The 125,003-nt window shown below is 46.4% G+C and overlaps 2 protein-coding genes and 2 pseudogenes across 2 annotated transcripts; 2 read left to right on the top strand and 2 right to left on the bottom strand.

Annotated features, from left to right (window-relative positions):
- Window positions 1–25,619: 25,619 nt before the first annotated feature.
- Window positions 25,620–27,365, bottom strand: LOC129528173 (N-lysine methyltransferase KMT5A-like; annotated as a pseudogene).
- A 147-nt stretch (window positions 27,366–27,512) lies between these two features.
- LOC129528440 (immunoglobulin superfamily member 3-like) lies at window positions 27,513–53,824 on the top strand. Its single transcript, XM_055368837.2, has 9 exons — window positions 27,513–27,588; window positions 27,991–28,047; window positions 30,512–30,913; window positions 34,186–34,590; window positions 45,387–45,797; window positions 51,182–51,251; window positions 53,196–53,264; window positions 53,481–53,512; window positions 53,589–53,824. Exons 1-9 carry the CDS (start codon window positions 27,513–27,515, stop codon window positions 53,822–53,824), a joined length of 1,758 nt encoding a protein of 585 aa, XP_055224812.2.
- On the top strand, window positions 53,772–71,794 carry LOC129528172 (glutathione hydrolase 1 proenzyme-like; annotated as a pseudogene).
- Window positions 71,795–88,068: 16,274 nt separating this feature from the next.
- Window positions 88,069–90,303, bottom strand: LOC129528439 (uncharacterized protein DKFZp434B061-like). The gene is given in 4 exon segments (XM_055368836.1): window positions 88,069–88,561; window positions 88,610–88,885; window positions 89,123–90,034; window positions 90,122–90,303. Coding segments are annotated over 4 exon segments (1,863 nt in total).
- Between the last annotated feature and the right edge of the window lie 34,700 nt (window positions 90,304–125,003).

Below are 125,003 nucleotides of genomic sequence, written 5' to 3'. Positions count from 1 at the left end.
GAAAATACAAAACTGATAGATATATGTATGTAGGTTTCCTTCTTATACGTCTTTTATAAACAATGAAGTTGTATTTCTCCTTTAGTGTTTAATGTGTTTCATCAGATAATGCCCTAGAAGTTTTATCAAATTTTTCTGTCCATCATCTGAAGGTGTATGAGAGGGAAAAAATGCAGTCTGCCTGCTTCATTAACAAAAGTAGGACAAAGGCCATCACAACTGAAATATGTGAAACACTTGGTTTTATGAATTTCAAGCATTTTATATCTCTACATTTGGACTCGAGTAAAGACATTTCATAGAAAAACAGAAATATTTTTATTTGTTTATTTTTTAATCTTGATAACCTGCAATAATTTACAGCCAGAATGGCAGCTTTTATATATGTACACTCATTTAAATACAGTTTCATACCGTAAATAGCCATGGGGCAAAATTTCTGCCTCTAGGCACAAAAAAAAATCTTTGCCGCTAAATAAACACCTTTAAGTCATACTGCAAAGAATAGATGTGAGGTAATTTTTTACCTAAATGACTCTGGCCTGTATTAAGACATATTCACTGTAACAATTCAAGTTTTAAAATCCTTGTTTTGTAACTCAAAAATATATCTTTTTTACAAAACACATCTTTACATTTATTGCTATTGTACATTTATTTGGCGGGAAACAGGGATGTTTGATGTCTTGCAATGATAAAGCAATCGTATTCAATAGAAAATTGTCTCACATTCTGCATGACTTTTGAACATTCTATAAGACAATTACATAAGTGAAAAACAAATTTGTAGATATTTGAGTACAACCATTTAATATATGAATAAAAGCAGTTCAGAACATTTTAATGTACACTGCATTTTCTGATAGTAAGATTTTAAGTTAAAATAAGATTATACTTCAAAAAGCGTACCATTTTGAAAAAAAATCATATCACTGCTGCCAATGCCATTTTCATACTAGTCCAACATATTGCTTATCCATCTGTGTTTGTTTGATTTTACTGTTATTACATTCATGGTAATGCTAAAGTACATACATACACACACACACACACACACACACACACACACACACCCCTAAGGTGTGCAGGCTTTCATCCAAGCTTACTGGTATTAATTAAAAATCAACCAGAGGTAGGGAAAAATAAAACTTATTCAAAAATACTATTGCAATAGGGAGAATATTCCAAACTCAATCTACAGGTGTCTCAGGATCAAACAGGAAAAGGCTTTCCTTTTCTAGGGAAGGACAAGCAGGGCTGGCAGAAGCCTCCTTGGAGAGAAGGACAGGCAGTGGGGTGAGCAGGTGGCAAAACCAGGATGCTCCAATAAAAATAGTTTCTCTGGGAGTCCCGCTCATTTTTGGAGTGAGCTGTTAGCGGGCTGGTCTGTCCTTTAGTGCTTGTTCAGTCTTAGGTGGTGAGCGAAGGTCCAGGGGCCTGAGGAGAGGAGACAAGACTGTCTGAAGTTTGATAAAATCAAGTCAATGGGTAGTTATGAGTAATTGTGAGCAATCGGTCAGCTTTGGGCTCAGCACACACCCCACCTTATGTTGTTTACCACAAACAAAACTTGTCCCTAAAAATTTTTAGGAATGGCATCAGACATAGCGAAGGTTTGCAAACTGATTTTCAGGGTTGGGCTGGTCTTCATGTGTTTGTTAACCTTGAGGACTAGGTATATCATTTGTTAAGTGTGTTATTGGACTGACAGCTGCTCTCTATGAAAAGTAGATAATCATTGAATATAATAAAAAGAATAATTATTGAAGGTTGGATAAAGAGGTCCGCGATGGGCGAGTACGCGGGTGCCACACGCTCCTCGCCTTCTGCTGCCTGCAACTGGTGGCAGCGCTGGAGCAGCAGATCTTTGACTTCCAGGGCCGCCTACCAGTGAGCTCCCACCCTAGCCAATTTCCTGCGCCTCGTGGCGCTCACCCTGGGCATCGTGGGCACCGCAGTGTGGCTGACGCTCCGGGCTGGCCTGACTGCGTTTATCACCTGCTTCTACCCGAAGGCTGGACCCAATATCCCCAGACCGCGACTTCCCCACAGCGTCCAAATGCCCCTGTACCGATCCAGGGATGGAGAATCGCCGGGCGGCGGGCGACTCTGGTTCTGAACTTCCCCTGGCCATGGGGGGCTGCCGTGCAGTCTTGTCCCTGGCTGCCTGCTGCACTGTCCCTGCAAAGAAGCCCTCAGCAGCGCCCGCAGATCCTCCTGGCGCTGCTCCACTTCCTGTTCGCCAGCTGTGGGAACAAAGTCTTCCTGAAGGAGGAGGCAGCTTTGACTTCATCAGCGGCTTCCACTCCTAGGGATGCCAGGCGCCCCAGAAGACGTCCCGTTGACACCAGCAGCCTCTATGCGCTTCGGGTAGCCCTGCCCTGCCTGCCCTGGCCCTGTGCCCTTGGCGCTGGACAGACCTCGGCAGCCGCGATCTTGGTCAGGACCAGCGGGCACAGCCTTGGGGGCTCGGGACCCACTGCAGCCTGTGAAGGCCCCATGGCTCTGCACACAGAGAGGCGGAGCAGCAGACTTTGGGACTTGGCCCTTCACAACCAGGACTTCAGAGAGGAATGGGGCGGGTAAGGGAGGGGCCACGGAGTCCGCATTTTAAAAAATTTCAGACTTAGTGTGAGCTGGAGCTTTTCTCCCTTCTCCAGCCTCTTCCTTTCACCCTTCACCCAGCATCCCGCCCCTGTCCAGAGAGAAACAGCAGGAGGGCTTGCCCTTTCTATTCACCGCACTCACTCCCCAGCCTGAGGAAAGCCGGGGGAACTAGGGGCAGGAGTTCTGGTTTCTCATCGCAGGTCCATCAGACTCTGGGTGACAGCTAGCAGAGCCCTAGCCCTCTCGGTGCCTCAGTTTCCCCACCTTGCCATTAAAAGAGTCCCTTGGTAGGTGAGCTCTTCTAGCCTTCTCATATAACTCTGAATTCTGTGGGCTGGGGTAGGATTATAAATCCCATTTTGCAGATGTAGAAACTGAGGCCAAGAGAAGTGAAATGGTTTGCCTGAGGCCACACTGCTAGATTTTGGTGGAAGCAGGCCTTGAACGCAGCGGACTTTCTGTAGTTTCAGCCTCTAAAACCCAGTGTCCTCTCTGAGTTCCGTTTTCAGGCCCCTCACTACATTCACACATCACCGCTTGCCAAGACCTCTCCTCAACCACCATCTTATCAAAGGTGACAAGAGTCACCTTTGCTCCAGTTCCCAGCAAGTTCCTCATCTCCATCAGAGACTGCCTCAGCATGGATTTCATTGTCCATATCATTATCAGCATTTTGGTCAAAGCCATTCAACAAGTCTGTTGGAATTTCAAACTTTCCCACATTTTCCTGTCTTCTGAGACCTGCAAATTGTTCAACCTCTGCCAGTTACCCAGCTCCAAAGTAGCTGGGATTACAGGCACACACCACCACACCCGGCTGATTTTTGTATTTTTAGTTTCATCATGTTGGCCAGGCTGGTCTTGAACTCTCGACCTCAGGTGATCCTCCCCCCTTGGCCTCTCAAAGTGCTGGGATTACAGGTGTGAGCCACTGGGCCTGGCTGCTGCTCCTTTTTTTGTAATGGACCTGGGAGATCTTTAGGAATGAGGGAAATGATCATTTCTTTGAATAAGGCAGAATACTAAAGACTAGCCAGCCCTCAGGCTCATGGTGGTTGCTGCTATTCTGTTGAACGTGAACCATAGCCTTTAGAAAGGAGCAAGTCTTTGTGGAATACACAGGATTTGAAGTGCAACAAAGGGGTGGAAACGCAGCTGACCATGATACCTTCAAGTGAGTTTTTCCACTGAATTTGATTATTTTCTCATTTGGCACTTCTTTCTGGGTTTTTTAAGCAGCCCAAAAACTCTAGGTGATTTTACTTTTGTAATTGTATTCTCTTGGGAATGCTCATTCCTGATTCCTCGTTTCACCAAATAGGTGTGTAACCTTCTTGTTTCTGCCTATAATAATTCTGGAGTCTTTAAACAAAACGACTGTGACTTTTCATGATGAGTAGAAGATAGGTTTTACTCATGCTACAATCAATATTAATTCCTTGCAGTTCAAAAACACTGAGGCCCTGTCTAATAATATAGAAGTGGAACTTGGACTTGGGAGATGACTCCTGCCTGTCATCCTCTCTGTGGCTCTGCTTTCTATTATTTTACTCATAAGCTTGTTTTGTCTCCTTGCTGAGAATTGTCAAACATGAAATGTAATTTCAGGCTATAGTGAAGAAAGATGATGTAGGCAGAAGAAATTGGCAATCATTTGGCCTGTACATGTTGCTTTTTGTTTTTTTTTCTGGACTTAGGATATAGACCACACCTTGACATTTCTGGCCTTTGAGTCTTTCACAACTGTGATTATAATACATTAGCTCTTCTAGAAGTTAGAAGTGACTTTGGATTAAGTCTTTCATAAGGTGGCTAAATGAATTTATATGGCTCATCACAATTCACTAGATTGGTTAAGCAGGAAGTTTACAGAGATTTTTTTCTTTGCTGTAAATGTTTTTCTAAATTGAAAAACTTCTATTACTGTCTTCTGGAGTACTAGAAATAAGTGCAAGTGATTGTTTTTGGCAGGAGGCCACATAAACATTTCTGCTTCTCTGTGCCTTATGGGTAGCATTGATATAAATTGTTAAAAATAAAGATTGTAGATAGATAATGTATCAGAGTTTGGGCTCAGCCATGGTAGCTGCTGTTGACCCAGAGGGACCACTGGGATCCTCACATCTCAGGGCAGCACATCGTTTGCAGCAACGGTTGGTTCTACACAACCTTTTATGAAATTAGGTGAGGCCCTTGCTTAGAATTTTTTAAAAGCTTAATATGAGTTTATATCTCTTTAAATATCAGTTTCTAATATTTTTTTAAAGGCCTGTGTTTACAACAAATTTGGGAGATACCTATATGCACTACTAACTAGTGTTCTTTTGTGGTGCTTTAGAAATTCTGGCTTACTTGTAATTTTGCTGGCCTTCTAATGATTTCACTCATCAATCAGAAGATATTTGTGTCCACCTCCCTGCTTCCTCTCCGGTGATCTTGTCTATTCTTGGCCGTTTTAGAGTTGACTTAGCAGCCTTCACAAAACTGATTGGAATTTCCACTGGGATTAAATTGATAGGTCATTTTTGGGAGACCTTTGCAATACTGAACTTTCCCAATCCATGAACTTTACTTATCTGCCCATTTATTATGTTTGTTTTTGGTAGATTACAAAATTATATGATCACTCCAAAAATTACCTTGCCTTTTATAGTAAAACCTTCCATTGTAAACTTCTGGCAATCACTGATCTGTGTTCCTCTAGCATTGCTTTTTTTTTCAGAATTTTATACAAATGGAATCGTTCAGGATGTAGCCTTTTGAGTCTGGCTACTTTCATGTACTGTATCAACAGTTATTCCTTTTTATTGCCAAATAGTAATCCATTGTATAAATACTACATGGTTTGCTTATTGGTTTGTCATTGGAGGAATATGGACTATTTTCACTTTTTGGTAAATTATAAGTGGATTGGAATTCACAAAGTGCTTTTTTGTCTGAGCATAGGTTTTCATTTCACTTGTGCAAATGCCTAAGGGTAGGATTGCCGAGTCACATGGTCCATGTACGTTTGACTTTATCAGAACCTGCCAAATTGTCTTCCAAAGTGCTGTGCCACTTCTGTTTCTTTAATAAATACAGGGGTATTCAAGCTGTCTGTTTCTTCTTGAGTTTTGGTAGTCTGTCTTTCAAGGAATTGATCTATTTCACCTAATTTGTAGAATTTAGAATCATATAGTTGTTTGTTTTGTTTTTGTAGTATCCATTATAGCCTTCTAGTGTCTACAGGATTTGGAATAATATTCCTTTCATTTCTGGTATTGGCAATTTGTGTTTTCTCTTCTTCCTTTGTCAGTCTGCTAGAGGCTTCCTCATTTGATTGATTTCCACCTCCCACCACCCCTGCAAAGAACCAACTTTGGATTTCGTTGAATTTTTTTCCTTTACTGTCTTTGTTTAAATATTACTGATTTACTCTGTTTTTCTTATGCCTGATTTGAGTTTATTTGGTTCTTTTTTTACTTAAAGTAAATGCTTACATTATTGATTTGATGCTTCATTTCTCATAATTTAGTGCTATAAATTGCCCTGTAAGCACATATTTTGATAAGATGATGTCATATTTATTAAGTTCAAACTGTTTTCCAGTTTGTCTTAAGATATTCTCTTTGACCTATGGGCCATTTAGAAGTACGCCATTTAACTTCTCATATTTGGGGATGTTCTAGAAATGTTCTAGATTCCTAGTTTAATTCTGTCATCAGAGAAAATAATTCACTGAATTTTAATTGTTTAACTTTAGGGTTTGTTTTATGACTTTTATGACCCAGAATATGATCTCTCACCACCGCCATCCAGATAATTCTTCAGGTTTTGACGTTTCCCAACCTGTCTGCTGGTTACTTTTCAGAGTACTTGGGTCATTGCTATTTATATTTTGTCCAGAGTTTCAAATTGTGATCAGTGGAAATGACAGGCCGTAGCATGCATATGCCATCCTGGCCAGCATCACAGGAGGTCAGCATATCTTTCTGTTGTTGTTTTGAGACAGGGTCTCACTCTGTTGCCCAGGCTGGAGCACAGTGGCATGATCAGGGATCACTGCATTCTCAACCTGCTAGGCTCAAGTGATCCTCCCACCTCAGCCTCCCAAATAGATGGGTCTATAGGTGTGCTGCCATGCCCAGCTAATTTTTGTATTTTTTATAAAGATGGGATTTTGCCTTGTTGCCCAGGCTGGTCTCAAACTCCTGAGCTCTGGCCATCCTCTCACTCGGGCCTCCCAAAATACTAGGATTATAGGCATGACCACCACACCTGGCCAGTACATCTTAAAAATAATTGCTGATCCATGTTGAGTAATGATGGCCTGTAAATATTTTTTCTTCCACTTGCCTTGTTGGGTTTTGATATCAAGGTTATTTTTATTTTAACCTTGTAAAATGAACTGGGGAGTCTTCTTTTTTTATTTGTTTGTGTTGGTGGCAGTTTTTTTTTTTTTGTTTGGTTGGTTGGTTTGTTTCTCTTGTATGTTTCATGGAACTTTTTGGTGAAGGCACTTGGGCCTGGAAATTTCTTTATGGCAAGTTTTTTCATTACTGATTCAATATAGTTAATCTATGTAAGCTTTTTTTCTACTTTTTGAGTCAATTTTGATTTTTTTCCCTAGAAATTCATATCTCACCAAGTATGGTGGATTATGCTTGTAATCCCAGCACTTTGGGAGGCTCAGGTGGGAGGACCACTTGACTACAGTAGTTCAAGACCAGCCTGGGCAATATAGTGAGACTCCATCTCTACAAAAAAAAAAAATTAGCTTGGTGTTGTGGTGGGTGCCTGTAGTGTGAGCTATTTGGAATGCTGAGGTGGGAGGATCATTTGAGCCTGGAAGGTCGAGACTGCAGTGAGCTGTGATTGTGCCACTGCACTCCAGCCTGAGTGACAGAATGAGACCTTGTCTCAAAAAAAAAAAAAAAAAAGATTTTTCATCTATGCTTTAAAGTCTGTTGGCATAAAGGTATTCATAATTTTACATTATGAATTTGTTTATTTGAGACAGGGTCTCACTCTGTTGCCCAGGCTGGAGTACAGTGGTGCAATCATGGCTCACTGCAGCCTCCACCTCCCAGGCTCAAGCCACCATCTTGATTCAGCCTCCCAAGCAGCTGGGACCACAGGCACGTGCCACCATGCCCAGCTAATTTTTGTATTTTTGGTAGAGACGGGGTTTTGCCATATTGCCCAGGCTGGTCTCATACTCCTGAATTTGAGCATTCCTTCCACTTTGGTCTCCCAAAGTGCTGGGATTACAGGTGCGAGCCATCGTTCTTGGCCTGCAAGTTATGACTTCCTTTCAGAGTCTTTCTATCTGTAGTACAGTCCTCCTGTGCAAGATTGTTTTTTGAATGTTTTTTCTTGACAAATCTTGCTAAAGGTCTGTGAATTATATAATGTATTTTTAAAGAACCAGGTTTTAGTAGGGCATGGTGGCTCATACCTGTAATCCCAGCACTTTGAGAGGCAAAGGTGGGAGGATCGCTTGAGCCTGTAAGGGGGAGGCTGTACCAAGCTGTGATTGAGCCACTGCACTCCAGCCTGGGCAACAGAATGAGACCCTATCTGAAAACCAAAAAAACCACAAGTTTTAGCTTGGCTGATTCTATTGTGTGTTTCTTTTGTATTTCATTTGTTTGTTATGTTTTTCCTTTTTCTTTCTTTGAATTTAACTTGTTCTTTGTCTGATTTATTGACTGATGCTTAGTTTTTTTTTGTTTTTGTTTTTGTTTTTGTTTTTGTTTTGAGACGTAGTCTCACTCTTTCACCAGGCTGGAGTGCAGTGGCACAATCTCGGCTCACTGCAACCTCCAGCTCCCGGGTTCAAGCGATTCTCCTGCCTCAGCCTCCCGAGTAGCTGGGACTACAGGTGTGTGCCACCACACCAAGCTAATTTTTGTATTTTTAGTAGAGCTGGGGATTCATCATGTTGGCCAGCACAAAGTGCTGGGATTACAGGCATGAGCCACTGTGCCTGGCCAGTGCAAGTGTCTTTAGCCAGCTTCATTTACTCCCTAACTCCTTGCCTCAGGTTCTGCATCCGTAAAGTGAGGTCACTAGGAGTATTTACCTCAGAGGGCTGTTGCCACGGAATAAGAAAACTCTTAGTCACATTCTGTGTCATGAGAAGGTTACTTAACCTTGAAAACCATTTCGTTGTCTGGTAAATGCGGCTGTAATGAAATCGACCCCATTCACTGTTGTGAGGATTAAATGAGATGATGTATGCAGAGCAACTAGGACAGTGCCTGGGAAAGTGCTACTCATGATCATTTATCTTCAGTTTAGAACAATATATACTTGCTTATTTAAAAAAGGAGGTAATAGAGAAAAGGTATTGAGAAAAATAGGAGAGGAGAAAATCACTCACATTCTCACCATTCAGTGATTCAGCCCAGTATCATCAATGTTTTGTTTGGTTGTTTTTGTAGGTGTAGGATTTTTTTTTAAAGGTAATTTTCCTTCATATGGAGTTTTGCATTTTTAACCCAAACTTAATGTTCTTTTTAATGTTCTTGTAGTTACAAAGATTTATCCTGTTTTTAGATTGATATCTCACCTTGACAGAAATGAGATAAAATTTTAAAATATTCATTTGGTGGCTTTCACAGTATTATTTGATCTCTAGGGTCTCCTGTGAGTTTGCTACATGGTGCATTGTATTACTTTCATCTTATAGATGAAGAAAGATACTAGTGTGGCTGAGTCGCATGCAGAATTTGGAGGAGCATGGTGCTGAATGGGCTTTGATGATTGTAGGGGCCACAACTGGAAAAGTAGATGTAAAATGGTGAGGTTGATCCCTCTGACACTTTCACATGCTCAGTCACGCATCTTGAACATGTAAGTTGGATCCTGTGCCTAGAGAGGTAGGTTTCTGAGCCAAGGCATATTCCAAAAATTGCATGAGAAGCTGGCTTTCCCAGGCACAGTGAGCCCTCCCGGCTCACTAACTCCTGAATCATACCTCCTGCCCCTAGCCAGGTTTATCTAGGACTTGAGCACAAAGAAAAAGTGGGAGCATCTTTGAACAAGAAATATCTTGAAAAACTAGTTAAGTGGTATCATATATTTGTGGGATGGGTGATTTCAAAACCCAGTCTAAAAGGACAGGACCTTGCTCATTGACAATTTATTGTCTGATGCAATGTTTCTTAATCTTTTTGGGTCTTGGCCTTTGAGAATCTTTTGAAGTTTATGGACTCTTTCCCAGAAGAACACTCTCATGTGTATGTAACACAATTTTGCATCCAATCTTAGGGATATTAGTTATATATTGGTGTAAAAAAAAAGCCCCAAACTTAAGGCTTAAAGGAACAATAGATGTTTATTATCTCACAGTTTCTGTGGTTCAGAAAGTCAGTAACATCTTAACTGTATACTTCTGACTCAGAGTCTCCCAGGAGGTTGCAATCAAGATGTTGTTGGGGGGAAAGGGGCAGGTTCAGTGGCTCATGCCTGTAATCTCTACACTCTGGGAAGCAAAGCCAGGAAGATTACTTGAGCCCAGGAGTTTGAGACCAGCCTGGGCAACACAGTGAGACCCTATGTATTAGTCAGTTCTCACATTGCTATAAATACATGAGACTGGAGAATTTATAAAGAAAAGAGGTTTAATTGTCTCACAGTTCCACATGCTGTTCAGGGAGCATAATGCTGGCATCTGCTCGGCTTCTGGGGCAACCACAGGAAACTTTCAATCATGGTGGAAGGTGAAGGGGAAGCAGGCACGCCTTACATGGCCAAAGCAGGAGCAAGAGAGAGAGGGGGGAGGTGCCACACACTTTTAAACAATTAGATACTGTGAGAACTCTAAAGAGCACAGCACCAAAAGGGTGATGCTAAATCATTCATGAAAGATCCATTCCTGTGATCCAGTCACCTCCCACCAGGCCCCACCTCTAACATTGGGGATTATAATTGAACCTGAGATTTAGGTGGGTACACAGACCCCAACCATATCATCCCATCTCTATAAGAAATAAAAAAGTTAGCCAGGCATGGTGGTGTGTGCTGGTGGTCCCAGATACTCAGGAGGCTGATGTGGGAGGATCACTTGAGCCTCGGAGGTCAAGGCTGCAGTGAGCTATGATTGCAGCACTGCACTCCAGCCTGGGTGACAGAGTGAGACCCTGTCTCAACAACAACAAAAAGATGCCTGGGGTTGACATTATCTGAAGGCTTGACTGAGTTGACTGAGGCTGGAGAATCTACTTCCAGTCACATGCTAGCAAGTTAGTGCTAGCTGTTGGCAGGAGGCCTCATGCGGTCCTCCCCATATGGCTGCTTTGATGTCCTCATAACATCGTGCTTGTCTTTTTATGACCTAGCCCTGGAAGTCACATTCCACCATTTGTGCATTTCCTATTGGTCACATAGGTCAGTCCTATTTAGTGCATAGGGCAAGGTCTGAGAGGGGAGTAGTGCTGACTGCCCATGCCCTCTCCTGGTGCACGCCGCTTCCAGCACCCAGAAGCTCTCCTAACTCCGTTATTTAGGGTTTTCATATGGGATTTCATTACATGGGTATGACTGATCAAATCACTGACCAATGCTGATTGGATCAATCTGCGGTCCCCCTCTTGTCCTTGGAGGTCTAAGGGTGGGGCTGAAAACTCCACAACTCTAAGCGTGGCCAGCTCCTTCCTTGAAACTGCCTCCGTGCTCACCTTCAGTCACCTCATTAGCATAAACTCTGGGATGGCCAAAAGGGGTTTCTTATAAATAACAAAAGGTATTCCCATTGCTTAGGAAGTTCCAAGGGGTTTAGGAGCTCAGTGCCAGGAACTGGGGACAAAGACCAAATATGTATATATATATATATAAATACTACAGTAGTGAATTTTATATAGCAAACATGCATTATTTTTCTTTTTGGCTAAAATTTTTTTCTAGTTATAAAACTGGTACACACTCATTGCAGAGGACTGGGGGAAGGAGTAAAATATTAAGAAAAAATAAAAATCACTTGCCATCCTGTCACCTAGTATTTTCTTTCTAGTTCTTTTCATGCAGTTATATATAACATTTTGATCTTTCTTTTTATGTTACAGAAGTCATATTTGCTTATTGCAGAGTAATCCAAAGAGTACAGAATGTCTAAAGTTAAAAAAGTTATTTAAAAAAAATGATCCTTGCCTGGGAGGAACTTTCTATTGTAGGTTGAGAGGGGAGATAGAGGGGCTGTGGGTCAGAGGATGCCCTGGTCAGGGTTGGGTGCCTGTGTCTCTTTGGAGGCAGCAGAGGTCTGCACAGCAGTGTATTACCATTATAGGGAAATGGGGGGTGGGGTGGGATGTGTGGAAGGGGAGTTAAACTGCCAAGAAGAAAACAATTATTTTTATGTTGAGAAGCATTATTTTCAGGGGTCAGAAGCCCTTTGTGGGGCAGAGGGAAATTAAGGAGGTATTTAATAAACAGGTGCAGCTGAATGTGTGTGGTTAAAGTGCAATCCAGTAGTTATTTATTTGTCCGGATTGTTTATAACCTGCTTCCAGCCTAGACAAGTAGATTTGACCCTTCTGTCCTGGCTCATTCAGGCCACTTAACACTGTTTACCTTTGGGTGGGGAGGACATGCATGATCCGCTGGCCGAGTGCCTTTGTAAGGTCTGTAAATAGGATGCATTCTGGTTAAACTCATTATTGCATCACAAAAGCCAGTATCTGATGGGTCTCAGCTCTTTTCTTTTGCACTGGGGAAGACTGGAGGAGAATGAAACTTCCTTGAACCAGTGATTGGGTCTCTACCAAAGAGAGAAACTTAAAGCTAGTGAGAGCCTTAAGATATTTCATTTGAGCACTTGGCTGGCACCATGTAGGTAGAGACACTTTAAAGTAACAGTGCTTTGCTACACCTGATTTGAATCATCTGTGGAGCTTCAAAAAAAATCCTAATTAATCCTAAGACCAGTTATGTCAGGTGGGGTCCAGGCACTGTTATTTTTTTAAAGCTCCCCAGGTGATTCCAGTGTAGGTCCAGGACTGAGAAGCAGTCCTTGAAGATGCTGGTGTACCCTGACCTGCCTCCAGCCTTCTTTGCAGGAGATGGATGGGGGTTGGTTGTAGTTGCTCTGTCATAGAACACTGCAATTCAAAGGATACCTAATGTTATGAATGTAGGTAAATTGTTTGCAAAATGTTCTGTGTTTCAGGAATACTGCAATCACTTGATTCAAATGTCACCATATGTGTGTGTGTATACAGTCATGGGTCACTTAATGATGGGGACATGTTTTAAGAAATGTGTCGTTAGGCAATTTCATTCTTGTGTGAACATCATAGGGTGTATTTCAACAAACCTAGATGGGATATATATTTTCATTTATATATTTTATTATGGAAAATCAAATGTCCCAGCACTGTTACTAAATAGCAGTCATTTCCCCTACTTGATCTGCCACGCCAACATTAAGTGCCATATATTAGATCTCTATATATGCTCCATTATAATCTTACAGGATCACTGTTGCACATGTGTTTCCTCATTGACTGAAATGTTATTCAGTGCATGACTGTACATATAGTAAAAATGTTATGCAGCATATTTTAACATACTGATATTACTAATGAGTTGTCCTCATGGTGACTTTAAGTATCATAATTAATGCCATCAACCGGAATATATCGAATAAATTCAGATACCACTTGTTCTGTTTATTTCCTTCCCCTGCCAATTTTTTATTTTTCCTGATTCTGCTGAAGCCAAGATGGGGTTCTGTGTAAGATTTTGTTTGTGAGGAAAGGTTCTGCATGAATTAAAGTTTTGCAAGCCATGGGCATTTCATTGTATGGGCCGTTTTGAGGTCTGTCATCTTGCAGATTAGATTAGCTTACACTGAGGCACAGTCACCTGCTGGGCTGGGCAGAGAGCTGCACTCCACTAGTATTTGAGCTGTCCCGGCTGTTCACCAGCTGGATCCACTTCCGATAGGCATAGCCAGGGCAGCCGCCATTCCCATTTGTGGGGGAAAAGGGAAGCTATCACAAGAATGGGCTGCAGCAGTGGGATGAGGTAGGCAGCCCAGCGATGGTGTCATTGTCAAGGGGCCATTGAAATGTCCTTAAGCAGTCATTGGCCAAATCCTGTCCTCTATGGATCCAGAGCCACAGAATGTTCCAGCAGAAATATGTCTTAGCCAGCAGCTCTTTATTGAGGACTGATTGTGGGCTAGGCTCTGTGCTAGGGTCTTTACAGATGTTACTAAATCTTCTCAATAACCCTATGAGACAGGCATTATTATCCTCATCTTACTGATGAGAAAACTGAGGCTTAGAGAGGTTAAGCAGCTTATCCAAGACCACAGTTAATAAGTGACAAAGCCAGCATCGGAACCCATGCTAGTCCTCTCTAAAGCCTTCTTAGAAATCATGTGATAGATGAGAAGATCAAGGTCTGGAGAAGAAAAGCAAGTTGTCTGAGATGACACAACCAGCTCTAATTGGTGACAAAGCTGCGCCTATAACTCACCTGCGCTTTTCACAACCTGCAGTACGTGACCACTGCCGAAATGAAGAGGCAGCGGTGTGCCCCTCCCACCTTCTGAGTGGCTCAGGCACAATCAGTGTTGAGTTGGCATGAAATGAGAACTTAAACTCACCATGCCACTTTAAGAAGAACATGGAGAAGGCAGGCAGAAGTGACCTTGGAGAACAGTATCTGAGCCAGAAGGCAGGAGGTCAGCGGGGGAGTCTTGAGTGGGAAACTCAAGGGTAGCCTGACAGTCCTTGTCACACGTTTAGCTGGGCACTGTTAGTTCCCCCCTTTGTCAGTTTGTGGGAATCTGGGCATCAGGGATCTGTTTCAGCCCTTCACATTTGTATTTGGGTGTGCTCAGCTTAAAACGATAGCAGCCTGCAGGAGCTCAGCTCTGCCTCCATTTATGGAGGGAAGAGAAACTAAGGAATGCTCCTTGGGGTGGTGTTGGGGAGCAGCTACATGGGAAAATGAAGGGTGCAGCACCAGTAAAAAGGTGCTCCCAGGACTCCCTCCCAACAGCACTCGGACCAAGGAAGAAGCATTTAATTTCAGCCAGATTTCTAGATGGCTGCTTTTATTTGTTTTCATCTGAATTTGTGCCAGGGATTCAACTTTTCCTGCTTATTTTATTAAAAACTTTATACACAGCATTAATAAATAGATATAAACTGCCATATACATGACAAACAGAGGGGCTAAATGAAATTCCCAAGGGTCAGCTGTTGAGTAAGTAACAAAAGCACATCTTGGCATGATCAAATTCCCATATATGCAAATTAGGGACAGTGCTTTACCACAGAGTGTTTTAATTAATATTTATAAATCACAGAGTGCCTTTGAAAGGGCCAGTAAGCTGTTTATATTATTATCATGTCACACAAATAACAAACCCTTTGGAGATTGCTGCCTACTTTGCATTTTGGTCTGAGAAGTAAGTGAGCATGTTGCGTGTGTTTCTCTCCCTCGTAGGTGTGGTGTCAGCACAGCGGCAGGTCACCGTTCAGGAAGGACCCTTGTACCGCACGGAGGGCTCCCACATCACTATCTGGTGCAATGTGAGTGGCTACCAGGGACCTTCTGAGCAGAATTTCCAGTGGTCCATTTACCTGCCTTCGTCGCCAGAGCGAGAGGTGCAGATCGTCAGCACCATGGACTCTTCCTTCCCCTATGCCATCTACACCCAGCGCATCCGCGAAGGGAAGATCTTCATAGAAAGAGTCCAGGGGAACCCAACCCTATTGCACATCACAGATCTTCAGGCCCGGGATGCCGGAGAATATGAATGCCACACACCCAGCACCGATAAGCAATACTTTGGGATTTACAGTGCAAAGATGAACCTAGTGGGTAAGGAGAAGCTGTCTTCACGTTGCCAGCGTCTGGCCTGACTCAGTTCTTTAGTAGTGTAATTTTGCTTTATGCCATGCATTTGACTTTAAAAAAAATCCCAAAACTCCCAACATATTTTAGGGGTCAACAGATAGCACAAGGAAACTAAATTTCTGTGTTCACTTCTAAATAATAGGTGGTTGAGGGTGAAACTTTAAAAAGATCTAATGCAGATGTTAAGAATTTCATAAGTTAACTAACCCTGTAACTGGTGAAAAGGGATATGAAAATATAAGGCAAGGACGTTTGTGGTTGATGATCTGAATGACAAGGAAGGTGAGACTTATGACATCAGTTGGAAGAGAGGAGAAACCTCTCAGAAGGATAGGCCTTTGGGTAGCTCTGAGACCCACGGGGCACTGCTGAAGCAGGAAGCACATGCGGCTGCGGGTCCTTGCTCAGACCTTGTACATTGAAGGTCCTTTGGCTCCATGCGTAAGGAACTATGAACTGGCTGTCTCCCTTGTTGCTCCTTAATGCTGAAGGAAACATGAGGAAGAGGGATGCAGGAGCTTCCAGTGTGGGCAGCACTGGTCACAGTGTTTGCCAGTATCAAAGGGTTAACCGTATCAAGGCTGTTCTGTTTTTCTGCCTATCTTAATGTCCAGTTTTTATTATCACAGCTAAGCAGTGGGTGTTGCTAGTTCTTTTATTAATACACATACTATCATTTGTTTATTTTTCCTTTCTCTAACTAGTCTGTGTCCCAGCAGGGTACCTTTTATTTTTTTGTGTGTGTATGTGTTTGTGTGTGTGTGTGTGTGACAGAGTTTCGCTCTTGTTGCCCAGGCTGGAGTGCAATGGGGCTCACTGCAACCTCCACCTCCCTGGTTCAAGCAGTTCTCCTGCCTCAGCTTCCCGAATAGCTGGGATTAGAGGCATGCACTACCATGCCTGGCTAATTTTGTATTTTTAGTAGAGACGGGGTTTCTCCATGTTGGTCAGGCTGGTCTCGAACTCCCGACCTCAGGTGATCCGCCTCCCTCAGCCTCCCAAAGTATTAGGATTATAGGTGTGAGCCACTGCACTTGGCCGTTCCCAGCAGGAGACCTGTAAGACCCAATCCTTGGGTGAGAACAGGGAGAAAACACATACTAGTTGTGACTAGGGTACTCTCATCATACAGAGAGGTGGTGCTATTTAATCTCCAGAAAGATGCAAGCAAGGATCAGGGTATGATTCTGACCAAGGGATCACGGAGAAAATCTCTTCTCTTGCCTGAATCTCTCCAGACTGTGGCTTCCTTCCAGTGAGAACCCCTTTGATCGATGAATTACGTGAAAATTAAACCCACTGAAAATAGGGTATGATGATTATAGTTTCTACCAAAAATGGTTTTTTAAAAAAATCATCTTCCTAGGGCTGCATTGCTGAAGTAAGTTACAGGATGGGGATGTGGGAAGGAAAGAAAGGATGTTGTATGGAAATGTAAAACTAAAAGTTCCAGGAGGTATTTCCATTAGAGGATCAGTCAGAAGTGAAGTTAAAGTATCTCAAAGCAGTGCCAGAATCAACAACAAATGTTATTTGACCTATAAGACAATTGTTTAAAGACAGTATTTTCAGGGAGTTCATTTATTATGTAATATGAAATACACCCCATGTTTTATCCAAGTGTTATTAAAATTCGAGACAGGTAAGTGTAAGCACCAAATAATGCATTTCCAAATCTGAACAGAAAACTTTCTGTTTATGTGCATTTGGGGCTGTCTGTGGCCTTGAATCGATGGTTCAAGGATGACTGTTAGGGACGCAGTGCAGTGACACCTGCGTGGAATGGGAGCTTAGCCCGGGGAGTCTCAGATTCTGTGGCTTTGTGACTGCAGTCTCAGGACATTTCTGTGTTGCAGTGATCCCAGACTCCCTGCAGACCACTGCCATGCCCCAGACTCTGCACAGAGTGGAGCAGGACCCACTGGAGCTCACTTGTGAGGTGGCCTCGGAGACCGTTCAGCACAGCCACCTGTCTGTGGCCTGGCTCTGGCAGAAAGTTGGCGAGAAGCCCGTGGAGGTCATCTCCCTGAGCCGAGATTTCATGCTTCACTCCGGCAGCGAATATGCCCAGAGGCAGAGCCTGGGGGAGGTGCTGCTGGACAAGCTGGGGAGGACCACCTTCCGCCTCACCATCTTCCACCTGCAGCCTTCTGACCAGGGCGAGTTCTACTGCGAGGCCGCCGAGTGGATCCAGGATCCGGATGGGTCATGGTATGCTATGACCCGAAAGCGTTCCGAGGGAGCCGTGGTCAACATCCAGCCAACTGGTCAGTCCCTCTGAGCCTCTTGTCCTGTCCTTTACTTGGTGGTGAAAGCTGTCAGATACTGGGAGAATGTGGAGACTCCTTCTTTGGGCACCTCTACCAGGACAGCAGGTTTTCATGTGAAGTTAAAGCCGGTCTTGTGTGCGGCCGGAGGGAGCTGAGGGATGTGCGGGACATAGGTATCCTAAGACCTGAGTCACAGGCAGGTGCCACACAGACTGAATCCTGCTTAGAGACATGCTTTCTTCCACCTATGTGGTGTTTACACATTTTTGAATTAGAAACTCATTTTAAAAATTGGGAGATTTCTGAGAAACCATTTGTATCTTAAAACTCTGGGCTTTCATTCCCATTAGCCACAGTTGCTGCCCCGTTTAATGATGTTGCCTTCCTTGGGTACCCATCTGGTTTCATTTGCAGAAGCCATTTGAGATAATGAGACTTCCATCCAAGGTCTAACATCATGAACTAGAGAAATTTTGGGTTAAATTATTATTTTTTATCTAATAATAGTCTTTGGTGATATTTTGTAATTTCCAAAATGCTTTATCACATATTACTTCACCATCCCCCAGACGTTCTGTGAGGTGAGTAGGTGGTAGTACTCCTATTTTGCAGGTGAGGATGCTGAATGCAGATTACTTTATGTTGGGGCTCAAGAGGAGTCATAGGGCATGTTGATGAGGCCAGTCTGAGAGTACCAAGTTCCACTGTAGATGTTTTCTTAAGTGAAGGCCTGGAAGGGGTCCTGAGGAGGTTGCATGATGTCTTTAGACACCATCATTTGTCTTGAGGCAAAATGATGGTGGCACAGCCAGCTGAAACCCTCCCTGACTTCTCTTGGTATCTCCTGTGGCCCCAGACTCTACTCCCCAGTCGCATGAGCCCACCAGGCTCCAGGCCAGAGCTGACAGCTGTTGCTGGCTGCCTCTGCTGGGCTGAGGGCTGGTTCTCACATGGGCCTTCAGTTCCCCCAGCTTTGGTTGGAGCGTGGTTGTTGTGCCATCACTAAGTTGGTGATGAGTGGCCTGAAAGCCTTTCCTTGTGCGGATGCTCACTTCCAGTGAGGACTGTGGTGGTTCTGGTGAGTGAGTGTGGCTTTGTGGGAAATGAGCTGGTGAGTTGCAGTACAGGTGGGGTCCTTCTTCAGGACCTGTCTCTTGGGCTCCCTGTCCCATTTGCTGCAGTTAGTTGTCTGGGTCTTTGCATACTTTCTCTGCCATTCTAGAGTAATGCCTCAGACCCAGCTAACAGTACACATTTTGGGGCTTCTTCCCAGAAGTCTTCAATTGGAGGCTCCTGGGATGGGACCTGGGAAGCTGGATTTCTGGCATGCTTCCCAGGTGATTCTTCTGCTATCTACATTTTTTTCAAGCAAAGCTTCTAGGGCAGAAGCAATTCTCTGGACATCACTTTAATAAGTCATCTAATGGATGTGAAATCTTTTACCATAGGGGTTGGTAGGGATAGGGAGCACTTTATCTGCTCTGTAGGACATTTAGCAGCTTCTGGATTTTTCAGTATTAAAAAATCTATCCAAGGGGCTTTATTTTATATTTATCCTTTCCCTTCCTGGATAGTTTTAAGATCAACTTCAAAAATTTGGGCCAAATTTTGAGTCTTAATGCTTTTAAATTAGGTTGCATCAGTTAATCTTCTTTATTTTAATCTTACCAATTTGGAATTAGAACTTTTTGAATTTACCCTGAAAATGTATCTAGACTAAGCCATCAAAAGGAAAACTAAGTGAAAAAAAAGTTGATGACTTCACTCTGCATTCCTGTGCTGTTTAGGTTCAGCAGTTGCATCTCCAACTCTACCCTTCTCAGTTTATTTCAGTAAACATGTAGCCAGTCTCCACAGCATTGAAGGTGTGATGGTGATAGGCATTAAGGGCTTCAAAGATGACTGGCACTGGTCCCTGCACTTAGGCAGACCTGAGAACCAATGGACAAGTAAAATGTGCTAAGTGCATTGATAGCATTTGTATAGAGTGCTCTGGGAATACCGGAAATAGGAAGTGTTCTTGCAACGATAGTTTTCTCTGGATGGGATGGTTGATAAGACAAATCCAGGAACACCAATAAGTTTCTTGACTTGAACTGAGTCTGGAAGCTTGAGGAGTCAGCAGTAGAAGAAGCATAAAAGTGCAAAAGTGTTTGATATGTTTGGCAAGCAGAAAGGAGTCAAGTATGACTAGTTCCAGACGTTGAGTTCCAGATGTGTGTGATGAGAGGAAAGGGAGCCCAAAGCCCCAAATGCAGTGATATAGAACCGGGGCTTGACTCTGTGGGCCAAGAGTTTTCAAGCTGTTCTTGGAACCCTGGAAGCCCCTCAAAGGTGCCTAGGAGGTTAGACATGGGTGTGTGTTGGTGTTCATGTGCACGTGTACATACCCAGGAGTGCAGGGAGAAGGCATGCGAGGGCCTGGGTGGTCCCCCCTTGCTTCAACTATGTTTGGCAGCAGAAGATTTTATATGAATAAAAAGTCCCCTTCCTTTGTCCTCTTCTTCATAAAGTTTGAAGACCTCTGCTGCAGACAGCTGGAGAGGAGGTAGAGATTTTTAAGCAGGGAGTAAGACAATCAGATCAGGGTTTCAGAAAGAAAAACCTATGGAGGCCACCTGGAGGTTGATTAAATCCGTTGCATCTGAAGCCAAGAGACCAGGTAGAAAAGAGCTAATAAGAGCCAAGGCTAGGTCAGTGGGTGTCAGAGGTGAAAGAATAAAGAGCACAATGGAAGGAGGGGTCCAACTGTCTAGAAGCCCAGGGGCTGGGGCTGTGGCTCTGGGGGTTCCTTGAACTGTGGGAGGGAAGGAACAATAATGAGGACATGCTGGACCTTTGCATTTGTGGCAGCATTGGCTGCCTTTTCTTTTTGTAAATTCCAATGAAAGAGCCCATCCATCAGATAGACTCTGATAGAGATGCTCAGTATGCGAAACACCCAGTGGGTCCTCAGACATAGGGGTCTGGGGCTCAGAGACCGAGCCTGAGAGTGATCAGGGCCCTGGAAGAGCCCATGGGGTTAAAATGGGAAAGGCCCTGGGAGAACAGCAGCAGTAAGAGGTGACCAGACAAACAGGTGAGAGAGTGGAACAGAGTGGGCAGGCCAGCAAGAAGAAGAGCAGGAGAGAAGGGATCATAGAGCAGGCTCAGAGGCCTCAACCTGCTTGAGGAAAGCCTTTGGTTAGGATGGGGGTAGGGGTAGGGGTAGGGTGGATCATTCGTGACATTTGCTAAGTCAGTGAAGCCTAATTTCAGTGAAATGAAGTGGAAGGGGTATTGGAAAAAGCACAGGTCAGTTTCTAGAGAGGTAATTGACTGGGCATAACCAAGGGCAGAAACGGGGGTGATGCGGGTAAATCTTGTGTCTTCAACCTGGGAACATGAAGGTGTCAGCAAGGCATGGGGGGATTCCCCTGAGATAAGCAGAGTCTTTGGCCCCTGAAAGAAGAAAGCCAGAGTTACAGCCAGGCTAACCTGGAGCAATGGAAAGGTCTGAGGTCTAGGGTACCCCTTGCACAGCTCCAGTGGTGTTTATGTGGAAGGAGTGCTTTTCTGCCATTGATGTCGGGTTATAAATGACTAATTGGGTTGACCTGAGAGATAATATCCAGCAGATAACACGGGGACTGTCCCATATGGGTGTGTTCATCCAGGCAGATGGTGGCAGAGTGAAATGTGCTTCCTTCAATCCATGCCTCTTAAGACTGGTCTCTTGGGAGCTGGAAGCTGTGACGGCAGCTACTTCATTGGAGGGGAGGCCCTGGAGTTGATGACGTGGTTTTCCCTGTCAGGAAGTTTGGCTGCTAGAGGAAGTAGTTAGGTCACTGGAAAGGGGTGTTTGCAGCAGGACACTGGCCTATATCGGGGGGAGGGGCTGGAGAGCCTGAGGAGCGGGAGGGGTAAAGCTGAGCTGGGGCTCGAAAAGAGGAATGTGGATGCTGCTCATGCGTGACTCTTATGTTTTCTCGGGGAAACAGAAACCTCGTCTGCTTGAAGAGTGCCTAGGACGGGATGAATGGGCAAGATCTTGAAGATAGTGGGAAAGACTAGACATGCCAGTCTAGGGAAGGCAGACAAGGTCAGAGCTAATGAATCTACATGGGATTCAAACATCTCTGCCATGAGATTTTTTTCCACCTCAGTGTTCTTTTTAGAGGAACAGAGCTAGAACTGGGCAGTGGTCACAGCTCCAGTCTCTAACCCTTAACTCCGTTTTCTTCCCCGACTTCTGCCCTGGGTGCCTATGAGATACGATAGCTGTCTAATGGGATTAATAGCCACTGTACACTGGTACATAGGCTGTGGTGATGCTGTTAGTGGTGATGAGGCCCTCTTTGGTCACCCCCTCACGCCTGGTTAAACACCCAACTCAACAAAAATTAGCCAGATATGGTGGCTACTCTGGAGGCTGAGGTGGGAGGATGGCTGGAGCCTGGGAAGTCGAGGCTGCAGTGAGCCATGATCATGCCACTACACTCCAGCCTGGGCAACAGAGCGAGACCCTGTCACAATAAATAAGTAAATAAATAAAAATTTAAAAAACACCTAGCTCTTTGGAGGCTGCTTGGGTTTAGTAATCATTTCAGAGGCTGTCTGGCTTTCAGCAGAAGTAGGTACTTTCCTACTAAAGTACCTACTAAGTACTTCCTAAGTGGGAAAGTACCTACTAAGGTTTAACCAGGCGTGAGTACTTTGTAGGTACTTTCCCACTAAAGTAGGTACTTTCCTACTAACGTAAGTACTTAGTAGGTACTTCAGTGGGAAAGTACCTACTTCCATTGAAATCTGCCTAAAGATTTGATCTGACAGGTGGTAAACTAGTGAACAGACATTAGTTTTTATTTTTTCTATGTAATTCTGTTAGGGTTTTGTCATAGCTACATCTTATTTCTAGTATTCACATGGCGGGGGGTAGAGAGGGAATTTTAATCTTTGAGCATTTGTTAGGATTGGGCCAGCACCTAGGCCACTCTAATTTTTTCCCACAGACCTCAGTGGGGTAAGTCTTACAATATCTGCTGAAAATGTTTATAATGCTGTTGCTTAAATAGAGTTCTGGGTGCATATATCAAGGCTAGATATTTGTAATCCACCATTTGAGTGATATTAGTAGCTTCTCACTGAACTGGGGGTCTCATGCAAGACATCTAAAGCTTCAGACTGAGCCCCATTGGTTTAACTGGGGTAACAGTTTGCTTAGACCGTCTGGGCTGAAGTAGTTTTGAATTCTGTCTGTGATATTCAGGCGTTTCTCTGGACCTCAGATAACCTGGGTCTGAGTTGGATTTTACTCTCAAGCCAAGTGCTGTGGTCCTCCCCGCAATTAGTATTGTAAAGAAGAGGAAGGATAGTGGGAATGTGCTAATGTGGTTTAGTTGGCTGGGGCCCTCATTCACCCAAAATGTGTCTCTTTTCTTAATTGTTCTCTCAGACAAAGAATTCACTGTTCGGCTGGAAACAGAGAAGCGGCTGCACACGGTGGGCGAGCCGGTGGAGTTCAGATGCATCCTGGAGGCTCGGAATGTTCCCGACCGTTACTTTGCTGTCCCCTGGGCCTTCAACAGCTCGCTCATCGCCACCATAGGCCCTAACGCTGTGCCTGTCCTCAACAGCGAATTTGCTCACCGGGAAGCCAGGGGACAGCTTAACGTGGCCAAAGAGAGCGACAGTGTCTTTGTGCTGAAGATCTACCACCTCCGCCAGGAAGATAGAGGGAAATACAACTGCTGGGTGACTGAGCGAGAGAAAACCGTGACGGGGGAATTCATTGATAAGGAGAGCAAGCGTCCCAAGAACATCCCCATCATAGTCCTCCCCCTCGGTAAGTAGAGAGATGTGCTGCTTTCTTCTCCTTTGGCTCAGCATCATTTAGGAGAGGTAGGGGGAGAGAGAATAGTGTGGTGAGGGTGAGGGGAGACAGATGGAACCCTCGAGGTTAATGCAGAGCTGGGGGAAAAACCGTTGAGCCTCTCTTCCCTGTTGTAGCCCACCTGCCTACATTTAGCAGTCTCCCCATAGCAGAGGATCAGGATCAGGGGTGTCCAGGATCAGGGTGCCCAGATAGGGCTGGGCATAGGCCTATCTGATTGCTAGCAGCCCTGTGCATACACAAGCAGTGCCAGCTCAGCTTGGAGGGAAACCAGGAATCCCAGAAAGCTGTTTGCTCTTGTGTGGGAATCAAGTCCCAGAAGAAGTGGGTAGATAGATGCCTGCCTTGAAATCTCACTTAAGGAGAGCTGGTCTTTTATGGGAGGATTTTAAATCATAAAGTGCATTATTAAGGATTTGCCATCTGGGTTTTTCAGGTATAAAGGCTGGCATTTCCCTAAATGGCTTTTCCCTGTTGAAATTGTGTTTCTAAAAGTCAGTGGATGGGACCTCTCACATCTTCCTGGAGCATAGCCTTTTAAGCTTAGCTGATTTCTGAGGCTGCCTCAGTGGGCTCCCAGCCTTCATGTAGACTGGCCTTGTGTGGGTGGGTAGTGGCCATTGCTAGGGATTCCAGAAACTACCGGTGTTTGCTTGTGTTGTGTTTAAACATTCATAGTATCAAGATATTCTTATTAATCTCATTCTCCCATAGTTCTGTTTTTAGTAAAGAGAATAAAAACCTATGACGCTCTGATTTTAAACAAGTGGTAAAGTTTTAAGACTAACCTTTAACCTTTTCTCAGCTGCTAAAACTATTCTTTCTCTGAGCCTTGTAATAATTTCCTTTACTTTTTATTTATATGTTTTAATATTTAAAATATTTCTCTTCAAGTGTGAAGTAAAAAGTAGCCATAGGGGTCCTCTTGTCAGTCTTTTCTTCTTTTCTCATCAACTGGATTATTTTCTTTTATGCTTATTATTATTTTGTTAAAAACCATGCACACACATACCTAATTATCTTTTTTTTCCTGGCAATACATATTTTAATTTGTTTCATTTTTATGATGACAAATAATTTTCAAGTTTATTTCCTTGTTTAAATACAAAACTAAACCACAAACAGGTATAATCAAGACATTGTGTCTCACATTTATACTCCCGTCGGATCCTCTTCCAATTTGCTGACCACTGACCAGGCTAGCATGGGGGAGGGGGTGGGAGGGAAGACTTTCTTAGGTAACACCGTCGTAAGGCCCGAGGTGGGGTTGGGGGGAAAATCAAAGATGAGGACAGGCTCTCATACCTGTCTCCATTCACATTTACCTGGGACCAGGGTGGGCAGGAGACACCAGGTCATGGCTCCTGAGCCCCGGCCCCCTGGACTGAAGGGACAGTGTGTGAGAATCAGTTCTGTGAAGGGCGGGAGGAAGCAGCCACCTATTCCTCCTGCCTTCACTGTTAAGGTGAAAACCTTAGCCCTATCCTTGATTCCTGGGGGCTGCTGGGCCCTGTGTGCTCCCCTGCACACCTGGGTGCCTTTCTGAGGCTGGCAGCAGCGGCTGGGGTCAGGGGTCCTGGGCTCCTAGGCTCACACCTCAGCTCAGTTGCATCCTTGCAGGAGGACACTGGGTATCTGACAAACACAAGGCCTCGACAGCAGGTCTGCAACTTTCAACCCCAGCAGGATGAGGGGGAATGGGGGTGGATGTCAGGTAAGTAATCTCTGGTTCCACTACAAAACTTTATTTTTGATTAGAGTACCATTCTCAATCTCTTCTACAAAAAGCCAAAGAAAGCAAAAAAAAAAAAAAAAAAAAAAAAAAAAAAAAAAAGCAGCCACTTCACTCACTTCAAGACCTGTATACATGTAAGTTGTTTTCTGTGGTTTTTTTTTAAATTATTTTTAATTTTTATTATTATTTTTAAAATAGATTCAGTGTTCACATTTCTATAAAGAATTAACCTAGTGTCAGGAAACCCTGCCCCAGCAGGGCAGGTAAGCAACACTCTCCCTGCCCACATCTAGTTTGATTTCACGCCCTGATGCTTCAAGGTGCCCAGAAAAGCGGCAGCTTGTGGAAGAGGAAATCTATGCCCGGCCCGTGCTTGGGGCCAAGGGCTCAGTAAGCTTTCGAGAAAACAGAGGGGAAGACTAGCTTACTGCAAAAACCTTTTTAAAAAATATTCATACACTTCAGTGAGCGCCTGTCGAGACGTTAGGAGAACAAGAGCTTGGAAACATCCCGTCCAGGCCATTGGGAGGCAGCGTCTTCCTCACACCCCGTCCCTGGATGTCGGGGGTGCAGGGGGAAGGTCCTGGCTCTTCCACTGGAGAAAGGAGACTCACCTAGCTTCCTAGTTCATGTTTGACTATTTCCTCTAAAACCTGTGCTGAGTCTTTGACTGCATGCACGGGAAGCACAAACGTTCGGCTTGTATGCAAAACAAAGTACAAAAACAACTAGAATATAAAAGTTTTGGTAATATAAGGCCATCTGTTCAAGTCCACCTTGGAAACCTGTAACAGATATTTAAATACTACAGTGAAAAGGCATCTTAATATACTTTTTAAAAACATCTGAAGTAATCCGCTAAGATTAAGTGTGTAAAAAAAAATTCAATTCCCTTTGAGGGCACTTTGTCCTTTGAAGAAGGGAAAGTGGGGCGGGGAGGGCGCGGGGCCCACCGGTTAATGCTTCAGCCACGGGTGGGCTTCAATGGAAGCCTTGCTGCGGTCCCCATAGTCATACAGGAGCTCCTCCCCAGCCGCCAAGTCTTGGGAGGCGATGAGGGTGAGGTGAGGTACGCCGTCGATGTCGTGCAGTTTGGTTTGGCAGTTCCCACATTTGCTGTGATTGATCGGTCTTCCTAGGCAATTTGTCTCTCTAGTTGCATCCACGCAGTAGGTTTTGCTCAGATACTGAAAATAGTACATGTAGCAGCACGTGGAAGGGTCCTGTGCGTACAGAGCCTCCCGTTTCTTGGCGTCGGTGATCTCGATGAGGTCCCCGTGGTATTCCACCACAAAGTCACCCCGGGAGAACTGCTTGGTGGCAATCACACCCCTGCCTTTGCCATCGATGAGGTCAATCTTCATTCCTTCTTCCTTCCCACTTTCAATCAATTCATCTATTCTTTTCCTTTCTTCAGACTGCAGCTCGGCTTTGCTCTTCCTGGAGCTCCTTCGGACAGGGTAGAAATCCGTAAGTTTGCGATTCTGTTGCGTTTTTCCTTGAGCTTTTTTTCGGGGGGCCTGTTTGCCCTTGATGGGCTTTTTCAGGGCTTGCTTGGCGATGGCTGCATTGGTGGAATCACAAGATGAGGGTGGAGTTTTTGGAGGTTCTGCTGCTTCAGATTTTTGGTTTGGAAAAGGTACCAGGGGACCTCTCCTGGCGTCTTTGATCTTCTGTTCCTCGGACTTCATGGCGCTCCGTACTGCGTTCCCAGCATTTCTTTTCTCTTCTCGTTTCCTGTAGATTCCGGCTAATGGTTTCCCCTGGCATTTGACTTGGTGATGTGTAACTGAGTTCTCTTCCTGAAGGGGGAAACGCATTCCAGAGCATTTGTTCGGGCTCATGTAGGAATAGATCTTTGACTGCCCGGTAAATACGTTCTCCCGTCGGTGCGGGACCTCCCCGGGCCCCTCCGCTCCACCATCTCCGGGCCCGGGGCCGTCGCTGCCGCCGCCACCGCCGCCGCCGCCGCCGCCGCCGCCGCCGCCTCCACCGCGCGGGGCTTGGACATCTTCCTGCCTGCAGCCCGGCCAGGCCCATGGCAGCGCGCCCCGCGCCCTAGCCGCCGCCGCTACCGGGCCACCACCGCTGCCGCTGCCGCTGCCGCTGCTGCTGCTGCTGCCGCCGCCACCAGCGCTGCCGCGGCGCCCCGGGGAAGGGCCGGCAGCGCCCCATGGCGCCCCATTCCCCCGTGGCCTGCAAGGCAGGGCCCGGCACCCGCGCACCGCGGCAGCCCCGGGCCGCCCGGGGTGAGGCACGCAGGGAGGGAGGCGCAGGCGGTGCGTCCTCAGCAGCCCGCCCGCCCACCCGCTCCACCTAATTATCTTGAAATTCTTTTGTTTCTTAGCCTTTTCCGCCCTGCAATGCCTAGCATGGTGCTTTGCATAGAGTAGGTGCTCGCTGAATACCGTACAACTGAAATTATTGAATTGAATGCCTACTGTCTTTACTATTTTCCTGTCAGTCTGTGCTTGCCTTAACCACGGACTCTCTACTTTTAAATCTGCAACTAATTCCTCATTGTTTTCTAAGGATCAAGTGAAGGGCAGCCACGCTGTTTACTTCCTATATTTTTTGTACTAAGATTTCCCCCAACCCCTTCTGAGAACTGGTTTGATTATCTGTGGCCTGCTATATTGCTTTTCCAATAGATAACTGGGTAGTTAAAATCCCCCAGCACCACCAGATCCTGTCCCAAGGCCACTTGGGTAAGTCGGCTGAAGAACAACAACAATCACATCGGTAATGGTGATAATGCCTTGGATTTTAATGGCGCTTTTCCTCCTAAGAGACCAAAGTGCTTCTGCATATATCATCTTCTCCGCTCCCACCTCTCAAATCCTCGTAGAGGCCAATATGATATCCATCGAATGAACGAAGAAATCAGAGCACCACACAGGAAGTGACAGAGCTGATTGTTCAGTTAGTGGTTGAGCTTGCATTGCATTAGGAAATATTTGCTTCTAACTCCACACCCACCGCCCTGCGCTTAGCCTGTGCTACACCATCAACTTCCTGATTTGAAATTTCATTTGCGAATGTGTACTCAGATTTTTATTAGTTCTGTCCTAGTTTTCACTTAATCCAGAGAGTTTAAAATTGTCGGCTGCCTTTTCTCAGGCCTGGAGATTCTTGTAAATAGTGTTAGTGGGCAGTGAGGCACCAGGTCTGTAGTTGCCTTTGCCTCAGCTGCTGTAATAAAATAGCATTTCTTCTTGTAGCCCCACATTCTAACTATGTGGGTTTCCAGGCTTGCTCAAGCAACAGAGCACCACCAAACAGTAGCCCTTTCAATAAATGAGCTAGGACTTGCATAAGAGTCCACTGGGATGACAGTAGGGGATGAGAGTAAGGTCCTGCAAGTCATTCTCCTACTTAAGACAAGTGAAAGGATTTTCTTCCTTGATGCTGCAGTTGCCCTTTTAATCCCTTATTTTGAATTGGTAACAGTGGGGATGAGTCTTTAATCTAAAGAGGAATATTGTTGTTATTAATGATGATGAAAAATAATTACCTCATCTAATCCTGTCAATGTCATGCCCTAAGAAGTAGGCACTATTAGTATCTCAATTTTTCACATGAGAAATTGGAGCTTTGGTAGGTTAAGGAAGAACCACAGGATCACAGAGTTAGGAAGTCTCCAAATGCATCCCCTTAACCATTAGTGCTATAGATGGTGACTGTTCAGGAGCCTGATTATCTCTATGAATCATCCTGGTATGACTCCTGGGGGAGGTTGCCCTCCTGGGAAAATTGCTATTCCCTGCCCCATCCAGACCTTTTATTTTTCACATAAAACACGCACATCCAGAATGGCTAGCAGGCATCCTCACTATAATAAGAGCTACATTTTGAGGCTCAGTGCTCGTCTTTGTTTCTGCTTGTTGGGGAAATAAAGGAGAGAAAAGATTTGATTCAAATGCATTGTTATGTGTATGTGTGTGTTTTCTCTTGGTAATTGGGTGTGCCTCTTAAAATCTGGGATTTGATTTAATTAATTGGTTTAAATTATTGCATGTATTTAATGTGGGTGGTACCCCAAAATTGGAGCCAAATTAGTTACTTTGTGTTCTTTAATACTTACAGACCTTCTGAACTCAATATAGATAATTATACAAAATACTACAGGCATAATTAAAACATATTAGGCTATCTGTGATGTTTATAAAAACAAAGAGTTATGTGGAATAGTAAAATTAATCATGATCATGATGACCAGTTTTTGAAAACCTACTATGAGTTAGGTGAATCTATACGCATCATCTCATTTACTTTTTAATATTTAAAGAATTCTACAATTAAAGGTGGCTCTCTACCTGTCTTACAGAAGAAGAGGCTGAGGCATGTCGAGTTTAAATAATTTGATTGAGTGAATTCAGATAGTTAAGTGAGCAGCAGAGGCTAGATGAGACAGAGAAGGGAGTGGAATCCTTATCCCAAACTTTTGATTGGCCGAATGTTTCTAGAAAGAGAGCAAAGGAGCCCCAGGGCTGACTGGACAGGCGGGAGAGTGGTGGATGACGAGCTGCTGGCTTTGTTTTCTTCCTGTGTGTTAATGAAAGAATGAAAGCCTGCTCCTCATGCACTCTGCGAAACTAGACCATCTGTGCTCCCTTATTACCCACACTTAAGCACACGTTATCATCCAAATACTTACTGTCAGTTTTTTTTTTTCATATTTCCTAAATTGTCCTGAAGGACTCAAATGGCACATTATGGATGTTCAGCTTTTATTTGACTGCTGTAGTATCGAATGGTAGGAAGAGGGAAGTGAAGTAGGATTTTGGAGTTACTCTTCTTGCTGAAAATTCAACTTGAAAAACCCTGAACTCCAGCTGAATAGATTACCCAATAAATTGTTTTATGCCCTAATCATCATGCCACTATGTTGTATTTCTTAGGTTCTTATTCAGGCTCAGGTCTTAGAACCTCGTTATCACAGTTCTCTGCACACAGCAAAGAACATCCTAGATTATCAGATCTAAAACCACAGGGAGCAATGCCCAGAACCAGCCAGGGCTTACATCAGCTAGGGTCAGAGTGTTTTTGACCCTCTGAGGCTCACCGTACCTGAATATGATTCCATTTGCACCCCTCCTCCTGTTTCCTCTGTGGGGAGGGCGCTGTGGAGGCCATAAAGCCTCCAGGGTGTTTCTCTCTCCCTCTTCCTAGAGAGCAGCATCTCCGTGGAGGTGGCCAGCAATGCCAGCGTCATCCTTGAGGGCAAGGACCTGCGCTTCTCCTGCAGCGTCCGCATGGCAGGCAGGCTGCAGGGTCGCTTCTCTGTCATCTGGCAGCTTGTGGACAGGCAGAACCGCCGCAGCAATATCATGTGGCTAGACCGGGATGGCACCGTGCAGCCAGGCTCGTCCTACTGGGAGCGCAGCAGCTTTGGGAGCGTCCAGATGGAGCAGGTGCAGCCCAACTCATTCAGCCTGGGCATCTTCAACAGCAGGAAGGAGGACGAGGGCCAGTATGAATGCCATGTGACTGAATGGGTGCGGGTGGTGGATGGCGAGTGGCAGATTGTTGGGGAGCGCCGGGCCAGCACTCCCATCTCCATCATAGCTCTTGGTGAGTGAGCGGTGGGACTGGCAGTGGGTCTGGCATGGAGACAGCTTCAGTGTCAAACACCTTATCCTGACTTTTGTCTGTCAGAGTTCTAGCAGGAAACTATGGCCAGTCTTTTACCTATACAGTTTGAAGTACTTTCCTTTATATCTATTTTGTTTCTTATAAGGGTTTAATTAATTAAGATAGTGCTAGCAAGGACTAAGGGACCCACAGTGGATGATGGGGCTCCTGAGGGATAGCAATAGCTGGAAGCTGTGACTACTCCTCATCTGGCTGGGAGAGAGTGATGTTATCAGAACTCCATCCAGGTTAGTGAAGCCACCCAGCCATAGTGGTGGCCCCAGGTGGAGGAGCATGGCCACTGCCAGCCTGGCCTTAAAGAGAGCAGAGTGGCTGAGCACTGTGTGGCATGTCTTTCCTGCCCTGCTGCTCAGGGGCCAGCCTTCCTGAAAGAGAGCAGAGAAGGGTATAAAATTATCTGTTGTCATTTATTTAGCATTTACTATGTTCCTGGCTAATCCTTAACACTTAAGCTTAGTTGTCCCATTGAATCCCCACCTAGCCAAGTGACAGACACTTTCATTTTATGGAGGAAACTGAGACTGAGACACATTAAATACTTTGCCTAAGGCTAGAAGTTTCTACTACCTGATGGGGCCCATACCTAACAAAGCTATTCCCTCATTAGCATGGAATGAAAAGATACCTTGAGATTTGCTAAAACCAAGGAAGATTAGATTTGCTTCTCACTGGGGTAAAGAGGCTTCTATCAACATTTATCTGCCTGGATATAAACAGTATATTAGATTTTAAATGACCAGTCTGTGACTTTGCTGGGAAAGAATTTTGTTATGTCAGGTCTTCCTGTTTATCAGGAGACATCAGTTGTCCTCAGCAACTTTATGTCCCACTCCCTGGGACTGTGTCACCACCTTCCTTGCAGGTCGGGATGGTGGTGCTTTTGGATACTTCCAGTAAAGACGGCAGCCCCGAGTGGTTTTTGTCCTTGACAGAGTCCTCCATTTTCTTACCCCTTTGAGATTAGAATTACATTTGTTTTCTAAAGCTTAATCCTAAAGATTGACCTGCTTTTTGCAGTAATTATATGGCTCAGATTTCCGTCTTAGAAACTTCCTCCAGTGATTGTGTTTCCTGATCAGCTCAGTTCCTGTGTCCATACTCAGCAACTATGTGGACCCAGTGAGATGGAACTTGGGGGACAACTTTTGGATGTCCAGTACTGTTTTTTTTTTTTTAACCATCCTGGAAGGTTGGGAATGTCCAATGAGTGATTAGAGTTAGTGAGGATTGTTTCTCTAGAAGTAATTTATGGTATCAGGTTATCCCCTGAGTTTTTTCTTACTCACCATATGTCTGGTGGTTCTCACAGCCAGGGGCACTGAGGGGCTCTGCCCTGGGATCTGGAGGCCAGCACTGTTCACCTGATCTCCACCACTGAGATACCTCTGGTTACAGCCATAATCAGGTGGCCCAAAGGACTAAACAAGGAAGAATGGGAGGGCACTCTAGATTAATTGAGGTTGTCTTTTCAGTCTAAAGTTAACAATGACACACATGAATTTTCATATCAGTATAATTAGATGCGGGTCCCAAATGTACAATGGGCCATTATGGCTGTTCAGTTAGAGCAGCTTGGGTGCTCTGTGACTGTGGCATGTGTCTGTGTCAGGACTAGACAAAGTCATTTGCTTGGGGAAGCTCTCTCCCCTTCAGGTGTGAGGCCAGGAGCACCTGGTGTGGGTCCTGTCCCTGAGGTTCTGTCCTACACCACCCTCATGCAACACCTACTACACACAGATGCACAGTGACTGTCAGAGATGCTTCATGTTTAAGGATGGGCCTCCGTGTCATAAACTTTTTTAAAGGGTATATAGAGATAGCCCATGAAATCCAAATCAAAGGTCCAGAGTTTTCAGCAAATTGTACCTACCTATTTGCCAACTTAACCTCCCCATAGAAAGCCAAAAGATTCATCCTGTGTCCAGTCTTTCACATTACAGTGTTTAAAGTACTTTTTTAAAATTTCTATTTCATTTTTTAACAAAATATTTGACAAAATATAGTATATCTCATGTGCCAGGTACTATTTGTAATATTTATAAACACTGATTTATTTAATCTTCACAGAGACTCATTTTACAGATTGGAAAACAGAGGCAGAGAGAAGTTAAGTAACTTTAATGTCACTTAGCTGGGAAGTATCAAAGGCTTGGCTGCTGGCTCCAGAGTCTGGACCTTTAACCACCGTGTTATGCTTTCCATGGGTAAAGTAACCTAAAAAGGCCCCTGGAATCAGTTACATGTGGTTGGAGACTAACTCTGTCATTGACTTACCAAATGCTTGATATTGAGCAATTTATCTAACCTCTCTCTGCATCAGTTTCTACATCTGCAGGAAGAGATGACAAGCCTGCCTGTTCTACAAGGTTGATTTGGGGATTCAGTGGAGCATGATGAGAGCAAAGCAGTTGGCACCATGCTTGCACCTAGATAGTGCTCAATAAATACTGGCTACTGTTAGCTTTATGATTGTGATCAATGTATGAATATTAAACAGTATTTCCCGGCTGAAGGAACTCTGAGGTACTCATATTGAGGAGTCAGTATTAGAGCTTAGCAGTGCTGCCTATTCAATAAGGAATATTGAGAGACCCACAGCCACTGAGACTGCAGAACCCTGCATTTAGGACAATTGTCCCACCCCACTGGAGGTCCCCACCTGCTCTGTTCTTGGATTTCATGAGGGACGTGAGAAAGGGACTGGAGGCCGACTCCATCTGCTTCCCTTCTCCGCACCAGTGCACTAAGGGACCAGGAAAAGAGGTGTTGGGGCTGTGTGGTTGTGTTTTCCTCCTGTGCAATGGAGGAAATTGGCTTTGGGGTTTTCTTTTCCTGTTTTCTCATGGAATCTCAAGATTTCTAGGAGCAACCCTGCCTACATGCAATCAGTCCCTGAGAGGATTGTGATGTCTAATTCCAGGGGAGGAGCAAATGCACGAGGATCTCATTGGGAAGGGTTAGGCTAGTGCTGTTCAGGGGGAATTGTGGTGGGCCTTTCTTTGGAGTCTTGGAAACTCTTGGACTGGGCTTCAGCAGGATAGTAAAAGCAACACTAGCCTGAGAACCCAAAAGGGGCCCCGAGAGCCTCTGCTCTACACTGCTTGCTTTGCCAGCTGCCCCATTGCTGATGTCATACTGCCCTGAGAAAGCCACATGCCTCCTCTGGTTGAATCTCTCTGCTCTCTCTCCAGAAATGGGCTTCGCAGTCACAGCCATCTCCCGGACACCGGGGGTGACCTACAGCGACTCCTTTGACTTGCAGTGTATCATCAAACCCCACTACCCTGCCCAGGTCCCCGTGTCAGTGACATGGCGGTTCCAGCCGGTGGGCACGGTGGAGTTCCATGACTTGGTGACCTTCACCCGGGACGGAGGGGTCCAGTGGGGGAACAGGTCCTCCAGCTTCCGAACCCGAACTGCCACCGAGAAGGCTGAGTCCAGCAACAACGTCCGCCTAAGCATCAGCCGAGCCAGTGACACGGAAGCAGGCAAGTACCAGTGTGTGGCAGAGCTGTGGCGGAAGAACTACAACAACACCTGGACACAACTGGCAGAGAGGACCTCCAGCCTGCTGGTGATCAGGCTGCTGCAGCCAGGTGAGTGCTGAGGACCTGTGGGCTATGTGCCCATGCTGCCTGAGCAGACGTGAGGGAAAAAGAAAAGTGTGCATGGAGCCCTTAGCATCACTTCCCCCTTTCCCAGCTCTTCATTTAGAGACATTGCAAATCAATAGGAAGTTTTAAGAATCATGCAGTGGACACTTGTATTTCCTTTCCTTGATAGCCAGTTGTTGTCTGACGGCATTTGTTTTCTTTCTCTGTGTGTATGTTTGTTGTTGTTTTTGAGCCATTGGAGGCAAAGCTGTGGACATTGGGACACTTCTCCCTAAGTACTTCAGCATGTAACTCCTAAGAACCTACCCACCCACTGCACCATTATCACACCCTTGGGGTTTTACGTTAGTGTAGTCCTATCACCTACATTTCCCCAGTTGTCCCAATCATGCCCTTTATTTTTCCCTTTCAGATTAGGATCCAACCAGGGATCACACATCACATTTGTTACCCTGTCTCTTTAGACTCCTTTAATCTAGAACAATTCCCTAACCTGTGTGTTTGCGTGTGTGTGTGTGTGTGTGTGTGTGTATGTGTGTGTCTGTAGACATGGACATTTGTGAAATGCACAGGCCAATTGTTTTAAAGAAAGCCCTTTTCTTTACTTAACCTCATCTCCTGTAATCCTCATACAATTATGTGGAAGTGATATCATTGTCTCCTGTTCATAGACAAGGAAATTCTGAGTAAAGAGGGAGGGTAATAGGCACCTATTGAGCATCTTCTTTGCATGAGGTGCTGCAGGTCAGTTATTCTATTAGAATTGCACAACAACCCCAGGAAAGATTTAAGTGACTAGCTTAAGGTCATGTACCTAGTGAATGGTGGAGCCAGGATTTGAACTCCGGTTGTCTTTCTCCCACAATGTTGCCTGCACCCAGGCCCTGTCCAGTTGTATGGGCCCTGAATTTGAGCTCCTTTCTCTATGGAGGCTGAGTCTGTCTCAAAGCGGATCATCAGGATGGATTAATTTGGAGAGCATTAGTCAGTAGGGCTTTCTGCAAACACTCTCGCCTTCATCAGGCTCTTCCGCTGACATGCGGGAGGAGTTAAGTACATGCAGCTCTTATGGTTTTCCTCCATCTGTCCTTGTCTCCTGCCAGGTTAGAAGCTGGTGGAGGGTGGAGCCCAGGCGGTAGGCTCCTGTGTTCCTTCCCTCACCCAGCCTATGCCTCGGCTAAGACATACCTGTGCAGGCAAGGGCAAGGGTTTGACTTTGCAAAGATGGTTGGAACGTCTTGCCAAAGGGATTTTTCTGTCCACTAACAGCCATGGTTAGGGCCTGACCTGGTCTTCCCGACTACTTTAGGTGGCCACAGTGTTGTTTTCATCAACATGAGGTTAAATAACGGTAACCTTTGGGTTTCTCCTTCACCTCTTCCAACCCCATAACAGAGTTCTGTTCTGTACCAGATTTGGAACAAGTGAGTTGTATAAATGATGAGACTGTTCCCTTGGCCAACGAGAGCCTAAACTTTGACTGACAAGAGGCCCAGAGAAGAGGCTGTCTTACTTAAGTGGATTTTCAGGTTAGTGGAAGGTTAAGCAGAGACCCCATTTTATGTGAACCCTTGTTGTGGAAAATGTCGACGTACCTACTTGCCTGCGTTATTGAGTGGGAAATTAGGATTGTAATTGCACCTTTTTTGGTCCCCTCTGGCTCTCAAAGTCAGTTTTCTGAGCAGCATTGCCCATCACATGGTTCTGCAGCTGTAGAAGGTAGAGGAGATGCTGACCTCAAGACCTTGTCTGACATTGCCTTTTTGAATCCATCCCTAGTATTTGCCTGTTTCTGGTACTACTTGGAATCTAAGACTGGAGTGCCTAAGGGAAGAATACAGAATGAGTTCATTGAAGGTTCTAATTATTTGGATTAATTTATGGTGTTACTAAAGGCAGACAGGGAAAAATATGTATGAAGTACCTCTTGGATGCCAGGTTTGTGCTTAGTGCTTTACTCATGTTTTCTTTTTTAAATTTATCCAACAACCTAATAATGTAGGTGTTTGTATCCCTATTTTGCTAATGAGGAAACCAAGGCTCAAAGTGGTCAGGAATCTTGATGGAGGCAAGCCAGCTGGTTAAGGGGCAAAACTGAGATTTGAACTGAGATTGGAGCCCAGGTATCTCTGACTTCCATAGAGCAAACATTTTCCTTTATACCATAATTGCCTCCTGGGTAAAGTAGCTGGAGGGTTGGGAGACCCCAGATCTGCTCTGAGGTTGTCTTTGTGTCTTGGGTGTCTCGAGTTGGTTTCTGTTGTGTTTTCACTGTAAAATGAGAATGAACAGTGGTTGGCAGAGGAGACTTATGAGTATCACTGTACTTGGGCTGTTATGAGGCCTCCACTTAAAGGTGCACAGTAATATACTTTTATGGTCCTTTGGAGGCTAGGAAGAGCAAAGGTGGGTGCTTGAGGCCGTGCAGGACTCCCAGAGGACAGCTGAGGCACCAGGAGAGTGCATCCCCTTAAATGTTACTGTCTCTCCTCTATTAAATATTTATGCATTTAGCACTTAATATTTTCCAGAGAGCTTCATAAGAGTTTTTACTCTTTCCTGTATACTTTGGTGCTGGTGCATTGATTTTGGGGAAATAGAAGTGGAAAAATACATGAGAGCTGACTGTGTGCTGGAGACTGTTGGACACTTGGTGTATATTATCTCACTTAATCTTCACTGCAACCCTGGGAGGAACATATTGCTTTCCCATTTTATAAATGAAGTAACAGAGGCTCTGAGAGGTTCTCAGTTCCTCAAATTAAACACCTAGTGAGTGGGGGAAGTTGGGATTTGAATCCAGGTGTGCCTTGTTTAAAAGTAATTGCGGTAGGGAGACTTTGACCTTTTTAAAGGCTATGCAATCAGAGATTCTTCTTTCTGCATTCAGTTAATGCTGTCCTTTACAGAAGAATTTTCTCCTTGTAGATTGATGATGTGGAGGAGTTATGGCACTAGCGTTACTGGTAGTAACAACAGTAGCAGCTGATATTCACTGAGCATTTCTTGTAAACCACTGGGAATGCTTTACACATAATAACTTAGTTCCTTGTTTCTTAATCCATGCAGTGCTGTGAGGCGGACCGTTTTACCCAACTTCACAGATGAGGACACTGACACAGAAGTTACATAAACTGCCCAGTGTGCCATAGTAAGTGGCAGAGCCAGGATTCAAGTCCAGACAGGCAGTTTGGCTCCAGAGTCCAAGTTCCTAATTTTATTATTTTATGTTCTAGACAAGTGCTTTTCTTCTCAGGAATCCTCTTTGGTACCGTATGCTTGTATTTAATGTTTCCTCTCTCTGGTTAACCACTCCTGATTTCCTAATCCCCTTTAGCAAATCCTTAAATTTGTTTTTTGGAAGTTGGGGTCGTAAGACACTGGTAGAGGTTCCTCAAGACACAGTTTGCTGATGGTGTAGAAGTTTTATCTTGTGCCTCTTTTAACCCCTGATTCTTCCAGCTTCTGCCACAAGGTGGCTCTAAGACCTGGGGATACCAGCGCTATCCACTCTTCTTTTGCTCTCCCTGCGTACCTTGTCCCTTAAAACATAGATTCTTAGCCCTGCTCTGGTGTCTTCCATAGAAGTGTCCCCTGCTACCCCCGTTTTAAAGAATATTGTGTTAAATATTCGTATTCCATCAGAATCAAATAGGAACCCAGGGACTGTTGACTCACTCATGCTGGTCCATTTACCATCAGCCTTCCACTGCTGTGATATCATTTATCACAGCAAGCTTCTTTGTGGTCTGTGCCCCAGACTCGTCCCTGCTGATCCTGCCCCCATATCAGTATTCATCAGAATCTCTGGTTGGATGGCACAGTTGACTTGTGGATCTGTTATTTGACCATGCCCTGTGTGTGCTTCCTGTTGCGTATGCACATCCCCAACAGAATCTTCAAGGAATGCCATCACTGTCATGTTGCCATTGATCTAGCTTCGTCTGATCCCCATTGATCACATAGTGTGACCCCTCAAGGGGTGCTTAGGCAAGACTTTCAGCCAGTTCACATATTTGATTGTTAGCTCTTAATCAGTTTTCTCTTTTAATTGTAAAGCATAATTGCCTTGCTTCCTTCTGATTTTCTTTAGCTCAAAACGCCCTCCAATTACACATCCCTAAATACAGAAGCAGTAAGAGGAATGTCAGCAGTCATTTTTCAAATGTTTACGACAATATCTTGGTTTGGCTATTAAAATTGACAAAGCCATAAACAAGCTCCCATGAGGACAGCCTCCAGTGGTGGAAAGCTGACTTGTCAGAGGGTGTATTCTGCTGGGATTTTACTGATGGGCACTCAGGATGAATATTTAATACCCTCTGGATGTTGCCAAATCGGTTTTCTTCTATTTCTTATTGCTGACCTGGCAGATTGGGATAGCGGAGGGCTTTTCTTTGACTTCCATGAGTCCAGAGCATGTGAACACTGGCTCTCCTTTCACATTCTGAGGGATGACTGCCCCATCCCTCAGAGGACTGGCCTCTGCCTTCTTTCATGGGAGTCTGGGGTTTTCCTTCTTCCATCCCAGGTGGCTTCTGCCTGTTGTCTGTGCCAAGATAGAATGGGCATGAGTGCAAGAGCCCTAAGAGGAGAGCCCAGCCCCTCCCAGATGCCTCAGGCCTGTTGTCATGGTAACACCGGGACACTTGTTATTGGCATCAACGAGCCAGGGTCACTGCCCTGCCTGCAGACAGGTAAGGCAGGGTAGGGCGCATCTGGGTAACCTTCATTAGCTATTTCCACCTGCAGACTCTTGCTGCTTTCCCCTTGCCCCTCCCTCCCTGTCTCTCTGCATGCATTGAGCACCTACTAAGTGCCAGGTTGCCATGCTGGTGAGGCTGCTGAGATGGGTGTGTCACATTCCTGCCTTGTGGGCTCTGTGGGAGGCAGGAGGCCTAGGGACAGAGGAGAGCAGAAAAGCATTACAGGTGTGGAGGCAGAGCCAGCACAGGGCATGAACACGGGGCAGGGGGCAGGGGGCGTGAGGAGGGAATGGGGTAGAGGTGAGGGTGGGAGGTTGGGAAGGAGGAGTGGAGCATTTCAGGCTCAGAGAAGAGTGTGAATAAAGATAGTCATGGAGGGTGGGAGCAGCATGCTTATCTTGAGATGACTAAAGCATGGGGTCTGGGAGGGGTTCACCCCCAGGCAAGCTGGCAGGGATCAAGAAGTCCCTTTTGTACATGGGAGCATGGGGTGAGGGTGGGCATATGTAATAGCTCAAAGCAAGGACAGACCAGACAGCCTCGGTTTGAATCCCAGCTCTACCACTAAGCCAGCTGTGTGACCTTGGGCAAGTGTCTTTATAAAATTGGGAATAATATTTATTTCATAGGATTGGTGAGGACCAAATAGTTAATATCTATAAAGTGCTTAGAATAGTGCTGAGCACATAGGACCAGATGAAAGTTTGCTAAATAAATAAGAACATCCTAAACTCAGAAATTAGGACTTTAGCTCATACCCAGATCATATACTCCATTTTTGTAATAATTTATAATATTCCCTTTACCCAGAAATGAAATTCATATACAACATAACATTCCTAATCATATCTTTAAAATTTGCTATACTGTCGTAGTTGTGGGATAAAGAAAATTTTTTTTATAAAGTAGTTCATAGTAAAATAATGTGTTTCAATGTGTAAATGCTCAGGACACCTATGCTAGGAGGCACAGTCACAGTCGACGCTGTCCCTAAATGCACACTAACAGTCACCGTATCAGACTTGGCACCATGAGCAGGACTGCCATCCTGACAGGGTTTCTGAAGTCCTGAGTAACTCTTGCTACAATTCTGAACAAAACAAAGGAAAATCCTCTCTTGACTGACCTGGCATATATTAAAACCATGCAAAATAAAAGTATTGTGATTATAGTAAAATGAAAGTAGGTTCTAGGCTCAGAGGCATAATTTTTGCCCACATGAATGTCATTTGAAAGTCACACAGGACACGAGGCAGAGTTTTGTTGCATGGAGTTGTCCCAGATATGATTTTACATCTTTAATGGCTTTATTCCATTGAATATATACCCCTCCCCAAATCAATATGGCAACCAGAGACCTGCTCGCAATTAGCTGCCTTATTGAGAACTGCTGTCATGGGCTGTGGGGTGGGCAGCTGTGGGCAGTAGCATGCCCCATTTGCCATTTAGGGAAATCCCCTGGCTGTGGCTAGGCCGAGAGGGAGGGAGTGTCATATGCAGGCCAATTATAAGAGCCTGAGAAGGAGATCATTGAGGGCCCAAATAGGGAATGGTCATGTGAAGAGAGCAGGGAGCCAAGGGGTGTTAAGGACAGAGGGACTCAGGGGTAGTAACAGTTTGACTGGCAGGCGCCTGTGCCACTGGCTTCCCATGCAGCTCACCCTGCATTCTTTCCTTGTCTCTCATCTGACTTGCTTCTCTCCACTTGAAACATCTCTCCTGCCGCAGACACTGGCCGCCTCTATCTCTAGCATTACTGTCTGTTGTCTTTAATAAAGAGCAGTGTCTTCCTCCCTCAGTGCCCATCTCTTTGCACCTGCCACTCTGGCTGCTGCTCACACCACTGCACAGAAACCGCTTTCTCCAGACTTACCGGCAACCACCTCAGCAGCACAGCTGTTGCTTCTCAAACTTGAATCTGCATCAGAATCAATTGGAGGGCTCATGAGCCTGCAGGTTGCTGAGCCTTACTCGCAGTTTTTCTGACTTAGCAGGTGCTGGCAAATTCCCAGGTGATGCTGATCTGCAGATCCATGGCATGCACCCTGAGGGCCACAGGTGGTCAGGATCAAGTACAAGCTGCAGGCCCCTTGCAGTGTGGCCGAAGCTTACCTTTCTAACCTCATCCACTACACCTGAGCACTTGCTCCTCCTTCAATAGAGTGCACAGGGTAGTTGTCATCTTTCTTCACTTGTCCCCTCTCTCTGGCGTGCCCTTTCACTCTCCTTCTCCACTTGTTTCTCAGGGCCTAGCTCAGAGGCCACATACCTTTTGAAATGTTCTCTTTTCTATCAAAATCAGAATTGCCCCTCCTTTTAAAAAGTAACCACATTTATTCAACTATTCATTGATTAGTTTAACAATGATTGGGTCAGAGTCCCTGCCCTGCATATGCTTAGAATTTTGTAAGAAAGAGAAGACTTTAAAAATTACCTTCGTTGTAAGGCAGCAGTAACAGCTATAGTGGAGCATAAGGGAATCCTTTATTGAAGAAATAAATGAGTTTTGAGTGAGAAGAGCACGCACAGAGTGGAATCCGAAGGGAGGGTAGGCTGGCTGAGAAAGCTGCTGCTGGTCTCCGCTGTGGAGTTCTTCCCTCTTCCTGTTGTCTCACCTTGAAACCACCCTACCCTGGCTTGTAACAAACGCAACAGCCTCTCCTACCATACAAAACACAGATCTTCCAAGTTTTAATCACAAGCCTGGGAAGGAAACTCTCCAGCTGCAGAAAGAAAGGGCCACTCCCTCAAAGCAGGGCCTGGCCCCTGGGGGCTGCTCTGAAGGCAGCTGCTGGCGTGAGCTGGAGCAGCTCTCAGACCCTCTTCCTGTCTCTTGCTGGATTCTTTCTTCCTCCTGCCAATTCACTGTTGGGGGTTAACCAAGCCTCACTCTTTTCTTTCACGTCCGCATTTATGGCCTCTCAAAGCCCGTTCACTCACACACCAAGTCCAGGGTTTCTCAGGCTTGAAGCTACTTGTGAATCACCTGGGGATCTTGTTAAAGTGCAGATTCTGACTTACTGGGTCTGGGGTGGGGCCTAAGAGTCTGCATTTCTAACAAGCTCCCAGTGCTGCTGGTCTGAGAACAGCATTTTGAGCAGGAAGATTACCACTTATGCTTGACAACTCCCAATCTAAGTGTTGAACTTTGAACTTGGGACAAGGCACAGAAACCAAAAAGGAATGAGAATAGCTAAAATTCACTGGGTGTTTGTTATATACCAGGTTCTGTGCTAAACTCTTTTTATAGACAATTGCTTTTAGTCTGCACAAAACTCCTAATGGAGATAGAGACATTGTTCTTATTTTGCAGATGAAAACACCTGTGGTCTCTAAGTGGGCAGGGCTCTCCTAGCTCTGTGGAGGAAGGTGGTGCACGCAAGCTGTACACCACCCAGGGCAGGGCTCTGGCAGGACATGGGAGGGCTCCCTAATTATATGTGGAGATTCCAGTCTCCCCTGTGCCTCAGGAAAGGTCCTACCTGCCCTGGAGATGTGGGAGGAAATCCAGAGCATAGAATAGGAGCTGACCCCTTGCCCACCTGTCAGACATGCACCAAATTTAAAAAATGCCTCTCTTTCAAACTTCTCAACACTTCACAATATTTTGACACGGGAAGGAAAAAAAAATGGAAATGCTTTGGAACATTTCTCTTCCTTGAATTCTTGTTCTCAGACCATGTGACTGAATAGAAGTTTACTCACAGGATTCCAGTTTAACATATGCAGTTACTATAGCAATTGAGGTTTCCTTAGTAACAGTTGCAAAAATAATCCAGTCCCAATTAATAATACATTTTAAACCTCTTTCTACTCCATGCTGAACAACCCAGTTTTTTTGGCCAAGTACCAGATAATTCAGGTGGTGTCATTTGCACTGATATAGATATCATTTGCATGCGGTGAATTGGGTTGGAAAAGAATGAAAAGGGAGCCGGTTGTTTCAAGTATTATAGGAATCCAATCTGAAAAGTCGACTGGCAAGTGAATGCAAATCTAACTTCCAGAGCTTGGGAGCTTAATGGTAAACCCTGTCCTGGATTCCTAGTGTGCCCTAGAGGACTTTCTGCATTTGAAGAAGGGAGAAGGCAGAAGATTGGACTTGCTAACAAAAAAGATGAACCCGGGAGGGTGGGGCCGTGGCACACAGGATTTCTCTCTAAGTGGTGCCTGGTGTGTTCTTGATGGCGTGAGAAGGTCTGTGGGTTTGTGAATTCAACAAGTCTTCCTGGAAAGAATGTCTGATTCACCGCCGGGAGATGCTCCGCAGTGTTGCTCAGTCATGGCATTGGGAATTGGACTTTGCCACACCTTGCCTTGCTAAATCCTTCCATCCATTCAGAACATTTGTCTGTGTGTTACAGGGAGACCAAGTGGCAGTCTGTGGCTTTCACAAGTTTTGGTTCTGTGATGCATGGGACTCAATCAACCCTTGATGCTGCCAAACCAAGCTTAAGCCAGCTGGCAGGCCAGGGTCATGACCAGTGGGCTGGGTCCTGGGTCTGGATGCAGTTCCTGGGGTTGAGCTGGACTAAAGAGACAAGAGTCTGACCAGCAGAGTGCTGGAGCCTGGCCAGGCATCCCTGCCCTGCCCCTGCCCCTGCCCTCCACACAAGCTCGGTTGGAGGAGGCCTAGGTTGCTGTCCCTGGGTGGAATCTGCACCTTGCCCCTGCTTTCTTTCTCAGCTGGGAAGTGGTTTGGTCCCTGTGGCGGAAAAACTAAGTGTCAAGAGAGTGGTGGAGGTGAAACAATGCTTGTGCTATTAGTTCCCTAAGAGGAACTTAGAATTGTTTTTTTTTTTTTTCATTTTTAGTAGCATGAGAGGCATGGGTGGGGGAATGCAGAGCCAAGGTTAATGATGATAGGGTGGGTGAGATCTCAAATCACCTTCCTAAGATGGATTTCATTAGACCTTGGCTTCTTGCCACTGGCAAGGTGAACATCGTCATTAATTAGCTGCTGGGGAGGCGCTCCACAGGCTGCCCTCTTGTCTGTTTTTGGAGCGGGACAGTGAGGAGAAGGGAGGATTGCAGTTGGCTTTGCCTTGCCCCGTGGTTTACTGTCTTCTCAGCCTTCTCTCTCACTCCCCTAGAGGAAGCCGCCTCTCCCTGCCCCCGCAGCATCCTCTAATTACCTGTTGCCGTGTTTCTCCAATGTGCTCTCATTCGCTCACCCACTCATTCACCTATTTCAGCAAACACTGATCAAATGCTTTCCTGGCCCAGGTGTTGTGCTAGGCTCTGGGGGTGCAGCGATAAGAATGTCTGCTAGGCCTTCCGCCCCATGAGGGCTGGGACTCTGGCTTACTCTTCAGGGCATCCCCAGCACTTAGCATCCTGTGGGAAACTGAGTGGGCACTCCGTAAATACTGGTTGATTGAGTGGAAAGAGCTTGATCCCGGCCCTGGGGGAGCTCACCATCTAGGATATGGGAGAGAGATGTGAGGACACACAGCCCAAAGACATATAGAGGGTGCTGAGGAAGGGTTTGGAGCCCAGGGGGATGGGAATGAGGGATAAGTGGAGAGAAGGGTGAGGGTGGGAGGTGGCAGAAGGAGACTGGCAGAGAGGACAGAAAGGGCAAAGGCCAGCACTCAGGGAAACTGCACCAGGGGTGTGCGCCTGTGGAGGGTGCCTGAGGGTGAGTCGTGAGAGATGAGTCAGGACACTTGGGTGAAGGCCAGATCCTGAAGGGACTTTGTGCTGTGAAAAAGAATTGTTTCTCTCTAACCTGTAAGTAGTTCAGAGCCATTAAACTTTTCAAGCAGAGACCTGATATAGCTAGATTTGTACTTCAGCAGGATCACCCTCAGAGGCCCTGTGATGGTGGGCTGTGCAGGCAGTGGATAGGGGAGAGATGGTGAAGGCCTAAGCCAGGCACATGGCAAGGAGGAGACAGGGAAGGGTATTTAGCGGTGGCCTGGGCTCCGTGCTGCCTTCCTCACACTGAAGCCAGTCGGTGTTAAATCCCCCAGGAACTGTGCTGGAGGAAAACTGACTCAGAGCCTCAAGGTGGATGGGCCACGTTTCTGGGAGTCTGTGGTGATTCTTGTGTTCCCCTTTCCTTTGCAGTGACAAAGCTGCAGGTGAGCAAATCGAAGAGGACCCTCACCCTGGTGGAAAACAAGCCCATTCAGCTGAACTGCTCAGTCAAGTCTCAGACCAGCCAGAACTCCCACTTTGCGGTGCTCTGGTACGTCCACAAGCCCTCAGATGCCAACGGCAAGCTTATCCTGAAGACTACCCACAACTCCGCCTTCGAATACGGTACTTACGCGGAGGAGGAGGGCCTGAGAGCCAGGCTCCAGTTTGAGAGGCATGTGTCGGGGGGCCTGTTCAGCCTCACCTTCCAGAGAGCCGAGGTCAGCGACAGCGGCAGCTACTACTGCCACTTGGAGGAGTGGCTGCTGAGCCCCAACTACGCCTGGTACAAGCTGGCAGAGGAGGTTTCTGGGCGCACAGAAGTCACTGTGAAACAGCCAGGTAAGGCCGCAGGGCACGGCTGTCCTGGGCCAGTGGGTTTAGTGCAGAGACTGCCTGGGGGTGGGTGGGGCTCTGTGGGGCTGGTGTGGAGAGACTGTCTGCAAGGTGCATGCTGAGTGTGGGTGCAGGTACACAGACCATCACCCTAGCACACTGCAATCCCATCCATTTTACCTGCAGTGGGTCCTGATGCTGACGGCAGACTCATGGAAGCATCCTTGACCCTGCTTCTGTGGATAGCATCTTCACCAAGGAGCAGGGCAGCTGTGGTTAGCAAAATGTGGCAAGGCAGGGTTCATGGCAGCTCCTGAATCTTCTTCTGGGTTTGCAGTTTGCACCCTGAATCTTGGGCTGACACCAGCTCCACACCCAGAGTTCCTACCTAGAAGGCATTTTCTGGTCTTATGCATCTGCATCCCCCTTCTTCCTTAGCTCGCAGCCCAGCCCAGACAAGCCTTTCCTGTCTCCAAACTGAATCATTCCTCCTCTGGCCCTTCCTCGACCCCATGGTGTAGCCCTTATTCCTCTCCCTCACAGGTGGCACTCAACCTCTGCCAGAATGCTTCCAGGGAGGGAGAGCTACTCACTCTGCAAGCCTCAGTTCCACTTTTGGGCAGCTCTGATTGTTGAAAAGTTCACTTTCCTGTAATTTCCCTTTTGAGATCTGCCCATGGAAAAAACAAAGAGAAGTCTGCGCCATTTCCTTTCAAATACATGAAATGTATGCCCCTTCTCTGTTAAAAATCTCTAGTTCTTTCAACTTCTCACATAGTGTAGCCTTAAGTGCCTCTCCATCCCTTATTCTCACATCCCTACAATTCGTTGTTGTCTCTGCCTGTCCTTCCTGATGGGCCATGGAGGGTGCTGTGTTGCCACTCTTAGCCTTGCTAAGAGTGACAATTCTGGCAGGCTGCAGACCATGTGTGGACCTTGATCTGAGGGCTTAGAGGCTTCGACCTGCCAGCACTGTGGGGGCACCCACCCTATCTCATCTCATTGAACGGGGCAGAGCAGGTGAGGGCATGATGGACGGATAGGCCTCATCCCCCTGCTTCCGTTGCCTGGGGTCCTCGGTCAGCCTGTCTGCTCAGACCCCTGAAATTGGGGGTTGAGGAAGGACCCTCCTGGATCACGTGACTCTGTTCAGTCCAGGTGACTAGGGTCCTTGGATTAACAGCTCCTAGAGCCCAGCCTATAGCCCTGAAAGTTGGGGAGAGGGCCTGTTAGGAGAAGCATCCCCTGCCTTGGGGTTGTAGTAGTGATCTAGGCTCCTCAGACCTTGTGGGGCCTCAGATGCTTACATCTCCAGCTCCTCCTGACATGGGCATCTGGCTGCAGCCCAGCTCTGTGGCCCCATCTCCCAGGGAACCTTTGGTCTAATCTGCCTCCCGCTGAAACCCAGCCTCATTCAGCCCCACCGAGGCTTTCAGAGTTCAGGTCTCTCATTCAGGGTTTGAGACCCCACCGGGCTCAGAGAGACCTGCAGCCTGCAGCGATCCCAGATCACACAGCCCCAGGGATGGGACCAGGAGCCAGCCCACATCCCACCTGCAGCAGTTCCTGTGCCTTTAAAGCCTCCCCTCCCCCCTGCCCCGCCCCCAGTCCACTGGGGGAGGGAAGGAGGAGCTGGGTCACAGCAGGGAATCTTAGCTTGGTTTTAGTGTGCTGCTGGACGACCAGACCGGGCGTCGAGTGAGCCCAGAAGTGAGAGCAGTTGGTTGCGCCCCAGTGCTGTGTGACCCAGAGGCGCCACTCACCCTCTCTGAGCTGGTGGACATCATAGGTGGGGAAGCTCAGGTCAGGGCACTCCCATGAGTATCTGGAGTCCTGAGTCCCATTCTCAGCTCTGCCATATGCTTGCTGCACGCTAGAGGAGTTCCTCTTCCTCTCCGAGCCTCGGTTTGTGTACCCGTGCTGTGGGAGTGAGTTGCACTTTGGAGTGAAGGGGGCAAGACTTGTGTGGGCGCATCCTGCAGAGGGATCCCACAGAAGGGAAGAGCCCTGGGTTCTTTATCCGACTGGGTCTGGGCTGGGGGGGGGGCTCTGTTTCTTGGCTGATGAGTTTACGTGAGTTTGAGTGAGGTATGCGGGTGGGTGAAGGAGGGCTGGGGGGAGTCACCTGACTTGTGCGAAGAAGCTCTTGAGAGAGCCGTGGCTTCTTGGAATTAAGAGGAAAGAGTGCAGCATGAACAAACAGGCCCTGGAGGATCTGGCAGCCCTGAGTGGGGGTGGGGGGTCAGCTCTGGAGTAGAGCCAGAGCTGTGATGGGGTTGGGGGGACACTGTGTCCTTGGGCCATGCTTGCCTCGTTCCTGGGTTCTGTTTGTGCCTGTGGATTGGGGTGGGGCAGGGCTGGTTGTGCGAGGGGTCATTGCCCAACTCCAGGGGGCACCTGCCACCTCTCAGCTATATATATAGGGATATATATAGTTCTTTCTACAGGTTTCCAGCAGGTAGTGGTTATTAAATCTTACTGAAGGGGTGTTTTTTCTGATTCTCAACTCTGTGCCGCAAGGGTGGAAACTGTGAGAGAGAGATTCCATCTCCACATCTGGGTAGTAAGCATCCAGTCCAGGGGTGTAGACGGTCCTGGGGAAGCAGCCAGAGATCTGTACATTCTGATATCCAGGGATAGCGACTCCAGGCTGGGGGCTGGCAGGGTAAGGGGTGGGTGTGTCCTGGGCTCACCCACAGGTCTGCAGACTTCCTGGAGCCAGCTGACCTTGGTAAATCCCTTTTGTCTAAGCTTCAGTTTCCTGCCTGTGAATGGGGTTGGGGCTGTGCTCTGGTTTCACCTTTGTGGCTCTGGGGTTGTGGTGACAAAGCCATCAAGCTGGGTTGAAGGATTAACCAGGAAACCTCAGACTGGCTGCCGTGTCTACCTCTTCCTCGTACTCCTCTCTCTGCTGCATCCTGGGAAGCTGCTCTGCTCAGCCTAGATGAGGCTCAGTTGTGTGTGTGTGCACGTGCTTGCACGTGTGTTGGAAGTGGGTGGTATTGATACCAGAGTCAGTGTCTCTGGGTGAGTGAGGCTTGCACATTTCTCGGGACAGGGAACTCACTACCTTATGTGCCCAGGACAAGAGCTGTGGGGTCTGGAGAAGACTTCTAGGCCAGCCCCTGCAGTCTTTCCTCAGGTGACATGGCTTCCCCGGACCCACTTCCCCCTAGGTGCCCTCTCTGCATTCAGGGGGTAGAGGGCTGACTGGGACAGAATGTGACACACTCAGCATGTGAGGAAAAGCCTCCTTCATTCTGTAGGCCCTACCTCTATTAACATGTCCTTTGATAAAGTGACTCCCCTCCTGTCTCCCCTCTCTGGAATCCTCAGCTGCTGCCAGGCTTCAGCTGTGCCCTATTGAAGGCAGCTCTGTCTCCCTACTTTCCCCAGCCCAGGGTTTTCCTTTTGGGGTCAGCTGCAGGGATCTGGGCCATCCTTTACCCACTCAGACTTTCTTCCTGCCCACCTGCTGCTGTGAATCCTGTATGTCATATACATGTGTGTATATATATATATATATAATTATTATATTTATGTAATTTATATAATATATTATAATATATAAATATATATAGTATTATATATAAAATTATACTTTAAGTTCTAGGGTACATGTGCACAACGTACAGGTTTGTTACATATGTATACATGTGCCATGTTGGTGTGCTGCACCCATTAACTTGTCATTTACATTAGGTATATCTCCTAATGCTATCCCTCCCCCTTCCCCTCACCCCACGACAGGCCCCAGTGTGTGATGTTCCCCTTCCTGTGTCCAAGTGTTCTCATTGTTCAATTCCAACCTATGAGTGAGAACATGCATGTCTTATATGCTCTCAGGCAGAGAGGAAACTGCTGAGCTGGGCAGGGGACAGAGCCCTGTGGCTCTCCACTTCAGACCCCTCCCGGCTGACTGCCATGGAATGCAGCCACTCAGCAGGGCCAAATCCCCTGATGTTCCTGTTGGCTGTCTAGCCTTCAGGGACAGGTCATGGGGCCTTGGTTCCTGCCCTGTCATCTTCCCAGTCACCCTGATCTTCAGGGGGAGGAATAGCCTGAGAAAGGGCTTGGTCATAGCACCTCCATCCTAGGGCTATTGAGGATCTCACAGTTGTGTGTCTGGTGGGTTCTGTCCAGAGCCCGTTTGAGAGCAGTGGATGACAGGACAGGCCTATGTGACCCAGGCAGGAAGCAATATTGGGTCAGCCTTCATGTCCCCTTCTGTCAGCTTGGGGCAGCCTGGAAGGATGATTGTGGGGTAGGTGTTATGGGCACGAAATAGACCTCAGGTGGAGGCTGCAGGGGCTCTCCGGCACTGTAGACACAGCAGGCCAGGATCAGGGGAGGGAGCCATGACTCAGGGAGACTCTGGCCCATATCCTTGGCAGATGAGGGCCACAGGGGAATGGGCAGCACTGTCCAAAGTCCCCTGGGCTGGGTCCGCAGCTGTTCCTGGCTCAGACTTCTTGGTGGGCTGGTCAGAAACATGCAGTAACTTGGGGCAGTTACCAGGTGGCCAAGTCTGCACTGCTGGGCTCTGTGAGCTTGGGCCAGCTCAGGCCCTCTCTGGGCCCTGCCTTTCTGGGCTGTTCAGGTGGTTCCTCGGGCCTGGGGTGCTAATGTTTCTGGATGGGCAGCAGAACCAGTCTGCACTCAGGGCCCCAGGCCATGTTCCCGGAACACACTTTTAGCATTGACAGCAGCGTGTGGTGAGGCCCCTTAGTCTGGGTTCTGGTCTAGTGCCAGGGGCACCACTACTCCACCACCTCCAGAGCCATCTCTGGGACACTGGCTGTGAGTTCAGATGTTCTGAACAGGGACAGGGAGAGCCAGAGGGACCCAGCCTGGGGCCCACTGGAGGGGCTTGTGGGCAGACAGTGCCCTTTGGAGGGAACTGAGTCTGAAAGGAAGGAAACCCTTTCCCCGGCTCATAGCACCTGCCATCCAGGGCCCTGCCAGGGCTGCGTGAACTTTAGTCATGTGGTGACAGGCCAAGTCACTGTGCCAAGTCACTGTGTGCCTCCTTGCTGCTGTGACGTCAGCTTCCCCATCCTCCCAGCCAGGCTGGATCTCTGTGAGAGGCCTGCCTGTCCTGCACCCTGTGTGGATGCCTCCCACTGTCCACCAGGGCTGCTGGGCACCCCCTGGCTGGTCTCTTGGACTAGGTAAGCTCATGGGTCCTCTGGCCGCTCCTGCTCTTTCCCTGCCTCTGCTCCTCCTCGGAGGTGGCCACCCCCAGATCCCACTCCCAATTCGGAGGTCCCCTGAGGAGTGCTGCAGGGGGCCTCAGGCATGGCTCTGAGCCACTCTGGAGAGTGGGGGGGCCCAGCCAGTTCTGTGGCTGCGATTTTCCCAGGCAGACAAGTCTGTCTCTTCCTCCCCAGCGGGTGCAGCCCAGAACTGTCTTCTGAGGAAGAGGTGCTCTCCTGGGCCCCCACTGTCCCCAGGCCTCAGGTAAGCCCATCAGGGTCACAAGGAAGGGGTTCTGGGTTTGAGGCCAACCATAGCAGCTGACCTACTTTCTAGCCTCAGTTTCCCCTAGTGTGTGCAGCTCTCACACTGTTTGGGTGAGAACCAGGCCTCTGGGCTTGGACATTCTTTCAGTGAGTTTTGAGGGTGGAGGGATGGGAAATGGAAGCCCAGGACCTCAGCAGGGTGTCTTCCTCTGAGCCGGGGACATCTGCCTATGGGAGGCTGGGCCCACCCTCCCTTGCTGACCTGCCCTGGGAGGAAGGGACAGGGCCCAGCACTGCCTACTCTCCTCCAAGTTCTTCCCAGCAGTCTAAGCCTGGCTGGGTGCCCCCTGCTCCTCCAGGTGCCTACTTGGGCCTTTGGGTAGACAGATTAACAGACAGGGGAGGCTGGGTCATGGTTGGACCACCCCAGGACCCTGACCGGGGGCTCAGCTCATGACCCTGAGCCTGGGAGAGATGAGGCCATGCCCTCCAGGGCACTCAGCATGACCCGGCCCAGTGGACGGGACTGGGTAGCTTCCTTGGTGCAGGGGACTGTCATGCTAGGACAGGGTCACTCACCAGGCCAGGCCCCTGCCCCATGACTTGTGGTGGAAATGTCCTTTTGTTTTTGTTTTTTGCTTTTGTTTTTTTGAGACGGAGTTTTCCTCTTGTTGCCCAGGCTGCAGTGCAGTGGTGCAATCTTGCCTCACTGCAACCTCCACCTCCCGGGTTCAAGCAATTCTCCTGCCTCAGCTCCTGAGTAGCTGGGATTACAGGCACCTGCCACCATGCCTGGCTAACTTTTTGTATTTTTAGTGGAGATGGGGGTTTCACCATGTTGTCCAGGCTGGTCTCCAACTCTTCACCTCAGGTGATCCACCTGCCTCTACCTCCCACAGTGCTGGGATTATAGGTGTGAGCCACTGCACCCGGCCATGTGATGGGAATGTTCTGTGTCCATAATAGATGCTGCATATTGCTGGCCCAGCTCCTGAGGCTCTTTGGACCTCCAGAAATCGGTGTCTCTATGAGGGACCCTTAATCCTGACCTGGACTCCCGGCTGGGACCCAGGGTGTTGGAGTGGCAAGAGCGCTGTCAGGCCTGGTGAAGGGTGTGAGCTGTCCAACGGGGCAAGGAGGAGGCAGGGCCTGTTCTGTAGTTGGACAGACAGAGCCCTCTAGCAGCTTTCTGGAAGACTGAAGGGCAGGCGATGTTGGAGGGAGGGAGTGCAGGCAGCAGCTGTGAGGGAGTTCAGGTCAGAAACAGGTGGCACCTGGATTCACGCTGTGGTTGGTCACGGTGGGGATGAGGGGCTGCTTTGGATTGTGCTGGGGATGTGGGGTGGTGTGCTGCTGCATGACTACTGCCAGGTCTCTCTGCTCTTGGTGTCTGCATCCAGGGCTGGGAGGGGGTCAAATGTATCACACTATCGGCCCCAGGCCCACCAAGCCTGGGGAGGTGGCCACACTTCCACGATGGCATCTGGATGTTCCCTGTGTGTGGGGAGGGCACAGGGACTCCATTCATAGACCACCTCTTGGACAGTGTGTCTGCCTCTGAGGTCAGACGCTCTGCACTGGGACAGGGTGGAGTGGAGGGAAACCCAGCTTGGGGCTCATTGGAGGGGCTTGCTGGCAGACACCTCCCTTTGTGGGAAACTCACTGTGGGAGAGGGGAACTCCAACCTCTGTCACCACATCCCTCTTCCCTGTTGTCACACCTGTCACCTGCTGCCATATCCATGAGACTTCCCAAGGGTCACTGCTGCCACTCACTGCACAGCCTGGAAGGGAGTCCACAGGGGACATAGAGTGAGCAAGAGACCTGTGCCACTCAGGCCTCCTGGGGGTGTCCCCAGTGCAGCCATGATGATAATCACAGCTACCATTCACCAAGTCCTACCCACAGTCTAACCTACTCTATTCACAAAACTCCCATCAGCAAGGCAAGTGAGGTGCTGCCGTCATCCAGGCTGGACAGTTCAGTGATTTGCCTGAGGCCCCACAGCAGGTGAGTGGCAAGTCCAGCGTCAGAGCAGGGCAGGCTGGCAGTGCCCCCTGAGCCCCCTTTGCCATGCTTACCACATGCACATCCTGGGCTTCTGCAGGAATGCCCTGTCCCCTACCTGCCCTGCTCCATGCAAAACCCTCTTTGAGCTGTGCCTGGGAGACGTGCTGAGAGAATTCATGGAAACAAATGTGTTACTGACAGCCTCTTTGCCTCCAGAGTTCAACTGGAGACAGAGAAACCAGCCGGAGGCAGAGGGAGGTAACACGGAGTCCCCCAGAAAGGTCTGGGCTGCGCGTGCTTCAGGTAACCTCCCTTGACCTTCAGGAGAACGAGAAGGCTGCCTGATCAGAGAGTCTCTGAAGATCCTGTGGCTGCAGGCTTCAGCAGAGTGTGAGGGAGACCCCAGTTATTTCCTCAGGTGTTTCCACCAAATCCTCCTGTCTTTTGTGGCCAACACCCCAGGCAAGTCTTGGGGTCCCCGTCTGCTGCTGGACGGTAAGTCCTGTCCCCGTGGCAGTGAATCTGTGGGGTGTTCTGATTGTGGGCACTATGGAAGCTAAACCCCATGCTCCAGGTGGGGTGGAGGGTCTTCAGAGGACTCCTGGACAGTGCCAGGCTCTAAGCTGAGGTGGGGGACACAGGAGAAACCAGGCCAGGCCCATCCCTACTGGAGCTTCTCCCTAAGCAGTGGAGGCTCAGCCACTGTGAGGAGGTAGGCAAGGCCCTGCAGAAAGAGGGGTGAGGAAATCTGGGGGCTCCCAGGAAGGGTCGCTGCTGGAGATGGGGTTCTTACCAGGATGGGCTCTGAAGATAAGCAGGGAGGATTTGGGAGGGCAGAGATGAGGCCCAGAACTTCTGGCAGAGAGCATGGCCTGCGCAAAGGTCTGGGGGCCTGACAGCCTGTACGTATTCTGGGAAGCAGGAAGGAGACACAGGCCTTGTGTTTCTGAGCCCCGACTTTAGACTGTGCCCTGTTGGGGAGGGGCCAGGGAATGTCTGAGGCTGGGCCTGACCCTGCTCTTTACCCCGTGGGAGCAGCAGAGCCATGAAGAAGAAGTTAGTGGTGCTGGGCCTGCTGGCCGTGGTCCTGGTGCTGTTCATTGTCGTCCTCTGTCTCTGGCTGCCCTCAGCCTCCAAGGAACCTGACAACCATGTGTATACCAGGGCTGCCGTGGCTGCGGATGCCAAGCAGTGCTCGGAGATTGGGAGGTGAGTGGGGCAGGGCATGGGACATGGGCCCTGAAAACTGGGCAAGTGGACCAGAGCAATACCTTCACCCCTCTGAGACTCAGTTTCCCCAAATGTAAGCTTTGCTTGGACTCTCTCAGTAGCCTTTGGGAAGGGGATGGTGACTCCAAGAGCAGGATGTGGGTCTCCTAGAGCCAAACAGGGCCCCTTTTCTCAGTTCTAAGAATCTCTGTCTCTTTGGATAAACTCCACTGTTTTGTTGTTTGGTGGCTATTTTTACTTATTTCTTCCTATCTATCTATCTATCTATCTATCTATCTATCTATCTATCTATCTATCTATTTAGAGATGGAGTTTTGCTCTGTTGCCAGGCTGGAGTGCAGTGGTGCAATCTCAGTTAACTGCAACCTCCGCCTCCCAAGTTCAAGCGATTCTCATGCCTAAGCCTCCCAAGTAGCTGGGATTACAGGCGTGTGCCACCACGCTCAACAGATTTGTGTGTGTGTGTGTGTGTGTGTGTGTGTGTGTGTTTCCGAGACAGAGTATCACTCTGTTACCCAGGCTGGAGGGCAGTGGTGCAATCTTGGCTTACTGCAGCCTCCCCCTCCCAGGTTCAAGTGATTCTCCTGCCTCAGCCTCCACATTAGCTGAGACTACAGGCATGTGCCACCATGCCCAGCTAATTTTTGTATTTTTAGTAGAGACAGGGTTTTGATATGTTGGCCAGGCTGGTCTTGAACTCCTGATCTTGTGATCCTCCCACCTCTGCCTCTCAAAGTGCTGGGATTACAGGTGTGAGCCACTGTGGCCTGGCCTAATTATGGTGTTTTTAGTAGAGATGGGGTTTCACCATGTTGGTCAGGCTGGTCTCGAACTCCTGACCTCAGGTAATCCACCCACCTGGGCCTCCCAAAGTGTTGGGATTACAGGTGTGAGCCACCATGCCCGGCTTATTCTTTTCTGTTTTTTTTTTTTTTTTGGATAGGAGACAATTTCTTTCTTTCTTTTTTTATTTTATTTTATTATTATTATACTTTAAGTTTTAGGGTACATGTGCACAATGTGCAGGTTTGTTACATATGTACACATGTGCCATGTTGGTGTGCTGCACCCACCAACTCGTCATTTAGCATTAGGTGTATCTCCCAATGCCATCCCTCCCCCCTCCCCCCAAGGAACGCTGTTGCCCAAACAGGGACATGAAGGGCTTATTCTTTTTTTAAGGTGGAGTCTTACTCTGTCACCCAGGCTGGAGTATAGGGGAGCGATCATAGCCCACTGCAGCCTCAAACTCTTGGGTTTAAGTGATCCTCCCGCCTCAGCTTCCTAAAGTGCTGGGATTACAGGTGTGAGCCATGGTGCCTGGCTTCTACTGTTTTATTCTATTTTAGACTCTTATCTCATGTTATATATAAAGATCAGTTCCCTTCTAAAGACTTAAACAGAAAAAATATTATGTTTTTCATATTTTGAGACAGGGTCTTGTTCTGTCACCCAGGCTGGAGTGCAGTGGCATGATCATAGCTCACTGCAGCCTTGAACTCTTGGGCTTAAGCGATCCTCCCACCTCAGCCCCCTGAGTAGCTAGGACTACAGGCATGCATCACACCTGACTAATTTAAAAAGACTGTTTTGTAGATATGGTCTCACTCTATTGCCCAGGCTAGTCTTGAACTCCTGGCCTCAAGTGATCCTCCACCTTGGCCTCCCAAAGTGTTGAGATTACAGGTGTAAGCAACCATCTCTAGCAGGGAAAAAAAATGTTATTAATGAAGTATAGCAATTTCCCTTTTTGTCCCAATTATAAAAATCATGTACATTTGTTTGCTTCATAAAGAGGAAACTGTCTGGGCAAGGTGGTCTACACCTGTAATCCCAGCACTTTGGGGGATTGAGGCGGGCAGACCACCCGAGGTCAGGAGTTCGAGACCAGCCTGGCTAACATGGTGCACTCTGTCCCTACTAAAAATATAAAAAGTTAGCGGGGCTTGGTGGTGTGTGCCTATAATCCCAGCTACTCAGGAGGCTGAGGCAGGAGAATCGCTTGAACCCAGGAGGCAGAGGTTGCAGTGAGCTAAGATCATGCCACTGCACTCCAGCCTGGGCAACTGAGTGAAACTCTGTCTCAGAAAAAAAAAAAAGAAAAGAAAAAGAAGAAACTGTAATCCCAGCACTTTGGGAGGTTGAGGCGATAGGATTGCTTTAGACCATGAGTTCGAGACCAGCCTGGGCAACATAGAAAGACCCTATCTCTACAAAAAAGACAAAAATTGCCCGGTGTGGTGGTTCTTACCTGTAGTCCCAGCTACTCAGGAGACTGAAGTGGGAGGATTGCTTGAGCCCAGGAGGTCAAAGCTGCATTGAGCCAAGACTGTGCCACTGCACTTCATCCTGGGTGACAAAGTGAGACCCTGTCTCATAAAACAAAGGCTGGGCACAGTGGCTCATGCCTGTAATACCAGCACTTTGGGAAGCCAAGGTGGGTGGATTACTTGAGCACAGGAGTTCTTGACCAGCCTGGGCAACATGATGAAACCCCATCTCTACAAAATACACAAACAAACAAAATTGGCTGGGCATGGTGGCATGTGCCCATAGTCCCAGCTACTTGGGAGGCTGAGATGGGAGGGTCAATTGAGCCCAGGAGACTGAGGCTGCAGTGATCTGAGATCACACCACTGCACTCCAGCCTGAGCAACAAAGAGAGACTTTGTCTCCAAAAAAAAAAAAAAGAGGCCAAGGCAGGCGGATCATGAGGTCAAGAGATAGAGATCATCCTGGCCAACATGGTGAAACACGGTCTCTACTAAAAATACAAAAATTAGCTGGGCATGGTGGCATGCACCTGTAGTCCCAGCTACTCAGGAGGCTGAGGCAGGAGAATGGCTTGAACCCGGGAGGCAGAGGTTGCAGTGAGCTGAGATCGTGCCATTGCACTCCAGCCTGGCAATAGAGCAATACTCCATCTCAAAACAAAAAAGAAAGAAACTAAAAACAAAAACCCCAAAACTCGAATGGACTTCTCTTCCATCCTCCTTTGGGCAGGTGGGCAGCAGGGTGTGTATGCGGGGCCAGGGTGGAAGCCTGCAGGTTCTCATGCCTTTATGTGCCACATGGCAGGGATGCACTGCGGGACGCTGGCTCTGCAGTGGATGCAGCCATTGCAGCCCTGTTGTGTGTGGGGCTCATGAATGCCCACAGCATGAGCATCGAGGGTGGCCTCTTCCTCACCATCTACAACAGCACCACCCATGAGTGCCTCGGAAGAGGAGAGGGAGAGGGGCAGGGGTTGTGGGTTGGGCTGAGGCACAGCTCGGTGGCCCCCAGGCTCACGTGGCATAAAGGGTTTGGGTGGGTGGGCCTGCCTACCTGCTTCTCCTTCTAGGAAAAGCTGAGGTCATCAATGCCCACGAGGTGGCCCCCAGGCTGGCCTTTGCCAGCATGTTCAACAGCTCGGAGCAGTCCCAGAAGGGTAAGCCATGCTGCAGACTTGGGGCATGGGTGCAGAGCTGGCTGAGCCACCGGGAAGGGGCCTTGCCCACAGGAGCCTGCTCCCGTCAGGGTTCAGGGGCAGTTCTAGCACCCCCCATCCCTTCCTGGCCCCATAGCACCGTCCCACAATGAGTGGTCAGGACCATCATCACCACGGTAAAGGGCCGGGAGCTTCTGTTATTTCTGCTAAGGCCTCCGGGGCCACTCTGTGCAGCACGTGGAAAGAATAATTATTATGCTAGCAGACCTCATGGACCAGGGCTCACTGGGGCCCACGCTCTGCTCTGCGCTTTTCACCCACGAGCCTCTCACAACCCTCCCTGCTCCTTTGGGCTAGGGGATGCTGTGTGGATTCCCACTTTACAGGGTGAGGATGCTGAGACTCAGACAGGTCATGCAAATCAGCTGAGGTCACACAGCTGGGAGGTGTTGAAGCTAAAATTGAACCCAGGCTGTCTATATCCTGCCTTTTCAACAGGCATCCCATTCACTCATTTGTTCATTTGTGGGGATGGCGCTCTAGAATGTGAGGTGGAGTCTCTCTTTTCTAATCTGGTCTTAAGTGGAGAGGAGGCCCCCAAATTCCCCAGGTACCTGAAGGGAAGCCACTGTCCATCCAGGAAGCCACTGTCTGTCCCCAAAGGAGGCACAATAGATTGTGAGATAAAAGTTGGAGGATGGGAGGGTCTCAACAACTCAACGCCTCTAGTCCTAGCACTTTAGGAGGCCAAGTCAGGAGGAGCACATGAGCCCAGGAGACCTGCCTGGACAACATAGCTAGACTCCATCTCTACAAAAAAATGGGAAAAATAATTAGCTAGGTATGGCGGTGTGTGCTTATGGTCCCAGCTACTCAGGAGTCTAAGGTGGGAGGATCACTTGAGCCCAGGAGGTTGAGGCTGCAGTGAGCCATGATTATACCACTACACTCTAGCTTGGGCAACAAAGTGAGACCCTGTCAAAAAAAAAAGGCTGGGCCTTTTTTTCACAGGCTCACGCCTGTAATCCCAGCACTTTGGGAGGCTGAGGCAGATGGATCACCTAGGTCAGGAGTTCAAGACCTGCCTGGCCAACATAGTGAAACCCTTTCTCTATTAAAAGTACAATAAGTCGGGCATGGTGGCACAGGCCTGTAATATCCTAGCTACTCAGGAGGCTAAGGCAGGGGAATCGCTTGAACCCAGGAGGTGGAGATTGCAGTGAGCCGGGATCATGCCACTGCACTCCAGCCTGGGCAACAAGAACGAAGCTCCGTCTCAAAAAAAAAAAAAAACAAGTTGGAGGATGGAGGGGCAGGACACACTCACCATAGCAGGCCTTAGACTTCAGGTGGGGGTCCTGGGTGGCGCCCTTTGGAGTCTTCTGCAACATACTCAATCTTTGATTTTTTTTTTCTTTTTTTTTTTTTTGAGATGGAGTCTCACTCTGTCGCCCAGGTTGGAGTGCAGTGATGCGATCTCGGCTCACTGCAAGCTCTGCCTCCTGAGTTCACGCCATTCTCCTGCCTCAGCCTCCCGAGTAGCTGGGACTACAGGTGCCTGTCACCACACCCGGCTAATTTTTTGTATTTTTTAGTAGAGACGGGTTTTCACTATGTTGCCCAGGCTGGTCCCTCGATCTCCTGACCTCGTGATCCCCCTGCCTCGGCCTCCCAAGGTGCTGGAATTACAGGCGTGAGCCACTGTGCCCCGCCAATCTTTCATTTGTTTTTAATACTCATTGAGAAACTCAGCATCTGTAGACATGAAGTTGCTCAGGGTAAGAGAATGCGGGAATCATAGGCTTGGCACCTTGTGGATGCTTAGAATCATTTATTTAACTAGAATGTATTGAGCATTGTCTTAAAGAATCAGCTGTTGTTCCTGAAGCTGGAGTGAAAAACAAAGATGGCAGAGGAAATCTGTGACACTCCAGGTGGGAAAAGAAACTAGGCAGGTGCGGGTGTGTTACGGGCTGTAGAAAAACAGACCTGGAGGGCCTCAAAATCTGGGACTCTATGGAGGGTGACCCAGTCAGGGAAGGAGACATCTGAGCAAAGACCCAGAGGCAGAGATGGGGTCAGGGGAGTTATCTCCTGGTCTGCTATCCAGGTGTGATGGCAGGGACAGAGCCCTGTGGGGAGCTAGGGAGGCTGCAGCAAGTGACCCAAGGGAAATGGCCCAGGTTGTGTGGGATCTCTTAGGTTATGGTGAAGCCTCTGCTTCCTGTCTGAGGGAAGTGGGGGCTCGTGGAGTGTGTGAGTGGAAGGGGATGGATCTGGCCTACGGATTGCTGTGTAAGGGGCAGGGAGCATGTGGGGACCTGTCCAGAGGTCACTGCAGTAATTCGTGGAGAGGGTGCTGGGAAGTGGCTGATGCTGGACAGACACACTTGGAAGTGGAGCCTGTGGATTTGAGGATGGGTTGGGTGTGATGCTTGTGTAGGGAGTCCCCGGGGACCCCTGATCTTTTGTCTGTACCTGGAAGGATGGGGTGACCCTAATGGAGACAGGCAGAGTTCTCAGGACGCAGGTTGAGCAGACACTCAGAGCTCGGTTTTGGGCTGAAGTTTGAGATGTTTTCTTCGAGCAGGCAGGTAGATACTCAGGTCTGGTGATCAGAAGAGCAGTCCAGGCCAGCAGGTCAATTTGGGAGTTCGTGCATAAATGGAGGCTGAAGCTCAGATGTCAAGCAGACCACGAGGAGAGAGAGCAAAGACAGAGGGGAGAGTAGGAGCTAGGATGGCAGGCGGGGGAGACTCGGGTGGAGCCAGGTGCTGGGATGCAGGGGCGGCTCTCAGGGAGAGTGATGAGCCCAGTAAAGCTGAGAGGGGCACTGGGTCTGGCAGTGTGGGGGTCACCAGAGAACTTGGCAAGTGTGGCGGCATGAGAGTCTGATTGGCCTGAGGTCAGGAGAAGATTTTTTTCTGATATTGATACATGATATTTTCTATATTTATGGGTACATGTGAGTGCTTGTTACATGCATAGAGTGTATAATGATCAAGGCAGGGTATTTGGAGTCTCCGTCACCTTGAATATTTTTCATTTCTGGGTGTTAGCACCATATTCCTCTCTTCGTTACTTTGAAATATACAAAATACTGTTGCTAAGCATCATCACCCTGGTCTGCTATCAAAGATTAGAACTTCTCCTGTCTTGGCTGGGCACGGTGGCTCACGCCTGTCATCCCAGCACCTTGGAAGGCTGAGGTGGGTGGATGACCTGAGGTCAGGAGTTTGAAACCAGCCTGGCCAACATGGCAAAACCCCATCTGTACTAAAAATCCAAAAATTAGCCTGGTGTGCTGGCCTGTGCCTGTAAACCCAGCGACTCGGGAGGCTGAGGCAGGAGAATCGCTTGAACCTGGGAGGCGGAGGTTGTAGTGAGCTGAGATCATGCCACTGCACTGCAGTCTGGGAGACAGAGCAAGACTCCATCTCAAAAACAAACAAACAAAAAACAAAACAAAACAGAAAAGAACTTCTGTCTAACTACAAGGTGGAAGGAATCATGTGCTGGGTGTCAGACCTTCCGGGATGTATGTGCAGCTTCTAGGAATTGAAACCACCAGCTCTTGGAAACTTGTGCCAGGCTTCAGGGTGGGAGAGGCAGTTCTAGAGCAGCAGCCACCAAGCCAAGCCAAATGGCCCCAACATCTCTCGCAAGAGCAGGAGAGTACCTGGGGGCAGAGGCCATAGTTGTACCTTTCTGGGCAAAGGGTCAGTGTCTGTAGTGTCCATATGGGCAGTGGGGCTCGGGGGGAAGCAGGCCCAGGGGTCTGTTTCCAATGACCTCCTCAAAAGTCAGAACTGGAAGGCAAAACCCCTTATAGACTGGGTGCACCTGTAATCCCAGCATGTTGGGAGGCTGAGGTGGGAGGATTGCTTGAGGCCAGAGTTTGAGACCAGTCTTGGCAACGTAGCAAGACCCCTGTCTCTACAACAAATAAAAATAAAAAATTAGGCTGGGAGTGGTGGCTCACGCCTGTAATCCCAAAACTCTGAGAGGCTGAGGAGGATGTATCACCTGATATTAGGAGTTCAAGACCAGCCTGACCAATCTGGTAAAACCCCGTCTCTACTAAAAATGCAAAAATTAGCAAGGCATGGTTGTACATGCCTGTAATCCCAGCTACTTGGGATGCTGAGGCAGGAGAATTACTTGAACTCGGGAGGTGGAGGTTGGAGTGAGCCAAGATTGTGCCATCGCACTCCAGCCTGGGCAACAAGAGTGAAACTCCATCTCAAAAAAAAAAAAAAAAAAAAAAAAAAAGCCACGTGTAGTGGGGTATGTCTGTAGTCTTAGGTACTTCAGAGGCTGAGGTGGGAGGATCGCTTGAGCCTGGGAAGCCAAGGCTGCAGTGAGCCATGATTGCACTACTGCACTCCAGCTGGGACAACAGAGTGAGACCCTGTCTCAAAACAGACAAACAAACAAAAACCCTTATAGTTGGATGGAGAAACTGAGGCTGCGAGAGGGGACAGGATGGAGGTTAAGGCTCAGTCTTGCCTCTCTGGGGCAGTAGAAAAGAGGAAGGGAGCCCTTTCTTGGGGCTGGCTGTGTCTTGAAGGTGGCCTGTGCTTGACCTGGGTCAGGGTGGGATCTGCTCTTGTTTTGGCACATTCTGGTGGAGCCCATGAGTCTTACAGGATAAGCCCTTGTGGTCAGCGAGATGGGAGGGGGTCTGGCCTGGCACAGGATTTTAGACATGCAGGCACCTGCACAGACAGACACCTCATCCTGGGACAGCAAAACCCAGCCGCATGCTACTGCTTCCCCTCCTGTGCCCTCCTCAGACATCCCTGGTCCATGTACACTCCTACCTGCTGAGCCCCTCTTAAAAAAAATTAAACATCCCCTCCTAAAAAAAAAATTAAAATTAAAAAATAAATAAAAAAATTAAAAATCCCCTTCTGCTGGGTGTGGTGTTCACGCCTGTAATCTCAGCTACTCAGGAGGCTGAGGTGGGAGGATTGCTTGAATCCAGGAGTTCGAGATCAGGCTGGGCAAGATGGCAAGACCCCAACTCAAAAAAGAAAAAAAAAACCTTTCCTCCTAAGCCTCATTTCCCCATCTGTAAAACGAGTCAGGGACTGTGCCTGGGATGCTGCCTGCGAGAGATCCCGATGTCCCCCACTCAGGGTCACTAACTGTGGCTCTCTCTCCCCAGGAGGGCTGTCGGTGGCGGTGCCTGGGGAGATCCGAGGCTATGAGCTGGCACACCAGCGGCATGGGCGGCTGCCCTGGGCTCGTCTCTTCCAGCCCAGCATCTAGCTGGCCCGCCAGGGCTTCCCCATGGGCAAGGGCTTGGCACTAGCCCTGGAAAACAAGCGGACGGTCATCGAGCAGCAGCCTGTCTTGTGGTATGTCTGTGGGTGTGGCCCCCTGACACAGGCAGGGCAGGCACAGCCCAAGGACCTTGCAGGCTGTAGCAGCAGTGGAGCGGCCCTCTGCCTTCAGGACCCTGCGCTGATAATGGGATGAGGAGATACAGACCCTTCCCACCACGTGTGGGGACACATTCTGAGCGTGGGGTCCCAGTGGCCACTGTGGCTGGCCATGTGTCCTGAGTGGCAAGGGACACTAGGAGGTTCCCGGAAGGGACACTAGGAGGACGAGTGCTGAGTGACGGGGCCACCCACCTGTGACAGGCGCCGCCCCTGCTTTGTGCTGGTCTCCCGTGTGGGCAGGTGTGGGGGGTGATGTAGCTAAGTCCACCCCACCTGCTGCCTCACATGAGCCCCCTCTGCCCCAGTGAGGTGTTCTGCCGGGATAGAAAGGTGCTTCGGGAGGGGGAGAGACTGACCCTGCCGCGGCTGGCTGACACCTACGAGACGCTGGCCATTCAGGGTGCCCAGGCCTTCTACAATGGCAGCCTCACGGCCCAGATTGTGAAGGACATCCAGGCGGCCGGTGAGTGGGTAACCTTAAGGGCCCGGGTGAGGAACTCTGCAGTGGAAACCCTGAGCTGTAGCCCAGAGCCATGGGGTCCTCCTGTCTTGCCTGAGCCTGCAGGAAGTTCCTGGTGGAGGAGGGTCAGTGACTGGCCATGTGGGTCCACAGCTCCTGCTTATATCAAAACCAAGAGAGGCCACACAGTCCAGGAGAGCAAGTCCCTGTTGGGGTAAATGCAGGTGTAGGCAAGAGCCAGGGCTGGGGAAGCACTAGAATACAGCCTGAAGATCCAGGAGGACTTCTTGGAGGAGGTGGTGGCTGGGCTGCAGATTACTTCGTTAGGCAGAGAGAGGAAGGGATTCCTAGCAGAGGAACAGCTGGGCTAAGGCCCAGTAGAGGGGGCTTTGATTCACCAAGAGGGTTACAAGGGATGAGGGTCGCCTTGAGAGAGGCATGGGGAAGGGGATTTGTGGGGCAGGGGCCTGGAGCTTGGCTGTGGCTTTCTTCAGGTAATTTTTGTCACTGTTTCATGGAGGAGGGTGATTAGCTTGTCGACCTTTACCACTGAGGCTGGAAATTGGCATGCCAATACCCTGTCTGTTTGGAGCTGACTCCAGGAGAATTAAGAGCCTCCCTCCCTCCCTCTATCCATTCACGTGAGGAGAAGAGGCTAAGCAGCAGGGACACCGGCAGGAATTCTCCAGTTAGAAAAGGCCCTCTGAGCCAGGTGCGTGGCTCACGTCTGTAATCCCAGCACTTTGGGAGGCCCAGGCGGGTGGATCACCTGAGGTCAGGAGTTCAAGACCAGCCTGGCCAACATGGTGAAACCCTGTCTCTACTAAAAATGCAAAATTAGTCAGGCATGGTGGGTTGTGCCTGTAATCCCAGCTACTTGGGAGGCTGTGGCAGGAGAATCGCTAGAACCTGGGGGGCTGAGGTTGCAGTGAGCCGAGATTGCACCACTGCACTCCACAGAGTGAGACTCCATCTCAAAAAAAAAAAAAGAAAGAAAAGGCCCTCTGAGGCCAAGCTTGGTGTCTCATGCCTGTAATCCCAACACTTTGGGAGGCTGAGGTAGAAGTTGAGGCCAGGAGGTCCAAGACAAGGCTGGGCAACATAGTGAGTCTACAAAAAAAATATTGAGAATCTACATAAATATAGTGGGGGTGGGGGTGGGGAACAAGAAAACAAAAAATTCAAAGCATAGTGAAAAGAAATATAGCAAAACCCGGCTGGGCATGGTGGCTCACGCCTGTAATCCCAGAACTTTGGGAGGCCGAGGCGTGTGGATACAGGGTCAGGAGATCGAGACCATCCTGGCTAACACAGTGAAACCTGTCTCTACTAAAAATACAAAAAAATTAGCCAGGTGTGGTGGTGGGTGCCTGCATTCCCAGCTACTTGGGAGGCTGAGGCAGGAGAATGGCATGAACCTGGGAAGCGGAGCTTGCAGTGAGCCGATATCACGCCACTGCACTCCAGCCTGGGAGATAGAGTGAGACTCCATCTCAAAAAAAAAAAAAAGAAATATAGCAAAACACAACAAAAAAAATTAAAATTTTGCTGGGTGTAGTTGTGCCTTTAGTCTCAGCTACTGGGGAGGGTCTGCTGGAGGATCACTTGAGCCCAGGAGTTCAAGGCTGTGATTAAGCCACTGCACTCCAGCCTGGGTGACAGAGCAAGATCCTATCTCTAAAAAAAAAAAAAAAAAAAAAAAACAGAAAACACTCTCTGGCCACAGATGAGAGAAGGCAGACAGGAAGCCACTAAGCCAAGCAGGCAGAGGGCAGGTGGCCCCAGACCGGCTGTCAGGTGGTGAGCAGTGTCAGGGAGACAGGAGTGCCAGAGCTGGTGAGGTTCCCAAGGAGGTGAGGTTGCCTGTGGCCCCCTCCCAGGGCACAGTCCCACCCCTCCAGTAGTGCACTCTGTCCTCCCTGGTAGGTACAGGCTTTTCCCCACCACCATGGTGCAGCCATGCCTGCCCCCAACCCCACTGGTGCAGCTCCATCCTCCACGCAGTGGTGCAGCCCCATCCCAGTGCCCATTCGAGCTGCTGTCCCATTGCAGGGGGCATTGTGACAGCTGAGGGCCTGAATAACTACTGTGCTGAGCTGATCGAGCACCCGCTGAACATCAGTCTGGGAGACGCAGTGCTGTACATGCCCAGTGCGCCGCTCAGTGGGCCCGTGCTGGCCCTCATCCTCAACATCCTCAAAGCTGAGTGGTTGCACCACAGCTGTGTGGTAGGACCCATGACACTGCCTCTCTCTCCCCACGCCCCACCCCTGCTGCATCTCTGCTCGCCCCCCATGCCACATCTTTCCATCACTGAGCTCCCGAGGTGTGTCCCTGCATCACAGCTCACCATGTCCTGAAGGAGGCAGTGCAGAGCGACAGGGCTGAAGCGGGCAATGCTCAAGGGTTGGAGGAGGAACAGGAGTCATCAGGAGGGAGAGAGGTGCAGGAGCTCAGGGCTGCAGGGCCTGGTCCAGAGGGTAACCTGGTCCAGTGGGTGACCCTGCCACTTGGTCACTGAATGGCCAGAGCTGATGCGTGACGTGAGGCCCAGGCTCAGGAGCCCTCACCTTACTTCACTCTCACCACAGCCTTCTGAAGCAGCTGCTGCTATTGGTTATTAAACGCTCCTTGAGGTGGGCAAAGTGGCTCAGGCAGTTGTTAACCCTCTGAGCCCCTCAGAGTCTCTGGGGCTCAGCAACATGCACCTGGCTCTGATCAACCAGGGTACAGCTTCTCCCGGGAGAGCGTGGAGACCCCCGAGCAGAAGGGCCTGACGTACCACCGCATCATAGAGGCTTTCCGGTTTGCCTACGCCAAGAGGACCCTGCTTGGGAACCCCAAGTTTGTGGATGTGACTGAAGTAAGGGGCAGGGGCTGGCCCACTGTGGGTGTGGGGCCTGCTGTAGAGGCATCGGGTGGGCTCCCCAGGGTGGCTACAGCCTCACATATGCTTTCTGAATCCATTCCTGCCACAAACTTTGATTGCGGGCCTACTGTGTGCTTAGATGGACTGGTGGGTGACCCCCAGTCTTGGCTTCTGCCCCACAGAACTGACAGTGTGGGGAATTAGTGGCCACCCTCCTACCTCAGGTCCTTTGCACATGCTGTGGTTCTCGAGTGCTCAGTGCTGAGATGAGGAACACATGGGGGCATTGCAGCCCTCGGGCATGGTGAGATGGATGGGTGAAAGGGAGACGGCCAGGTGAACAGAGACCTCGGCCACCCACTCCCTGTCACTCCAAACTAATGCTTCCCAGATGCCACCCTCAGCCCTGCACCACCTGACCCACTCACTCAGTAGTTGCCCCAGCTCCACGCTGGGTCCCTATAAGACCCTGTCATATCCCTTCCCGCTGAGGATCCTCACATTCCTCCTTACCTACTTGGGTCCTTGGCATTCCTGGGTGGATCTGCAGACCCCCCCACACTGACCAGTGACCTCCCAGGAGGGGCGTCAGCTGCCCAGGTGGTGTCTTCTCTTTCCCCGTGAGCATTCTGCACCTCTGACTCCCGCTGCAGCCAGTGACCTGGTGTCTTGTCTCTCTGAGGGGACAGAGCCACTGCAGCGTCTCCCTCTGCCCTCCCTTTTGGCTAAGGCCAGCTCTTTCATCTACTTGCTGGCTCGGGGTGCTGTTCCTACAATGCTCCTTTCTGCCTCTGACGATTTACTTCTTTATCACGGATTATTCCCGAAAGAAAGGCAGCTGTTGTTGCTCTAGAAATTTCTATCTGCTGCCTCCTTCTGTCCTTTGCTCCTCTTACAGCAAACATGGCTGGGCTATGTCCTCTCTCCCTTCAGGGTATCCTCTCCCCTGCTCTATCCCCATGCCACCAGATCTTCATGTCCAGCCTCAGTTTCCCCATCAGGCCCCACTCAGCAGCATCTCACACAGCTCACCACACTCTCCTCGAGTTTTCATTTTGCAAATTTTTCGCACCTACAAAAATGTAAAAAAATCCCAAAACTGCCCAAGCATCAATGTTCCCTTTTCCTGGAGTCTGCAGTGTGGACGTTTCTGCCAGATTTCCTAACTCTCTCCGTCTCCACCCACATCTATTGGGATTCGTGTTTTTCTGAAGGATTCCACAGTAGGTTACTGATGTCACACCTCAGGGTGTGTCTCAAAAGTGAGACTTGAACATAGCACAGCAGGATGTCGGGGTGACACAACCTGCTGTCCCTTCTCTTTGCCTACAGCAGGCTCCCTTGGCTGTTTGGTTTTTGTTGTGTTTTTGTTTAGACACAGAGTCTCTGTCATCCAGGTTGGAGTGCAGTGGTGTGATCTTGGCTCACTGCAGCCTCAACCTCCAGGGCTCAAGGAATCCTCCCACTTCAGCCCCCTGAGCAGCTGGGACCAGAGGCACGTGCCACCAAACCTGGATAATTTTTGTATTTTTTTTAGAGACAGGGTCTTGCCCAGACTGGTCTCAAACTCCTGGGGTCAAACTATCTTCCCACTTCAGCCTCCCAAATTGCTGGGATTACAGGTGTGTTTTTTTGTTTGTTTGTTTTTGAGACAGAGTCTTGCTCTGTCACGGAGGCTGGAGTGCAGTGGCGCTATCTCAGCTCGCTGCAAGCTCCGCCTCCTGGGTTCACGCCATTCTCCTGCCTCAGCCTCGCGAGTAGCTGGGACTACAGGCGCCTGCCACTGCGCCCAGCTAATTTTTTGTATTTTTAGTAGAGACGGGGTTTCACCATGATTGCGATCTCCTGACCTCGTGATCCGCCTGCCTCGGCCTCCCAAAGTGCTGGGATTACAGGCATGAGCCACCGTGCCTGGCCTGTTTTGTTGATTTTTAAAGCCCAGGGCAGTAGTCTTGGAAAATGTCCCACATCGTGGATTTGCCTTTCTGTTTCCTTGAGGGCAGTTTCAGACAGAACACCTTTCCCTGGGATTGGTCAACTAATCTGTGGGGTGTTGCTGAAACTTTATTTTATTTTATTTTATTTTATTTTATTTTATATTTTATTTTTGAGACGGAGTCTCGCTCTGTCCCCCAGGCTGTCCCCCAGGCTGGAGTGCAGTGGCGAGATCTCGGCTCACTGCAAGCTCCGCCTCCCAGGTTCACGCCATTCTCCTGCCTCAGTCCCCCAAGTAGCTGGGACTACAGGTGCCCTCCACTGCGCCCAGCTAACTTTTTGTATTTTTAGTAGAGACGGGGTTTCACTGTGTTAGCCAGGATGGTCTCGATCTCCTGACGTCATGATCCGCCCTCCCATAGTGCTGGGATTTCAGGCCTCGGCCTCCCAAAGTGCTGGGATTACAGGCATGAGCCACCGCGCCTGATGTTGAAACTCTCTTGAGGCATTTTCTTCGGCCTTTGGGTCCATCCTCTCTGTCTCCTCCTTGACCTCCTCATCTCCTCCTCGCCACTGCCTTGGGGACCTTGGCCAGGCTCATGGCATCCAGCAGCCACTCAATGTCAATACTTCCATGTTCATCTCTCAGCCTGCCCTTGCCTGTGAACCCATGCTTATTTATTTATTTTTTTTATACTTGCACCCATGCTCTTCAGGTCTGATGAAGTGTCCAATATCAAGCTTCTGACCATCCCCAAACCTGCCCCTTCTGCAGGGTTTATCTCGCTAGTCGGCACCATCCTTGATTCTTCTCTTTCTCCCACCCAGGCCATCATCTCTTGCCTGGTTGATACCCACAGCCTCCCCTTTGGGATTTATCCTTATCCCTGTCATAGCTGCCAGAGGGACCCTGTGAAAACACTCCCCAGCCTGCTCATTCCTCTGCCCTAAGCCTGCATGGCACAGAGCAAAAGCCAGTTTTTATGGGACCTAGGAGGTCCTGTGGGTTGGGCCCCAGCCTGCATCTTCATCCTCTTCTCCCCACCCCACTCCATTCACTCTCTGCCTATCGCTCACCAGCCTATACCACCTGCCTCAGGGCCTTTGCACTGACCATTTAGGCTGCATTCCAGGCTCTTTTCACACGTTGCCTCCTCTGAGAAGCCCTCCCTGACCACTCTGCCCATACCTCATGCCTCTTGATTCCCCTTACCTGGCTTGTGGTTTCAGCACTTTCCCTGTGTGTCTTTGTTTTTCTTGGCATGAGGGCAGGATGTAAGTGTCTGTTCCCTGTTGATTCCCCAGTGCCAGGCATGCAGTGCAAACTCTAGAAATATTTTTTGCATGAAGGAATGAGTGATTGAATGCGGCAAGGGTCTGGAAGCTCAGGACCAGGCAGACAGACATTCAGAGTTACTGAAACGCAACAAAGACAGGGAGTCAGACTGGTCGTGCAAGGTCCTGGGCCTGCCCTTGGGTCCTGGGGAGCCACGGAAGGTTGTGGGTGCTAGAAGGTTTTGGTCAGAGTCACAGTCAGGGGCCTTCTGAGACCTGTGCCCCCTCCTCACCCTCCCTCCCCACCTCATCAGGCCAGCTCTGGGGTCTCGGCAGGTGGTCCGCAACATGACCTCTGAGTTCTTCGCTGCCCAGCTCCGGGCCCAGATCTCTGACAACACCACTCACCTAATCTCCTACTACAAGCCCGAGTTCTACACGCCGGATGACAGGGGCACTGCTCACCTGTCTGTCATCACAGAGGACGGCAGTGCTGTGTCCGCCACCAGCACCATCAACCTCTAGTAGGGGTTGCTGGGACGCCTGGGTGGGAAAGTGCCAGAGGTGGGTGGCCCAGGGACCGCCCACTTATACAGTAAGGTGGCTCCGTCACCTCTTTTCCTGGTGGGAAACTGAGGCCCAATCTTGGTAGCTTATCCTGGGCCTCTCAGTGAGTATGTTTCAGCCTCAGTGGGTGGATAGGGACCAGGCTGGGCCAGGCAAGGTCGGGCGCTGTCTGACCCGGCTGGGTGGTAGCTTTGGCTCCAAGGTCTGCTCCCTGGTCAGCGGGATCCTGTTCAATAATGAATGGACGACTTCAGCTCTCCCAGCATCACCAATGAGTTTGGGGTACCCCCCTCACCTGCCAATTTCATCCAGCCAGGTATGGGGTGGAAGTCCGGGGGTGGGGGACTGGGGTGGAGAGGGGCGGGTGTCCTGGGCAGGCAGCTGACGGGCATCCCTGTCTTCTCCCATCAGCCGCAGGGAAGCAGCCGCTCTCATCCATGTTCCCAACGATCATGGTGGGCCAGGACGGCCAGGTCCGGATGGTGGTGGGAGCTGCTGGGGGCACGCAGATCACCACAGCCACTGCACTGGTATGCGTCACCCCTTTTCTCCCTGGCCCTTCCCACTCCGCACAGCCCCCAAGCCATGCTGATCACACTCCCAATGCCCCAGACCATCATCTACAACCTCTGGTTCAGCTATGACGTGAAGCGGGCCGTGGAGGAGCCCCAGCTGCACAACCAGCTTCTGCCCAACATCACGACAGTGGAGAGAAACATTGACCAGGTGGGCCAGGGGTTGGAGAAACTGAGTCACGGTGTGGGGCCCCAGAGCATCCTGGGCTGGAGGCCTGGATCATCACAGAGTGGACAATGGTTGGTGTCCTCTCTCTAGTGTCTGGGCCATCTGGAGCCCCTGTGCCATGAGGGCCAAATCCCCTGCTCCAATGAGACCCAGAATGCCCCAACCTGCTCTTCCTGATGACCTGGCCTGAAATGGCACCACCTGGGCTGAGGCCTGTGACCACACAGGCGTGGTTCAGGTGGCATCTGGAGCCCTGCTCAGGCTTTCCCTCTCCTCCCACCCCCAGGCAGTGACTGCAGCCCTGGAGACCCGGCACCATCACACCCAGATCGCGTCCACCTTCATCGCTGTGGTGCAAGCCATCGTCCGCACGGCTGGTGGCTGGGCAGCTGCCTCGGACTCCAGGAAAGGCAGGGAACCTGCTGGCTACTGGTTGCTCCAGGCAGACAAGGCTGACAAGCAACCCAGGGACAAGATACTCACGAGGATAAGGAAGAGGACTTTGGGGGACGGGCTTCCCCTGTGAGCAGCAGAGCAGCATAATAAATGAGGCCACTGTGTCAGGCTCCAGGTGGCCTCCCTGGCCTGTCTCCCCACTCTCTGGGCCTCAGTGTATTGTGTGTGAAATGGAGCCATCTGGCTGGAGAGGAACAGAGGGGTGGGATTCGGAGATCTTCACAATGCGGGCACTGGAACTAGCCTCAGCATCTTCAGCATGGGGAGAGTGGGGCTCATGGCTGGGGGCCAGGGGAAGGTTCACACCAAGCCCTGCCCCTTTCCACCCTGATCCCTCGGACTTTGGGGCCAGGCCCTCCCTTACTGGGGCTGGGCAGTGACACTACCTAGGAGCAGCCACCAGGGGGTGTCACGACCCTGGCGCTTTCTTAGGCAGAGGGTGGCCAGCTGATGCTGGGAACCCGGGCGCCTTCTCAGACCCGTAGGCCTCCAGCTCAACCTGCCGATGACACTGGCGGTGAAGCTGAGGTCCGAGGAATGGGGACTGGGCAACAGGCTGGAGGAAAACATCTCGGTCAGAGCCACGCCCCTGGGGGAGTTCCCAAGAGCAAACCCAGAGTGAAACCCAAGCTTGTGATCCTCTCCAGAGGGAGGCCTGGTTCTCAGGGAACAGCAAACGGGAAGATGTCCCCAGATCCCAGGGATCAGGGCTTGGTCCAGCCGGGGACGCAGCCCAGATGGAGTGGGTCCAGAAGGAAACAGCTAGACACAGCAGCCTTCACCATTGGCAGCCCCTCCAGGCCGCCCTCGGGGCCTGCTCCCTCCTCTGTGCACAGTTCCAACACCTGGAGCAGGGTTCTGGGAAGGGCTGGTGGAGGTGGGCTGGTGGGAGGCGGTGATCACAGCCCAGCACCTGGATATCACCAGGGGCACTGGGGCCAGGGGCCAGGTGAGGCCAGGTCAGGGCTATCCTTCAGGAGCCCCGAAAACCTGGTGATTCCAAAGGGCCCATAGACAAACAGGGTTTTATGCCTGTGGAGTCAAGTCCCACTGGGTCTGAGCTCTGGAGGGCTGTGTCTCTGGGGCTCTGCAAGGGTGAGGTGGAGGTAGGCTCAACTGGTGTACAAGTCACTCTTCAATCCTTATTTTATTTATTTAATTTTTTTAAAAAAAATTAAACCAATAGAGATGGGGTCTCACTATGTTGACCAGGCTGGTCTTAACTCCTGACTTCAAGCAGTCCCCCCATCTCAGTCTCCCAAAGTGCTAGGATTACAGGGGTGAGCCACTGCACCCGGCCTCAACCCTTATTTTGGCCTGAGAGGAAAGGCTGTGACCCCATTTGCAGGGGAGAAGACTGAAGCTGAAGGGGCAGGCCTTGCTCTGGGTTGCACAGCAGCAAGAGAAGTGGGAGCTGGCCATGAGACTTCCTGGACCCGACACGCTGGTGGGGTACAGCCTGGTTCTCCAGGTCCCATGGGGCTCAGCCCAGGACTACCTCGGGAGGTGAGGGACTTAAATCCTCTCCTTCATTCTCATCACCCCTTCCCCCATCATTTCCTGAGGAAGGACATTCAGGGACCTGAAGGGGTGGCCTGCCCCTCCACACCTGTGGGTGTTTCTCATCAGGTGGGACAAGAGACTGAGAAAAGAAAGAGACACAGAGACAAAGTATAGAGAAAGAAAAGTGGGCCCAGGGGACCTGCACTCAGCATATGGAGGACCCACGCTGGCACCAGTCTCTGAGTTCCCTAGTATTTATTGATCATTGTCTCTACCATCTCAGAGAGGGGGATGTGGCAGGACAATAGGGTAATAGTGGGGAGAGGGTCAGCAGGAAAACACGTGAACAAATGTCTGTGTCATAAACAAGGTTAAGAAAAAGGTGCTGTGCTTTGATGTGCGTATACATAAACATCTCAATACATTAAAGAGCAGTATTGCCACCAGCATGTCCCACCTCCAGCCCTAAGGCAGTTTTCTCCTATCTCAGTAGATGGAATATACAATCGGGTTTTACACCGAGTCATTCCTTTGCCCAGGGACAATCAGGAGAGAGATGCCTTCCTCTTATCTCATCTGCAAAGAGGCCTTCCTCTTTTACTAATCCTCCTCAGCACAGACCCTTTACGGGTGTCGGGCTGTGGGATGATCAGGTCTTTCCCTTCCCAGGAGGCCATATTTCAGACTGTCACATGGGGAGAAACCTTGGACAATACCCGGCTTTCCTAGGCAGAGGTCCCTGCAGCCTTCTGCAGTGTTTTGTGTCCCTGCTTACTTGAGATTAGGGAGTGGTGATGACTCTTAACAAGCATGCTGCCTTCAAGCATTTGTTTAACAAAGCACATCCTGCATAGCCCTAAATCCATTAAACCTTGAGTCGACACAGTACATGTTTCTGTGAGCACAGGGTTGGGGCTAGGGTTACAGATTAACAGCATCTCAAGGCAAAAGAATTTTTCTTACTACACAACAAAATGGAGCCTCTTATGTCTACTTCTTTCTACATAGACACAGTAACAGTCTGATATCTCTTTCTTTTCCCCACAGGGACCTTCCTGGCTGTGCCTCGGGTCAGGACTAGAATGACACCCATTCATTTCCCTGGGCCTTTGCTCGGGTGGTCCCTGCACCCTGGCCTCTGCCTGACGAGGATGGTGGGGAGAGGAGGGGGGACATCCCCCACACTGCTGTCTCCACTGTTCCTGCTGCCCAGGCATCTGGGCTTCCAGGACTGCAGCGGGTCGATGGGTGGGCTGGCCTGAGCCCAGGAATGCACTTCAGCTCCTGGTTGAGCAATGTCACTGAGGCTTGGGAGTCGGGTAGCGGCGGGAGGAGGCGTCCACAGGCCCCCATACCGTGAGAGGCAGCCGTGGGAACAGCCTACCTCTAAACAATCACTGCGGCCCAGGCTGACCAGGGGCTCTGGCCAGACATAGGGGCCTGGCAGGCTGTGTGGCCTGTAAGGACACAGTCTGTCTCTGTGCCTCAGTTTCTCTGCTGCCCAGATGGAGGCGCCCGGACTCCAGATGTAGACATCTGGAGCAGGCAGTGTTCAGCTGGGGAGGAAGCGGGGAGGACTGTGGGGGCCATGTGGGAAGGATTCCACCCCACATCACCTGCACCCCTGCTGAGCCTGGTCAACGGAGCCCCTCGGTGGGTCTTCACTCCCCTGGCTGCCTCCCATTTAGGCACCCTGAGGCCTGGGGAGAACAGAGCCAGCCCAGTTTTAGGCACCCTGAGGCCTGGGGAGAACAGAGCCAGGCCAGTGTCCCCAGAGAGGCTGCACTGCCAGCACAGTAGTAGCGGATTTGGATTCACGGAAGCAGAACTGCAGCCAGGGTGGGAAAGAGCTGCAGGTGGGGTGGGGCCCCCACATGGCACAACCCCCCTCCCTGGAGGTCCATGCTGCATTTCCAGGACAGCAAGTCCCAGGGATGGATGGTGCCGGGTACCAAGGGCTAGAGGCATGGTCTGTCTGCATTTCCCACGTCAGTGTCTCGTAGTCACCAGCATTTGATGCGGTCAAGTCCCGCTGTCCTCTGTGCAGACTGGGAAGCCCTTGGTCACCCTGGGGGTGTTGGGGGACCCAGGCCAGGCTGCAGAAGCATAAGGACTTGAACCCGGGTCCTGAGTGACACCACCTTGGGTCCTCCTCCTTCTGCGTCTGTTCAGCTCCACCTTGATGCTGACTAGGCTGGGCCATGCGGAGAGGGTTAGGGGATAGAGATGGGAGCTGGGGAGCAGGGCTCCACTCTGGGAGGGGGGCAGCCTTGCCGGATCCAGGGCAGAGTTAAGCGGCCCCAGCTCTGCTTTCCCAGAGCTGCTGAGAACCTGGGGAATGGTGTGGAGGTTCCAGGGAGCCCTGCCCCTACCTGGCAACAGCAGTGCAGCAGGCACCAAGTTCTCCTGCACATTGCGACAGTGTGACCATGGGCTCTGGCAGGCGGTAGGTGGGGCCTTTGGACCTACCAGCAGTGAGGGAGTTAACACAGCAGCTGACTTCTCTAGGCAAAGAAAACTCCCCTCAGACGCTTTGCTGCCTGGCCTCCTGCCAGGAACAAGCAGGAGCTGAAAACTAGAAGTTGAGGCGTGAGTTTGGCCACTCCGTAGTGTGCACTTGGTGAGGGCAGCAGCTCAACACAGCTGCCAGCCATCTGTCCATTCACCCATCTGTCCATCTGGCAGCCCGCTGTTCAGACCTGTCTGTCTGTCCGCCCATCTGTAAGCCCATCTCTGTCCCATTGTCTATCTGACCATCTTTCTCTTACTGTCCTCTTTTTCTAGCTATCTGGCCTGTCTGTCGATCCATCTTCGTGTCCGTCTTAAGCCCCCACCTGTTTGTCCATCTGTCCAATTACCTGTGAGTCTATCTATGCATCTTCTTGTCCATTCATCTGCCCAACCATCTGTCCCTCCGTCTGCCCACCGGCCTCCCCTCTCCTTCTGGGCCGCAGAGCCATGGCCCAGGACTGCGGAGCCATGGTTGACCTGGTCCTGCTGGGGCTGGGGCTGGGGCTGGCGCTGGCTGTGATTGTGCTGGCTGTGTTCCTCTCTCGACACCTGGCCCCAAGTGGCCCCCAGGCCTTTGTCCATGCTGCTGTTGCTGCTGACTCCAAGGTCTGCTCAAATGTTGTACGGTGAGTGAGACGTGGGAGGAAGCTGGGTGGCCCTTGGCAGCCAGCCCCTCCTGGAGAAGGCGTGTGTGTGTGAGCATGTGTGTGTGTGTGTGAGATTATGTGTGAGTGTGAGTGTGTGTGGGTATATGTGTGAGTGTGTTTGTGGGGTGTGGGTGGGTGTGAATGTGTGTGATTGTGTTTGTGTATGTGTGAGTGTGTGGGTGTGTGTGGGTGTGAGTATATGTGAGTGTGAGTCTGTGGGGGTGTGGGTGGGTGTGAATATGTGTGATTGTGTTTTGCTGTGGGAGGGTGTGTGTGACTGTGAGTGTGTGAGTGTGAGTGTGAGTGTGTGGGGGTGTGGGTGGGTGTGAATATGTGTGATTGTGTTTTGCCGTGGGAGGGTGTGTGTGACTGTGAGTGTGTGAGTGTGAGTGTGTGGGTGTGTGGGTGTGTGTAAATGTGTGTGATTGTGTGTGTGAGTGTATGTGTGGGTGTTTGTGGGGGTGTGTGTGTGAGTGTGAGTATGGGGGTTGTGGGTATGTGTGAATGTGATTGTGTGTGGGTATGTGTATGTGTGGGTGTGTGTGCGTGTGTGTGTGTGCACGTGCACTGGCCCAGGAAGCAGGAGCTGTGTGTGTGGGCTTCAGCACCTGCAGGCTTGAGCGCAAGGAGACAGCCTCAGGGCCCTTGCACAGAACAGGTGGCAGTGTGTGCCCGTGGGGCAGATGGGGACTTTGGGACAATGGTGGTGTGTGAGTCCATACCTGGCTCCAGGATTCAGGAGGCCCATTTGCATATCCCAGGTGGGAACCTGTCTGGCCCCGCCTGACCCTGCTGGCTGGTGCAGGCCCCTTCAGTGAGGCCAATTCTCCAAGGCTGGGGTCTTCTCCCAGGGTCATGGGTGAAGGGGTTTGGAGGCTCCCTGCGTGCTGCTGGCCTGCTGGGGTACACACAATGCTGCCATAGCCAGTCTGCCCCAACACCCAGCCCGGGGCCACATCTCAGGTCTCTCAGTCCTGAGGAGCCCGGTGCCCCACCCCTCACATCCTCTCTTCCTGAGTCAGGGCCTGGGTCTCGTGAGCTGAGTGACTGATACTTGGTGTCCTGGATGAGGTCGTGATGGAGAGGGGCCACAGTGGGTGTTTCCTGATCCTCTTCCAGGAAGGTGCTGCTGCCACTGCAGGGAGGACACATACAGGATGCCCCTTCCTGCCCCCTGCCTCCCATTGGGCCCACAAAAGCCAGGGCAAGCCTCCCCTCCCTGCTAGCCACCTGGTCTGCTTCCCAGAAATTCTGTCTTGCAGGCTGTTGGGAGGATCCCAGTACTTTGTAAACTAAAGCAAGGAAGGAGTGGTCATTCTCTCTCTTTGTTCATTTATTCACCTTTTCATTCATTACTTCTTCCCTCCATTCCCCCATCTGTCCATCCTTCCCTGTCCTGATTGCTCACGCCACCCCCCTAGCCCCTCCTGACCTGATCCTTTGGTTTCTCTTCAGGGCTTTCTGTCTCCTCCCACAGGGCTGAGAATGGCAGCTCAGGGGCAAGTGGGGGCTGGGGACTGCTTAGTCTCCCCAGTGGCTCTCAGGGGATTTGAGGGTTTGACGCCAGCTGCCACCCCGGGCTGTGCCCCTCCTCTGCTCAGGAGGACATACAGGGATGCGACACCCACTTAAACTCGAAGTTGCAAAGATGCAAATGAGACTGGGGTCTCAGGCACCAGAGACCACCCGTGGGCACGTGGCTTTTGGGAGTGGGGACCTGCTGCCACAGATCTCTGAAGAGTCTGGACCTGCTGGGTCTCACCGAGTGACTGTCTGGGGGTCTCCATAGCATGCCCTGCTGTGTGCCTGACGGTCACTGGTTGGGTAGGGGTCTCTACTCTAAAGCTCCCTCTGCCGGCATCCCCTCGAACTCTCCCTTGGTGAAGAGAGGATGCGGTTTGCCCCAGTGTTTTATCAAACAACTCTCTCCACTTCCAGTTTTAAGAAGCTGAGAGTGGAAGAGAGCCTGGGGCTGGCCCCAGCTGCTGCTGTGAAACAGAGGTCACTGGATGCTGGGACCCTGGCCGGGCTGGCTGGAGGCCTCAGGAAGAGGCCTGCTACAGCGTCATCCTGGCCAAGATTCCTCCCTGCAGAGGACCCTGGCCACACTGCCACAGGGTCTGCTGGGGCCACCAGAAGCCCATGCTCCTGCCTCCATCTCTCCCCTCTGTGCTCACCTCTCACCAGGAGGCCCTCCCAGAGTTCAGTGTCCTGCTTTTTTTTTTTTTTTTTTTTTTTTTGAGACGGTGTCTCACTCTGTCACCAGGCTGGAGTGCAGTGGCGTGATCTCAGCTCACTGAAACCTCTGATTCCTCAGTTCAAATGATTCTCCTGCCTCAGCCTCTTGAGTAGCTGGGACTACAGGTGCCAGCCACCATGCCCAGCTAATTTTTGTATTTTTAGTAGAGACGGGGTTTCACCATGTTGGCCAGATGTTCTCTATCTCTTGATTAGCCCGCCTTGGCCTCCCAAAGTGCTGGCATTACAGGAGTGAGTCATGGCGCCCGGCCTCATCTCCTACTCTTTCAGCACCAGGTTTTATTCTTAGGATTCTGCTACAGCCGGAGCCCCTGGGTGCGAGCTCCTAAGCTTTCTGTGAGTGTGAACCCAGCACCGTGCCTAGTAGACATACAAAAGGAGCATGGTGACAGTGAGGTCTGTCATCTCCAGCATAATGACTGCTTTGATCCTTGTGAAAAAGGTGATTTTTGGCTGGGTGTGGTGGCTCACACCTGTAATCCCAGCACTTTGGGAGGCCGAGGGGGTGGCTCACTTGAGGTCAGGAGTTGGAGACCAGCATGGGCAACATGGTGAAAACACGTCTCTACTAAAAATACAAAAATTAGCTGGGCATGGTAGCGGGTGCCTGTAATCCCAGCTACTTGGGAGGCTGAGACAGGAGAATCACTTGAACCCAGGAGGCAAAGTTTGCAGTAAGCCAAGATTGCACCACTGCACTCCAGCCTGGATGACAGAGCAAGACTTGGTCTCAAAAAAAAAAAAAAAAGAAAGAAAAGTTTATATTTTTGTTCTAATGGTTATCTTAATATCTTCATTCTATAATTATATGTTTTATATAATTATAATAGCTATATAAGATATAATACCCCTACTATGTTGTTTTTTGGATATTCTACTCGTTCCTGATGGTTAATTTATGTGTCAACTTGGCTAAGCTATGGTGCCCCGTTGTTTGGTCAAATACTTGTCAATATCTTGCTGGGAGGTTATTTCATAGATGTGGTTAATACTGACAGTCAATTGACTTTAAGTAAAAGAGATTACCCACCATAATATGGGTGGGCCACCTCCAATCAGTTGAAGGCCTTAAGAACAAAAACAGGTTTCCCAGAGAAGCAGGAATTCTGCTTCAAGACTGTAACACAAAAACCCTGCCTGAGTTTCTGGCCTCCTGACTGCTCTACAGATGTGAGGTTCCAGACTTCGAGATCAACTCTTACCTGAATTTATAGCCTGCTGGCTTGCCCTACAGATTTTAAACTTGCTAGTCCCCACAATCATGTGAGCCAATTCCTAAATAAATCTCTCTCTATGTATAATCTATTGGTTTAGTTTCTCTGAAAAGCTTTCACATCCAGTTTCCTGGATGTTAAGAATTACTAAAACTAGCTAGTAACTTTTTTTTTTTTTGAGACAGAGTTTTGCTCTTGTTGCCCAGGCTGGAATGCAATGGCACAATCTCAGCTCACCGCAACCTCCACTTCCTGGGTCCAAGCAATTCTCCTCCCTCAGCCTCCTGAGTAGCTGGGATTACAGGCATGTGCCACCATGCTTGGCTAATTTTTGTATTTTTAGTAGAGACAGGCCTTCTCCATGTTGGTCAGGCTGGTCTTGAACTCCCAACCTCAGGTGATCCACCGCCTTGGCCTCACAAAGTGCTGGAATTACAGGCATGAGCCACTGCTCCTGGCTTCCAGTAAATTCTTCTTTTCCGTGATGTGTCTCTTACCTCTAATAATACTTTTCTTCTTAAAGTCTACTTCATTAAAAATAGTTATGCTGGACATGGTGGCTCATGGCTGTAATCTTGGCACTTTGTTGGAGTTCGAGGTGGGTGGATCACTGAATCCCAGGAGTTCAAGACCAACCTGGGCAACATGGCGAGACCCTGCCTCTACAAAAAAATATGAAAATTAGCTGGGTGTGGCTAATATAATTCTAAGTTGGAACACTTGTAGTCCCAGCTACTTGGGATGCTGAGGTGGGAGAATCGCTTGAGCCTAGAAGGGAGAGATTGCTGTAAGCCAAGATCACATCACTGCACTCCAGCCTGGGAGACAGAGTGAGGCTCTATCTCCAAAAAAAAAAAAAAAGTTATACAGCTTTCTTGGTTAGTGCATGCATGACATATTTTTCATTATTTTCCACCTCTCTGTATCCTTATATAAAAGGCATTAGTTGGGTTTTACTTTATTTTCAATTATTTTAATTTTTATTGTCCTTTTAAATGTAACTAATGATTTATTTGAGTTGAAACCCACCACCAATTTGTTTTCCATGCCTATTCTATTTCTTCTTATCTCCTCTCACATCTTGTTTTGGATTTATTATTTTTATTATTTAATTTCCTCCTTCTCTATTAGTTTCATAACTGTGCAGTCTTAGAGTTATTTTAAAAGATGACTGGATTATTTTAGAGCTTACAACATGCATCCTTCACTTATCGAAGTCTAACATGAGCTAGTACTTTTTGTTGTTGTTGTTGAGATAGAGAGAGTCTTCCTCTGCTGCCCAGGCTGGAGTGCAGTGAAGCAATCTTGGTTCACTGCAACCTCCACTTCTTGGGTTCAAGCAATTCTCCTGCCTTAGTCACCTGAGTAGCTGGGACCACAGGTGTGCACCACTATGCCCGGCCAATTTTTGTATTCTTTTTTAGTAGAGACAGGGTTTCACCATGTTGGCCAGGCTGGTCTTGAACTCTTGACCTTAAGAGATCTGCCTACCTCGGCATCCTAAAGTGTTGGGATTACAGGCGTGAGCCACCGCGCCCAGCCTATGAGTTAGTACTTCTATCCTCTTCCTAGTCAGTACAAGAACCTTGGAACAGGAACTAAATTTACCCCCAGTGACTTATATGCTAATATTTTTGTGTATTTTAAATATGTGTGTGTGCATAGATGTACCTGTGTGTTTTTTGTGTTTTTATTCTTATTTATGTTGAGAGTGTAGAGCTATGTAAGAGTAAAGAGAATTGTGTAATGAAGCCCCACGTATCCATTCAATTTCAACAACAATCTTATGGCCAAGCTAATTTCATGTATACTCTTTCCTGCTTCCCTCTACCCCACATTATTTCAGTGCAAATCCCAGATATATAACTGTACCCATACATATTTCAGTATGTTTTACTTATTTTAAACCCCACAAGATATCATTTTCTATACTACTGTCATTTTATACCAATAACATTCATTTAGATTTACCCACACGTTTACCCTACCCTCCGGGTCCTGTTTCAAAATCAAACCCATGCTCACAGGCCAATTTCTTTTTCTTTTAGAGACAGGGTCTCACTTTGTCACCCAAGCTGGAGTGCAGTGGTGTGATTATAGCTCAATGCAGCCTCCAATTCCTGGACTCAAGGGACCCTCCTGCCTCAGCCTGCCAAGTAGCTTGGACTATAGCTGTGTGTTTTATTATTATTTTGTAGACATGGGGTCGGGCTATGTTGTCCAGGCTACTCTCAAAATTCCCGGTCTTGAGCAATCCTCCTGCCTCAGTCTCTCAAAGGTTGGGATTACAGGTGTGAGGCAAGGCACCCAGCTCAGCCACAGAGCCCTGTTGCATCTCTCTTACTAGGAGCAAGAGCTGACTGCCCCCTCATCCCCATTCCAGAGTGTTGGGGCTGTGTTCAGCTGAGGCCAGGCCACTGGCATGGCCCAGGGAGTGGGATCATTCACTGCTGCCCCAAATGTGAGATCGTTCCACCTTGACAAGACTTCCTCATCCAATCCCTTTACTTGACAGCTGGGGAAACCAAAGCGCACAGAGCACCCCCAGCTCACTCGGGGTCTCAGAGCTGATCCATGAGCAGAGGCCGAGATCCTGGGATCTTGTCCCCCAGCCACCCCGCAAGCTTACTCCCTTTCTGCTGGAAGAGATGGGGCTGGACCTCGACCAGCAGCCCTGGCCTGGACATGACTGTGCTCACGCAGGTATTGAGGCCGAGATGCCCCGGCATCATATTTCTTTCTCTTTTTTTTTCTTTTTTTTTTTTGAGACAGTGTCTCTGTCACTCAAGCTGGAGTGCAGTGGCATGATATTGGCTCACTGCAACCTCTGCCTCCTGGTTAAAGTGATTCTCCTGCCTCAGTCTTCCAAGTAGCTGGGCCTACAGGCTTGTACCACCACGCCTGACTAATTTTTGTATTTTTACTAGAGACGGGGTTTCCCCACGTTGGCCAGGCTCATGTCGAACTCCTGACCTCAGGTGATCCACCTGCCTTGGCCTCCCAAAGTGCTAGGATTACAGGCATGAGCCATGGCGTCACTTAAATGTAGTGAGAGGCCGGGCAAGGGGCTCATGCCTGTAACTCCAGTACTTAGAGAGAACGAGGCTGTCCGATCACCTAAGGTCAGGAGTTTGAGACCAGCCTGGCCAACATGGTGAAACCGTGTCTCTACAAAAAAATAGAAAAAAAAAATACCTGCGTGGTGGTGAGTATCTGTAGTCCTAGTTACTCAGGAGGCTGAGGCATGAGAATCACTTAAACCTCGGAGGTGGAAGCTGCAGTGAGCTGAGATGGCGCCACTGCACTCCAGCCTTGGTGACAGAACAAGACTTTGTCTCTAAATAATTAAATAAATAAATATGGCTGAGCATGGTGCCTTAGGCCTGTAATCCCAACACTTTAGGAGGCTGAGGCAGGTGGTTCATGAGGTCAGGAGCCCGAGACCAGCCTGGCCAAGATGGTGAAACACCAGGGGATCCTGTGCGAAGCACCATGGCTTCAGCTGGGGTGGGAGGAATGGGTGGGCCTCTCTCTAATGACTTATCCTGGTGTTTGTGTTTCTAAAGATTTGATTGTGGAGAGCATATCCGATGATGGGGATTTGTAGGTAGGTAACTACTTTCCACGTAAGATCCAATGGGAGAGAGTTCCCAGGGGCCTTCGGGGTATCCATGCTGCTTGGGAGGTTAAGGGAGGGGGCATGAAATCAAAACGAAACAGGAAATAGGTGTCATACTGTATTTGGTCTTTTCCAGGTTTATTGGCATAATAGTTAGAACTGTCTCTCTGGGCCATGAGGGTGATGTGTTATTTGAAGGTGGTCTTTCCCAGAACACCTGGCCTTTTCTTTTCTGCCTCTGCCAAACATCACAGCCTTTGGGTTGGATTAGTCAGCACCCCTTGGGATTGTGCACAAAATGTTTGGGGTTGCATCGAGTGTCACCTGTGGTGAACAGAATCTGAGGGACACAACTCTCTCACAGGCACTTCCTTCAACCTGGAGACAGAGTTCTCCTGGTGTGTGCCCAGGGGTAGAGGAGAAATTGACAGTCGGCCTCTGAACTTTCAGGACTTTAAAAAGCACTCATGTTTCCATCCTCACTGTTGACTCCCGGCTTAAAGGGATCTCCTGGGGTGAGTGAGGAGGCGGGATCGGACCCTGGCAGTCTGACGGCAGCACCTGTGTTCCTCTGCACTGGGCCGTGGATGACATTGCACACCTTCGTGAGAATCAGGAATTGAGGCTAACCACATCTGAAATTGAGATGGGCCTTGAGTCATATAAATAGTTTGGAAAAGATGCATTTTACTACGCTGTTGAAAGAAACCACTTATTTCTCACGCCAGCAGGATAAATGGTTTTCAGTATCCACTTAACTGCTCATTGACTCTTACTGTAGATGAGGAGGTGGCCAGCAGCCCCTGCCCTCCCCCAGTTGTAGGCCCAAGGTAACCAGCAATTGACTGGATATAATGGAAGAGTGGTGCATTCGGAGGTATCTGTATTAATGGGACCCACATGATATGGATGAGAGCTATTAGGGTGAGAAAAAGCCTGGGAGCACAATGAAATATTTAAATATTAAACAAAACATTGTTGAAATCTCCATTGTACTTTAGTACTTGAAGTCATTCTTGTGGTCATCACTGCCTTTCCCAAGCATAACAAGCTACTTCATATCACATAGACCCGTGCCATGAGGAATGATGATGTTTGTAAAATGCCAATAAAACAATTGCCTATATAAGCCACAATGTTTCATCCATATATTTCAATTTCCATGTGTAAGTATAGTTCAAATTTCAGAAATTTATTATTATCTAATAGAATATGCATGGTATATCAATGAGCAATTATCATACTGTTTCTATTAACAATTATTTGTATGATGAAAAAAGCAGACTCCCATTCTTGGATTTTTCTGTTTGCACACATTAGCATGACAGCCCCATTTCCACCTGACATGTGCCAGCAAGAGGCCAGGAACAGAGGCTTTTCTTATTAACTAAGATATCTAAATGTATTACGTATTCACATTTAGAAACTCTAAATATCATAAAAGGTTAGCAAGGAAGTTTCCCTTCCACTCTGAACTTCCAAACACCAAGTCAACATTTTTGTTTGCCTATCATCCCTGCAATCTATGTGCAAATAGAAACATGCACCTGGAATGCATGCTGATGTGTGATCGTGTTTACACAAAGTCCTCTGCGCCTCTGCATATATCACTGGGCAATGCACCTTAGTTATCATTCCACATTTCAAATGTAAATCCATTGTATTGTTTCAGAGCTATAAATTACTGCACCCTATGACTATTCCCGAAATTACTTAAGCACCCCGCTATGGGTATCCATTCGTTCTGTTTCCAGTCTTGCTCTTATAACCAATGCTGTAGTGAACAGCACTGTGTTAAGAAGTGGTGAACGTGGGCATCTTTGTCTTGTTCCCGTCCTCAGGGGGAATGCTTTCAACTCTCCCCCATTCAGGAAAATGTTGGCTGTGGGTTTGTCATAGATAGCTTTTATTATGTCCATTCTATGCTGATATTGATGAACAGTTTTAATCATAAAGAAATGCTGGATTTTGTCAAAGGCTTTTTCTGCATCTATTCAGATTATCATGTGATTTTTGTTTTTAGTTTTATTTATGTGACGTATCACATTTATTGACTTGCCTATGTTAAACCATTCCTGCATCCCTAGTATGAAACCCACTTGAATCATGGTGGATTATCTTTTTGATATGCTGTTGGATTCAGTTAGCTTGGTTGTAGCATTTCTTATTATTCCATCTGTGGAACGTATTGGTTTAAATAATGAAAACATGTTCTATCCCCACTGCTTAGCACTTTGTGTTTAATAGCCTTCCCAACAGAGCAACACAAAAGCAGGAGCCCTGCTAGTCTCCCCTTAACCCGGAATCCCCCCTTCTCCACAGCTCGCTCATTGGACAGGATAGACTGGGAGCCCAGGCCTCAAGGTAAGGACGTGCTCTGTCACCTAGAGGTGCAGTGCTTGGGAAGGCCAACCTTGGAGGGTTGCCTGCCAGCTTTACAGTGACAGAGGTGTTGGGAGGGACTGATCACCAATGCATAAGGCTGTGCTTTGTTGGTGACATAAAGGATTGTTTCACAGATTGTTGGGGAGGGACAATCCCAAGGCCTCCCCCGGCCCTGGTGCTGGCTGTGCACAAAGGCAATAACAGAGGGATGCTGGTAAGGGCTGACCTGTTGCTGTGCTGGGGAGGAAGGTGCTGGGCTGAAATTCAGGAGGCTGAGGATGCAGCAGTCCCATAGGAGGTACATGACCTTCAGGATACATTTTCTTCATTGATGATCAATGGAAATGAGAAATCACTGACTATTTTTTCTATCATTGGAATCTACTCTCTACTGCTCATGCTGTTCCTGTCTTTTGGGGAAGATGGAGGATTAATCAGTGTGCGCAGCACTGAGTGGAAGGAAGGAGAACTGTGACAAAAGTTAAGGAAGGATGAGAGATGGGAGGGCCCTTCACCCAGCTGCTTGCAGAGTCCTCCTGAGGAGGAAAGCCCCATGGCTCCCTGGTGAAGGAGCAGTGAGGGATGCGTGACTCCCACAGTGAAGTTTGCAGTATATCTGAGGACACCCAGGCTGGTCCATGAGGAGCCAGTGGCAGAGTGAGAAGCAGAAAGGCCAGGAGGGTGGCTGGAGGCCAGGCTCTGAGTCATTCTCCATGTGATGGAAACAGCCAGAGCCCAGTGGGCTTGGAGGTACAGGATGCGGTGGCTGATGACAGAACAATGTGGAGAGAGGCGTCATTTGTCAAATCCTTACTTTGTTCTGGGCATTGTGCTAAAAATTCTGATGGCTCATCCCATTTACGGGCTGAAAGTTGCAGAGGTTTAGGAAGCTCGCCCACGATACTGGAGCCCCCATCTCCTACCCTAGTGCTGTCCACCTTCTCACCCAGCCACCACTTGTTTCAGGGGAACACACAGAAGTGGTAACCTCTTATGGATAGGCAAGTAAATTCTGCTGTTTTTGTTATTCACAGAAAACCACTGGCTTGTGTGAGGTGGGAAGGTGAAATACCAGAAGTATTTCATCTAGTTATTTCTACCTACACAACTCCTATAGTATTGAAATGCATAGGTTAGCATTTTTGGCCAATTTACTCTGCATTCTGGGTTAAAGGCTTTTATTTATTTATTTATTTATTTATTTTTGAGATGGAGTTTCGCTCTTGTTGCCCAAGCTGGAGTGCAATGGTGCAATCCTGGTTCACTGCAACCTCCGCCTCCAAGGTTCAAACGATTCTCCTGTCTCAGCCTCCCAAGTAGCTGAGATTATAGGCATGTGCCACCACACTGGGCTTTTTTTTTGTATTTTTAGTAGAAATGAGATTTCACCATGTTGGTCAGGCTGGTTTCGAACTCCTGACCTCAGGTGATCTGCCCTCCTCGGCCTCCCAATGTGTTGGGATTACAGGTGTGAGCCACCACGCCCGCCCTAAAGTCTTTTAAAATTCACTTGTATAAGTTGACTTAGTTTTCTTTAACCTTGTAGAAAAATACAAAAATGGCAAACTCTTTTATCACACAAATAATGTCTTTTTAATGGAGTGATTTTTTTCTAATCGAGGTATTATGTACTTTTCATTTACTAATTATTGTTTACATTTGAAGTGCTTTATGAATTAATATTTAATTGCACAGATGAAGATTACTAGTTATAGGCATTTTACTAACCAATACTCATTAAGCATAGCGTGGATTCATATGACATCAAGGAGCTATTTTATTTGGTAAAATGAAAAAGCACAAGAATGAACGAATGCAAGAACTGAAACAGTGGAGACACCTAGAATGACTTGTCTAAGATCTAAATCATTTTGTCGTCTTCCCAGCGTACTTATTATCCTGATCATTGTCATCAGCATTGTTTGGGTCCTTTTAGCACAGATTTCTCAAAAGGGGTAACTCCATAACTGTTGGAAGCTTACGAATTCATATAATTTTTAAGAGGTCAATTTGGAAGTACCTATCTATTTTAAAATTCCAGTAACCTGGGAATTTCATCCCATGTCTAGAGTCTTTTATGTAAAATATTTCCACAATTAGGAGAAATATGTGCATGGGGATTTTCTATGTAGTGGTGTTTTGATAGAATAGAAAATTGGGATAAACCAAATTTCCATCATGAAGGAAATAGTAATATGCTGAATAATAATACAGCGAATATTATGCAGGCTTTAAACATCAAAAAAGAGTTCAACTTCTGACTTCCGATGATGGTGTTGAAGCAGGTCACTGCTGGTTAACATTTGATTTTCTCGTTAGCGACGCCGTGGAGGGCGTCCTCATTAGCGATGCCGTGGACGGCGTCCTCGTTAGCGATGCTGTGGACGGCAACCTCGTTGCCCATGCCCTTGGTGGAGTCCCCGTCTGCGATGCCCTGGGCGGCGTCCCCGTCGGCGATGCCCTGGGCGGCGACCCCGTCGGCGATGCCCTGGGCGGCGTCCTCATTGGCGATGCCCTGGACGGCATCCTCGTTATCGATGCCGTGGAATCCATCTTCATTAGTGATGTCCTGGACAGCATCCCAGTTGGCGATGCCCTGGGTGGCGTCCTTGTTAGCGATGCCGTGGACGGCATCATCGAGAGCAATGCCCTGGATGGCGTCCCCGTCGGCGATGCCCTGGACGGCGACCCCGTCGGCGATGCCCTGGACAGTGTCCCCGTCGGTGATGCCGTGGAAGGTGACCTCATCGGCGAAGCCGTGGACGGCATCCCAGGTGGCGATGCCCTGGACAGCATCCTCATTGTCGATGCCCTGGACGGCGTCCTCGTTATTGATGCCGTGGAATCCATCTTCATTAGCGATGTCCTGGACAGCATCCCAGTTGGCGATGCCCTGGGCGGCATCCTCGTTAGCGATGCCGTGGACGGCATCATCGAGAGCAATGCCCTGGATGGCGTCCCCGTTGGCGATGCCCTGGACGGCATCCCCGTCGGCGATGCCCTGGACGGCGACCCCGTCGGCGATGCCCTGGACAGTGTCCCCGTCGGTGATGCCGTGGAAGGCAACCTCGTCGGCAAAGCCATGGATGGCGTCCCAGTTGGCGATGCCCTGGACGGCGTCCCAGGTGGCGATGCCCTGGACAGCGTCCTCATTGTCGATGCCCTGGACAGCGTCCTCGTTATTGATGCCGTGGAATCCATCTTCATTAGCGATGTCCTGGACAGCATCCCAGTTGGCGATGCCCTGGGCGGCGTCCCCGTCGGCGATGCCGTGGAAGACGACCTTGTCGGTGAAGCCGTGGACGGCGTCCCAGTTGGCGATGCCCTGGACGGCGTCCTCGTTATTGATGCTGTGGAATCCATCTTCGTTAGCGACGCCCTGGACGGCATCGTCGTTAGCGACGCCCTGGACGGCGTCCTCGTTAGCAATGCCCTGAATGGCGGCATCGTTAGGGATGCCGTGGACGGCCTCCTCGTTAGCGATGCCCTGGGCGGCGTCCTTGTTAGCAATGCCCTGGGCGGCATCCTTGTTTGTGAAGCCCTGGGCGGCATCCTCTTTAGTGATGCCACGGATGGGGTCCTCGTCAGCGATGAGCTGGACTGCATCCTCGTCAGCGATGCCCTGGACGTCGTCCTCGTCAGCGATGCCCTGGACAGTGACACCGTCAGCGATGCCATGGATGACGTCCCCTTCAGCGATGCCCTGGGTGGCATCCCCGTCAGCGATGCCCTTGATGGCGTCCCCGTCAGCGAAGCCGTGGACGGCGTCCCAGCCAGCGAGGCCCTGTACGGTGTCCCAGTCATCGAGGCCCTGGACGGCGTCCCAGTCAGTGAATCCCTGGATGGCGTCCCAGTCAGTGATGACGTGGATGGCGTCCTCGTCGGCGATGCCCTGGACGGCGTCCTCGTCAGTGATGCCCTGGACAGTGACACCGTCAGCGATGCCATGGACGACGTCCCCTTCAGCGATGCCCTGGGTGGCATCCCCGTCAGCGATGCCCTTGATGGCGTCCCAGTCAGCGAGGCCCTGGACGGCGTCCCAGTCAGCGAGGCCCTGGACGGCGTCCCAGTCAGCGAGGCCCTGGACGGTGTCCCAGTCAGTGAGGCCCTGGACGGCATCCCAGTCAGTGAATCCCTGGATGGCATCCCAGTCAGTGATGACGTGGATGGCTTCCTCGTCGGCGATGCCCTGGATGGCGTCCTCGTCAGCGATGCCCTGGACAGTGACACCGTCAGCGATGCCATGGATGACGTCCCCTTCAGTGATGCCCTGGGCGGCGTCCCCATCAGCGATGCCCTGTACGGTGTCCCAGTCAGCGAGGCCCTGGACGGCGTCCCAGTCAGTGAATCCCTGGATGGCGTCCCAGTCAGCGATGCTGTGGATGGCGTCCTGGTTGGCGATGCCCTGGACGGCGTCCTCGTCGGTGATGCCGTGGACGGCGTCGTTGGGGGTGCCCTGGACGGCATCCTCGTCGGCGGTGCCATGGACGGCGTCCTTGTCAGCGGTGCCGTGGATGGCGACCTCGTCGGCGGTGCCGTGGAAGGTGTCCTCGTTGGTGGTGTCGTGGACGGCGTCCTCGTTCGTGATGTCGTGGACGGTGTCCCCATGGGGAGCTTGAAGAACACAGAATAAAGGTCAGTTCCCTGGTGGTGGAGACTGTAAATCACCCAGGGGGTTGCTTGGTGTGGTGCATGGAGTTGGCTTATCACAGCATGGGCCAAGCTGATGCTGGGACATACTCCCAGGTGGACCTGCACTAGTGAAGCTAAGGGATATGTCTCAGAACACTTTCTGCAGTCGGAATCAGTTTCCAGGTTCAGGTATGCATTATCCGGTGAAGTGGGGAAATATAAAAACTAGAAATTGACAAATTCATGAAAAGCCTTCCATGAGTGCAAGTGTGATTTTTTTATCCACTTTACATTCAGTATGCATTCACACATACAAAATATTTTTACAAGAAATCAGAAATTTTAATTTTTGTCAGTTATGTTAAATCTAACTTAGCTGCCAACATAAAGATTCTCATTTACTTGGTCTCGAGAAAATGTAGCACATAGTAAGTAGACCATAATGTTTATTAAATGAAAACACAGAGCAGAGATAGGGGAGCTGCTAGGCAGACTGGGTTGCACCTGATTACCTGGATGATAATAAACTGCACAAAACCTCGGTCAAATTAATATTGAAACTGCCTTTTGCTTGGGCTCGTTTCCCTTGCGGAAGAAGGATGACCAAGAAGATGAACAGGAAAGAAATGAGAAACTGAGGCCTTTGCTTAGTAGCTAAAGGCCACCTTCTGTAACACGAAATAGTCTACAAGTGGCCTTGAACTCTGCCGTGATTCAGTGACAGAGTTCCCTCATGTCTTCTACCCAGGTTGAAGTCCAGCAAAATTGCGACTGTCCTCTTTACAACTTGTGAGACCACACTGCTTCTGCATTTGCCTGTTGTATGAGATTTACACTTGTTTTAAGGCAACATTTTGTTTCAGTTGGGCTGGTGGCCATACCCAGCACTAGCCAGTCAATAGTGAGATGGCTCCTCATGGAGGAGGCTTGGCTTGATGCTGAGGGTCTTTAACCCACATATACAAGAGAGTTGCCACTAAGGGATGGAAGCCAGGCTAATAACCAAGTGCTACACAGAGTTTCTATCTGTCCCTCCTCACCATTTTTGGCTGGCAGGATTTGAGCATTTTAGGGCTTGGGAAGATAGTATTACTAAATCTACTAAAATACATCACCCATCCTTATAGACTTTGGCCAGTTGCTGAGCAAATTAACTTCACAACTGAAGTGGGCCACACTGGCCTTTGTGGTCCCCCACTCCTCTTAGAATTTGTGTGCGTGGGGCCTACTGGAGGGTGGGAGGTGGGAGGAGGGGGAGGATCAGGAAAAATAACTGATATTAGGCCAATGTATGGGTGATGCAATAATCTGTACAACAAACTCTCATGACACACATTTCTATATGTAGCAAACCTGCACATCCTGCACATGTACTCCTGAACTTAAAAGTTAAAAAAAAAAAAAAAGATCTGTGAGCTGAGCCAAACACCTGGGGATCTTTGTGCTTTTGACACACTGATGACTATGCCTGTCCGTGGGGAGATGAGCCTATAACTGCCCTGGGTTGTGTGACCACGGAGGCCACTTTATGATGATGGGCAGTGTCTGGGGCCTTTCGGGCTCGTTGCTTTTGGGTTTATACATGAATGCTGGACTCCCTGTGTGGTGGTGAACACCCCATGACTAAGTGCATGTCAGTGTCAGCACTGGCCCACACTCCTGGGTTCGTGTTTTCACTTTTTCATTCAGGACCTCAGGAGCTGGGGCCACTCCCTTGGCCCTTCAGGTTCTCCACCTGAGCAGTCGGGATAATAAGGCAGACCCGGGGATGGCTCTGGTGAGGGTGGAGGAGTCACTGTACAGAGAGAGTAGAGCGGGGGTGGATGTTATTGTTAGAAGTGGACACTGGTGATTGGGTTGTATAAGTGGGAAATCTCTCCTGAGAAAACACACAGCCTCACCTGTACAGAAACACACACATTCACACCACACGATGCAGCCTCACACAAGACACCACCAATCCTCAAGCACCCAACTCAGCACCACCCAAAAGGGAGCACAGCTGCTTCCTCAAAATTTGGCCATAATTTTTCCCTGGGGAATTCAGGTTTTAAAAAAACACTTCCCCTATACTTATTCCTATCACAATCCCAGGATCAGGGTGGCTCTTCACATTGAAACCAGGCAAGGATGCCACACGTTTCTTGGCATCCAGATTGTTTTCTTGGCAAGTGATCCCAGAATACTTACTAGATTCACGCCTCAGAGGGGCCACCTGCACCACCTGCAATACAGAAACAAAACTTTTTGAGGGGTATGTCATGTTGTGCATTATTTGCACAAGGCTCTGTTTCTCTCAATGAATACTGAAAACTTGATCAGAAAGTGTAGTCAACTTCAAGGCCTCCAAGACAAGGGTAGGATACACACTGGAAAAGACATCAGCTTCTGGATGGTGTATCTCTCAGGTCCACGTAGGTTGGCAAGTGCAAAATACTGAATCCAAGGAGTAGACATTGCTTCCAAGGACAAGGATCCCAAGGATACAGTCTACAACCTGAAGCCGTCATAGCTAAATGCCATTTTGGATTACATATCAGTTGCTAAGAGTCACTTCTTCCTCCCTCTCAGAAAATTGCATTTAATACCTGTCATGGACATTGTCATTTTCTCACATGTAAAGTCAGTTGAAAAAGAAAGACACCAAGAAAGGAACATTTCTATTTCAGAGAAAGCAAGGCAACCTTACCCTCGCATTGACTGGCCTCTCTCCATCTCCTCTGTCCTTGTGAACTAGAGACTCCTCAGAGGCTAGGAGGACACACAGCAACAGTTAGTCATAGATGCTTTTGTTCATGAGTTATTCAGGGAGCTCTGCTTAATGTGGACAACAGGACAGTGTGTGTGGATGTGTTTCATTAAAAGCACAGCTTGAGCTCCTACCAGAAAATCTTCCCTCGTGGAAAGACAGGCAGGAACGAGGAGCTAAGGAGCAAGAAATAGAGTCCCTGGCATTTTGCTGATGGCAACTTAAGGCAATGGGAATGAGTCAGTCTACAAATGGTACTGAAGCACATGCTATAGTTTGATGAGAGTCCCACTGCTCACACTGTGAGGTTTGAAACCAAGTTAAATGGTTTTCTAAACCCTGTAAAAACAATATTAGCTTGCAGGATTTATGTCCCAAGACTAATTTTACCTCTGAGGATCCACAGTGGCTGTCACTGTAGTTATTATGTGTTTTAGCATTTTGCACTTGAATAAAAGCAAAGTTTAATAGACAGATTGGATTCAATTCTAGGCAAAACAGTCTATGGTATTTATTCACTAATCCTTTGTTATAACTGCTGATGGGAGAATTAGAAGTACTGAAATTATATCCTTTAAAATTAATTAAAGCATAATTATTAATCACACAATATTTTTTCATCCAGGCCTCCTTTTCTTTGTCATGCATGCATATTAATTGAGGATGGAGAATATCTACACTTGTTCAGGCCAGCCAACATACGACAGTTTACTTCAAGAGAGGAGACATGGGTTGAATGCTGGTATCTTTTAATTCTTCAGCACAAACAGTTGCAACAAGTGTGGTGAACTAATCACCAGATGGCCCTTTGCTGCCTTATTTGTCATTGTGCCTTACATGTAGCTTGCAGGATTTGATTACGCTTATGTTTTGTGGTGATCATACTTTCAACTATTCCTAAAATACTGCTTCAGTCTTATCTGTTTGGGGTCAACTGCTGAGGATTTCTTACAAATTAATGAAGTTTGTGAATCTAAAGTTCTACACAAAGGGGGAAATATTTGCAAATCATTTATCTTGTAAGAGACTAAAATTTAGAATATATTTTAAATATATTTAAGATATATTCAAACATCTACAACAAAAACTAACTAAATAAAAATCAGACAACTTTTTAAAAATGGGCAAAAGACTTCAACACTTTATGTACAGTATATGATACATATTTGTTGTACTTTTGTATTTTATGTACAGTATACGATACATATTTGGTGTACTTTGATATTTTATGTACACAATAAAATATATATCTTGTGTACTGTGGTATTTTAGGTATGGCATATAATATATATATGGTGAACACTGATATTTTATGTACAGTACATAATATACGTTTGGTATACTTTGACATTTTATGTACAGAATATAATATATATTTTGTGTACTTTAATAGTTTATGTACAGTATATAATAAATATTTGGTGTACTTTGATATTTTATGTACAGTATATAATATATAATTGGTGTACTTTGATATTTTATGTTCAGTATATAATATATATTTGCTGTACTTTGATATTTTTTGTAGAGTATATAATGTCTGTTTGGTATACTTTGATATTTTATGTACAGTATATAATACATATTTGGGGTACTTTGATATTTTATTTAGAGTATATAACATAAGTTTTTTGTACTTTGATATATTAGGAACAGTATATAATACATATTTGGTGTACTTTGATATTTTATATACAGTACATGATTGATATCTGGTGTAATTTGATATTTTAGGTATAGTATATGATACATATCATGTGTAATTTGATATTACATATTCAGTATATGATATATATTTTGAGAACTTTGATAATTTATGTGCAGTATATAATATGTTTTGTGTACTTTGATATTTTATGTACAGTATATGATACATCTTTTGTGCATTTTGATATTTTATCTACAGCTTATCGTACATATTGCGTGTACTGTCATATTTTATGTATAGAATATAATATATATTTTGTGTGCTTTGATATTTTATGTAGAGTATATAACATATATTTGGTGTGCTTTCATGTTTTATGAACAGTATATGATATATATTTGGTGTGCTTTGATATTTTTTGTAGAATACATGATATATATTTGCTGTGCTTTGATATTTTATGTACAGTATATGAGATATATTTGGTGTGTTTTTATATTTTATGTACTGTATATGATACATATTTGGTTTGCTTTGATATTTTATATACAGTATATGATACACGTTAGGTGTGCTTTGAAATTTTATATACCGTATATGATACATTTGGTTGTACCTTGATATTTTATGCACAGTACATGATAAATATTTTGTGTACTTTGATATTTTTTGTACTGTAAATGATACATATTTGGTGTACTTTGCTATTTTATGTACAGTGTACGTTTCATATTTGGTGTACTTTGAGGTTGTATGCAGAGAAAATGATACGTATTTTGTGTAATTTTATATTTTATGTAAAGTATATGATACAAGTTTGGTGTACTTTGATATTTTATGTACAGTATATGATACAAACTTGGTGTACTTTGGTATTTTATCTACAGTATAAAATATATATTTGGTGTATTTTGATATTTTATGTCCAGTATATGATACATATCTGGTGTACTTTGATATTTTATGTACAGTATATAATACATATTTGGGGTACTTTGATATTTTATGTACGAAAGGTAATACATATTTGGGATAGTTTGATATTTTTTGTATAGTATATAATACAAATTTTGGTGTACTTTGATATTTATTGTATTGTATATGATACATATTTGGTGGAATTTGGTATTTTATATACAGTATATGATACATATTTGGTGTACATTGATATTTTATGTACGGAATGTAATACACATTTGGTGTAATTTCAAATTTTATGTACAGTATATAATAAATATTCGGTGTACTTTGACATCTTATGTACAGTATATAATACATATTCAGTGTACTTTGATATTTAATGTACAGTATAAAATACATATTCGGTGTACTTTGGTATTTTATGTTCAGTATATTATATATAATCGGTCTACTTTGATATTTTATATACGGTTGATATTTTATATACATTGTAGAACATACCTTTGGTGTACTTTGATATTTTTTGTACAGTATATTATTCATATTTGGTGTACTTTGATATTTTATGTACATTATATGACACATATCTGGCGTACTTTGCTATATTATGTACAGTATATCATTCATATCTGGTGTACTTTGATATTTTATGTACAGTATATGATACACATTTTGTGTACTTTAATACTTTATGTACAGTATATAATATATATTTTGTGTATTTTGATATTTTATATACAGCATATTATATATATGGTGTACTTTGATATTTTATATATGGTATATAATACGTATTCAGTGTACCTTGATATTTTATGTATGATATGTAATACATATTCAGTGTACTTTGATATTTTATGTACCGTATATAATAAGTCTTCTGTGTACTTTGATATTTTATGTACAGTATATAATTTATATTTGGTGTACTTTGGTTTTTTATGTAAAGTAGGTAATGCACATATGGTGTACTTTGATTTTTTATGTACGGTATATAATACGTGTTCGGAGTATTTTGATATTTTGTGTACTGTATATAATATGTATTCGGTGTAATTTGATATTTTATGTACAGTATATTATACATATTTGGGGTAATTTGATATTTAATGTACAGTATATAATACACATTTAGGTACCCTTATATTTTATACAGTATATAGTACATATTTGGGATACTTTGATATTATTTCTACAGTATATAATACATATTTCAGGTACTTTGATATTTCATGTACAGTATGTCATACGTGTTCGGGGAAATTTGATATTTTATGTACCGTATATAATATGCATTCGGTGTACTTTGGTATTTTATGTACGGTATATAATACGTATTTGGTGTACTTTGATATTTAATGTACAGTATACAATATGTATTCGGTTTACTTTGATATTTTATGTATGTTATATAATATGTATTCGGTTTACTTTGATATTTTACATATGGTATATAAGAAGTTTTCGGTGTAGATGATACATGATGTATGGTATATACTACGTATTCATTGTACTTTGATATTTTTAGTACGGTATGTAATACGTATTTGCTGTACTTTCATATTTTACGTACGGTACAAAATACGTATTCGGTGTAGTTTGATATTTTAGGTTCGGTATATAATACGTATTCAGTGTACTATGATATTTTAGGTATGGTATATAATACATATTCGGTTTAGTTTGATATTTTACGTACGGTATGTAACACGTATTCGGTGTAATTTGATATTTTACGTGCGGTATATAATACTTATTCGGTGTACTTTCATATTTTATGTAAGGTATATACTACGTATATGGTGTACTTTGATGTATTATGTACTGTATATAAAACGTACTCGGTGTACTTTGATATTTTATGTACAGTATATAAAACGTATTCGGTGTACTTTCATATTTTATGTACAGTTCATAATATATATTCTGTGTATTTTGACATTTTATGTACAATCTATTACATATTCGGTGTACTTTGATATTTTATGAACGGTATATAATACATATTTGGGGTACTTTGATATTTTATGTACAGTATATAATACATATTTGGGGTACATTGTTATTTTAAGTACTGTACATAATACATATTTGGGGTACTTTGATATTTTATGTACAGCATATAATATATTTATGGTGTACTTTGCTATTTTATGTACAGTATATAAAATATATTTGGTGTACTTTGATACATTATGTAGAGTATATAACATATAATTGGTGTACTTTGATATATTATGTACAGTATATAATATATTTATGGTGTACTTTGATATTTTATGTACATTATGTAATATATATTTGGTGTACTTTGATATTTTATGCACAGTATATAATATATATGTGTTGCAGTTTGATATTTCATGTACAGTATATAATACGTATTCAGTGTACTTTGATATTTTATGTACAGCATATAATAGGTATTCGTTGTACTTTAATTGTTTATGTACAGTATATAATACGTATTTGGTGTTCTTTGACATTTTATTTACAGAATATAATACTTATTCAGTGTTCTTTGAAATTTTATGTACGGTATATAATACGTATTCCATGTACTTTGATATTTTATGTACCGTGTATAATATGTGTTCCGTGTAGTTTGATATTTTATGTATGGTATATAATACGTGTTCAGTGTAGTTTGATATTTTATATACGCTATATGATACGTATGCAGTGTTCTTTGATATTTTATATATGGTATATAATGCATATTCAGTGAATTTTGATATTTTATATACGGTATATAACAAGTATTCAGTGTACTTTGATATTTTATGTACAGCATATAATAAGTATTCATTGTACTTTAATAGTTTATGTAGAGTATAAAATACGTGTTCGGTGTACTTTGATATTTTATGTACAGTATATAATACGTATTCGGTGTACTTAGAAATTTTATGTAAGGTATATAATACGTATTCTGTGAACTTAGATATTTAATGTACTATATATAATATGAGTTACGTGTACTTTGATATTTTATGTACGGTATATAATACGTGTTCAGTGTAGTTTGATATTTTATGTACAGTATATGATATGTATGCAGTGTTGTTTGATATTTTATGTATGGTATATAATACGTATTCGGTGTATTTTGATATTTTATGTATGGTATATAATACGTATTCGGTGTATTTTGATATTTTATGTATGTATATAATACGTTTTCAGTGTATTTTCATATTTTATATACGTAATATAATACATATTCGGTGTTCTTTGATATTTAATGTATGGTATATAATACGTATTCTGTGTTCTTTGATATTTTATGGACGGTATGTAATACGTATTTTGTGTACTTTGATATTTTATGTACGGTATATAATACATATTCGGTGTACTTTGATATTTTATGAACGGTATATAATACATATTTGGGGTACTTTGATATTTTATGTACAGTATATAATACATATTTGGGGTACATTGTTATTTTAAGTACTGTACATAATACATATTTGGGGTACTTTGATATTTTATGTACAGTATATAAAATATATTTGGTGTACTTTGATACATTATGTAGAGTATATAACATATAATTGGTGTACTTTGATATTTTATGTACAGTATATAATATACTTATGGTGTACTTTGCTATTTTATGTACGTTATGTAATATAAATTTTGTGTACTTTGTTATTTTAGGTGCAGTATATAATATATGTTCAGTGTACTCTGACATTATATGCACAGTATAAAAAATATGTTTGGTGTACTTTGATAATTTATGTACACTATATATATTTGGTTTAATTTCATATTTTATGTACAGTATATTATACATATTGGGTGTTCTTTGATATTTTATCTACAGTATATAATATGTAGTTGGTGTACTTTGATATTTAACTACGGTATATAATATATATTTGGTGTACTTTGATATTATATGTACATTATTAAATAAATATTAGCTGTAAATTGATATTTTATTTACAGTATATAATATATATTTGGTGTACTTTGATATTTTACGTGTAGTATGCAATAAATATTTGGGGAGGTTCCATAGTACATGTACAGTATATAAGATATATTTGGTGTACTTTCATATTTTAAGTACAGTATATAATACATATTTGGTGTACTTTGATATTTTATGTACAGTATATAATATATATTTGGGGTACTTTGATATTTTATGTACAGTATGTAATACATATTAGTGGTAATTTGATATTTTATGTACAGTATATAATACATATTTGGGGTTCTTTGATATTTTATGTAAAGTATATAATACATATTTGGGGTATTTTGATATTCTATGTACAGTATATAATATATATTTGCTGTACTTTGATATTTTATATACAGTATAGAATATATATTTGGTGTACTTTGATATTTTGTGTACAATATAGAATATATATTTGGTGTACTTTGAAGTTTTATGTACAGTATAGAATATATATTTGGTGTAATTTGATATTTTATGTACAGTATAGAATATATATTTGGAGTAAACTGATATTTTATGTACAGTATGGAATATATATTTGTTGTACTTTGATATTTTTTGCATGGTATAGAATATATATTTGGTGTCACTTGATATTTAATGTACAGTGTGGAATATATATTTGGTGTACTTTGAATTTTTATGTACAGTATAGAGTATATATTTGGTGTACTTTGATATTTTATGTACCATATACAATATATAGTTTGGATACTCTGATGTTTTACGTACAGTATAGAATATGTAGTTTGTGCACTTTGATATTTTATGTACAGTATAGGATACATAGATTGTGTACTTTGATATTTTATATCCAGTACATAGTATATAGTTTGTGTACTTTGATATTTTATGTACAGTACATAATATATTGTTTGCATACTTTGATATTTTATGTACAGTACATAATATATAGTGTGGGTACTTTGATATTTTATGTACAGTACATAATATATAGATTGGGTAATTTGATGTTTTATGTACAGTACATAATATATTTTTTGGGAACTTTGATTTATTATGTACAGTATAGTATACATATTTTGAATACTTTGATATTTTATGTACAGTATACTATATATATTTTGAGTACTTTGATATTTTATGTACAGCATTCAATATATATTTTGGGTACTTTGATATTTTATGTACAGTAATGAATATAAATTTAGGGTACTTCGATATTTTATGTACAGTATAGAATACATATTTTGGGTACTTTGATATTTTATGTAAAATATGGAATATACATTTTTTGTACTTTGATATTGTATGTACAGTATAGAATATATATTTGGTGTACTTTGATATTTTATGTACCTTATAGAATATATATTAGCTGTAATTTGATATTTTATGTACAGTATATGATATATATTTGTTGTATATTGATATTTTATTTACAGTGTAATATATATATTTGGTTTAGTTTGATATTTTATGTTCAGTGTGGAATACATATTTGGTATACTTTGATATCTTTTGTAGAGTATAGAATACATATTTGGTGTACTTTGGTATTTTATGTACAGCATAGAATATATATTTTGTGTACTTTGATATTTAATATACAGTACATAATATATAGTTTGCATACTTTGATATTTTATGTACATTATACAATATATAGTGTTGGTACTTTGATATTTTATGTAGACTATGGGATATATAGTATGGGTACTTTGATATATTATGTAAAGTATAGAATATATAGTTTGTGCGCTTTGATATTTTATGTACATTACATAATATGTATTTTGGGTACTTTGATATTTTATGTTCATTACATAATATATAATTTGTGTACTTTGATATTTTATGTTCAGTACATAGTATAGAGTTTCTGTACTTTGATGTTTTATGTAAACTACATAATATATAGTTTGGGTACTTTGATATTTTATGTATAGTACATAACATATAGAGTGGGTACTTTGGTGTATTATGTACAGTACATAATATATAATTAGGGTACTTTGAAATTTTATGTACAGTACACGATATATATTTTGGGAACTTTGATATATTATGTACAGTATAGTATATGTATTTTACTTTGAAATTTTATGTACAGTATAGTATATATATTTAGGGTACTTTGATATTTAATGTACAGTATACAATATAAATTTTGAGTACTTTGATATTTTATGTACAGTATAGTATATGTATATTGGGCACTTTGATGTTTAATGTACAGTATACAATATATATTTGGGTACTTTATACTTTATGTACAGTAAAGAACATATATTTTGGGTACTTTGGTATTTTATGTACACTATAGAATACATTTATTAGTACTTTGATAATTTATGTATAATATAGAATATACATTTTTGGTACTTTGATATTTTATGTACAGTATAGAATATATATTTTTGGTACTTTGATATTTTATTCACAGTATAGAATATATATTTGGGGTAATTTTATATTTAATACACAGTATAGAATATATATTTGGTGTACTTTGATATTTTATGTACAATATATAAGATATAGTTTGTGTACTTTCACATATTATGTACAATATATAAGATATAGTTTGTGGACTTTGATATTTTATGTACAATATATAAGATATAGTTTGTTTTCTTTGATATTTTATGTACAATATATAAGATATAGTTTGTTTACTTTCATATTTTATATACAATATATTAGATACGGTTGGTGTACTTTCATGTTTTATGTACAATATATAAGAAATGTTTGGTGTACTTGGATATTTTATGTACTATATATATAATATAGTTCGTGTACTTTGATATTTTATGTACAATATATAAGATAGTTTGTGTACTTTGATATTTTATGTAAACTATATAAGATAAAGTTTGTGTACTTTCATATTTTATGTAAAATAAGTAAAATATATTTTTTGTACTTTGGTATTTTATGTACAATATAATATTTATTTTGTGAACTTTGATATTTTATGTACAATATATAACATATATTATTTATAATTTGATATGCTATGTACAATATATAATATATGTTTTGTGTACTTTGATATTTTATGTGCAATATATAATAAATGTTTTCTGTATTTGATATTTTATGTATAATATATAATATATATTTGTTGTACTTTGAAATTTTATGTACAGTATATAATATATTTTGTGCACTTTAATATTTTATGTACATTATATGATATGTATGGTGTAATTTGCTATTTTATGTACTGTATATAATATATATTTGGTGTACTTTGATATATTATGTACAGTATATAATATATATTTGGTGTACTTTGATATTTTATGTGCAGTATATAATTTACATTTGGTGTACTTTGATATTTTATGTTCAGTATATAATATACATATGGTGTACTTTGATATTTTATGTACAGTATATAATGCACATTTTTCATTCTTTGATATTTTATGTACAGTATATATTACACATTTGGTGTACTTTGATATTTTATGTACAGTATATAATACATATTTGGTGTACTTTAATATTTTAGGTACAGAATAGTACACAAATTTGGTGTACTTTTTGATATTTTATGTACCGTATATAATATATATTCCGTTTACTTTGACATTTTATGTACTGTATATAATATATATTTTGTTCACTTTTGTATTTTATGTATGGTATATAATACGTGTTTTTTGTACTTTGATATTTTATGTTCGGTATATAATACGTATTCGGTGTACTTTGATATTTTATGTATGGTACATAATACGTTTACGGTGTACTTTGATAATTTTTGTATGGTATATATAACGTATTCGGTGTAGTTTCATATTTTAAGTACAGTATATAATATATGTTCAGTGTACTTTGACATTTTATGTACGGTATATAATACTTATTGGGTGTACTTTGATATTTTATGTACGGTATATAGAACGTGTTCGGTGTAATTTGATATTTTACGTACGGAATATAATACGTATTCGGTGTACTTTGATATTTTATATACGCTATATAATACTTATTCAGTGTACTTTGATATTTTATGCACAGTATATAATATGTAATCGGTGTACTTTGATATTTTTTTACGATATATTGTACGTAGTGGGTGTACTTTGATATTACATGTACTGTATATGATACGTATTGGGTGTATTTTGATATTTTGCAAACGGTATATAGAACATATTCGGTGTACTTTGATATTTTACGTACGGTATATAATACGTATTCCGTGTATTTTCATATTTTATGTACTGTGTATATTGTATATTTGGTGTAGTTTGATATTTTATGTACAGTATATTACACGTTCGGTGTACTTTGATATTTTATGTACGGTATATGATTCCTATTTGGTGATTTTGATATTTTATGTATGGCATATAATACGTATTCGGTGTACTTTGATTTTTTAATATGGTATATAATCCGTATTTGGTGTAGTTTGAGGTATAATATACGGTGCATAATACGTATTCGGTGTGCTTTAATATGTATGGTATATAATATGTATTTGGTATATTTTGATAATTCATGTATGGTATTTAATAAGTATTTGGTGTAATTTGATATTTTATGCACGGCATATAATACGTAGTTGGTGTAATTTGATATTTTATGTACAGTATATAATACATATTCGGTGTACTTTGATATTTTATGTACGGTATATAATACATATTCGGTGATTTTGATATTTTATATACAGAATATAACACATATTCGGTGTACTGTGATATTTTATGCACATTATATAATATAATTTTTGTGTACTTTGATATTTTATGTACAGTATATAATATACATTTTGTGTATTTTCATATTTTATGTACAGTATATAATATATATTTGGGGTACTTTTATATTTTTTGTACAGTATAAAATATGTATTTAGTGTAATTTGATGTTTCATTTCCAGCATATAATATATATTTTGTGTGCTTTTATACATTATGTACAGTATATAATAAATATTTGGGGTACTTTGATATTTTATGTACAGTATATAATATATATTTCGTGTATTTTTACATTTTATATACAGTATATAATAGACATTTGGTGAGCTTTCATATTTTATGTACAGTATATAATATATATTTCGTGTAATTTGACATTTTATGTACAGTATATAATACATGTTTGGTGAACTTTGACATTTTAGGTACAGTGTATAATATACATTTGGTGTCCTTTGTTATTTTATGTACAGTATGTATTATATACTTGGGGTATTTTGATATTTTATGTACAGTATATAATATATAAGATGTACTGTGATATTTTATGTAGAGCATATAATATATATTTGGTGGACTGTGATATTTTATGTACAGTATGTAAAGTATATTTGGTGTACTTTGATATTTTTTGTACAGTATATAATATATATTTGGTGTACCTTGATATTTTATGTACAGTATATAGTATATATTTTGTATAGTTTCATATTTTAAGTACAGTATATAATATATATTTGGTGTACTTTTATATTTTATGTACAATATATAATACACATTTAGTGTAATTTGATATTTTATGTACATTATATAATATATATTTGGTGTGCTTTGATAATTTATGTGCAGAATACAATATATATTTGGTGTACTGTGATATTTTATGTACAGAATATAATATATATTTTGTGTATTTTCACATTTTATGTAGAGTATATGATATATATTCGGTTCCCCTTTATATTTTATGTACAGTATATAATATATGTTTAGTTTAATTTGATAATTTATGAACAGAAAATAATACATATTTGCTAAACTTTGACATTTTATGTATAGTGTATAATATACGTTTGGTGTCCTTTGATATTTTATGTACAGTATATAGTACATATTTTGGGTATTTTTATATTTTATGTACAGTATATAATATATATATATGGTGTACTGTGATATTTTATGCACAGTATATAATATACATTTAGTGTACTGTCATATTTTATGTACAGTATATACTACATATTTGGTGAACTTTGACATTTTATGTACAGTGTATAATATACATTGTTTGTCCTTTGATATTTTATGTACAGTATACTATGTATTTTGTGTATTGTTATATTTCGTGTACAGTATAGAATATATATTTGGCGAAATGTGATATTTTACGTACAGTATATAATGTATATTTGTTTACTTTGATATTTTATTACAGTATATAATATATATTTTGTGTGCTTTGATACTTTATGTACAGTATATAATTTATATTTTGTGTATATTCACATTTTATGTACAGTGTATAATATATATTTGGTTTATTTTATATTTTATGTAGAGTATATAATATGTATTTAGTGTAATTTGTTATTTTATGTGCAGTATATAATATATATTTGGTGTGTTTTTATATTTTATGTACAGTATAAAATACATATTTGGTGTACTTTAATATTTTATGTACAGTATATAATATATATTTTGTGTAATTTTATACTTTATGTACAGTATATAATATGTATTTAGTGTAATTTGATATTTTATGTATGATATATAATATGTATTTGGTGAATTTTGACATTTTATGCAAAGTATATAATGTATATTTGTTGTCCTTTGATATTTTATGGACAGTGTATGATATATATTTGGGGTATTTTAATATTTTAGGTACAGTATATAATATATATTTGGTGAAATGTGATATTTTATGTGCACTATATAATGTAAATTTGGTGTTCTACGATATTGTATGTACAGTATATAATGTATATTTGGTGTACTTTGATGTTTTATGTACAGTATATAATATATATTTGGTGAAATTTGATATTTTATGTACGGTATATGATACATATTTGGTGCACTTTGATATTTTATGTACAGTATGACACATATGTGGTGTACTTTCATATTTTAGGTTCAGTGTATAATAAGTATTTGGTGTGCTTTGATATTTTATGTACAGAACATGATACATATTTTTTGTACTTTGATATTTTATGTACAATATATGATTCATCTTTGGTGTAGTTTGATATTTTATGTATAATATATGATACAAATTTTGTGTACTTTGATATTTTATGTACAGTATATAAAATATATTTGGTGCACTTTGATATTTTATGTTCTCTATAAAATATACGTTTGTTGTTATTTGATATTTTATGTACAGTATATTATATATGTTTGGTGTACTTTGATATTTTATGTACAGTATATAATATATATTTGGTGTACTTTGACATTTTACGTACAGTGTATAATATATATTTGGTGTACTTTGAAATTTTATGTACAGTATATAATATATTTGCTATACTTTGATAATTTATGTACAGTATATATTATATATGGTGTACTTTGATATTATATGTACAGTATATACTATATATTTGCTGTACTTTGATATTTTATGTACAGTGCATAATACATATTTGGTGTACTTTGATACTTTATGTACACTATATAATATATGTTTGTTGTACTTTGATATTTTATGTACAGTATAAAATATATATTAGGTATACTTTGATATTTTATGGACAGTATATAATATATGTTTGGTGTACTTAGATATCTTCTATGCAGTATAAAATATATATTTTTGTAGTTTGATATTTTCTGTACACTACATAATATATGTTTGGTGTACACACACACACACACACACACACACAAACACACACTCCTTCATTCTGCTGGTTAGGAACTTAGTAGGGGTCTCTGGGAGCTGCAGGTTTCCTAATCATGTCTGCACCTAAGAACACTAGGGTCTTGTCTGGCTCTTCTTATGAACGGTCCCCCAGCCCGGACTCCCCAAAACCATGCTAGCCTCACCAAGCTTCTCCCTCTTCCCTCCCAGAAACTCAGACGTAAGAGGAAGCTCCTCACCAGGGATCCGGAGCTACCATTCACCATCCCCTAGGGCTCCACCACACTCACGTCTGTCATCGCCAGTATCCCACAAACTCCCATTTCCCTGTCCTCTCCGTGACGGGCAATCAATGAAGCTATTGGGCTCTCCCGTGTCCTCCTCTGAGGATTCTTCAGAGTCACCACGTTCATCAGTAATATACCACATGTTCCTACTGCCATCACCCAGCAGCTCACCCCCAGCTCTCGGGGAGTCTCCTGGGTCTCCCAGCTACTCTCCAAACAACCCCAGATTTCAGCTGGAGTCAGCCCCCCACACCCAGGAATCACCTACAAACTCACGAGCCTCACGGTGCTCCTCCCCTGTGTCTTTCATCTCTTCACCCCCAGGCCTCAGGGACTCTCCTGTGGCTCCCAGTTACTCTCCAGCCATCCCCAGGTTCCTGCGGGAGTCAGCCCCATGCACCCAGGAGTCCCACAGAGACTCACAGGTCTCGGGAGAATATGAGCGGTCCCCCAGCCCTGACTCCCCAAGATTCATGCCTGCCTCACCCAGCATCTACCTCTCCCCTACCAGGAACTCAGACCCAAGGGGCAGCTCCTCACAAGGGATGTGGAAGTACTCTACATCATCCCGCAGGGCTTCACCACTCTCACATCCGTCATCGACAGAATTCCACAACTTTACATTTCCCTCTCCTGACCAAGCAGGACAATAACTCATGTCATTGTGTTCTCCCGTGTCCTCCTTGGGAGATTCCTCACAGTCACCCCATTCATCAATAATATACCATATGTTCTTACTGCCATCATCCAGCAGCTCACCCCCAGCCACCAATGACTCTCCTGTCTGTCCCAGCTACTCTCCAACTACGCCCAGATTTCAGCGGGCGTCGGTATCCCACACCCCAGAAACACCTACAAACTCACAGACCTCAGTGAGATCCTCACCAGTCTCTCTCACGTCTTCACCCCCAGCCCTTACGGACCCTCCAGGCTGTCCCAGCTACTCTCCAACCACGCCCACATTTCAGCGCGGGTCAGTTCCTGGCACCCCGGAGTCACCACCAAACACACCAGTTTCACTGAGTTACTCCCCGGTCTGTCTCATGTCTTCACCTCCAACCCTCAGGGATTCTCCTGTCTGTCCCAGCTACTCTCCAACCACGCCCACATTTCAGCGGGAGTCCATTGCAGACACCCAGAAATCAACACCAAACACACCAATTTCACTGCGTTACTCCCCAGTCTCTCTCATGTCTTCACCAGCCCTCAGGGACTCTCCCGTCTGTCCCAGCTACTCTCCAACCAAGCCCACATTTCAGCAGGAAGCAGTTCCTTGCACCCCAGAATCACCACCAAACTCACCAATTTCACTCAATTACTCTCCAGTCTCTCTCATGTCTTCACCAGCCCTCAGGGACTCTACTGTCTGTTGCAGCTACTCTCCAACTACGCCCAGATTTCAGCTCGATGCAGTTCCTTCCACCCCGGAGTCACCACCAAACTCACCAATTTCACTCAATTACTCTCCAGTCTCTCTCTTGTCTTCAGCAGCCCTCAGGGACTCTCCTGTCTGTCCCAGCTACTCTCCAAACACCCCCACATTTCAGCTGGAGTCAGTCCCTGGCACCCCGGAGTCACCACCAAACTCACCAGTTTCACTGAGTTACTCCCCGGTCTGTCTCATGTCTTCACCTCCAGCCCTCAGGGACTCTCCTGTGTGTCCCAGCTACTCTCCAACCACGCCCACATTTCAGCAGGAGTCCGTTCCAGGCACCCAGGAATTACATACAAACTCAGCAGTTTCACTGTGTTACTCCCCAGTCTCTCTCATGTCTTCACCCCCAGCCCCCTGGGACTCTCATGTCTGTCCCAGCTACTCTACCACCACGCCCAGATTTCAGAGGGAGTCAGCCTCCCACACTCTGGAATCACCTACAGACTCACAGACTTCACGGAGGTCCTCCCTGGTCTCTCTCAGGTCTTTGCCCTCAGCCCACAGGGACTCTTGTGTCTCTTTCAGCTACTCTCAAAACTTCTCTAGATTCCAGCTTTCCAGCTGGACTCAGTTCCAGGCACCCACGACACACCACCGAACTCACGAATTTCACTGACTTACTCCCCAGTCTCTCTCATGTTCTCACCCCCAGCCCTCAGGGACTCTTCTGTCTCTCTCAGTTACTCTCCAACCATCTCCACATTACACCTGGGGTCAGCTTCCCACACCCAGGTATCACCTACAAACTCACGGACCTTACTGCAACCCTCCCCCATTTCTTTCACCTCTTCACCGCCTGCCTTCAGGGACTCTCGTGTGTCTCCCAGCTTCTCTCCAGCCTTCCCCAGATTTCTGCCACAGTCAGCCCCAGGCACACAGGGGAACCCTGGACACTCACAGGCCTCACCAGGCTACCTCCCAATGACCTGTATCTATACAGGGACAGCTCCCACGCTTTCCTCAGGGACCCCAAACCCATTTCCACTTACACTCAGACACTCCCAGGGCCTGACAGCTACTCCCCGTTATTGTCCTTCAGTTCGAAGCCCTGGCCAATCTACTAGCCAACATGATGCAGCTACCTGGCCATGTCTCCACATTTCTGGGGAGGGCCCCACACCCAGCCGCAGAAGAGCCCCTCCTGCATTCCGTCCTCACACACAGGCCTGTCCATCCACTTGCTACTGTCACACTCTTGCCAGAAGAAGAGGCCCCTGTAATGGCCGATATCACCGCCCAGTCTATCCTCACCCCACAGCTGTGCAGCGGGACCCTCCTGCTGGCCCACGTGGCTGCCAGAGCCAATGCTGGCACGACGCTCCAGCATGTCGGTGTCCCTGCGGGCCACGCTACCGGTGACATGGCTCACATGACCCTCCTTCCTGGCAGTGACACTGCTGATGTGAACCCCAGTTTCACAGCTGTCATTTGTAGATAGGACCATTTTCCCTTTTCTCTCTACCTTCCATTCACAGGGCTTCTCATTCTCTCTGTTTCTGCCTCCGTTTCAGAGATTTACTCACCTTTTTCTCTCTCACTATGTCTGCCGTGGTCTCCAGAAGAGTGTGCCACATAAAATTGCCCCATTAAAAGTCATGAATTGAGTGGATTTTAGTATATTTGTGCTTGTGCACATTCAATTTTAATTCGCAATCCATTTTAGAAGGTTTTACCACCCCCGACCAGAGAAAAACCCTGTGGACATTAGTCACTCCTCATTCTGTCTCAAACCCTTTCCCTGACCCTCAGCCCTAGGTAACAACTGCATAGAGCGATCAACCCCATATGCATAGATTTCCATATTGTGGACATTTCCTATAAACGGAATTGCACAATACGTGAGCTTTTACGACTGACATAACACTTTTAGCACAATATTTTCAAGATTCATCCACATTGCAGCCCTACCCACAGGGGGAAACCGCATTTTGTGGTTTCAGTAACACCGGGTGTTTTCTCCTTCCTTCCGTCTTTCCTTCCTTCCTTCCTTCCTTCCTTCCTTCCTTCCTTCCTTCCTTCCTTCCTCCTATTTCTCTCTTATTCCTTCTGCCCTCTCTCTTCCATATGCCTTAGGTGCATCCTACGTCCTGCGTCCTTTTGGGGAATCCTCAACAGGTGCTGGAAAATTGTGTTATTGTGATTATTTACCGCTATCTCTCTTTCATGGTTCTCCATCAGTTGTAAGCATCTATTGGTTTATCCCAGGTCACTAAGTATATTTTAATTAGGTACACCTGTTTTTCTTTATGCACCTGTTTCTGGAGTATCGGGTCGCATACTCATAAACCCAGTGTATCTCAGAAACGCATCTAATATTCCAATAAACCCAGCATAACGTTGAAAAATCATAAATCAAACCAACATAAGTCACGGTTTGTCGGTGGATATGGGCTCCATCAATTCCATTGTCTTCAATAATGCTGTACACCATTAACAATGGCAGACTGATTGGGCGTGGATGTGGATAACATTATAAAAATCGGTTATTAGAGGGATACTTCTTTAACCTGACTGAAGAGCTGATCTAATGGTATTAGTACAGTGCATGCTTATGTGAGATGTTTTGAGACAGAGTAGTACATTTGTGTATGAAATTCTGTGGCTTTTTTCACTTAGTAGGAACCTTTGTGTGTGGAAAACTGAGAAAATTGCTTTCTGCTGTAGAGTCTGGCATTCACGGTAGATTAAAGCTTATTTTTCTGGAAGTAAATCTTATTCAATAAAATACTACTCTTTATAATAAAAAACAAAGACACTGGTGATGTGAAGTCATTATCCTCAGCAAACTAATCCAGGAACAGAAAACCAAACGCCACATTCTCACTTATAATGGGAGCCGAAAAATGGGATCACATGGACACAGGAAGGGGAACAACACACACTGGGGCCTTTCGGGAGGCAGAGCGTTAAGAAAAACAGCTACAGCATGCTGGGCTTAATACCTAGGTGATGGGTTGACAGGTGCAGCAAACCACCATGGCACACGTTTACCTTAGTAACAAATCTGCACACCCTGCCCATGTATCCCAGAACTTAGAAACAAAACGAAAGCAAAGAGAACGAGAAAGCAATAGCAAAACGCTAACCGCAAAACAAAGTTTCAAACTCCGAAAGTGACAGACCAATTTTTGGTTCAAATCATGGTTCTCGACCCAGGTGCCATAAGGTCAGGATAAAGAATTTGATTACGTATTGTAAAGAAGACATGCAGCGGATGACCAGAAAAATTGTTCTCAACATACGTGTGGCTTCGAGTTCAACGGTGACGCTATCTACCGGGACATAGCATTAGATTCCAAAGGGCCGAGTCCCGCAAGACTGGCCTCCCACACTAATAACAATGGGAAGCCCTACGTTGTTTTACCTGTGCTTCTCAGCAACTGGCTGTAAATCAGGTTTCCACCACTCCCAGTTTCAGTTGCATTCATTTGCTGGAAGAGCTCACAGCATGCAGGGAAACACTGACATTTCCCATTTTCTGTATTTTAGCGGATATTGCAAAAACTTCAGAAAAAACTTTTGGGCCCGGCATGTGGGGAGGGGCGCACTGCCTTCCAGGAAGTGTTATCCAGAAGCTCTCTAAACCCAGTCCTTTTGGGTTTTTATGGAGACCTCATTCTATAGGCATGATGGGTTAAACCATAGGCTATTGGTCATCAACCCCACCTGAGGCTCTCAACCCTCCCTGGAAATTGGGGTTGAGGCTTTGCCATTCTCAGTCTGAGTAAAAGAATTTACACAAACGGAATTTTAAAACAGATTAGCATAACTGGAAACTTAACTAGATGATGGAATTATCTGGAGCCACACCTTGATATTCCTAACCCGAGCACCCTCATCCAACGAATGCTCCACCCAACTGGCTCCCAAGCCTCTACGGGGTTCCAGAGCAAAAGGATGTTCCTACAACGCCTATCTCCACCTCTTCTTCAAAGTCTTTTCGCTTACACGGGTAATTCTTCAACTGCCATGCATCAGGGTCAGGGGGAGGGCTTGTTACCACACAGATCTGTGGATCTCCGGGGTTTGAGGGTGACAAGGATGCTGCTGGTGTCAAAACCACAACGTGGGAACCACAGAACCCCTAGTTGGTTTTCAGTGTTTCCCTGCATTTAATTCGTCATACCTTTGGTGAAGAAAACTTGTAAGCTCTCAGATTGTCCCAAAGGTGGCGCATGAAATCAAATCAGGAGAACAGTTTCCTACGAGGTGTAGCCTGGGAAAGTTGGGGGTGACTGATGGAAAGGAGGAGTGAAGCTCCGCCCTTTCCGCTGCGAGGTTGTGCCCGAGGCTATTTCAACCCACCCTGGCTGGCCTGTACTCAGATCTTCGCAGAGCGGAGCAGCGGCCGGAGCGTTTGGCGGACTCTGCGTGGACTTGGAGCTCACAGCGTCTGGTGACTTGGAAGCGGATTCAGAGGACAGGACAGAACACTTGGGCAAGTGAATCTCTGTCTGTCTATCTGTCTGTCTGTCTCATTGGTTGGTTTATTTCCATTTTCTTAAGGAGCACATACCTCACACCCCACACACACAAACACACACACACACGCGCACACACACGCGCACACACACACACACACACACACACACACACACACACTCCTTCATTCTGCGGGTTTGGAAATTAGTAGGGGTCTCTGGGAGCTGCAGGTTTCCTAATCATGTCTGCACCTAAGAACACTAGGGTCTTGTCTGGCTCTTCTTATGAACGGTCACCCAGCCCGGACTCCCCAAGATCCATGCTAGCCTCACCCAGCTTCTCCCTCTCCCCTCTCAGAAACTCAGACTTAAGAGGAAGCTCCTCACCAGGGATCCGGAGCTACCATTCACCATCCCCTAGGGCTTCACCACACTCACCTCTGTCATCACCAGTATCCCACAATCTCCCATGTCCCTGTCCTCTCTGTGATGGGCAATCAATGAAACCATTGGGCTCTCCCATGTCCTCCTCTGAGGATTCTTCAGAGTCACCACGTTCATCAGTAATATACCACATGTTCCTACTGCCATCACCCAGCAGCTCACCCCCAGCTCTCGGGGAGTCTCCTGGGTCTCCCAGCTACTCTCCAAACAACCCCAGATTTCAGCTGGAGTCAGCCCCCCACACCCAGGAATCACCTACAAACTCACGAGCCTCACGGTGCTCCTCCCCTGTGTCTTTCATCTCTTCACCCCCAGGCCTCAGGGACTCTCCTGTGGCTCCCAGTTACTCTCAAGCCATCCCCAGGTTCCTGCGGGAGTCAGCCCCATGCACCCAGGAGTCCCACAGAGACTCACAGGTCTCGGGAGAATATGAGCGGTCCCCCAGCCCTGACTCCTCAAGATTCATGCCTGCCTCACCCAGCATCTACCTCTCCCCTACCAGGAACTCAGACCCAAGGGGCAGCTCCTCACAAGGGATGTGGAAGTACTCTACATCATCCCGCAGGGCTTCACCACTCTCACATCCGTCATCGACAGAATTCCACAACTTTACATTTCCCTCTCCTGGCCAAGCAGGACAATCACTCATGTCATTGTGTTCTCCCGTGTCCTCCTTGGGAGATTCCTCACAGTCACCCCATTCATCAATAATATACCATATGTTCTTACTGCCATCATCCAGCAGCTCACCCCCAGCCACCAATGACTCTCCTGTCTGTCCCAGCTACTCTCCAACTACGCCCAGATTTCAGCGGGCGTCGGTATCCCACACCCCAGAAACACCTACAAACTCACAGACCTCAGTGAGATCCTCACCAGTCTCTCTCACGTCTTCACCCCCAGCCCTTACGGACCCTCCAGGCTGTCCCAGCTACTCTCCAACCACGCCCACATTTCAGCGCGGGTCAGATCCAGGAACCCAGGGATCACCACCAAGCTCACCACTTTTACTGTGTTACTCCCCAGTCTCTAGCACGTCTTTATCTCCAACCCTCAGGGATTCTCCTGTCTGTCCCAGCTACTCTCCAACCACGCCCACATTTCAGCGGGAGTCCGTTGCAGGCACCCAGAAATCACCACCAAACTCACCAATTTCACTGCGTTACTCCCCAGTCTCTCTCATGTCTTCACCAGCCCTCAGGGACTCTCCGGTCTGTCCCAGCTACTCTCCAACCACGCCCACATTTCAGCTGGAAGCAGTTCCTTGCACCCCGGAATCAACACCAAACTCACCAATTTCACTCAATTACTCTCCAGTCTCTCTCATGTCTTCACCAGCCATCAGGGACTCTCCCGTCTGTCCCAGCTACTCTCCAACCACGCCCACATTTCAGCTGGAGTCAGTTCCAGGCACCCCGGAGTCACCACCAAACTCACCAATTTCACTCAATTACTCTCCAGTCTCTCTCATGTCTTCAGCAGCCCTCAGGGACTCTCCTGTCTGTCCCAGCTACTCTCCAACCACCCCCACATTTCAGCTGGAGTCAGTTCCTGGCACCCCGGAGTCACCACCAAACTCACCAGTTTCACTGAGTTACTCCCCGGTCTGTCTCATGTCTTCACCTCCAGCCCTCTGGGACTCTCCTGTGTGTCCCAGCTACTCTCCAACCACGCCCACATTTCAGCAGGAGTCCGTTCTAGGCACCCAGGAATTACATACAAACTCAGCAGTTTCACTGTGTTACTCCCCAGTCTCTCTCATGTCTTCACCCCCAGCCCCCTGGGACTCTCATGTCTGTCCCAGCTACTCTACCACCACGCCCAGATTTCAGAGGGAGTCAGCCTCCCACACTCCGGAATCACCTACAGACTCACAGACTTCACGGAGGTCCTCCCTGGTCTCTCTCAGGTCTTTGCCCTCAGCCCACAGGGACTCTTGTGTCTCTTTCAGCTACTCTCAAAACTTCTCTAGATTCCAGCTTTCCAGCTGGACTCAGTTCCAGGCACCCACGACACACCACCGAACTCACGAATTTCACTGACTTACTCCCCAGTCTCTCTCATGTTCTCACCCCCAGCCCTCAGGGACTCTTCTGTCTCTCTCAGCTACTCTCCAACCATCTCCACATTACACCTGGGGTCAGCTTCCCACACCCAGGTATCACCTACAAACTCACGGACCTTACTGCAGCCCTCCCCCATTTCTTTCACCTCTTCACCCCCTGCCTTCAGGGACTCTCCTGTGTCTCCCAGCTTCTCTCCAGCCTTCCCCAGATTTCTGCCACAGTCAGCCCCAGGCACCCAGGGGAACCTTGGACACTCACAGGCCCCACCAGGCTACCTCCCAATGACCTGTATCTATACAAGGATGGCTCCCACGCTTCCCTCAGGGACCCCAAACCCATCTCCACTTACACTCAGACACTCCCAGGGCCTGACAGCTACTCCCTGTTATTGTCCTTCAGTTCGAAGCCCTGGCCAATCTACTAGCCAACATGATGCAGCTACCTGGCCATGTCTCCACATTTCTGGGGAGGGCCCCACACCCAGCCGCAGAAGAGCCCCTCCTGCATTCCGTCCTCACACACAGGCCTTTCCATCCACTGGCTACTGTCACACTCTTGCCAGCAGAAGAGGCCCCTGTAATGGCCGATATCACCGCCCAGTCTATCCTCACCCCACAGCTGTGCAGCGGGACCCTCCTGCTGGCCCACGTGTCTGCCAGAGCCCATGCTGGCAGGACGCTCCAGCATGTCGGTGTCCCTGCGGGCCACGTTACCGGTGACATGGCTCGCATGACCCTCCTTCCTGGCAGTGACACTGCTGATGTGAACCCCAGTTTCACGGCTGTCATTTGTAAATAGGAACATTTTCCCTTTTCTCTCTCCCTTCCATTCACAGGGCTTCTCATTCTCTCTGTTTCTGCCTCCGTTTCAGAGATTTTCTCACCTTTTCCTCTCTCACTATGTCTGCCGTGGTCTCCAGAAGAGTGTGCCACATAAAATTGCCCCATTAAAAGTCATGAATTGAGTGGATTTTAGTATATTTGTGCTTGTGCACATTCAATTTTAATTCGCAATCCATTTTAGAAGGTTTTATCACCCCCGACCAGAGAAAAACCCTGTGGACATTAGCCACTCCTCATTCTGTCTCAAACCCTCTCCCTGACCCTCAGCCCTAGGTAACAACTGCATAGAGCGATCAACCCCATATGCATAGATTTCCATATTGTGGACATTTCCTATAAACGGAATTGCACAATACGTGAGTTTTATGACTGACATAACACTTTTAGCACAATATTTTCAAGATTCATCCACATTGCAGCCTTACCCACAGGGGGAAACCGCATTTTGTGGTTTCAGTAACACCGGGTGTTTTCTCCTTCCTTCCGTCTTTCCTTCCTTCCTTCCTTCCTTCCTTCCTTCCTTCCTTCCTTCCTTCCTTCCTTCCTCCTATTTCTCTCTTATTCCTTCTGCCCTCTCTCTTTCATATGCCTTAGGTGCATCCTACGTCCTGCGTCCTTTTGGGGAATCCTCAACAGGTGCTGGAAAATTGTGTTATTGTGATTATTTACCGCTATCTCTCTTTCATGGTTCTCCATCAGTTGTAAGCATCTATTGGTTTATCCCAGCTAAGTATATTTTAATTAGGTACACCTGTTTTTCTTTATACACCTGTTTCTGGAGTATAGGGTCGCATACTCATAAACCCAGTGTATCTCAGAAACGCATCTAATATTCCAGTAAACCCATCATAACGTTGAAAAATCATAAATCAAACCAACATAAGTCACGGTTTGTCGGTGGATATGGGCTCCATCAATTCCATTGTCTTCAATAATGCTGTACACCATTAACAATGGCAGACTGATTGGGCGTGGATGTGGATAACATTATAAAAATCAGTTATTAGAGGGATACTTTAACCTGACTGAAGGGCTGATCTAATGGTATTAGTACAGTGCATGATTATGTGAGATGTTCTGAGACAGAGTAGTACATTTGTGTATGAAATTCTGTGGCTTTTTTCACTTAATAGGAACCTTTGTGTGTGGAAAACTGAGAAAATTGCTTTCTGCTGTAGAGTCTGGCATTCACGGTAGATTAAAGCTTATTTTTCTGGAAGTAAATCTTATTCAATAAAATACTACTCTTTATAATAAAAAACAAAGACACTGGTGATGTGAAGTCATTATCCTCAGCAAACTAATCCAGGAACAGAAAACCAAACGCCACATTCTCACTTATAATGGGAGCCGAAAAATGGGATCACATGGACACAGGAAGGGGAACAAGACACATTGGGGCCTTTCGGGAGGCAGAGCGTTAAGAAAAACAGCTACAGCATGCTGGGCTTAATACCTAGGTGATGGGTTGACAGGTGCAGCAAACCACCATGGCACACGTTTACCTTAGTAACAAATCTGCACACCCTGCCCATGTATCCCAGAACTTAGAAACAAAACGAAAGCAAAGAAAACGAGAAAGCAATAGCAAAACGCTAACGGCAAAACAAAGTTTCAAACTCCGAAAGTGACAGACCAATTTTTGGTTCAAATCATGGTTCTCGACCCAGGTGCCATAAGGTCAGGATAAAGAATTTGATTACGTATTGTAAAGAAGACATGCAGCGGATGACCAGAGAAATTGTTCTCAACATACGTGTGGCTTCGAGTTCAACGGTGACGCTATCTACCGGGACATAGCATTAGATTCCAAAGGGCCGAGTCCCGCAAGAATGGCCTCCCACACTAATAACAATGGGAAGCCCTACGTTGTTTTACCTGTGCTTCTCAGCAACTGGCTATAAATCAGGTTTCCACCACTCCCAGTTTCAGTTGCATTCATTTGCTGGAAGAGCTCACAGCACGCAGGGAAACACTGACATTTCCCATTTTCTGTATTTTAGCGGATATTGCAAAAACTTCAGAAAAAACTTTTGGGCCCGGCATGTGGGGAGGGGCGCACTGCCTTCCAGGAAGTGTTATCCAGAAGCTCTCTAAACCCAGTCCTTTTGGGTTTTTATGGAGACCTCATTCTATAGGCATGATGGGTTAAACCATAGGCTATTGGTCATCAACTCCGCCTGAGGCTCTCAAACCTCCCTGGAAATTGGGGTTGAGGCTTTGCCATTCTCAGTCTGAGTAAAAGAATTTACACAAACGGAATTTTAAAACAGATTAGCATAACTGGAAACTTAACTAGATGATGGAATTATCTGGAGCCACACCTTGATATTCCTAACCCGAGCACCCTCACCCAATGAATGCTCCACCCAACTGGCTCCCAAGCCTCTACGGGGTTCCAGAGCAAAAGAATGTTTCTACAACGCCTATCTCCACCTCTTCTTCAAAGTCTTTCCACTTACACGGGTAATTCTTCAACTGCCATGCATCAGGGTCAGGGGGAGGGCTTGTTACCACACAGATCTGTGGATCTCCGGGGTTTGAGGGTGACAAGGATGCTGCTGGTGTCAAAACCACCACGTGGGAACCACAGAACCCCTAGTTGGTTTTCAGTGTTTCCGTGCATTTTATTCATCATACCTTTGGTCAAGAAAACTTGTAAGTTCTCAGATTGTCCCAAAGGTGGCGCATGAAATCAAAGCAGGAGAACAGTTTCCTACGAGGTGTAGCCTGGGAAAGTTGGGGGTGACTGATGGAAAGGAGGAGTGAAGCTCCACGCTTTCCACTGTGAGGTTGCACCCGAGGCTATTTAAACCCACCCTGGCTGGCCTGTACTCAGATCTTCGCAGAGCGGATCAGCGGCCGGAGCGTTTGGCGGACTCTGCGTGGACTTGGAGCTCACAGCGTCTTGCGACTTGGAAGCGGATTCAGAGGACAGGACAGAACACTTGGGCAACTGAATCTCTGTCTGTCTGTCTGTCTGTCTCATTGGTTGGTTTATTTCCATTTTCTTAAGGAGCACATACCTCACACCCCACAAACACAAACACACACACGCACACACACACGCACACACACACACACACACACACACTCCTTCATTCTGCGGGTTAGGAAATTAGTAGGGGTCTCTGGGAGCTGCAGGTTTCCTAATCATGTCTGCACCTAAGAACACTAGGGTCTTGTCTGGCTCTTCTTATGAACGGTCCCCCAGCCCGGACTCCCCAAGATCCATACGAGCCTCACCCAGCTTCTCCCTCTCCCCTCTCAGAAACTCAGACTTAAGAGGAAGCTCCTCACCAGGGATCCGGAGCTACCATTCACCATCCCCTAGGGCTTCACCACACTCACCTCTGTCATCACCAGTATCCCACAATCTCCCATTTCCCTGTCCTCTCTGTGATGGGCAATCAATGAAGCCATTGGGCTCTCCCATGTCCTCCTCTGAGGATTCTTCAGAGTCACCACGTTCATCAGTAATATACCACATGTTCCTACTGCCATCACCCAGCAGCTCACCCCCAGCTCTCGGGGAGTCTCCTGGGTCTCCCAGCTACTCTCCAAACAACCCCAGATTTCAGCTGGAGTCAGCCTCCCACACCCAGGAATCACCTACAAACTCACGAGCCTCATAGTGCTCCTCCCCTATGTCTTTCATCTCTTCATCCCCAGGCCTCAGGGAGTCTCCTGTGGCTCCCAGTTACTCTCCAGCCATCCCCAGGTTCCTGCGGGAATTAGCCCCATGCACCCAGGAGTCCCCCAGAGACTCACAGGTCTCGGGAGAATATGAGCAGTCCCCCAGCCATGACTCCTCAAGATTCATGCCTGCCTCACCCAGCATCTACCTCTCCCCTCCCAGGAACTCAGACCCAAGGGGCAGCTCCTCACAAGGGATGTGGAAGTACTCTACATCATCCCGCAGGGCTTCACCACTCTCACATCCGTCATCGACAGAATTCCACAACTTTACATTTCCCTTTCCTGACCAAGCAGGACAATCACTCATGTCATTGTGTTCTCCCGTGTCCTCCTCGGGAGATTCCTCACAGTCACCCCATTCATCAATAATATACCATATGTTCTTACTGCCATCATCCAGCAGCTCACCCCCAGCCACCAATGACTCTCCTGCTTGCCCCAGCTACTCTCCAACTACGCCAAGATTTCAGCGGGCGTCGGTATCCCACACCCCAGAAACACCTACAAACTCACAGACCTCAGTGAGATCCTCACCAGTCTCTCTCACGTCTTCACCCCCAGCCCTTACGGACCCTCCAGGCTCTCCCAGTTACTCTCCAACCATGCCCACATTTCAGCGCGGGTCAGATCCAGGAACCCAGGGATCACCACCAAGCTCACCACTTTTACTGTGTTACTCCCCAGTCTCTAGCACGTCTTTATCTCCAACCCTCAGGGATTCTCCTGTCTGTCCCAGCTACTCTCCAACCACGCCCACATTTCAGCTAGAGTCAGTTCCAGGCACCCCGGAGTCACCACCAAACTCACCAATTTCACTCAATTACTCTCCAGTCTCTCTCATGTCTTCACCAGCCCTCAGGGACTCTAGTGTGTGTCCCAGCTACTCTCCAACTACGCCCAGATTTCAGCTCGAAGCAGTTCCTTGCACCCCGGAGTCACCACCAAACTCACCAATTTCACTGCGTTACTCCCCAGTCTCTACCACGTCTTTATCTCCAACCCTCAGGGACTCTCCTGTGTGTCCCAGCTGCTATCCAACCACGCGCACACTTCAGCGGGAGTCAGTTCCAGGCTCCCAGGTATCACCTAAAAACTCAGCAATTTCACTGAGTTACTCCCCAGTCTCTCTCATGTCTTCACCCCCAGCCCCCTGGGACTCTCCTGTCTGTCCCAGCTACTCTACCACCACACCCAGATTTCAGCTGGAGTCAGCCTCCCACACTCCGGAATCACCTACAGACTCACAGACTTCACTGAGGTCCTCCCTGGTCTCTCTCAGGTCTTTGCCCTCAGCCCACAGGGACTCTTGTGTCTCTTTCAGCTACTCTCAAAACTTCTCTAGATTCCAGCTGGGGTCAGTTCCAGGCGCCCACGATACACCACCGAACTCGCGAATTTCATTAACTTACTCCCCAGTCTCCCTCATGTTCTCACCCCCAGCCCTCAGGGACTCTTCTGTCTCTCTCAGCTACTCTCCAGCCATCTCCAGATTTCACCTGGGGTCAGCTTCCCACACCCAGGTATCACCTACAAACTCACGGACCTTACTGCAACCCTGCCCCATTTCTTTCACCTCTTCACCCCCTGCCTTCAGGGACTCTCCTGTGTCTCCCAGCTTCTCTCCAGCCCTCCCCAGATTTCTGCCACAGTCAGCCCCAGGCACCCAAGACAACCCTAGACACTCACAGGTCTCACGAGACTATCCCCCGATGACCTGTACCTATACAGGGATGGCTCCCACGCATCCCTCAGTGACCCCAAACCCATCTCCGCTTACACTCAGACATTCCCAGGGCCTGACAGCTACTCCCCGTTATTGTCCTTCAGTTCGAAGCCCTGGCCAATCTACTAGCCCATGTGACGCAGTTACCTGGCCATTTCTCCACAGTTCCGGTGAGGGCCCCACACCCAGCCACAGAACAGCCCCTCCTCCATTCCGTCCTCACACGCAGGCCTGTCCATCTACTTCCTACTGTCACACTCTTGCCAGCAGAAGAGGCCCCTGTAATGGCCGATATCACCACCCAGTCTATCCTCACCCCACAGCTGTGCAGCGGGACCCTCCTGCTGGCCCACATGGCTGCCAGAGCCCATGCTGGCACGATGCTCCAGCATGTCGGCGTCCCTGCGGGCCACACTACCGGTGACATGGCTAGCATGACCCTCCTTCCTGGCAGTGACACTGTTGATGTGAACCCCAGTTTCACATCTGTCATTTGTAAATAGGACCATTTGCCCTTTTCTCTCTCCCTTCCATTCACAGGGCTTTTCATTCTCTCTGTTTCTGCCTCCGTTTCAGATATTTACTCACCTTTTTCTCTCTCACTATGTCTGCCGTGGTCTCGATGAGAGTGCGCCACATAAGGTTCCCCCATTAAAAGTCATGAATTGAGTGGCTTTTAGTATACCTGTGGTTGTGCACATTCCATTTTAATTCGCAATCCATTGTAGAACGTCTTATCACCCCCGACCAGAGAAAAACCCTGTAGACATTAGTCACTCCTCATTCTGTCTCAAACCCTCTCCCTGACCCTCAGCCCTAGGTAGCAACTACATAGTGCGATCAACCCCATATGCATAGATTTCCATATTGTGGACAATTCCTATAAACGGAATTGCACAATAGGTGAGCTTTTATGACTCACATAACACGTAGCACAATATTTTCAAGATTCGTCCACATTGTAGGCTTACCCACAGGGGGAAACCAGTATTTTTGTGGTTTTAGTAACACCGGGTGTTTTCTCCTTCCTTCCGTCCTTCTTTCCTTCTTTCCTTCCTTTCTTCCTTTCTTCCTTCCTTCCTTCCTTCCTTCCTACCTTCCTTCTTTCCTTCCTTCCTTCCTTCCTCCTATTTCTCTCTTACTCCTTCTGCCCTCTCTCTTTCATATGCCTTAGGTGCATCCCACATTCTGCGTTTTTTTGGGGAAATCCTCGACAGGTGCAGGAGAATTGTGTTATTGTAACTATTTACCGCTATCTCTCTTTCACGGCTCTCCATCAGTTGTGAACATCTATTGATTTATCCCAAGTCACTAGGCATATTTTAATTGGGTACACCTGTTTTTCTTTATACAGCTGTTTCTGGACTGTAGGGTCGCATACTCATAAACACAGTGTAATTCAGAAACGCATCTAATATTCCAATAAACCCATCATAACGTTGAAAAATCATAAATCAAACCATCGTAAGTCACGGTTTGTCCGTGGATATGGGCGTCATCAATTCCATTGTAATCAACAATGCTGTACACCATTAACAATGGCAGACTGATTTGGAGTGGAGATTGATAGCAAAACAAACATGATACAAGCAAATGAAACTCAAAACACAAACACAAGGAAACAATCCGATCAAGCTCTAGCCCCTCATAGCTCATCGATGCCCCCACTGGCATGCTACTGAAAACAGCGGCTGCACCCATTAAACTCATTCGTTACTGGAGAACGAGACAAAACTTAGCGGACCCCTGCCCCCACAGTGACAATCCCACTCGAAAACACAGAAAGGAAACAATCCCCACACAAAATATAAATGTACCCCAGATAGAATTCAACATCAACCTAAGGATCCTGCTGTAACATTACTACACTGACCCAGGACAGCTCAATTCCCTTCCCACCTATTTACAAGATAATCCTCATTCAGGGAGCTCTGGAAGCATCGCCAGTATTGCACTAGGATCCTCTTCGTGAGGCAGCTGGAAGTCTGGAAACACAGCAAATTTACTTATTTCTCTACACGACACGGAGGCTAATTCTCAGAAAAGGCTTAACGCCCTAATCCCCGTTCCCCGATTCTCAGGCTATAACGATTATCTTTCTGCAGAAGAAACACACACACACACACACACACACACACACACACACAGAGAGAGAGAGAGAGAGAGAGAGAGAGAAAGTCATGCGAGAATGTAAACATTAAGTGAAATCGCCGCCGACAGCAGAAAGAATAGCCGACACCATAGACACTTCAAATGGTTCTGTTTTCCTCATTTGGACTGAAAGGTGAGAGTGGAACTCGGCTGCCCAAACCGTGGCACCAATATCAGCTGCAGGCCAGAGCAAGCCTTTCCGAGGAGATTTTAAGCAACCGGTGGGAGCAAGATCCTGAAGCATTTCTTCCAAGATTGGTCACAGGAGATGAAATCTGGCTCTACCGGCAGGATCCTGAAGACCAAGCACGAGGCCATGGCTACCAAGAGGTGGCAGTGCTCCAGTCGAAGCCGTGGAGGAGCAGTCAAGGGCAGAGGTCAAGGCCACCATTGGGGGGTGGGGAGGATGCTAGAGGGATTCTGCTGGTTGACTTTCTGCAGGGCCAAACCCTGATCACATCTGCTCGCTAGCAGAGCGTTTTCAGAAAGTCAGCCAAAGCTGGAGCGAAGAAGCTCCCTACCAGAGAGTTCTTCTCCACCATGACAGTGTTCCTGATCATGGCTTTCTTCGAACAAGGGCAGATGGGCAAGACCTGCCATGGGAAACCGTGAGGCGTCC

Source organism: Gorilla gorilla, chromosome 17, assembly GCF_029281585.2.
Source record: "Gorilla gorilla gorilla isolate KB3781 chromosome 17, NHGRI_mGorGor1-v2.1_pri, whole genome shotgun sequence".
NCBI lineage: Eukaryota > Metazoa > Chordata > Mammalia > Primates > Hominidae > Gorilla > Gorilla gorilla.
This window is presented reverse-complemented; position numbering and strand designations above follow the sequence as displayed.

What these genes read in the sequence shown, in the direction of transcription:
- LOC129528440 (XM_055368837.2), top strand. Translation starts at nt 27,513, where the DNA reads ATGGCGCCCCATTCCCCCGTGGCCTGCAAGGCAGGGCCCGGCACCCGC. An exon ending in GCAGCCCCGGGCCGCCCGGG is followed by an intron (nt 27,589 to 27,990) that starts GTGAGGCACGCA and finishes CTTTTCCAATAG; the next exon opens with ATAACTGGGTAGTTAAAATC. An exon ending in CCTGTCCCAAGGCCACTTGG is followed by an intron (nt 28,048 to 30,511) that starts GTAAGTCGGCTG and finishes CCCTCTTCCTAG; the next exon opens with AGAGCAGCATCTCCGTGGAG.